We start from the raw sequence: 122,855 nt of genomic DNA on the forward strand, positions 1-122,855 counted from the left end.
GATTCATTTGTGAAATAAGACATGAAGTAATTAAAATCGTGAAAATAAGAAAAGTAGTGCAACTTTACATGATTATGATTCTCGGGCATGGCTTTTCTAAGGTATTCTTTTCTCAAATCAAGAATAGAATAGTAGTAGTACTTAATAATGAACACTATAATTATAATAGTAAGTCTTTTATTATTATAGTTTATTAATAAGTGTTACTTATTTTATGTTATTAACTAATACTTTGTTGAGATAATTATAAAATATTATTTAGATTATGAATCATATTAAAAAAAATAATAATTGTAATTATTTTATTATTCGTCTCCTCTTGTCTACATTATTCTCTCTCTTACATTATCATTTCTTCAATTTAACTATTTATTATCATTTTTATAAAACAAGTGTAAAAAAGTAAACGGGACTTCTATTCTTGGACGGAGGGAGTATATCATTGGAACCAAATATAAATGAATATTCGAACTTCAAATAATCAAACAATAAATTTCTTTTAACGGATTGGAATTCTTTAGTTTTTTTTTTGTTTTTTTTTTATCTTTTTTTTTATATTTATGTTATGTTGATATTTTCCAACTAGGATATTAGGTGAAATATATTTAAATAATTAACCTATGATGTGTTATTTTATAACGGAAAAGTTAACGGTTCCGTCAAATAAGGATTGAAATATATCGAATATAAAAGTACAAGGACTTACTAAAACGAAAAAATTATATAAAGACCTAGTAAAATAAACGATCAAAGTACAATTGAGAATGCGTTTTTGCCAAATAACGAGTCCCTTTTCAATAATTTGAGAATGCGTTTTTGCCAAATAACGAGTCCATTTTCAATAATTTGAAATCGCCAACAATCGTATTTCAAATTAAAAATATGAAATGAAACAACGTTGTTTCACAATCATTTTATCAGTGGCCACATAATTTTTGTAACTACCCACGCTGGACAACTATATGCCGTAAATTTTGAATACGATTTGGATTTGGTAGGGAAAAACACATTTCTTAAACTTTGTTATATTTGGCACTAATTTTAAATTATATGGTAATTTAAAATTGGTGCAAAGTTTATGATTTTAAAAACTAATATCTCTCATGATATAAATAATTATAATTATAAAAATAATATTGTTTATTGTTGTTGTTATTATTATTGATATGCTATCAATTAATAATTTATAAAGAAATTTATTATAATTATTAAAATTTTGAATTGTAATGATAAAAATAAGTTTCAATTATTATGTTCTTGGTTATTAACTTATTATGCAAAACTTAATGTAATTTTCAAAATATTGATTGTATTATTAATTAAAATTTGTTTACTTTAATTATTATGTCAATCAGTTAATTTAAAATATTTAATTATAATTATGTCAATTAATTAATTGAATATTTTAGGTATTTCTAATTTCAAATCAGTTCATGATTTTTAATTAATTTTAAATAAAAATTAATAATATATCAGAAAATTTCAAACTTTCAAATTAAAGATTACAGAAAAGGTTTACTTTTGTTTTTACTGAATCTATGTAATTATCTTTAAATTCAGTGTAAATCATTAGAGTGTCCACTATGGGGAGCCCGCGGCTATAGCCACGGGTTGGGGCGGAGGGCGGGCGGCTATAGTGGGGAAGTTGTCCGGAGGGCGGGCGGGCAACATTTGGGGGCGGTAGGGGTGGCGGACGCGGGATAGGTGGGGTTGGAGCGAGCCCGCGGCTGGGGAGAATTAGCCGCGCTTATAGGCGCGGCGCCCATAGGGGGCGGACAACCGGCGCGGCGGATTCAATTTCGAATTTTTTTTTTATTTACCTCTATAAATACCACTCCCCACCACCTATTTTTCACCATTTTCACAAAATTCATACACTCACTATCTACACAACCACTCTCTAAAAATGCACCGAATATTCGTTTTATAATTTTTACCGGTTTGCAATACAACGAATATTCGGCCCTAGTTACCTCGTTTTCTATTTATTTACACTGTGATTATTTTAATTACAAAATTTGTGGGCTATTGGAGGTGTCCACTATAGTGGCAGAAATAGAATTTTGAGGCTGTGGACAACAAAATTGGGGCTATGAACAAATACTGGGGCGGGGCTATTGGGCGTGTCCGCCTTATAGTGGATATCCTTATAAACCTTTCAAAATGTTCCTTCTAAATCGTCTCCTTTAAAATATCTCCGTCAAATCAAACGTTAGTTAAATATGCTCTACAAGTTAAAAACAATGGAAGAAGGTTATGCTCCAACAAGAAGAAATTTGGTTTTTTATTTCTTAAGATGTTATAAAAAAAATAGTACTACTCCATAACCATAAAGAAGACTAAGAATTAGATTTCGTCATGCTTGTTGAGCATCATCAATGCTCAAACCACCCGGGAATAGGGGTGGTCGGAATAGTATATCTTATCGAAGCCACCATATTATTGTATATCATACCAAAAATTCGGTATGAGAAAAAACCACACCTTTACCTTACCAAAATTTTCGGTATACCTTATTTTCGGTATAATAAATTTCAATACCGATATCGTACCTCGTTTTCGGTATACCATATTTTTACGGTATATCGGACTTTCAACATCAATGAAAATAGAGTATTTGAACTTTCAAATATTATTTATATTTATAATTTCAAAAATATATTAATATATTTTATATGTAATTATATTTATATTTCACTAAATTTAATAATTTAAAAATATACTGTATATACAACAAATTAAGTATATGTACCATGTATGTGGTATATACTAGGGATGGCTTGGTACCGAATACCGTACAAAAAATATCATATCCGAATTTTCGGTATGGTTAATTTTGATATCGTTATCTTACCGTTATTGCGGTATACTGCACTTTTACGATATACCAAAATACGATACGATATACCGTAATACTGAAAAAACCTTTTATACCCAAAGTATTCAATAGTGGTTTTGGAGATTTTTTTTTAACTTAATTTTATATCCAATATATTACTCCCTCCGTCCCATAATAGATGACACACTTAGAGATTGATACGGGATTTGAGGTTATGTTGTTTTGTGTGTTAGGTGGAGAGAGAAAATAATATATTTATATTAATGTGAGTGAGAGTTTTTTCCAAAAAATGAAATGTGACATCTTTGGTGGACAAACTAAAAAGTAAAATGTGACATCTATTATGGGACGGAAGGAATATATTATAGTAGTATTATATTTCAACCTATACCGACGGAAGGAGTATATTATAGTAGTATTATATTTCAACAGATACCGTTTTTTCGGCTTGTAACTTATTATTGTTTAAGTTTGTGATATGAGGACAGTGACGCACAACATGTGCGAGTGTGACCATGCAAAACCATTCCTTATTTCCTTGTGTTTATATAACCAAAGATTTGCATATTTAATTAATTACAGGATACGCAAGTGTATTTATTGTCTAAAAATAAAAACTCTTTTTTTATCCATTCCTAAAATTAAAATTTTTTAATTAAGAATTTTTTTTTCTCTTTAATAAAGTGAGACTTGTTTTCAATTACTAACATATTTTTCTTTCTATCTCTCTTTCTTTATCAATTTTGCATTAAAATTTGGGTCATTTCAAAAAAAAATTGTTTTTAGAGACGAGGGAATATAGAGGTATGAAAACAAACATTGCATTTATTTGTGGAACACACCGTTTAGGTATGATTTTCTCTCGATTTTCATTCAATTTATTCATTCTCACTGTAATAGCTGGCAAGTGGCAAGTGACGTTAGAGCACCGTCGTTGACACAACGATATATATGTGTCCTATCTCAATAATAAATTTTGTACTCATTTCTCACATTTTATCGACACCATAATTATAAATAGCATAATTGTGCTTTAATAAAACAACATTTGAAAAAAAGGAAAACTTGATTCACGTCCCCGGTGATGCCAAGTCCTATATCTCAGTCCAAACTTGGTTTTATATTAGTATTCCATTAATATATTATATAAATAAATACATATTCAAGCAGGTGTTTATGATCCCACAATATTAAAATAAGCCAAAAGCATAAAAGAAGGTCGAAGTTTAAGGTTCCCACGACAAAGAAAAAAATAAGTATTCCACTATACTAAAGACAGGTTGACTCTATTTGCCTTTACTAATGATAAGCAAATATGATTACATTTTCTAGATTTACACAAATTTCGTGAAATTATCAATTTTTTTAAACAGTAAACCACTTGTTACATGATTTACATAAATTTCATAAAATTGCAAATTCTTGTATATGTGTGATCTACACGTACTGTTACACGAATTTATTCTCTCTGTCATTCATTTATAGTCCAAGTAAGACTTACACGGGTTTTATGTGAAGGAAAATGAGTAGAAAATGTTACTAATACTTAATAGAATGATGATACTGTTTTTGAATATACTATTTGTTTTATGGAGTAATAAATTGTGAGCATATTTAAGTTTGACTAAAATAGGGTGTTATCTGTAAATAATATTAGCAAAATGCAATACACATTACACACTGAGACTTTTTCATAATTTTATCTTCATAGATAGTTTTTCCTTTTTATATTTAAGTTTGACTAATGTTACCTCTAAATAATACTACTCCATTAGCAAAACATTGCAATACACATTACACACTGACTTTTTAACCATTACTAAAATGGTTGCAGAAAGATCATATGACAAGGAGATCCTAATTGGTGGGCATTATACAATGTGCTACAGTAGGAATTTTAATTGTTATATATCATATGCCTATATAAATTATAAATCGACTAGAAATAAATTAAACAATTTTGTGTTAAAAAATAGTTGAGATAAAATTATCAACAACTAATAAAATAATACTTCAACGTACATTTTGATAGACATTATAGTATAGTGCGCAGTTATGATATTTATTAATTGATGACGATGTGTCCTTAATCTGGTTGAAATAGTTCATAAAAATTATGGAGTCTTCTGGTACTACATATTTGATATTACTATTAAGTTTTATGAGCTTTGTATATTATTATCCATGTAGTATGATATAATATTACTACTGCTATAAAACATATGATTTGAAATGAATTCATGTTAATTTCAAGCACTAACTATTGTGAAATTGAAAAGAAATATCACTCTCATAGAGATTACTATTAGCCAAGTTGATCGAGCTACTAGACAGATTTTATTTTTGAAAACTACAGAGATTATTTTCGAATTTATGTCGAAGAACAAAGTTTTATGTGAAGATTGAAAATTTGAAATAATCATGACGTTGTATCTTCATTGAAAATTCTTCAGTTTCACATTAAATTAGTTTCGGTTCAATGTTACTCTGTCGTACAAACTATTTAATGTTCAAACTATGAAATACGTATGATTTTTCATTAACTGTGTATAAATTGTGGGGTAAATTGCCTAAAAAGTCACAAACTTTGGGGAAACTTTGGTTTTTCCCCAAATTATAAAAGTTGCGCCTAAAGTCACGAACTTTATTGGATCGTGCAAATTTCCCAAACTACCGACCCGACGACATATTTCCGTTAAAAACTTATCCCACGTGGCATGACGGAGGCGTGACTTGGCAAAATTTTTACTGGGCACAAAACGACGTCGTTTTATGCTTTTTTTTTATTGAATCTTCTTTTACATGTCACCGATTTCATCCCTAAACCATTTGTCGACGATTTCACTCTTGTCGATTACGTTTTCCGTCGATTGAATTGGGGTTGAGCTTTCGAAATCAGCCAAAAAGAGGTTATATTACCTGAGTTTATGGTTAAGCCATAAATTTTGCCGAGTCATGGGGATAAGTTTTTAACGGAAATTTTCCCCAAAGTTTGTGACTTTTTAGGCAATTTACCCTAAATTGTATTATGTGGTTTATACTTTGATTATGCCTGATAAGAAATGGTAAAGAAGATTACCTACTCCCAAATAAAATAAAAAGTTAAAAACAGATCAAGATTAGATGGGGGAAAATGAAGACTCCGTAAACAATATTGAAAATATTATAATTTGGAAAAAAATGTCATGCGAAGATTTCAGATTTTCACCAATGTGTTAAGCCTTTAATTATGCACATAAATTATTAAACATTACTGCAACTTTATGAAATCCCAAGAAACGCAACGTGTTGAGTTTTCCAACAGTTGAATTTTCTGCGCGTGGACAATTTCATAGGTAGGTATATTATATACTCCATATATGCAGCCGTCAAATCTATATTCTGACATTTAACTGTGTGACTCTATTCAATGTGAACAAATTGATACACCATATTTGTGTGCATTCTCCTTTTGTGCGACTTTAATCAATATATCTAAAAAAGGAGCAAAACTTTCATCTTTTCGATTTAGCAAACCGTATTCCTAATTCTCTGCAATTTAGAAATTATTTAGTAAATCCTATACTACAATTTTGTGTCATATAATTGTATAAAGTTTATATATGATTTGTCTAACGGCATAATAAAATAGAATACTTTGACATAGTTTATATAGAAGTAATAAAATGTTTTGTATACATACTGAATGAGACAGCAGTGAATTTAAAATTGAAGAGATTTTCTACAATTGACATATTTACACATTTGAAGTTAATTTATTGCAACAAAATTTGAAAGCAAACATCTATTATGCCTCTGGTTTGCGTGTGAGGTTCAACCGGCATTAAAGTCAATATCCAGTCAATACGCTTCTTCTTCTCAAAATCGCAAAAACTTGATTTAAACCCACAAAATTTCTCAACCTCGTCTCCAATTTTCTTCATGAAAATGAGATTGAGATGAGAAAATCCAAATACTTCCTCCAGAACCTCCTCAAACCCTTCACATCCACCTCCAATAGAGGTAAGATATTTTTCCGTTGTTTTTTTAGACTGAGGTTGATGAGCTTTGTTGAATATTTTTTTGATTTGAAATGTGATTAAAGATCAAGACGAAGACGAGTTAGGGAGAATTGCAGAGCGAGAGCAGAAAAACTTTCACTTCGAAGTCCTTGTTGCAGCAACTAAGAATTTCCATTCCTCTCATAAGCTTGGAGAAGGGGGTTTTGGCCCAGTTTATCAGGTGCAAATGCTGCTATTAAAATCTTCAATATTTTATTTTAGATTATCTGTATAATGAATTGAGGTGGAGGGGAACTGTGATTTGATTTTAGGAGTATTTATGGTTGAATAAATGTTTAATGTTTTTAGGGTTGTGTGGGGTTCGCTTGATTTAATTAGGGGAAATTGAGTGATGGGAGAGAAGTAGCTGTGAAGAGGCTGTCACAGAGATCTGCTCAGGGGAATAAGGAGTTTCTGAATGAGGCAAAGCTGTTGTCACGTGTGCAGCACAAGAATGTTGTGAATTTGTTGGGATATTCGATTCGCGGTGAAGAAAAGTTGCTTGTTTACGAATATGTTGCGAATCAGAGCCTTGATAAATATCTTTTCAGTAAGTATCTTGTTTTTCTGAAGCTTCATGTTTTGGTGATGAATGAAGGTTATCACGGTTTATGTTTTTTTGCCTTTCTTTAGCTTACTGGTTCGGGATACAAACGCATGCGAAATATTATTGGTTATTATGGATAAATTGTCTCTGTTAAAAAAATTATAAATGATTGAGATGTAAGTTGTGATTATATAGTAGTTTGAGTTTGCTGTCATGGATAGAGAGACTTCAATTTGAATCTCCAATATTCAAGTCCCACTTGAAGTTAAAAGCAGTTGTTATGGTTGCATCTTTATTGTAACTTTGAGTATGATATGTGTAAGGCTTCATCATATTGTTGCCAAATGCGCATTTAGGAATGCAACCATTGATGTGCAGTGAACTTAAATTTTGCAATGTAACTGGTTCTTTAGCTCGTATCGTGTTTCATGGATAAACTTTGGAGAGTGACTGATATTACATTTTAGTTATCTGCAATTGCAACTAGGGAGAATAAGTTGTTTTTATTTATGAGATAGCTACATATTCTTGAAAAACAAAATTAAATTTTGGGTGAGGTGGAAACAGCATATAGTGACCACTACTGTGCTTTCTAGTGACAGATTTGTACACACTACATAGATCTTAGAATGACCAACATTTCAGCCAGTTTCGTATCCACTGAAGTCAGAATTATAAGCATGAAGGAGAATCTAGATTTTGAAATTGAGAAAATAATTTATTTGTCTATAAAAGCTACGAGAGTATAAATTTTTAATTCTATTACAACTACCCCAAGCAAATATGAAATTGGTAAACAAGATTGAAGTTCGTTCTACTTATGATAGACGTATGAGGTAGGTAAGCCTAATTAATTTCCATGCAAATTAAAACAATTCTCTACCTGTCATGCTAAAAATGACAACTATTTATTCTCATGGGGTAAGCAAGAATGAGAAGAGAGTGGAAAAGAAGTTCTGATGCACCTGCAATATTAGGTTTCTCAGAAGATTAATTAATGAATTTTGTAACTTGGGGAGGCAAAAAAATCTCTCACAATATTGCTCACTTTGCATTTAAATGTAGATTAAAGAACACTTGACCAGTCATGGGAGAATTCGAATCATATGGTTTGGTTAATGCTCGACCTGTTGTTAAGGCTAATATTCAACGTTACATGTTATGCTAGTTTTCAAAACATCTCTAATCTCTGTTCTATAAGTCAATATAAGGTCAAAATTTCCAAATTTGGTATCCCCTGGAGAATCTCAGTATGGCATGTCATATTTAACTGTAGTTTAATAATTTGTGGCATTTAGCTAGACAAGAGAGTGAAATTGACATCACATTATCTGGTTCTTCTTCTCTAGAGTCTGACAAAAAAGCATTACTAGACTGGAACCGAAGGCATGATGTGATAATTGGTGTTGCGAAGGGCCTGCTCTATCTTCACGAACAAGCTCATTGTACAATCATTCACCGAGACATTAAAGGCAGCAATATCCTACTAGATGAGAAATGGGTTCCCAAGATTGCCGACTTTGGCATGGCTCGCCTTTTCCCAGAAAATCAAACACATGTTCATACCCGTGTAGCTGGTACCAAGTATGGTTATTCTTAAAATTACTCTTGTTGCTGCATGGCTATTCGAGTGGTGTTAGTGAACAAATATGGATGCATTTATTTGATTGCAGTGGTTACATGGCGCCAGAGTATCTCTTGCATGGCAGCCTCTCTAAAAAAGCAGACGTTTTCAGCTTTGGGGTTGTGGTTCTTGAGCTAATCAGTGGAGAGAAAAACTCCACTTTTTCCCGTGATCCTGATTCCGATAGCCTGCTTGAATGGGTAAGAACTTAAAATTTGGTATTCGTTGTAGTAGCAGGGATCCTTATATGTGCTAGCTTTTGAGAAAGAAAGCGAGGGAAATTATGTCACTGCATCGTGCATCCTAATGATCAAACAATCTCAAAATTAACCATTCTGATATCATTGTGAGCAGGCGTATAAGCTTCATAGAAAGCAAAGGAGCTTCGAGATCATGGATCCAGTATTGGTGTCATCAGCAGATATGGAACAGATACCGATCCTCGTTCAAATCGGGTTGCTCTGTGTCCAGTCTGATTCCCAAGCACGGCCAGATATGGACCGTATAGTGGTGCTGCTGTCAAGAAAGCCAAGACATCTTGAAGAACCGGGTAAACCGGGAGTACCTGGGTCAAGATTCAGGCGATACCGTACAGGAACCGCCTCATCAGTCACCGGGAACTCTGACGGGTCGAGTTCAAGATCCTTTGGCTCCACACAGACACGAAGCGCCTCATCAACTGCGACTTCATCGAGCATTGCAAATACGCGTTTACATCGGCATGGAAAGCGTCCTATTCAAGATTAGATTGTAACATTCTTTCGTACATAAATTAGTTTGCATTAGTTTCTTTTGCGTAAATTTTTGAGGGAAGATAATTTATCTTCTCACCCTTCCGGCTCAAAGCCTAACTGACGTTCTGCTGGTGCAGAGAGAGAGAGAGAGAGATGATTGGTATTTTTACATATTTATTATTTTGGATTGTTATATACCCATGCAATATGGTAGTATCAGTGTAACTGCGCAACTTCCAGTACTTGAGAGATGATGTGTTTTGAGTTTTGACGATTCACTCAAAAAACCGAAAAGAATAGAGCAGAAAATAGAGATGATATGTTTTGTCGTGGCATCTATTTGCTGGAAATGTTGAAATTGGCTCATATTTATCTTTATTACTCTCTCTGTTCTCTCGTAGCCGAGGTGGAATTTTTCGGCATAGAGCTTAAAAAAGGATATTGAGTGTGTTAAATAAATATACTAGATAAAAAAGTAAGAGAGAAAAAAGTAGAGAGAATAAAGTAGAGAGAATAAAGTAAGATGGAGTAAAGTAAAAAAGAGAGTAAGTTATTATATGGAAATGACTCAATTATGAAGAATTTTTTAAAATGAAAAAATTACTCAACTATATACTCTTATGAGGAAACGGAGGGAGTATTTCTTTCTTATACTGATATAGCACTATCTCTGTTTCATAGTAGTGGAGATGTGTCTTTTCTGCATGCAATTTAAGAAAAATTGTGTTAAGTGGGTTAAGTAAGTAAAAAAGGCAGAGACATGAAGAGAGAATAAAGTAAGAGAGCAAATGTGTTAACTTTTGCTAGAAAAGAAAATGACTCTACTATTATGAAACTTATCAAAATGACAAAATGACTCCACTAATATGGAAGGAGGGGTTATTATTTTAGGAGTAATTTAAAAGGGGGATACTGACCCATAATATCATGTAACTTTCAAAAAATTGGGTTTTTCCAACTAACTTTAAACTTGACAAAAAATATCACGAACTTTATCCGAGTTTGTTATTATCCACCAGCGAAAAAATGAGAACATATAATATTATGATAGAGATTTTTTTCCTTAATTTCTCGACAACAACTTCGACAGCTTCAAGTTCTTCAATCTTTGAGGATATGTTTCTTGAAGTACACCCTCCAAAATTATTCTTCAATCAATTAATATAGCCAGATTTTTTTTCGTGGAAAATAACAAACTCGGATCAAGTTCGTGATATTATTTGCCAAATTAAAAGTTCGTGGGAAAAACTCAATTTTTTAAAAGTTCAATGATATTAGATGCCAATGTCCCTTAAAAAAGCAATAAATTGAATTCTTTTCAATTTTGCAATTTATGCTTAATCTTTTGACGAATGCAAAGTAAAACTGGAAGAGAATATATTCAAAGAACAAATTAATCAGATTTTGATTTTCATGTAAATTGCAAGTCTCTTGATTCTATTATAGTTGGCGATAAATAGAGATTGGAAGATCCAGTCATAAAAAACTATATTCACCATTCAAGATTACGACGAACTGTTCCAAGTCAAAGCCTTTCACGAGAAGATCAAAAAATAATTGTTCGACTAGTTTTCAACTGCAAATAGTAATAATACTAAGTGTGAACTTCATAATTAATCCTTGGAAAATGAGATATTTGTAAAATGAAAATTCATAATTTAAGGACCTGGAGAAGGAAAAATCACGTCTCATCCACATGACCACATATAGAGGAAGCCTAAAAAAAATCAAATAAAAATTCAATATATTAGGCACCAGAATATTAGACCAATGCAACATCCCTCGAAAAAAGAACGCGAATGCTTCAAATATTCATTACTAGTATTAATTTAGGAACTCAAATTTAAACAATTTGCAGCTGATTCAAATTCAATATCCATACAATCAGTGGCGGATCCAGGATCCGGAAATGGAGGGGGCGGAATATATAGTATTAGCTTGGTTTAGTGCGGACATGGCTATTTTTTTTATTGTTCGGGGCGACGCCGGAGGCAAACGGAGGAGGCGGACATGGTAAATTTACATCCCGATAAGGAAAAAATAGTCGCACGGAGGGGGCGACCGCCCCCTCCTGCCCCCCAGATCCGCCACTGCATACAATCCATACCCATCAAAAACATAGAGCTAGGAAGCATTCTGACATCCAAATCGATTTACTCTCTTCAATCTTCATCAATAAAAAGTAGTACTAGTCTAATCTTTATATTAATTCGTCCACTAAAGGTAGTCCTATATTAAATCGAAAGTTACTCTTGATTTATTACTCAATATTTATCACTCTTTTTCTTATTTGATTTATATTTACTTTTTATCTATCTCTTTAGGGATTTTATCTCTTTCTCATGCTTTATCAATTTCACATTAAAACCCCGTACTGTCCACTAATGAGATTGTTTTAGATGGACAGAGAGAGTATTTAGTTCTTCCATCACAATCTGACCATCAATAAACCCAAGTGCGTTCTTCCAAAACGAGCTAACATTTCCTTGATGTTAATAGTATAGGAGTATTAACGTCAGGCATGGCACATAAGTCTTGGTTTACAGCTTGAGACAGAATGTATCAATAGTTGAATTTCTGCGTTTTACATAAAATGTTTTTGATTGGTACAATATTTTGTTGATTTCTTTATTACATTTTATTTTAATGCTTCAATACCGGAATTTCCTTGCTCCTTCCTGGAGTTGATGGAATCACTACTGGTTATTTTTTATCACAACGAAGATGATGCATGTGACATGTATATAATCATATATTATGTGCTACTGTGTGGATAGCTTTTGTGTTTTGTAACTTTATGTAACGTAAATTGACTTTCAATATTATTGCTGTCGTCCTCACAGAATCTTCCTAAAAAAGTTACCCCCACCATATCCACATCCCATTGTTGACCAATCATGCTACTACTATGATTATTTTATTATTGAAATTGACATTTTCAGAAACAATCACATAAACACCGAATCCAATAGTTGAATTCCAAGAAAGACATATATACAAACACGGATACATAACTGATTTTTTAAGCAAACTACAAACTTGTTAATTAATTAATTTAATTGGTCCTTACGCGTCTATAGCTAACAGCATGCATCCACCTTTTTTTGCCCTATATATATTCATCCCAATCAACCTCTTCTCCTCACTCATCTTCACTCCAATTCAACCCATTACTTTCACAACACTAGTTAATTTTCGATAATTGCATAATTAGTCCATCACATCAAAATGATTAGTAGGTTTGTTATTCCAATAATCTCTCTAGCGGTGGTGCTAAGCATCATCTCTAGCGAAGCACAACTATCAACGACGTTCTACGGCGCTACGTGCCCCAATGCACCCACCATCATCCGCAACTCCATCCGCCGCGCTATTTCGGCCGAGCGGAGGATGGCCGCGTCTCTCATCCGCCTCCACTTCCACGACTGCTTCGTCCAGGGCTGCGACGCTTCCATCTTGCTAGACGAGACCTCCACCATCCAAAGTGAGAAGTCGGCCAGGCCCAACGCTAACTCCGTTAGAGGATACGAGGTCATTGAGGCAGCTAAGCGCGAGGTGGAGCGCGCCTGCCCCGGCGTCGTCTCTTGCGCTGACGTGCTCACCTTAGCCGCACGCGACGCTTCTGTTGCTGTAAGTATGCATATACACATTACTACTATAGATATTTATTAGGAATAATAAATTAATTATATACTATATGCAGGTTGGTGGTCCATCATGGAGCGTGAAACTGGGCAGAAGGGATTCTACGACCGCTAACCAAGCCATGGCCAACACCGATCTCCCGAGTCCGTTTTCCGGCCTTCAAGTTCTTATTGACGCTTTCGACAAAAAGGGTCTTAATGCAAGAGACATGGTTGCTCTATCTGGTAAGTAAAATTATTGGGTTACAAACTCATCCCACATTAGAGAATGACAAAAGTTGGAATCATGACTATATAATTGTTGTTCAACCCCAATTAAGTGACCCAAAAACAATGCGAATAATATCAAACTAATGTGCAGTGCAAGTGTATAATGGATTGCTATTTGATATATGCAGGAGCGCACACATTAGGTCAATCCCAATGCTTCTTGTTCCGTGGAAGAATATACAGCAACGGTACTGACATTGATGCCGGCTTTGCCAGCACCAGGAGACGGGGCTGCCCCCAGACCGGCGGCGACAGCAACTTGGCGGCGTTGGATTTGGTGACGCCGAATTCATTTGACAACAACTACTTCAGGAATTTGGTGCAGAGGAAGGGACTGCTGCAGTCCGATCAAGTTCTCTTCACCGGATCAACAGCCTCCATCGTTTCTCAGTACAGTGGAAATCCGAGGACTTTCGCTGCCGATTTTGCGACTGCAATGATCAAGATGTCGGAGATTGAGCCAACTCTCAGACAGAATGGAATTATAAGAAGGGTTTGCAGCGCCATCAACTGATAAGTGACAATGTCTCTCTTTTGTTTTTCGTTTTGTAAGTTAGCTTGCGAGCAAATGCTTTGCATGCAGTCTACTATTCTTGTGTTTTTCATTCATTCAATTACTATTTATTTTAGTTTTTGCCATGTGATATTGTAATTTGATTTATACCATCAATCAATGAATTGTTTATTTTAGACGATCTAGTATCTAGCGATATATGGGCATGCAAATAAATATTGTTCGAGATTATCAAAAGTTGTCTTCAACACTTTGCCACACTGAACACCGAAATGTTGGAAACTGGAGGATGCATATTTGCTTGAATTCATAAAGAAAAGGATACAAAATGACTAGTGAAAAGTAATGGCTACATAGATATAGTTAAAAAGAGAGAAAAATGAATCCAATAGGAAAAGTTACTCCAATAATTTGTCTGTAAACAAAATATAAAATCAAAAGAGTTCCTTATGAACAATTTTTTTCTACGTGTGTCGCAAAATATGGTTAGTGAGAAATTCTGAATTAAAAAAAAATACTAAAATTACATGATTGAAATTAAATGAAAAACAACATAATTTAAAAAAAGAAAATTGCCAAAAAAAGTCACCATGTCTATGCAAATTCTGGTCAATTTTATAATTTTAAAAAATGTTCAATTATACTCCCTCCTTCAGCGGTAGAGGAGGCGTTCCTTTTCAGCACGCGATTTAAGAAAAATTGCGTTGAGTAAGTTAAGTAAAAGAAGAATAAAATAGGAAATGAAAAAGGTAAAGAGAAGAAGAGAAAATAAAGTAGAGTAAACTAAGTGAGAAGAAATATGTTGACTTTTACTAAAAAGTGAAATGACTTTGTTACTATGGAACATACTAAAATGTCAAAATGACTCCACTATTATGGAACCGAGGGAATATAATAACTTTGATAGTTTTCTTAATTTACATGGAAAATAATTTTACATATATATAACGATTTAGAGTATAATGCTCCTAATTGCACTGGTATGATGTCCATTGTCAGTATCTATAATGATCTAAGTTCAATGTATACATTGTTGAAATAAATAAATTATAATACTATCTCTGTCCTATAATAGGAGTCTTATTTGATTTGGGCTCGGAATTTATGTTATGTAAAGAAAAGAGGATTGAATAAGTTAGTGGAATATGTGTCACCCTTATATACTCTTATATTAGTTTTATAATAAAATGTGATTGGAATATGCTGGTAGAATGTAGGGCTTACTTATTATTTATTATAAAAATGAAATAAGACAAGTGCAATGTGTAAATGACAAGAGCAGTGTATATAATAATTTTTTTTTCTATTTCTGAATTGTATATACATACACATAATTAAAAGCACATTAATTGTCAGTCGGATTTTTTTAAGTGAGAAATATTGAGTAACTTTTTTTAATCCAACATTCTCCTCCAACCTTTTAAATTGGAGACTGTGAATCACTTTAAATATGTGTGTATATGCAAGAATCTGTGAACTAGTGTAACTCAAAAAACAATTAATTCTTTCTTTAATAGTAGTAATAGTATAGTTAAGTGGCACTACAAAAAAAGTGGCCGTTTGCGAGCACAATGGTGCTAGCAAAACTGTATTAAAGTGCTCGCAACAGTTAGTTTTGCTAGCAGATTTCGAGCACTAACTCTGCTAGCTATAGCTTTCGTAGCAAATTTGTTAGCGGTTTTGCTAGCAGAAGTTCTTTTCCGACCACCTTTTTGCTCGCTAATGGGCGATGTCGACCAAGCTATATATGTGCTCGCAAATTTGCTAGCACCTCCATTTTGCTCGAATATTTTCTAGCACCTCCCTTGTACTCGCAAATTTTAGACTATTTAATTCTAGCTCTTTTTGCGAGCAAAATGGTGCTAGCAATTAGTATTCAGAATATATTTTTTGTTTGCAAATTAGCATATTCATCGTCATTAATTATAATATTATTTTTTTCAAATTATTATCTGGATAATTTATTAAATAATAATAATAATGAAACGAGAATGAAAAGTTATCAAAATTCAAAACTTACATAAAATTAATAAGATTGTTTTACACTGAGTTTTTACTCATTCTATTAACCTTTTCACTAAGGGTAAACAATTGTTCTAATAGTGTCACGACCACATCTCCCTAGTCAAAGAAAGTGTAGCTTTACCGCGACTAAAACATACTGAAACTGTCTTAACTCGTCATAAGATGCTTAAATCAAAAGAAACATTGTCTGAAGTGTGTTGAGGGTACAAATCATGCTGAATCAGAGTAGTTATGGGAAATTGTCTTTGTTAAATGAATGTTCTGAATTTGCGCAACGGAAGAGTACCAAGACAGATGTAATATGTATGAAGACATACTACACCCGCTACCTTCCTACTTATTTGGTCTTCTGTCCCAACACCTCCTCGGCTTCGACAACAATCAACCTGCACATTAAGGAAAACAAAATGCAGGGCTGAGTACTTGATGCACTCAGTGGGCTCATGCCGAAAACTGTTTTTCTTTTAGTTGTCAGCCAAGCTGAGTGAACGCGGGGTTTTACTGAAAATCTATCCCGGTCACTAAAATCTGTTATTTCTTTCTGAAAATAGACTGCAGTCATTTAAACTTCTGATGATATGCCATATCAGCTGCGTGAATCGGGAATGTGGCCACATTCCACGACCACTGGGCCGGCCAACCTGGCGCTAGCTCACGACCCACGGACCGGCCAACCTAGCGCTAGCTCACGGTCCCTATGTGTACACTAGTCCGAGTAGGATTTACTGACCTACTGGGACCCGAATTCGATTTAACTGGGTTGGCATAGCCAACAGATAGGCAATCACAAAACAAAACATGGCATGACAACTCATTCAAATAAACATGTTTTTACATAAATATGCTTCAAAAGAAAGAGGAGAAAGAAAGCCCACACATAATGTAGGATAGAAAAGCCCACCTCGTTTGCTTAACTCTTTCAAACGGGCACTGTCTGACTTGAGATTTACTCGTCGAGCGACGACGTCCCTTTTCAAAAAAAATATACTTAAATTAGGCTTTAAGTAATCATTGATCTTGCATGAATGCATGCCTAAGCGTGAGCTCTTTTATTTTATCTCTTTCTTTCTAAATATTAGAGATCTAAATTCTGTAATTAAATCGGCGATTTAAATTGTTCTGAATCCGGCTGCCCCGTTCGGTTATAATTATTTCCCGGATTATCTTAAGTATTTTAAAATACTTTCTGTGACTATTAAAGTCTGCTTTAACTATTTATCGAATATTATTTCGACACGGCTTAATAGTACTTTTCTTCCGTGGCTTAGGGAATAATTTTCGTCATGCTTTTAACTTGATCCAAGATAACGGCTTCAACCAAATTAATGGTTCTAGTAATTAAATTCTCAAGCCCAGCTGGAAATTTATTTATTCTGGCCCAGACTATTTATTTTCTTAAACAATCGGCCCAGATTAGGTGACTGGTCCAGTTTGGACCATTTACTCACTAGGCCCAAAGGAAATAAATTGGGCATGGCCCAACTACTCCCCCTTCCATCTTTCTCTTTCATTTTCATAACTTTTCCCCAAATTGAAGAAACAACTGGAAACGGGAAACCCTAGCCCCCCTTTCGTTCCGACGCCGCCTTCAATCAGCGCCGCCTCCGGCGTCACCCTCCATCGCGGCCGTTACGGTGTATCACCGCCTGTCGTCCGCGAGTTCCGTGTGGTCAGGACTCGCCGTTCCCTCGCGAACGGCCTTCGAGCACAGGGTCTGATGCCAACCCGTGAGGTCTCTGCCTCGTGCGCCGCCGAACGAGGCTCGGCGTACACCTCCGTCGCTCTATTGGCTGACGTCGCTGCCTCCTGAAGGTCAGCGCCGTCGTTGACGGCTCTGCGACTGCCTCTGCGGCCTCAGCTAAGTTTTCTCCCCCAGCTCAGTTTAAACGGATAAACTTGCTACGCTTACTTAGCTTTCAATGTAGTTGTGTTTTGTTGGTGAGGGGTTCTTCCCCAAGTTTAAGTTCGAAAAAAAAAATCTCAGTTGTTGCGGCTACTGCTCGTTCTCGTTATTCTGATGTGATTACCGTACTTGAGCTCTAACTATGATATCCTAGCATTCTTGCGTTACTGTCATTCTTTGGGTGGAAGTCTTAGTGTGAGCATGCTTCCTAAGGTTTCTATGTTGTATTCTAACTATATGATGACATGGGTTTAAGGAGAGTTCGAAGGAGGTTTTACCTTCGCTGTTGCGTATCTTGTTGTCCCCTTACTCTCGGCTTTGATCCCCTCTACTCCCTCTTGCTGCTTCGGTCCCTCCCACTCTATGCCTCACTGTAAAACGGCTGATTTGGTGATGGGAAAGGGAGGAAGAGGCTGAGGGCTATTTACATTTATGGATAGGGAGTAACTGAAAGCTGCAAGAGTTTGTTACTTGGCTGGAAAGAAGGAGCCTTAAGGCTGCCTTATGTTGGCTGCCATCCCTGCAGCATTCTTTAACTGATTTGGAGTTTTGTGCTGCCTTGTACTTTGATTCATTCATGGATTTTGTCTCTTTTGCAGGTGCACACTAGAGGTGGCATTGTGGGGGCTGATTTCCGGACTATGGCTGGTGGATAAAGGGGTAAGAGCTGCAAAAACTCAGCCTTGCATAGTGCAGCCACTGCGGTGCAAAAATCTGTTGGCTGGACTTGCCCCTTTCGACCAAGCCTTCCTCTTTTCTTTGGAAAGGTAAGGCTACTCATTCCCCTTTTAACACTTCTTTTAGTTGTCTTTATTTCATGCAACTAATTTCTCTTTTTCGTGCACTTTGGCAGGAGCTGCGGCTGGCCAACGAGGTTGTCTTCCCTCGTGGTCTCGCCCTCCCGGCTCGTTCGAAAATCTGTGGCCGAGACGGCCCGGTGACGAAGGCCAAAGTAGCCCTTCGGGATTTCTAAATGTAATAGTGTAGTAGCTCAACTTTTAATTTTCGTCGTCAAAGATTGTAACTTTAGTTTTGAGATTCTGAAAACTGTAATTTGTACCATTTCTCAAGAAATAAAAATACTCTTTCATTCGTTAAATAAAAGCTGGTATTTATTTCTTAAGAATTCTCGAGAATCTAGGTCTCGGCTATTACATTCTACCCCCCTTAACAAAAATTTCGTCCCGAAATTTTGTCTCGGTTAGGTAAAAAGCTGTGGGTACTTCTCTTTCATCTAGTCCTCGAGCTCCCACGTCGCCTCCTCGCGGCCGTGATGCTTCCATAGGACCTTTACTGTTACAATATTTTTATTCCTAAACTCTTTAACTTTTCTGTCCAGAATTGCTTCTGGCTTTTCTTCATAGCTCAAATCTGGTTCTAACACCATTTCTTCTTGGTGCACTATGTGATTGGGGTCAAACACGTACTTTCTCAACTGTGATACATGAAACACATTGTGAACATTCCCGAAGCTTGGCGGGAGCGCTAATCTGTACGCCACAGGGCCGACTGTTTCTAGGATCTCGTAAGGTCCGATAAAACGCGGTTTCAGCTTGCCCTTGACGCCGAATCTGGTTATCCCTTTTGATGGGGATACTTTCAGAAAGACCTTGTCTCCTGCTTTGAACTGTAAATCCGTTCTGCGAGCATCTGCATAGGATTTCTGTCTATCTTGAGCTTCTTTGATTCTCCCTCGGATTTGTCGGACAATTTCTATCATTTCCTCTACCGAGTCTGGTCCGAAAATCTTTCTCTCACCAACTTCATCCCAGTAAAGTGGTGATCTACACTTTTTCCCATAGAGTGCCTCGTATGGGGCCATATCAATAGTTGCCTGGTAACTGTTGTTGTAGGCGAACTCTATAAGTGGAAGTACTGGCTCCCAGCTCACTCCACGGTCGAGCACTACGGCTCTTAACATATCTTCTAATGTCTGAATCGTCCTTTCGGACTGTCCGTCCGTCTGTGGATGGAATGATGTGCTGAAATTCAGCTGAGTGTCTAACTCTCGCTGTAGGCTTATCCAAAATCTAGAAGTAAATTTTGAATCTCGATCTGAGGTGATCGTTACTGGTACACCATGTAGGCGCACAATCTCTTGCACATAAATCTGTGCCAACTTGTCAGATCCGTATGTGATACGAATTGGTATGACGTGAGCACTTTTGGTGAGTCGATCTATAATCACCCAGATGGCAGTGTTTCCTTGCGGTGATTTTGGCAATCCTGTCACAAAATCCATTGCTATATGCTCCCATTTCCATTCTGGAATCTCGAGAGGCTGTAACTTTCCATAGGGTCGTTGATGTAACGCCTTCACTTGCTGGCAAGCCAGGCATCTTTCTACAAACGATGCTATGCTTTTCTTCATGCCATCCCACCAAAATTGCTTCTTCAAGTCCTGATACATCTTTGTACTCCCAGGATGGGCAGTGTAGGGTGTCTCATGAGCTTCACTCATGACCTCGTTCCTAAGTGCCTCCTCTTTGGGTACGCATAGTCTCCCTTTGAAAGTGAGAGCATTATCCGCCTCTTCGCGGTAACAATCCCTTTTTCCGGTCCTCACTCTGAGACGAACCTTTTCTAGGGCTTCATCGTATCTCTGGGCGTCAATGATTCTAGCTCTTAAATCTGGTTCTAAGACCAAGGTGGATATTTTGCTGTCCACTGTCTCCGGGGCTCTTACTATCTCCAGTCGCATCTTGGCGAATTCCCCGATAAGCTCTTCCTCTTGTGTGAGGAAAGCAGCCACTTGAGGCGCAGTCTTTCTGCTCAAGGCATCTGCTACCACATTGACTTTGCCTGGGTGGTAATTTATACCACAGTCGTAGTCTTTGACTAGTTCCAGCCATCTGCGCTGTCTCATATTCAGGTCCTTCTGCTCGAAGAAGTATTTGAGACTCTTATGATCTGTGAAGATCTCACATCGAACTCCATAGAGATGATGTCTCCAGATATTCAAAGCGTGCACCACTGCTGCTAATTCTAGGTCATGCGTCGGGTAGTTCAACCTGTGCGGCCTTAACTGGCGTGACACGTACGCAATCACTTTGCCCTTCTGCATCAGCACGCACCCGAGTCCGTCCTTCGATGCATCTGTATACACCACATAGTTGACTCCCGCTTCTGGCACAGCTAGAACTGGCGCTGTGGTCAACTTTTCCTTTAGCAACTGGAAGCTTGCTTCACATTCTGGGGTCCAATTGACTTTAACTCCTTTCTTGAGCTGTTGAGTCATCGGCCTCGCTATTTTAGAAAACCCCTCAATGAACCTTCGGTAGCATCATGCCAGTCCTAGGAAACTCCGAATTTCATTAGGCGTCGCTGGTGACTGCCAACGTTGCACGGCTTCAACTTTAGCAGGGTCTACTCGGATCCCTTCTGCTGTCACCAAGTGTCCAAGAAAGTTCACTTTGTTAAGCCAGAACTCACACTTGCTAAACTTAGCATAGAACTTCTCGGCTCTTAACGTCTCTAACGTAGTTCTCAAGCGCTCCTCGTGTTTCTTCTCGTTCTTTGAGTACATGAGCACGTCGTCTTTAAAAGCTAGGACGACCTTGTCCAAATATGGGCGGAACACGCGGTTCATTAGGTTCATGAACACGGCTGGGGCGTTTGTAAGCCCAAAAAGGCATTACAGTAAACTCGTAATGGTCATATCTGGTGCGAAGTGCAGTCTTAGGTATACCGTCTTGTCGAACTCCCAGCTAGTGATAACCCGATCTCAAGCCCATCTTCGAGAATACGCTGGCTCCTCGCAGCTGGTCGAAGAGGTCGTTGATTCTCGGTAGAGGTACTTGTTCTTGAGGGTTAACTTATTTAGCTCTCGATAGTCGATACACATTCGCAAAGTCCCATCCTTCTTCTTCATGAAGAGTACTGATGCGCCCAAAAACGATACACTGGGTCTGATGAAACCCAGGTCTACTTATTCTTGTAACTGGATCTTAAGTTCTTCTTATTTCTTGAGCGCCATTCTATATGGTGACTGAGATAATATGACTGATTCAAGTCATTCCTTTAGTAATTCATTTCGTCTGGGTGATGAAGCTATTTCTAATCTTAGATTTCATCGCCAGGTATTGAGTTCTCTAACGCTTGCATCGATTGTAAAGGTAGTCATTGAGCTGCCATAATGATCTCGTAACCTCTCGCTCAGTTGAGGTAGTCTACTTTTAACGCTTTCAAGGTGCTTTTGTGCTTACTGCGACTCTTTCGTCATGATTTAGTACAGACTTGTTCTACTCGCGTCAATCCTTGAATATTGGTTTAGTGCATGTGGAGGTGTTGGCTTCTTTCTCCCAACGCTACTGTCTCCATGCCCTTTTTGGTTCGACTGAGCGATTCATGGTGAAATAATCTAGCATGACTTTCCAAAGTGATCTAGATCTCGTGTCTAGATTAACACAAAACTCTATCGACAGCTCCTTTCTGGGCCGTTTAATTGAGACGTGGCATATCGTAGAATAATTCGTCGCATGTTATTGCCAACGTTTGCCCTTGCTCTATATTATAGGGCTCTAAATCCTGTTCTCTTGCGATAACTTCTTTTAAAAGGAAAAATTCAATTTCTCCCTTCATAGTAGGGACGGTGAGGGTAGCGGTGCTATCACGCGTTCCTCTTCCCGAATGTCTCTCCAGCTTTAGCCTTTTTCCTGGCCACCTCTTAGACGAATCCCTTTTGCTGATGGGATTTGTTCCGTCAAACATAAACTACGAATACACTCGTACTTTCTCCATGGCTTTCATTACATGCCCATGATTGAGTCTTTGTTCTTGTGGCTTACTTATCTTACTCGGAGTAAGCATTTTGATCGTTCAAACTACCATATAGGTCTTTTACGTCTTCGGACATCATTTAATCCACAAATATTCCTTGATATTTCTCTACTCAAGGCTAGTTGCTTCTCTATACAACAAAATATTCGATCTTCCACCTGCTGGTCACAAGCGGTACGTAGATTCGAAGTATTTAACGCTTTGCTGTCGGTTATGCGACGCTTCTGGTTGGTGCATCATTTCCTGCACGTGTCTCCATGGGGACGTATTTATTATGCGTATCTGAAAGAAACTGAGACCATGCCTTTTTCTGCTAGCCTCGTATCAATAACTCGATGATTAATCTAATAGTCTTAACTTGGATTATTATTCACACAAGAGAGTATGACTGAAAATTTGAAGGGCTACTGAATACCCAACTGGACTAGAATAACATCTCTTGTTCAACTTATATGAATTTTCGTCGATAATCGACCTTGAAGGTAAGTATTGAGTTCATTCAAAGAACTACGTAGTTCAACTGGTTCCAGGCAAACTCATAGAAGATGAGGCTCACCCCTGGTGGGAGCTAGAAATAATCATGAGATAGGTCATGAAAACTGGATGGAAATGAATTAACTGTAAATTCCCATAGTAAGCTGCAAAATAGGACAATACAGTTGTCCAATTAAACTGAAAGGATCTGGGCATCAAGGACAGTGGTTCAAACATGTCATCGCCTAAGATGATCAACCACGAAAATTTATAAACGTAGGCGATTGCGATGAAGGAACATTGATCGTGTTTCAAAGGCATCTTGATATGGAATAACAAAATCACATCAATGATTTCATAGGTTCATTAAGGCAACGCACTGAAATGAACTATTCAGAAAAATCAGCTAGGGCAAGCTTGTTAGGGAAAGGTGCAATATGCTTGCCTTAACTTCGAGCTGCAGAAAAATTCCGAGACTAGGAATAATACATGTACTGGAATCGAGGTCGAAAAATTTCACCTTTGTAGGATTTCAAAATAGGGAGGTAAAAAGTTCCAGCACCACATGAAATTCCCTGAGGAAAATGTTTAACTGTCTTGATCACTCTGGGGATCACAACGTAAGCATCGTAAGAATGAAATTTCATTGCATAGGTCCAAGAAATCGAGATATAAATCTCCAATATTGTGGCTCAAAGGAGGCAACAACAAATAACGATGCTTGGAACATAAGAGTATCCCAAATTTGGGAACTGAAACTGAGTCACCACTTTCCTGAAGAGAATGAAAGTGGCGTACTACTTGCCGAACGTGAGTCGATCAAAGGTCTTAATAGCCGACAGGACATCGTTGTCCCGGAGGTTCAAAGAATGTCTGAGGAATACGCTCATTCCGAAGATCATAGATATGAACAACTGTAGAATTTAGGGTTTACGACTGGAGCTTAAACAGTCAAAACTTTACTCTTTATGTACGATGAGTCAAAAGGACTGCAGTCCATAAGCTGGAAATGAGTCAAACCTCGCACAGAAAAAGGAACACTGACATGGTACTTGCGAGTCAAAACTAGAGTCTGAATAGACGAGGGTATCGTCCTTGGAAGGACTCTTAGAAGGGACCTCATTGGGAATCCAAGTAAGTACTATTGATTATAATCATCGGTTCTAGTTATGTGACACTTCTTTGTTTGTTCTTGTGGAGCTCTGACTTGAATAACGCGTTCTAGGAAACCATACATCCCAAGATGGGGTTTCTCGTGCCGTTTAACTGATAACCGCAACTGGTGGTCATACTTTCCTATCGTTCTTGATAACTTTGAACGCTGATTCTTGTAGGACATTACATTCTCCATCGTGCTTCACAACATGCTGGGGCCTGTTACGTCAGATTAGATCACTTTACTAGATCTTGGGTACGACCTCTTTCCGTGTAGGGATGCATCTCCCGAACAGGCTTGAAAGTACACTATTTTCATTATGACTTGGTCTTTGTAAAGACACTAGGAACTTCTTGGTTTATCCTCTAGTATACATATATTTATGTATACTATCTTTGTGCTTAAAGGAATGGACTTCCTTTAATTGCTATCTATAAGTAGTACAATAGTACTTTCTGGTTCGTCTTTTCTTTCTCATAATTCCTTGGAATTAGAAGCTTACCCAAACTGATGGGTGTTAATTGGTCTCATCATCCTGGAAGGCGGTAAAAATTCTCGTTCTGCTAGTACTTGGTCCTATATGTCCCATCTAAGGTACTTCTCTAAAGCACTCTAGGTTCGCATATATAGTCCACATGACACTTATACATTCATGTCAAGCTCATAAGTCACAGATACTTTAAGCATATCTCATGCAAAGTATCAGCTATCACGTTGCATCTTGCAAAAAAATCTCAAATAAACATTTTCGTTCCCATAAAGGGCTGTGAAAATTCCTTTTTTTTTGAAAATCCCATGAAATTCATTTTCATTCTTAAATGAAAAAAAATATTTTTCTTTCTTTAAAAATTTTCTTTTCTGGACGAGCGGGCGTCGACCCCTGTTTCTGGTGCAGTTGATCGTGTCGAGCTGAGGTGTTGGGATCTTGTACTGATCATTCTGTTCACTTCCTAGCCTAGTGCTACTGTGCTGGACTGAGGCTTAGAAGGAAGGTTCTTGGGTCAGAGCGAAAGAAAAGTGCTCTGATACCACTCTGTCACGACCACATCTCCCTAGTCAAAGAAAGTGTAGCTTTACCGCGACTAAAACATACTGAAACTGTCTTAACTCGTCATAAGATGCTTAAATCAAAAGAAACATTGTCTGAAGTGTGTTGAGGGTACAAATCATGCTGAATCAGAGTAGTTATGGGAAATTGTCTTTGTTAAATGAATGTTCTGAATTTGCGCAACGGAAGAGTACCAAGACAGATGTAATATGTATGAAGACATACTACACCCACTACCTTCCTACTTATTTGGTCTTCTGTCCCAACACCTCCTCGGCTTCGACAACAATCAACCTGCACATTAAGGAAAATAAAATGCAGGGCTGAGTACTTGATGCACTCAGTGGGCTCATGCCGAAAACTGTTTTTCTTTTAGTTGTCAGCCAAGCTGAGTGAACGCGGGGTTTTACTGAAAATCTATCCCGGTCACTAAAATCTGTTATTTCTTTCTGAAAATAGACTACAGTCATTTAAACTTCTGATGATATGCCATATCAGCTGCGTGAATCGGGAATGTGGCCACATTCCACGACCACTGGGCCGGCCAACCTGGCGCTAGCTCACGACCCACGGACCGGCCAACCTAGCGCTAGCTCACGGTCCCTATGTGTACACTAGTCCGAGTAGGATTTACTGACCTACTGGGACCCGAATTCGATTTAACTGGGTTGGCATAGCCAACAGATAGGCAATCACAAAACAAAACATGGCATGACAACTCATTCAAATAAACATGTTTTTATATAAATATGCTTCAAAAGAAAGAGGAGAAAGAAAGCCCACACATAATGTAGGATAGAAAAGCCCACCTCGTTTGCTTAACTCTTTCAAACGGGCACTGTCTGACTTGAGATTTACTCGTCGAGCGACGACGTCCCTTTTCAAAAAAAATATACTTAAATTAGGCTTTAAGTAATCATTGATCTTGCATGAATGCATGCCTAAGCGTGATCTTTTATTTTATCTCTTTCTTTCTAAATATTAGAGATCTAAATTCTGTAATTAAATCGGCGATTTAAATTGTTCTGAATCCGGCTGCCCCGTTCGGTTATAATTATTTCCCGGATTATCTTAAGTATTTTAAAATACTTTCTGTGACTATTAAAGTCTGCTTTAACTATTTATCGAATATTATTTCGACACGGCTTAATAGTACTTTTCTTCCGTGGCTTAGGGAATAATTTTCGTCATGCTTTTAACTTGATCCAAGATAACGGCTTCAACCAAATTAATGGTTCTAGTAATTAAATTCTCAAGCCCAGCTGGAAATTTATTTATTCTGGCCCAGACTATTTATTTTCTTAAACAATCGGCCCAGATTAGGTGACTGGTCCAGTTTGGACCATTTACTCACTAGGCCCAAAGGAAATAAATTGGGCATGGCCCAACTACTCCCCCTTCCATCTTTCTCTTTCATTTTCATAACTTTTCCCCAAATTGAAGAAACAACTGGAAACGGGAAACCCTAGCCCCCCTTTCGTTCCGACGCCGCCTTCAATCAGCGCCGCCTCCGGCGTCACCCTCCATCGCGGCCGTTACGGTGTATCACCGCCTGTCGTCCGCGAGTTCCGTGTGGTCAGGACTCGCCGTTCCCTCGCGAACGGCCTTCGAGCACAGGGTCTGATGCCAACCCGTGAGGTCTCTGCCTCGTGCGCCGCCGAACGAGGCTCGGCGTACACCTCCGTCGCTCTATTGGCTGACGTCGCTGCCTCCTGAAGGTCAGCGCCGTCGTTGACGACTCTGCGACTGCCTCTGCGGCCTCAGCTAAGTTTTCTCCCCCAGCTCAGTTTAAACGGATAAACTTGCTACGCTTACTTAGCTTTCAATGTAGTTGTGTTTTGTTGGTGAGGGGTTCTTCCCCAAGTTTAAGTTCGAAAAAAAAAATCTCAGTTGTTGCGGCTACTGCTCGTTCTCGTTATTCTGATGTGATTACCGTACTTGAGCTCTAACTATGATATCCTAGCATTCTTGCGTTACTGTCATTCTTTGGGTGGAAGTCTTAGTGTGAGCATGCTTCCTAAGGTTTCTATGTTGTATTCTAACTATATGATGACATGGGTTTAAGGAGAGTTCGAAGGAGGTTTTACCTTCGCTGTTGCGTATCTTGTTGTCCCCTTACTCTCGGCTTTGATCCCCTCTACTCCCTCTTGCTGCTTCGGTCCCTCCCACTCTATGCCTCACTGTAAAACGGCTGATTTGGTGATGGGAAAGGGAGGAAGAGGCTGAGGGCTATTTACATTTATGGATAGGGAGTAACTGAAAGCTGCAAGAGTTTGTTACTTGGCTGGAAAGAAGGAGCCTTAAGGCTGCCTTATGTTGGCTGCCATCCCTGCAGCATTCTTTAACTGATTTGGAGTTTTGTGCTGCCTTGTACTTTGATTCATTCATGGATTTTGTCTCTTTTGCAGGTGCACACTAGAGGTGGCATTGTGGGGGCTGATTTCCGGACTATGGCTGGTGGATAAAGGGGTAAGAGCTGCAAAAACTCAGCCTTGCATAGTGCAGCCACTGCGGTGCAAAAATCTGTTGGCTGGACTTGCCCCTTTCGACCAAGCCTTCCTCTTTTCTTTGGAAAGGTAAGGCTACTCATTCCCCTTTTAACACTTCTTTTAGTTGTCTTTATTTCATGCAACTAATTTCTCTTTTTCGTGCACTTTGGCAGGAGCTGCGGCTGGCCAACGAGGTTGTCTTCCCTCGTGGTCTCGCCCTCCCGGCTCGTTCGAAAATCTGTGGCCGAGACGGCCCGGTGACGAAGGCCAAAGTAGCCCTTCGGGATTTCTAAATGTAATAGTGTAGTAGCTCAACTTTTAATTTTCGTCGTCAAAGATTGTAACTTTAGTTTTGAGATTCTGAAAACTGTAATTTGTACCATTTTTCAAGAAATAAAAATACTCTTTCATTCGTTAAATAAAAGCTGGTATTTATTTCTTAAGAATTCTCGAGAATCTAGGTCTCGGCTATTACAAATAGCCTCTCAGTTTCGTTCGCAAATTCTGCGCGTAACTCCACATTTTGCCTCGCTAACTCAGCTTGTTGCCTGTCCGGCTCCGGGAATTTGCTGTCTCTTCATATTCTTCCCAAAAAGGTCAAGGAAAATGCGATCTAAATCTGGATCTACTTCCCCTACAACCCGTAATTCATAGGCTGCTGCCATAACTTGCTCCTATAAACAAACAAAGACATAGTAAGAGGTTGTCCAAAAATTTAAAATTAAATAATCAACTTAGAAGAAGAAAACAGTAAGCATCAGAACCCCCTCGTTTGCAGAACTAAGAGACACAAAATCAATCAAGGTACATGATTCATATCATGTATAATAAGACTTCAAACCAATGCATGCACATGCTATATACGGTCTATTCCAACCAGCGTATGACCCTGCAACTCTATAGAAAGCAATACATAGCTGTCAAATTCAATCTGAAATGGTGCTAAAAGAATTTATCTGCTACTCTCATAAATCAAAAGAGCCAAGAAGACATTTTAAAAAAGGAAATGAGAAGATGGTGAGATTTCCAAACTACAACACCTCTTATTTCAACAGTTATGATATCAACAGTAATCAAGATTCAGATTTGTATATATATACACACACTCACATATATGCTCATCACCATCAGTTCACTCATTCATAACAAACCTTTTATTTCAACAGTAATTATACCAGCAGATGGTAAACCCCTTTCAACACTGCCGTGGTTTTTCATGAAATGTTCACATAGAATCAATCATGGAAGCATAGCATACCATAAATGCAAGGCAGTCCCCATTTTCTTCATTTAAAATCCCAAAGATGCAAGACCAAAAATGGTTTAGTGTAATCATCCCACAACGCATCCGTGAAGTAAGCAGGCCTTCTTTTCCTATTTTTCAGTTTGTAGATATGATCGCCATACTTACGCTTACAACTTTTATGAAAAGCAATTTTGGCGAGATCTTGATTATAGTTCTCAATATTTGCATGTACCTGCAAAATAATATAAAAGAAAAGAAAAAAAGTTAGAACAACATATTAAATAAAATATATAAAAATTCTATAGACTAACCCAACCAATGTTGATAAAGAAAATATTTTCAGTTAATTCTAAGCTACAATTAGAATATCAAGTAAATCCCCCTCGGACTTTTCTATCCAACCTGCTACCGACGATAAGAATAATAATTGCTTCTTCCAATACAATTAAGTCTATATTTTACATCTCATAATTTGATTAACATTAATTAACTATGGTTATCATTTTTAAAGTTTTGCTAGCACCTATTTTGCTCGTCAATTTGCTAGCACCTATTCCTACTCACTAAATCGCTAGCACATGTATATTTTGCACTTTTTGCTAGCATCGTTTGCTCGAAAACTTGCGAGCATTAAATCTGTGCTCGCAAAGCCCCTTGTTTTATTCCTCCCTCCAGAAATGGGTCGTTGTTTACATTTTTCTTGATTTCTGCTGGCAAATTGGCGAGCACCGTGGTGTGCTAGAAAAAAATTGGTAGCAAATGGATGCTTTTTTTTAGTGTGGAGTACATATTAATGAAAATGATATAAACAAAAAATGCCTTTTAGCCGTTAGGAACCATTAATTTATTGATCTTGACAATATACGTTACAACAAAGAAACTATTAATAATTTTTTTAAAGCAATTAAGAATGCTTAATTTGTATTTCTAATATACGAAGCTTTAAAAAAACGCCTTTATTGTTTGTGTCTCAATAAAATTAAATGCAAATGGAAGCGTTCTAAAAATACAAAAGATTAAGTTAATTTTTTCCTAATTTAGAAACACTTTCTTTTGCCTATTAAATTATTGTTACTTTTTAATGCAACTCAATTTTTGTGTCCTTAAAAAATACAATACTAATTTTTTATAGTGAATGTATACATAAACGAATCTCAATTGCAGTCACAAAGGTGGAAATAAAATTTCTGCATAATTTACTTCGACATGTTATAACCTAGTGCACACGAGTGCAAGAATTTGTAATCTAAAAAATTACTCGTACAATAAACTCTACCTTTGACCTCAAACGAGCACATAAGTCCTGCGTTACAGCTTGAGACAGCCAATATGAATAGTTGAATTTCAATTTATTTTACTACTTCATGAAGAATTTTAATAAAGTACTTAAGACAATAAACACCAAACATAGATTAAATTCTGACTAGTTAATGTTACTTTTGAATTTATGAAGCGCATACGATGAGAAAATGGGGATATAATTCATAAAGTTAATATATTTCTGCATTTCACTATAATAAGTTTTTTTTTGGAATAATGTTTTTTTTTCGTTTCTCTGTATTTTTTTGTTTTCCTAATTCCACATACCACTAGTTCCCTGTTCCTTCTTGGATAAGGTGGGTAATCACATGTGATGATTTTGTACTGTGTGGAATGCCTTAGACTTTTGGGTTTGGCACTTCATATAACGTGAATTGACTTTCCAATTATTAGCTGTCTGCATGCATGTCGTCCAACTCTACATCACCATTGTTGACCAAATCATAAATTGACTTTCCTACTATATTTATAATAATAAATAGAAACCGAATTATCCAAGTTGGAGTAATAGTTGAATTTGTAAACACACAATTGCCTATTCTGGCTAAGTAACGTTGAGTAGTTGTTAGTCCATACGCGGTTATAGCAGCCAATACAGACTCCATCCCACCAATTTACATTGTAGTACTAGTACTTTTTTGCTCTATATATATTCATCACAATCAATTACTTCTCCTCACTCATCTTCACTCCAATTAAATTTCACAACAATCATTTGCACTAATCGTATAATTAGTACATCACATCAAATATCTCCACTCTTTCTCTTCAAAATGATTGCTAGGTTTGTTATTCCTATACTCTCTCTAATGGTGCTGCTAAGCAGCATCTCTAGTGAAGCACAACTCTCAGCGACGTTCTACGACGCTACATGCCCCAATGCACCCAAAATCATCCGCAACTCCATCCGCCGCGCTATTTCGGCCGAGCGGCGGATGGCGGCGTCTCTCATCCGCCTCCACTTCCACGACTGCTTTGTTCAGGGCTGCGATGCTTCAATCTTGCTGGACGAGACCTCCACCATCCAGTCTGAGAAGACGGCATTTCCCAACGTAAATTCCGCCAGAGGATACGAGGTTATCGAGGCCGCCAAGCGCGAGGTCGAGCGCGCTTGCCCCGGCGTCGTCTCTTGCGCTGACGTGCTCACCTTAGCCGCACGCGACGCCTCTGCTGCTGTAAGCATTCCAAGAAGTTAAACATACATAATCATTAATCGTTATTCATCCATGACTAAATTAATTGTTGAAAATTTATGCAGGTTGGTGGTCCATCATGGAGCGTGAAACTGGGAAGAAGAGATTCCACCACCGCTAGCCGTGACGTGGCCAACACCGATCTCCCGAGTCCGTTTTCCGGCCTTCAAGTTCTTATTGACGCTTTCGACAAAAAGGGTCTTAATGCAAGAGACATGGTTGCTCTATCTGGTAAGTAAAATTGCTGGGTTACAAACTCATCCCATATTAGAGAATGAGAAGAGTTGGAATCATGACTATATAAGTGTTGTTCAACCCCAATTAATTAAGTCACCCAAAAACAAAGCGAATAATATCAAACTAATGTGCAAAGTATATAATGGGTTGCTATTTGATATATGTAGGAGCGCATACATTAGGTCAATCCCAATGCTTCTTGTTCCGTGGAAGAATATACAGCAACGGTACTGACATTGATGCCGGCTTTGCTAGTACCAGGAGGCGGGGCTGCCCCCAGACCGGCGGCGACAGCAACTTGGCGGCGCTGGATTTGGTGACGCCGAATTCATTCGACAACAACTACTTCAGGAATTTGGTGCAGAGGAAGGGACTGTTGCAGTCGGATCAAGTTCTCTTCTCCGGATCAACGGCCTCCATCGTGTCTCAGTACAGTGGAAATCCGAGAACTTTCGCTGCCGATTTTGCGACTGCAATGATCAAGATGTCGGAGATTGAACCAACTGTCGGACAGAATGGAATCATAAGAAGGGTTTGCAGCGCAATCAACTGATAACTCATCTCTCTCTTAGTATTTGTTTTTATTGTATGCATGCACATTGCAATGCATGCAGTCGCCAATATATTTCCCAAGTGTTGTTTCACAATGAATATCTTCTTTTTCGCTAGCTCTAGCATATCATGTGATTTTGTAATATAATTTATAGGAGTACCACCAATCAATGAATTATTCGTTTTCATTAACTAGTCTCCAGTTCTTTATTTCATGTATATGTGTATGTAAAAGGTAATTAACTATCTGAATTTGTTTTATACATCCTCTTTCTATATAACAGTGGCAGAGCCTCACATTTCACGTGATCAGGCCAATACGACATTTCACAGTCTCCTCCGTTCGAATAAACTGAACTCCACTAACAGAAATTTAACAAATTAATAATCAACATCTTATCTTTATTATAATTTCTATACACTAAACTTTAAAAAATAGAAAATATAGAGAAATGATTTAGCATTTCTGTCTATTTATGTTTATTTTTTGAATTTATTATTTTAATAGTATGTGTTATATATATCTAAACAAATTTATGCTATAATCAACTACTCCATAATTGATTTATTATTAAAATTTAACGCTTTCAAAAAATTTATGCTCTAGTTATGAAATAATCAACATAATATAACTTGTAAAACTGTAATTTTCTAATGCATAAAGAGTTGGCCGTTTTGTTACAAAAGAATTAAGACTGAAGAAAGATAAAAATAAAGTATTATAAGCACTTCGAATATGCATTGTGTGAATCACTAAAGTACTACTCCCTCCGTCCCATAAAAGATGTCTCACTTTCCTTTTTAGTTTGTCCAATTAAAAATGTCATATTTCTATTTTTGGAAAAAATTCTCTCCCACATTAATATAAATATTATATTTTCTCTCTCCACTTTACACTCAAAACAAAACCTCCTAAAATATTATGTCATTTCAGCGTCTTTTATGAGATGGAAGGAGTATATATATTAAGTCTAGATATGTGTGTGTACACTATATGCATGTCGCAGTCAAAAGCTTCCACATATTACAATTATAATTCCCACATCCACTACCCACCAAATCATATTTACTTGACCATCTCATAATAAGCATAGATATATCCTAATATAATAAGAATACCCATCGTGGACATAAATATCTGGCAAAAAAAATCGGAATATAATATGGACAATCGAGAAAGAAAAATGATAGGTCCTGGATGCCTATCGATTTTGAGAGAGCACACATATATTAGGAATTGTAGATGAGAAGATGAGAAACCCTAGTAGTGATACTAAGGTTTATCGTGAATGAAGAAGAATATGAATAGAGTTTATTCTTTATTCTCCCATGTTTTTTTTACCTCTATTGGATCCTATTATCTATAGGATCTGACCCTGCTTGATTCGACTTTACGATTCGGGATAGAATCAAAAAGAAAACCAAAGAAGATTATCTCTAACCTAATTAATGAAAATAACAAGATCATATTTATTTAGTGCTATAATCTTGGTATTTTTTGGGTCGATCGGTTCCTGTATGATTCGGATGATCGCGGCTGCTCTTGGGAACGGTGGCTTTGGGCTTACCTTGCTCGATTCGGAGGTGGCCTGGCTGTAGGATGGGGCCGAGGTGCGAGGTCCCTATCAAAAAATGTATTAGACGAAAAGAATTTAATTTGCCATGTAAAGAGTAGATGTGGATAATGAAGAATATCCAAAAAAAGGAATAAGGAACAAAGATAATGAAGGAGAATTTGCAAAGAAGAGTAAAGATAGAAGTGCATATCGGTCGGTTAACTTTTGATGGGAATAAAACAGTTCTAATGTACTAAAATTTTAAGCGCAGTCATAAATGAAAATATCTATAGGAGTAGTAATTCTGTTTTAAAGCGTAATCACAAATACTTTTTTGTTTAAATTGTAATTTATTGACAACCTAGCGCGTTAAAATAGTACTATAAAAAATACATATTAAATTTTTCCGAGAGTTGTAAAGTTCAATTGGAATTTCGGAAATAACTTCAGAATATTCCGACACTAACTGGGCCATAGTCCTACGTACAGCCGATTGCCAACAGGCCCACATCCTAATTCTCAAACTATGTTTCTTAATTATGAAAAGAACTAAAATAACTTAATTTTAAAAATAACCTAATACACCCCTACCAGTAATTCTACAAAACTACCTTTATAAAGGAAAAAAAGCCTTTAAAAATAACCTAATACACTCCATAAAAGATTGTTTCCCCACCCACTACTACCAGTGATTATGGATAATTACTATGTGAACAACACAACGTGATTGAATATGGATGATTAGTTTTGTTAGTTTATTGCATACTTATTATATAAAATTTGACTTAATAAAGTAGTGGATTGCGGAGATCTGAGTCATATGGTAATAAGTTTTGTTAATTTATTTCATAATTTTGGCTTAAAACAAGAAGTTGATGGCGAGATCCGATTCATCTGACGGTCAAGCCGAGGCGAATTAATTAAAATACGTGTGCGTCACAGAATAATACATCAATTATTTTACTAATTTTTTTCACTTTTATAGATACCACTCTTTTTTTTCTCTCACTTCCCCAATACTCGACACGCTTCCTTCAATTTCTACGTAGGCATCTCTCTCCAACATTTTCACTTGCACATTGCTATTGGCTGTTCATCCGTTTGATTTATTTCTGCTGCTGAATTCTCACAGATTGTTTTCAGTCAAGATGGGAGCGTTTAAGGTTACCCGCGTCCAGACTTCTCCAATCGATGGCCAGAAGCCTGGGACTTCTGGTCTCAGGAAGAAGGTTTGATTTTGTGTATTTTTTGCGTTTTTTTCTGATTTGTGATGATTCTCGTTCTGTTCCGTATGGCTACTGAATTTTATAGGAAATGGATGGATCCTCAGCATGAATTGATGCTCCGATCGGATCTATGCATTTTCTATATACATGAATGTGTGTTTGTGTGTGTATTTGGTGACATCGTCGGCTGGACAAGTGTTCTGGTATTTATATGATGCTCTGTTTATGCGAAAAGTTATGTATTCCATAGACATTTAATCGGCGGGGCTGATGTTTAGTATGATTGCAGGAGTGAGCTTTAGATCTGATAAACCTAGTAATAGTATTGTTTATGTTTGTGCTGTGATTAAAAAGGAAAAATCTATTTTTGTACAAATGCCAAGCCAAGCTGGTGTGCTAAGTCTATATTTTTAGTTTCCAAATTCATCCTGTTCTAAGAATCAGGATTTGAGAGCTGTTCTGGTGGAAGGCATGGTTTTGCATATTGTGAAACTGATCATAGTGAAGTATCAGGATCAGTCTTCGGATGAGCTCCCGCCCCCTCTCCCACTCCAGAAACATGAATTATATCTGACAGACTCAGAACCAAAACATACTAATTTTTCATCCATTATCATTTAACTGAATTTATGAACTTTATAATTCCTCAAAAACAATTTGAAGAGTAGGAAGGTGGATGTCTTGGTTTTAAAAATACTTCGGCAATGTAAATAGGGTGATTTGGACTAATGACACGTGTGCTTGGTCCTCTAGAAGCTATCCCTAAGGATATGCCTGCATTCTTTATTGTTGTAGAAACTTTTAACTGCATCAGGATGATAACATTCATTAGAAATTAAACAGTTTTTTTAGCTTCTGCGAGTGAGGCATAAGCCTGATGCATAGAATGCTGTATCTGTAGAACTTAGATAACTGGCCTGATATATCCTTACATGTATTTTTTTTTAACTATACCTATTAAGACTCAGTAGATGTCTGGGAAACAAGATAACATGGTTTGATAAGATGACCTTTAGATTGTCTCTTTCTCTTTGCCAACAGAAAGATAGGAAAGGCTCTAGGTACTAGTATTGCAGTTTTAGGACGTCTGAGTCTGATGGATTCGAATGTTTACCATATCAATTCTTCCAAATATCTCAAGTTCTTCGGAATCTGAACTGATATGTGAATACTAAATCGAAATTACTTTTATCATGATTTATGAGAAATCATAACCTTCTCATATGATGTCTATATAAATTTGAATTTTCCCCTTTCATGAGATTTGATTTTTGTACTCTACTTTAATTCTATTAATTTCTTGAAACTAAATGTGAAATCATCTTTTTAAAAGTTAATTCACATGACTATGATTTCTGGATTTTATCCAGATACTTTTCCAATTTTTTGTTCAAGGGGTTTCCTCTCAGAATTCTGAGTGAAATGGAAGTGAATTCAGGGATCACATTATTTTTGCATGAAGCATAGGAAGTCTTATTTTCACCATTTTTGCATGAAGCAGAGGAGTATGTAACAACAATGTTTCATTGTTGCTACCCATGTTCGTCATGGTGTTTCCCAGATCACATATGATTGGGAGTCACAAAAGTTAGCTTTCAGATTTCAATCAGAAAGACAGAAGGCCACCATATTTTCAAGCGACTTGTTGTAGCAAGAACTATTATCTTTTTTTAAATGTCTTAACTTAGTCTTGCTAATAATTTCTGATTTTTTCAGAATGGGTCTGCATTATAAGTACATTTATATGTTCTTTGTGTTTTAAAAGCTGTGCAAAGTTGTTTTTTGTTGTTGATTCTGGAATAAGTATTTGGAATGCATGGTTCAGGTGAAGGTATTCGTGCAACCCCATTACTTGCAAAATTTTGTCCAGTCTACTTTTAATGCCCTTGGAGCTGATAAGATGAAAGGTACTCCCATATCTTTTAGCATTTGCGTACTCTTGGTTTTCTTTGATATGGTGTGATTTTAAAATTGAGATGCACAATTTACTCTTTGACAAGCAAATATTAAGATGGAGTGATGGACAAATGGACACATGATTTATACCATTATATGCAAAAATTGCAAAAGTACCTCTGTTTGCTTCAAAGCAGCAACCTCAAAAAACTTAGATGTACTGTACTTACTTTTTATGCAAGCAATTAGAAATTATAGCTTTGTTTGCATACAATATACATGTAATGATACTCTCAATAGTATTCTTGTCATTGTACATTTGTATGCATAATGATTGAGATTTTCTAAGTAAGTGGCAGGCACTATTCTATCATAGTTTGTTTGATAATGTCTATGTTACCTCATAAATTATCAATTGGTAACAATCATAATAGATACATTAGCTTTTGAGATTGTCTACTGGGCAAGGAGTTATGTCATTTTTATAACTATCTGATTTTCTTAGTACTATTTAATATTTGGAGTAGATTTCCATGCAGTTCTTTGAACTGATTCTTAATATTTGTTGCTAGTTTTCATACCCTAGCAGACACACCAGCTCTAGTTTTCTCTTTTACAGTCAAGTTTTTATAGTTCATGCTGAAAACTCCTCAGGTGCAACACTTGTTGTCTCTGGTGATGGCCGCTACTATTCGAAGGATGCTATCCAGGTGAGATGCATTGTCACTTTATGATACAGTCATCATTGGTAGGTCTATTAGAGTGAAACATATGTGAGTACACCAGTGTTGTCAAAACGTCATTTGGGTCGCTCGGGTCACAGCCAGCACCGCCTCAACTTGGGTGGGTTGATCGAGATACGGGGTCGCGGCTGGGGCGGCTGGGTCGGCGGGGGCGACTGGGTTGATACTGTGGGTTGTGAGTCGCAGTCAAATGAAGAAGAAAGGAAATTGAAGAAGATGAACAGTCCCATAATATTTAAATACTACTAATAAATGGAATACAACATGTACACTTCTAGATTACATAAATGATTTATTAAATAGTCGTGCAGGTCTGCTGGTGCACGTTCTCCTATGATAATTAATAGGCAGTCTCATTCTCTCTCATTACTCATAAACACTACTAGTAATATTTAACACATGGAGTACTCCAACTCTCTCTCTCGTACTCGGCTCTTCATTTCTTATAAATACATTATCTATATTATAATAAGAGCACAAACCTTTCTATAGCTTATTTATATTAAAAAGAATGCAATGGTGGGTCAATAAAAATAAAAGTTCAGCATGTTATGCAATTTGTGCACTATTAGCATGTCCGATTCGTGGGTCTCTCGACCCAGTCGACTCGTCGACCCGCGACCCGAAATTTTACTCAATCGCCCCGGTGCGACCCGTGACCCTAACAACACTGGAGTACACTCATTGGTCCTATAAATTCTAAAAAATAAACCGAGTAATGGAAGTGGACAAGAAAGTAGCTCTTTCGGTGAAAAATGTTACGTCTTCAGTTTTTGACTTCTAGAACTCACTTGTGACCCTAAGCTTTTTATGTATTGTTTGATCTCAAATAAGGTATAAGTTCTAAGTAGTTGTATCCAATGTTAGATCATCATCAAAATGGCTGCTGCAAATGGAGTAAGGCGTATATGGGTTGGTCAGAACGGGTTACTATCTACTCCTGCTGTTTCTGCTGTTGTACGTGAAAGAGTAGGCGCTGATGTGAGTATTGACCTTTTACTTCCTCTGTAAAAATCTTAAACAATGAAACATTAAACACTTAACATCTTGAACTTTCGCAGGGCTCCAAGGCAAATGGGGCATTTATACTTACAGCAAGCCACAACCCAGGGGGGCCAAATGAGGTGTGCGCCTGAATTACTTCTTTTTTACTTTACCCCTGGTTGTCATTATTGGAATGCTTGTATAGTCTTGTATTTTGCTCCAGTACATCATTGAGTCAGTTTCAATGTCTAGTGGTTATGCTTGTTTTCTAGCAACGCCTTGCATCAAGGTCAGTGCGAGGAACTTAGTATTCCTTCCAGGTTTCCTTGCTGTTTCTTTTCAATATTTTTCTGTTAAATGACTCAAGTTTATTATTGTATATCACTATGGTAGAATGTTCTAGTCAAAGACTATCTTCAGAAGGATATTCTCTTTCTTTGTTGTCTTGGTCACTCATTAATGGACATGTTGTGCTAAAACTGGCTCCTTAATTCAATTTCCTTATCTGTCTTCTCTTTGTTTGCTAGGACTTTGGAATCAAATACAACATGGAAAATGGTGGACCTGCTCCAGAAGGGGTCACTGATAAGATCTATTCAAACACCACCACGATTAAGGAATATTTGATTGCTGAAGGCCTACCTGATGTATGATTTGTTTCATGGAAGTGCATATAATGATATACTATATTAGTATATTATATGTATGTATATTATGCGCCCAAATATGCACACTTGTGGCAGAATTACCTTTCCTTTTATCCCCTAACAATATTAAAACGAAATTGCAGGTGGATATCTCCAAAATTGGATTAAGTAACTTTACTGGTCCTGACGGGCAGTTTGACGTTGATGTTTTTGATTCAGCAAGTGACTATGTCAAATTGATGAAGTACGTATCTCGATAGGATTGCATAAAGCTCATTTTCCCATTAAGTATATGTTATATGATTTCCTTGAAGGGAAGGGATTGGTGCAAAATATGGTTTGATCCATCTTACATTAAATACTCTCTCCATCTCACTACAAGTGATTGATATTTCTTTTTTGGTTGTCCCACTACAAGTGATCAATTTTTGTTTTTAGCAAAAAGCAACCCATTTACTCTCTTCTACTTTATTCCCTCTTTACCTTTTTATTTTATTCTCTCTACTGCTTTATTCTCTCTCCACTTAACTCAATATCATTTTCTTAAATCTCGTCCCGTGCCCAAAAGAAGTCTATCACTTGTATTGGGACGGAGGGAGTATGTACATGATATCTTTGGTGTTGTACATACTCCCTCCGTCCCATATCATTGGAGTACATATTTGGTGACGTAACTCAATATTATTCTCTGTCCAATCTTTGGTGCTGTACATATTCTCACTAAGCTGTGCTGCACTTTTGTCATACTTATTGTTTTCCAGGTCTATTTTTGATTTCCAGAGTATCAAGAAGCTACTGTCATCTCCGAAATTCACTTTCTGGTATCCTATGACTTCAAATTTGATGCCATTTCTGCAAAAAATTCAAACTGATTGTTTGGATGAGGCCTATTCCGATTCCATTATTTATGCTTTGCATTTTGTAGCTATGATGCACTTCATGGCGTTGCTGGAGCTTACGCTAAACGCATATTTGTGGAAGAGCTAGGTGCAAAGGAAAGCTCTTTGCTTAATTGTGTACCCAAGGTAAAATTTTTTATTCAAAAAAGTTGTATGTATATAGTAAATTTCTTAAATCCCGTCCCGTGCCCAAAAATTTGCATGATTTTATACTGTCTTCTGCAGGAAGATTTTGGTGGAGGACATCCTGATCCTAATCTGACGTATGCAAAAGAACTAGTAGCTCGTATGGGATTGAGCAAGACAGACAACAATCCGGACCCGCCAGAGTTTGGTGCGGCTGCTGATGGAGATGCCGACCGCAATATGGTTCTTGGAAAAAGGCTGGTTTTCTAAAATAATATGCTGATTTTGAACATCAATTTTACTTAATTCTTATTCTGAATCAGTCTTATTTTGATTTCAGGTTCTTTGTTACTCCATCTGATTCTGTTGCTATTATAGCTGCAAATGCTGTACAGGCGATACCCTACTTTTCTGGTGGTCTAAAAGGAGTTGCAAGGTTCTGATCCTGCTTTTGCTTTTCCTGAACTTTTCTCTTTGATGCTATTAGTTGACTCCTGGAAGCCGATGCATCATTTCTTTCCCGTTATCTTTATCTTAAATGACACGAGTCATTCTTCTCTCATTATATTTTTCTTAATTGAAAGTCTTTTAGAAGATGAAATCTTATATGCTCCATTATTCTCCTCAGGAGCATGCCCACATCAGCTGCTCTTGATGTCGTAGCTAAGCACTTGAATCTGAAATTTTTTGAGGTACTATATGAAATGAATATTTATAAAATGGTCATGGATTGGTTTTAGAGGTGTACTAATGTTATCTCTGTGAACTGTGAAGGTTCCAACCGGATGGAAATTTTTTGGCAACCTGATGGATGATGGACAGTGTTCAGTTTGTGGTGAAGAAAGTTTTGGAACTGGTAAGATCTATGTTTCATACAGAACCATTGAAGGAAGCAATGTCCTTAAGCATTTTTATTAATATTTATTAACAGGCTCGGACCACATCCGCGAGAAAGATGGAATATGGGCTGTGTTAGCTTGGCTAGCTATTATTGCCTATAAGAACAAAGACAATCTCGAGGGAGATAAACTCGTCACTGTTGAAGACACAGTGCGCCAGCATTGGTCCACATATGGGCGTCACTATTACACTCGATACGATTATGAGGTGTGGATATATGCCGTGTTTTTCCCTCCTCTTTAAGTGCTTATTGCTTTGAGGAATGTATTAGTTTATATATTTTGTTCATTAATTCTTTTTCCCCATGCAATGAAGAATGTTGATGCTGGTGGTGCCAAGGAACTGATGGCTTATTTGGTCAAGCTGCAATCAAACCTAACCGAAGTCAACAAGTAAGCCTCCTGCCTCTCTTCCATTCTCCCCTCAAAAGTCAAAACTAAAGCTTCTCTCACACTTTTGGCATCCCGTTTACATTTGTTCCTAGACTTTTCTCTGCCGCAGTAAGAATTCACTTGCAAGTAAAAAGTCTTAAGTAGTTGGTTTCAACTGCTACCATGTAGCTTGAGATTGATTTGAGTAATAATCTATTCTGCCACTTTTGTAGTTGTAGTCTTAATTCGATTTACTTGTATACATATGTTCCCACAGCATTATAAAGGGGATTCGGCCAGATGTTTCAAATGTTGTCAATGCTGATGAATTTGAGTACAAGGATCCTGTTGATGGTTCAATTTCAAAGCATCAAGGAATCAGATACCTATTTGAAGATGGATCTCGATTGGTAAGTTACTCCGTCAAATATCTGTAAACACAGTTTCAGGAACTTTTCAACTATCCCATACATTTAGTATATGAATGTATTAGGATCACTTGAAAGTACTGAGTTATATACACTTATGATTCACTAGGTTTTCCGACTCTCTGGAACTGGTTCAGAAGGTGCTACTATCCGTCTCTACATAGAGCAGTACGAGAAGGACCCAAACAAGATTGGGAGAGATTCGCAAGATGCGCTTGCTCCTCTTGTAAGTGCTAGATTTAACATCCAAGAACAGTCTTCTACAGTGCAAGCCAAGATGCATACACTCAATGGATTGTATTCTTCCTATGCAGGTTGAGGTTGCTCTTAAGCTGTCTAAGATGCAAGAATACACTGGCCGATCTGCTCCCACTGTTATTACATAGATGCTGCAGACACGGTGCTGAGGAGTTTGTTTGATCTCATATCCATCATTTACATAATTTTGTTGCGAAAAATAAGCAATGCAATTAACTTTACAAGTTCGGCATTGTATGTGCACTTGCAGGAAACCGAGTTATGAACACGGTCTATGTACCTTGCTATGAGGGTTATGAATTTGAGTATAATCTTAGCCCTACTATTTGGTATCTGCTTTATGTTAAGGTAAAATAATTGTACTTATTTAAAAATTAAATCAAAATCAAGGTAATAAAACAGAGGGATTTTGATCTCTTAAAATTGGAAATACCAACGTAAAAGCAATTACAACATACTTAGTACATTTGTAACTTCCCAATCTAGCACAAAAATTAAACGCAAATCACACATTTGCATCGTATAACTGCAACACATTCAATTGTCCCTTAATCTAACCAACTTATCACAGGCCAGACGTAAACGGCACACCGGTTGCCGGAATCCACGAGTCCCCGGCGAGGAAATTCCGGGCGGAGAATATTCTTGCCTCAGCCGCATGTCGTATACGATGAAACCCCGGCCATTTAACCCTCCCCACAGTACTCCCACCAAGACCACTATTCATATACTCACCATAATACAGAGTAGCCAAACCAAAATCTCCACTCCACGGCAGCCACCCGGCCGGGTCAATCAACCCATCGATCACACACTTGGAAAACACAGTCCTCGAATATTCCTTCCACGGCCTCCCTAAATAGCTCTTGTACAAACTTTGAACCCGCCTGAGGTCCGGCGCCGCCGTGATGACCGAGTTTTGGATGACAATGCCGGTGTTCTCGTTTGGGTCTTTTCTCCCTTGCGCGGTGACGGTGTTTTTCTGGTTGATGATCGATCTCCGGACGTAGATGTTGCAGTTTTGGAGGAGCGCCACCGCGTCGCCGAAGATGAAGTCGATAGTGCCGTAGATGTCGCAGTCGCGGTAGAACTGGCGCTGGGAGTGGACGTAGAGGGTGTCTTGGTAGCCCTGGAAGCTGCACTCGAAGAAGACTGAGAAGTCGGAGCTCGACCGCAGGGCCACGGCTTGGTGTTTGTGGGGCCCGGCCGTGTTTTCGAATGTCATGCCCCGGGCGATGAACCCTTTGCCGGAGACGGCTGCATTTATACATATAGTAATTTTTTTTAATTTATGATTAATATAAATTTAAATTGGAAATTGGTGGATCATATATTTGGACATATAAAAGTTTTTTGTCCTTATTATTGATGGGGTTGTTATTGTTAATTTTCAAAGATGTGAGGAAAATAGGGTCAATTTATGTTTGGAATAAAAATTCAGCGGTCCACACATATTGTCTTGAAGACTATAAGCATGTAACTTGTGACGTGTTCAATTCTAATTAAGTTGATAAAATAACGTATTAATTAAATTAATAAAAGAATTGTGATTAAATTGAGATGATGATAATCTCACCAAAAGTTGCAGAGCGGAAAGTGGTGAAGCCATCTTTAACACTTCTATCACCACTAACAATAGTTGCATCAATTCCATCTCCGATCAACATCAAATTCTTCATTGATCTCTTGATCTCAACGTTTTCTCTATAAACACCCTTTTTCACATATATAACAAATCTCCTCAATCCTCCTCCTCCTCTTCTCTTAGCCGCAGCCAACCCCTCAGAAATCGTCGTGTAGTCACCGGAGCCGTCTTGGGCCACCACCACATCGGCCTTCACGGATGACCGGAGCAGCCTCCTATCACGGGCCGAAACCCAATCAGGAAAATGGTCACTATCTCTCTTCTGATTAGAGGTAGATGGAGAAATGGCCTTGTTGATGGCTAGTGAATTAGCTAGGGTTTTGGAGAAGTCACCAAGCATGAGTTGTAAGGATTCCAATTGTGAGGACTTGTTGAAATCAAGAAATCCACTATGGCATGTTTGCTCGTTGGCGATGGCCGCACTCAACCATGTTTGTGCATCGAATGCATCGATTTTTGAGTCGATCGAGCGGTTGAGTTGATGGATTGTGTCTTGATAGAGCTCCAAGCAATCACTCCACGCTGACCGCCCTAGCTCATCGAGTGAGCTCGAATCCATCTCGGAGATGAGCTTATGGGCATTTGTAGCTTGTGCTAGGGTTTCCTTAAAGCTTAGCCGGCCTAAATCGACGTCGTTTTCGTCTAGGGTTTTACGAGGGGAGGTGGTTTGGAGAGTGTTGCATAGTTCGGGGTGAGGTGTGTAGGTGCAAATTGAGGTTGCATTGCCACATTTTGCCAACCTAAAATGTAGCAAAAGTATGTGAAAGAATAGGAATGTGGCAATAATAGAAATTTGTTTATCCATGAAGAGAAAGAGAGGGAGGGGAGAGATTTTGTGTTGAAGCCAAATAATGTTACAAACAATTATAGGATGAATCTAATGCAGAATTTTCTCGTAATATTTATAGAGGCAGCTTTGAAGTTGGCACCATTCGCTTCTATTAATTCAATTATATTTATTTTTATGTGTGAACAATACGAAGTTTAGTCAATCAATGGATTGAAAGTGTACACGAGGTTGGAGTTTTAATTTGTAGTAATTTATCTATATAGTTTAAAAGAAATGATTATGACGAAAATCACAACACGATAATATGCATTTTCTCCATAATAAGTATGTGTGTGCATGGGTATATCTTCAAAAAACAAGAAATGATTATTTTGTAGGGACCAGGGATTCTATTTGGTAATGGAATTAAAGGAAAAATATATAGGGAGATCCTTCTGTTATCAAATAAAAAATCTAAACTGAACGAAACATCCATGTGAACATATGTTCATTGGAGCTTTTTTATGGTATGCGTGCTATGGAATATGCATATAAAAATAGTATTGAATTCAAAGAATAAAATTATTTGTAAAAGGTAGATTAACCTTATAAAAATACTAGTAGTACAATTTTTATTCTTAGAGCATCAGCAATGGCGCCTGTCCCGGTGAAAGTCCGACCGGCATGCCGACGTCCGCCATTGTGCAAGGTCGCGACGGATACGGACGTCCGCTGCGGATACCGGAGTTCCGCGGCGTTCTGCGGACGCCCGTGCGGACGTCCCGATTTTTATTTTTATTTTTATTTAAAAGTCTATATATACGGCTCGTTGAACTTCATTTCATTCGCACCACTTGTTTTAACAAGTTTCTCTCTCTCTAAATTTCTTTTATATATCCGTAATGGCTGGTAGTGTTAGTGGTAGTGGTGGGCATTATGAACACATGATGCGGCTGATTCATGCACGTGTGCGGGAGGCAGCGGATAGGGAAGAACAAGCAGCCTTGGAGCCGGCGGTACCTCGACCCATCCATCGTCGATCTATAGTACCCCGGGACCACCTCGCTACACACCGTCGGTTGTACGAGGATTACTTCGCTCCGGAGCCACGATATGGGGAGAACATGTTCCGGCGACGTTTTAGGATGGATCGTTCGCTCTTTCTGTGTATCGTGGGCGCTTTAGAGCGTCGATACGGGTATTTCATGGTGCGGAAGGATGCGGCTGGTAAACCCGGCCACACGCCGCTTCAGAAATGCACTGCCACAATCAGGCAGTTGGCATACTGAGGCGCGACCGACATGATCGACGAGTACCTCCACATCGGCGAGACGACTGCCCGCGAGTGCCTGAAGTATTTTTGTCAGGGCGTTAGGGAGATATTCGGGGATAGGTATCTTCGGAAGCCTACCCCCGAAGATTGTCAGGCTCTGCTGGATATGCACGGGAATCAGCACGGGTTTCTGGAAATGTTAGGCAGCATAGATTGTATGCACTGTGAGTGGAAGAACTGCCCCGCTGCCTGGAAAGGGATGTACACTACTGGTTTCAAGGGCAAGAATCCCACGATGATCCTTGAAGTGGTAGCTGACTACCGGCTGTGGATTTGACATGCCTATTTTGGAGTAGCCGGGTCTAACAACGACATCAACGTCCTCCAGTCGTCGCCCCTTTTCAACGACCAGTGCATGGGCGTTGGTCCGACCGTCAATTTCGTCGCCAACGGCAACCAGTACAATATGAGCTATTATTTGGCGGATGGGATATACCCTATGTGGCCAGTCTTTGTGAAGACGATCAGATGCCCAACAGATGAAAAGAAGATATATTTTGCGGGTTGTCAGGAGGCAGTGCGCAAGGATGTGGAGCGGGCATTTGGTGTGCTACAGGCTCGATGGGCAGCAGTGAAGGGTCCAGCACGGCTGTGGTATGTTGACAGCATCGCCGACATTATGTACGCATGTATTATCATGCACAACATGATTGTCGAAGATGAAGGTCCAGCAATGACTGATTGGACCAATGATGATGCTGATGTTGTGGGTCCAAGCCACGGCGTGGCCAGTAGCAATGTACGCATGGGGATACCCCACCACGTAGTCGATCGAGTCCGTGCATTTGCCGACATGCGCCAAAAACAAGCCCATATTCGACTCCAGAACGATATTATTGAAGAAGTATGGCAGCAGAGGGGTCGTCGTTGATGTAGTTTTTAATTATTGAAATGTATTTTTTTTAATTTGGTGAAATGTACTTTTCTTTTTTTTATTTAATGGATTTTTTTCTCTATTTGTGTCGAAATTTTAATTCCGATTGTTTAATTTCGGAAATGGTTTAATTTGTGGATTTGTGAATTTTTATTGTTGTGGGAAGTCCGTCGGGATGTCCTTGGGGATGTCCGTCATTGTGCAGTGGGATGTCCGTATGAGGTGGCATCCGTAGTAGAATGTCCGTATGATGCGGCAGAAGGTGTTTTTGGGATGTTCGCGGGGATGTCCGCCGAGACATCCGCACCAATGCTAATGCTCTTAGTGATGTATCGTTTGATAACAAAAGGAATAATTCAACAAGTGCAAGCAATATGAAAAAAATAATATAAAATAAAATTAGGTATATGGAGTGGGATTGGGCTGAATTAATAGCAATGCGTTGGACTTGGCGCCTACTATTAATGAATCCGGATCATTAACTAAATCAGGCATATTTCCAATTGTATATGATTATAGTATTAAAATAATAATTTTACAACTTGATATGGAAAAACACATTTATGATTGAAAATTTATTTATATAAATAAGTACGTAAGATAATATAATTAAAGTCGTAATTTGTTTTGTCGGAATTCTTGATACCTTTTCATTTCCCTTAAAAATATGAGAAAACTATTTTTTGGAGGCACCAAATAATTCAAACTTTAGGTGTGACGATGCATAACAACATTTATAGAAAGTTTCATTTAATTATGGTCCCCCATCAAAATCATATAGTATGTGGTTTAGCAAGTGCCCACGAAGTGTACAACTCGTGAATTTAAGGTTTAAAAAGCTAGTATGAGATAAGGATGTTTACTGATTAAATCCGAGTATATGTATGTGAGCTATAATCAGATTTTTACAAGGTGTGGTTGTTGCTGATTTTGATACCCTCTTCACCCACTTGGCTACGAATCTACGACCACTTATTTATTTGAATATCATTAGACATTAACTAAAAATTGAGAATGTGCATATATATATATATATATATGGGGAGATGATCAAAATAAAAATACATTTAAATCCAGAAATGCAGCCTAAATCTTTGCCATAGGATGAGATGATCTAATAGTCAATAATTAACTAAAAATACGGAAGGTCATAATTAAGTAAATTTAGGTTATATTATAATATTTGGGTTTAATGTCATGCTAAGATCATTTTAGGTCATGCTTTGTTAGCATGACCTAAAAATTAACTAACTATGACCTAAAAGTGTCTTACCTATAATATTGTTCTGCGTTTCTGTATTTAAATATAGTTTGCATATATTAAAACTATATATATATATATACCTGGCTCACATGCCTGCTGCCACGTCGTAATATATATGCATGCTGCCACGTCGTAATATATATGCATGGTTCGTCATTAATTCCCATATTGAGTATTTGGGTTCGATATGCTTAGTTTGATAATCTTTAAGTATGGTAGATTGGTAGAATAAGAGTTTAATGAATTAATTAATAGAGTATAGGATCGATTTAAAAAAAATAGAAAAAGTAAATTGATTTTTAAAATTATGGACATCTTATATATAATATACGTAACTTATTTGCGAACGAATTAAAGTGTTATGCAATATGCATCATTCATGTAATATGCATATTCCGCAGCATACTGAAACTGCACGAATAATGAGTTAATTCTCATTATTTAGTGTTGAAATGACCCTAAATTAAACAGCCCACAAATTGATAAGGCTGGCACAAAATTAATTTGAGCCTCATAAGATTATCCCGAAACGAGTTAATTCACATTATTTACTGTTAAAATGTAAATTTGCGTTACTTTTTTTCCAAACTTTTAACGCCGTACATAAAAGTATATTTTGATTATTTATTTTAAATTTAGAGTGAAATACATTTTTGGTCAAAATTTAGTTATAAAAAATACAAAAATTCTTCCAGTGATATTATATCAATGTTAAGGGATGTCTGGTATTAATATTTTTAGAGAATAAGGAATCCGAATAATATTAGTGCAATGTCTAGGAACTAAAAATGTAGTTCTCTTTTAAATTTATGCTCATTATTTTATCAATTTTATTTTTACACTTATAATAAAAATTATGTGTAAAAGAAATTAATTTTCTTATCATTCTATGAGATATATTAGTTACGAGTTGAAATGTATTTACTTATTACAGATACAAAATTATCAATAAAATGTAATTAGTTAAGATAATTATAAAATGTATTTACTTATTACAGATACAAAATTATCAATAAAAAGTATTAGTTAAAATAATTTAAAATAATTTACCACAGAATCTGAATATTTAGGATTAGTGTTAGAATTTCATAATATAAAAAAATTATAACCCGAACAACTTGTAGCCAAATAGCTGGAAAACAAAAACGGGTTGGCCCAAACCATATCTCTAACCCCCGAATACCCGCTTCATATAAGCATATCCACTTGGAAGTCATATTTATCATATTTAAAATTTCCTAATTAGGTATCCACTTTTTTTTTTTGGTGTATCCACTTATGTCATGATCACTAGTACACAAGCCCATTTTCCGTTGGGACAACTCAATTATGCTCTCAAATTTTGTTATGTAACTTTACCCTATCAGTTTTCTCCATATGAATTTTACTTTTTTTAATCACATTAATTAAATTAAAGAATCATTCTTATTATCTTAAGTGTTTCCCTAGTTAGATTTTACTATTAAATTTTATTTATATGAACACCAAAAATTGTGCCATTTTCATTTCAAAATTGGATATTTATGATTAAAAATTATTTGAAAATGATTATTTTTATAAATAAACATATATTATTTTTATTAATAAAAGTCAATGTTTTTATGAATAAAAATAATAATATTTCTCAAATAAAAAATGACACTTAAAATAATTAATTTTTTGATAAATTAATTGTTGAATTAATAGTATTGAATTTTTTGACACTTAAAGCTTGTTTGATAGACTATCCATGTTACAGATAATTAGGGTAATGACCATGATGTATATCGTGGTTTGTGCTAACTATTTGTATTGTTGGTGTAAAATATTGCATATTATGCTAAAATTTATGTAGGTTAATATAATCTCAATAATATATACGAATAAATTGACAACTTAGTAATCTGTTCTATTATCTTCTTTCAATTTTCTAAACGGTTGATTAACCCACCAAAATTGTGGATTAACCATCTAGGTGAAACGTAGACTTCAAGACAGACTTTCTTGAGCTAAGTAAATAACACCAGTTATTTATAAGGTAAATATAAGAGTATCAAACACACAATTAGGCTCGTAACTTGTTGTGACATAGCTACCAAACGTCATCTATATATTAGTACTTTTTTTTTATTCCAAGCTAGTTGCTCCCTATCTTTTACATTTTCTGTCCTTTTCTAGTCCTAGCCAATCTGTCATCCTTCCCAATTTCACGTTTCATTTCTTCTTCTTTCTTCTATTTTGTTTCCCTGCCATACAATTTCAACAATTGAGCAAAAGAACATGTAATCAAACAAAAAGGACTATGGCCCATTCTGAGGGGATCTTCAATAATTTGCTATAAGATTTCTGAATAACTGATCCTGGTTGGTTAAATGTTGACACAATGGCCGATTTCTTGATCATCCCTCTATATATTAGCTATTATTAGGAAATACTACTATACTACTACACAATTATTGAACCACCAAATTTGGAGCTCTGTCTTTTGTCCACTGCAACTTGGCAGCAGCAATTCCTTGTTTTAAGTTGTCACGGTTCTAGATCTAATATACTCCTACTACTCTACCTACAATTAACTATCACCGTTTGCTCCTTTAACTTATTTAATTAACTAAATTGTGAAACTCTAATTAACAATCACCCTTAGCTTGCTTGTATCAAACTTATACATTCATTGATCATGTGTGAGAACTCTGTCTGCCGAGCTTCAGGCCGGGCGGGCTGCAAGCGCATTTTGTTGTTTTATTATTTATAGTGTAATTTATTTTAATTTTGTAAAGTGGATAATAATAAAAATATGAAAATAAAATTGAGTCATGGTATGAGTAGAAGCATGGATAGAGGTATGAGGTTATAGGAGTTGTGACTTTGATGTTGATATTTAGGAAAATAATATTGTCACAAGGGAGAGGTATGAGTTAGGGTATGAAATGTGGTGTGGGTTGTGGATGACCTAATTTATAACATCTACCGTCGTACTAGAGTTGCCGCCGATCGTGGAAGACGACTTTAGAGTTATGCTCTCGTCACCTGCAGACTATCATTTATTTGATTCCGGTGACGAGTTTTTTGGTCCATTTAATTTATCATGCATTATTGAAATCCGTCAAAGTAAAATAGTTTTGCAGTTTCTCACTCTTGTCACTTAAATTAGGTCTTATTGACATTTTATATGAGAATTTGATGAAATGCATGTGCTATTTAGAATTATATATTCTTCTTATAAAAGTAGTAAATATAAAAAGAAACTTGAAGACGAAAACCACTCTTTGGGTTACCTAAACACTAATTATTACCCCACACCATGTGTTAATCATTTATTTAACTAATCAATAATGATTAAAACGGATTTGTATGGTTTAGTTAGTCAATATAAACATGCCATTTCAAGTGAACGGTCATTATTTAGTGAAATGTATAGTTAGAACGTAACCATAGGCGGCGGTCTTAAAAAACCTAGTATATTGTTGTATTTCATTTCATAATGTACATTAGGTAACATATACATTAAATAATAATTCATTCCTTTACCAGCATGATTTGATTTTAAATTAAGCAAAAAACTCTGTGCAAAAAGACAAGAAGGAAATATTTGATTCCGATAATCAAGTGGTTGGATTTGTAACGACCTGCTAAAACGATATTATTAGAAACAATAATGTTGGCGTAATTATACACATATAAGTAACTTTTTGCGTAATTAATTTCGAATTACGATAGAGGGTTGTTTACGATAGAGTGTCGTTGTTGTTTCTAACGACAACCAAGTATAAAAAAAAATATATATGTATAATAAAAGAATCAAGACCCATAATCAAAATTTTAATGTCCGATACATCCAACAAAATTTAATACATCGCACTCTAAGCAAATTGGGTACTTCAGCGCGGGCAGCCACGGACTTGAACCGATTATATCTACACCAAATTAAATGAACAAGTGAACAATTATCAAATAATTACGTTAATAAACAAATATATTTAAATAAATAAAAAAGAGAGAAAGAGGGCAGATACAGAGAATCAAATTTTTTTCCACACAACATTAAATGATGCATAAATAGATTGCAGTAGAAGCCATCTTTCTTTGACATAATATTTGAAGGATACGCCACTTGACATCTATTATGTATAGGTTCAATTCATTTTCTTTAACTCACCCACATCACAATCACACAATCATTTTTCACTCTACCCCGGTTAAAACCGTTCATTCCCCCTCACTCCATAAATCTCTCCCACATCTAAACCAAATCACATTCCCTCTATAATATTCCTTTCACAGTCAGTTTTCTACTATTCCGTTCTCTGCATCAAGAAAACAAGACTTATTCTTCTCAAATTCAATTCAAGGTAATTTCTTCACAATCCCATGAATACGAACCTCCACATTTTAATTTCATGATATCAATTCTTGAATCACAGTGAGGAGAAACTGACAATTGAAATAGAAGCCGAGAAATTCATCGAGTTGCTTCCTTTTTTCACAAATCTGCCAATTGAAGGTATACACTTTCCCCACCCAAATCCAATTCTATACTTGTGCATCTCATGAAATCAGTAACCGAAGCAAATCAATAATTCGGACAAACTAAATCAAATAATCGAAATTCAATTCATGAAATCAAATTAAGAACTTATCTTCGGGGCTGTTCGGGTTAGTTTCGGGACGTTTCGGGGCTGTTCGGAGTTGCTCGGAACTGCGCGGTGTCGGTTCGGGGTGGACTCGGAGTCAATCGGAAGCTGACCGGCAGGCTGGGACAGCAGCGGCTACAGCAGCGCCTCCCGGCAGCTGCATCGCGTCTCCCGGCAGCGACAGCAGCATCTCCCGGCGGCGACGGAGCAGCGACAGCAGGCGCCTGACTCAGCGCTGCTGCTCGGCTTCGGTGACTCCACGGCGGCGAATCTGGAGCGATGCGGCGGCAGCGGAGGAGCCCGACGGCAGCAGCGGCGTCGGGCGACGGAGGGGCGAATCGGCGCTACCGCCGATGGTTCAGCGGCGTGCGACTGAAGGATCGGACGACACCTACGTCGCCGGAGTACAGTGAGCGTCGGAGGGGAGACGGCCGACGACTCTGGTGTGGTGAGGTTGGCGGAAGGCGACGGGATTTGGGGGTGATGAGAGAGAGATTGAAATGGTGAATGAATGATATGTGTTGACCGAGATGGAGGAAGTAGAGGGAATCTCTTTTGCTTTGGGCCATCCTTTTTATTTTGTTTGGGCTCAATCTTTTATTTGTGTTGGGCTCAAGTTTTAATTGGAGAAATAAGGTGGGCTAGGATAACAATTGTCTTGGGTAAAATTTATTAATCCTTGGACCGATAATTTAATTGTTGAGAATTATTTAATTATTTTCGAAATAATTTTGAAGTATGAATAATTTATCCCAAGCCCGGAAAACATATAATTTTTTTCTTAGCAAAGGGGAAATAGTTGCGATAATTCAATTATGCGCTTAAATAAATTTTGGGATTTTTGTTCGATATTATGATGGAAAATACGAGGAGCTAACGGAGGAATTATGAGCGTAAGCGGCCGACCGGCATCGCCCCGCGACGCCTCGGGCGGCCGCTAAGGAAATGGAAAGAAAGAGGGAGACGACGTTCTTAAGTCACAAAAATAATTAAGTTAATAAAGAAGTGCTATTAATTAAATTTCCCAATTTAATTAATATACAAGTTTCTAAAATTTTCTAACGGTGAACAAATGATAAAAGAAATAAAGTAGGGGCATGCATTCCTAGAAGTATGTGAATTTTTCTCAAGTCTTATTAGTACGTTGTGTTGTTTCAAAAGGTTATCTCCGCAAGTAAGGTCAGAGTAAGAAATTCAAGTTAAAGGAACTAAACGATCAAGGTGAGCTTTCTTATACTAAAAATACAAATTGTATTTTATGAAAACTTGAACACATGTTCGTGATTTTTAAAGATGTTGTCTTGCCATAAATGTTTTTGTGTATGATGCCTATCTGTTGGCTACGGCCAAGTGAATTATGAATGATGATATAAGTCGAATTCGGGTCCCAGTGAGGGTGGTGTCCCCACTCGGACTAGTGTACACAAGCTCCCTCTGCAAGTTGGGCAGAGCAGGTGACCGAGGAAGGTGGCCACCTTCCCGGCACATGTATGTAAGGTGACCGTGTGAGAACACCATCTCAACGGCACAATGTGATCAGATATGGCTAAGTACAGGAAAAAGGGACTGCAGTCCAATGTGAATATTTTTAGTAAGCTCGGGTCCTTTTCAATAACACCCCGAGTGTTACTGTGATGATGGCTTGACAATATTTTCAAATGTATATGTGTAATTTTCGGCAATGTGTTCACTGAGTACTTTTTGTACTCAGCCCTGCATATATTTCTAAATGTGCAGGTTGAGCAGCGAAGTGGTGGAGGAAGTGCTATTGAGACAAGACATTTAATTCAGTCAGATTTTGACTCTCGGAGGTTCATGTCTTCATACATGGAACCGCGTTCATTTGCTTCCGTTGTGCATTTTAAAAGACTCAAGTCTATTTTGTTCAAAACTCTGATATTTTGAAATTTTTACAAACAATTACTCGAGTCTTCATGATCGAGTATCTTTCTTCTATGTATCAGCATTTAATTAATCATGTCTCGCAACCAATGCTTGATTTTATTTTTCCCCTTATTTCTTTCCCCGCTTCTTTAATCCTCCCCTAGTCGCGATCAACCGTGTTTTCTATCCTTAGAAAATGCGGTCGTGACAGAGTGGTATCAGAGCATTCTTTCTCGTTCTGAACCCGAGAGTCTTCTTTGAAAATCTTTGGTCTAGTCTTGTTCCACTAGACTGTCTAATCGATGAAAATGCTCTTAGCACTCCCACCAATCGCACTCAACGAGGAAAAAGGTAACTTGTTTTTTTTTTTTTTCAAAAGAAAGTCAAGATGTTTGAAAGTTTGGAAGGGAGAAATAACTCATGCAGTTAATTTGAGTGAACAGATGCAAATACCAAGTTTAAAGAAAGAGTTGATGTTTCTTGATTTGGTAGCATGCTTAAGGAAATAGTTAGTATGTCATTTCTTGGCTAAAGACTATGAATGTATGAATAAAAAAAAAGGTAACTTTCCTGAATGGAAAAAGGTACTGAAATATGAAAGTATAAAATATATGAGTCTGGTACCAATTGTTGAAATGATGTCTCTTTTTGAGTTTGTGAAATGATACCTCTTTTTGAGTAGTAATTGAATCATGTTGCTAGAATGGGGAAATCAAAATTTTCAAGAACTTAGAATACTTAGTTATGCGTTCCTTCTAGAACACAATATGAACTCGGACTTAGAAGTGCAGTATGTACATTTCTCGCTTTCCCGAGTGACGAAAAGAAAAGGAGGCGATAAGAAAGAAACTTCGTCACGAAAGAAAAGCAATCCAACACAGAACAAAATGATGCTTCTAGAAAGATGGTAGAGGTTAGATGTCATTCTCTACGTTCCAATGACATGAATAATCTAGGTTAGCTTTTGTCTTTTGTGACAATCCAATCACTCTCAAGGGTCGTACCTTCGATCCAACTAAGTGATATATGCATATTTAGCAAGAGAATTGACTGCAACGTAGACAAAGAATCCAGTCTTGCAAATAATAAGTAAACAGAAACGACGTGTTACGAGGATGGGCGTTATGACGAACCGAGAGTACCAAAGAGTCGTAATTCCACATATGGTCATCTGACGTGATCGTAAAGTGAAAATAGCTTGTGACCAAAGTTTCTCATAACTCATTTACCATCCTTTATAAAGCGTTAAACAACGGAGTATCACCATCTTAGTTAACCAGGAAGATTCATCAGCAACGCTTACTTGGATTACCATGAATTCCATTTCCTCGCATCCCCCTGATCAAAATACTTTTGTTGAATTAAGATATTAAATGACTTCATTTGCAAGGTATTGTGCCATTATTTTTCCCTCTTCTATGTCAAGGTTGTGAATCACTTTCAGTTTTGAGCTTGCTCCCTCATGTTTTCAGATAACCTCCAGTGACTACGGTCCTTCTTTACTCACTCTGTATAAAAGCAATACTTTGACTATCTGAATTCTTGCCACCAAACTCCTATACTAGGGGTTGCTTTATTTATAGCTTTCAAGAATGAACATGTTTCCCTAAGCAATTGTATCTTCAATGATAATATGTTCTTCAAAAATCGTTAGTAGACCTTTTGTGATTTCAAAAGTGCTTGTTGACAAGATCTTTAATTTATAAAGAACAATCCCCTCTTCTAAATCCACTATGATTATTCCATCATGCTGTGAGCTCTTCAGCAACTCCAGGTCTAAAGCAAATTACTCTTCCCTGAACTAGTTTGCTCTAATTGTCTTCTCTACTAGTTAATTTCCGTGATCTGGTTATAAACTTTGTGAATTCGTTAACGTGATATAGTATCACGATATTGTTGACCCAAAAGGGTAGTTGCTTGTTATTCCTATTCTCAAATCCACTTGAGACCAATCATTTTCAGTCTCACTATATTTGAGCAGCCATCTGGTGAGACCTTAATTTTTTTTTATTTTTTCTTTTTACCCTTTGTGTTTTCAGACATACTTATTGACAAGCTCCTTGTTTTACCTGAATGCTCTCATCTTCTGAATTCAAATATAACTGTTGTCTCTTGATTTGAGCTTTTCTGTAAGCTCCATGTTAAAGCTAGCACATTGCTTCTCCCTTGGCTAGTTTCCTCTTGTTGCCCTCTTTATTAGTTAGTTTCCCTGAATTGCCTATAAACTCTAAAAATTTCGTTGATATGATCTCCTATCACAGTGTTGTCGAGCAAATTACAATTGGTTGTGTTTCCTATTATTTTCAAATCCATTTGTAACCAACCATCTCAGGTCTTCCTATTATCATCTGGGGATACTTGAAACTTTTCTACTTCACTTTTTATTTTTATTGTATTATTGGCCATCTATTATTGACATCTACATTCTATTTCTCATACCCTCACTTTCGCAATTTATTCCATCTGGCAAGCTCCTCCCATAATAAAATTCTCAAGTTCTATGGGTATAGCTCAAGCCCTTTGAAGTTGTATCTTTTCTTTTCCGGGAGTGAGCATAATGAGCCCAATTGAGCCTAGTCTTTGCACTTCATGAAAACCTTTGTTGCAAGCTATTGGTGAGAGTTTGTGGTGAACCAAACACTCACGTAATTGAAATAATTATAATCGTTTTATTTTCATGGCTACCTTCGAGCCTACACAAAGCAAGAACGATTTGAATATTTCTCTTGGAATCCCAAGTTCAGTTCCTATCAAATTTAAAACTGTTAGACCACCTCTAATTTTCCTCGCGTGAGACCCTATGAAATTCTAGAGGAAGTGGGCCCAGTAGCATATCGCTTGGCATTACCACCCAACTTTGGGAACGCACACAACGTATTCCAGGTCTCCCAACTTCGAATGCACGTGTTTGAAAAAAAAATGTGATGCGCCACGAAAAATCGCTCTAGAGTCTGACCTGAGTTACGAAGAAAAGCCGGTGGAAATACTAGATTGAAAGACGCAACAGCTTCGGAACAAGTCGATTACTACAGTGAAGGTTTTGTGGAAAAACCACGGACCAGAAGAGGCAACATGGGAGTTAAAAGAGGAAATGAAAGAAAAATATCCAGAGCTTTTTGTCTAACTACTTTCTAAATTTCGGGACGAAATTTCTTTTAAGGGGGATAGTATGTAACGACCTGCTAAAACGATATTATTAGAAACAATAATGTTGGCGTAATTATACACATATAAGTAACTTTTTGCGTAATTAATTTCGAATTACGATAGAGGGTTGTTTACGATAGAGTGTCGTTGTTGTTTCTAACGACAACCAAGTATAAAAAAAAATATATATGTATAATAAAAGAATCAAGACCCATAATCAAAATTTTAATGTCCGATACATCCAACAAAATTTAATACATCGCACTCTAAGCAAATTGGGTACTTCAGCGCGGGCAGCCACGGACTTGAACCGATTATATCTACACCAAATTAAATGAACAAGTGAACAATTATCAAATAATTACGTTAATAAACAAATATATTTAAATAAATAAAAAAGAGAGAAAGAGGGCAGATACAGAGAATCAAATTTTTTCCACACAACATTAAATGATGCATAAATAGATTGCAGTAGAAGCCATCTTTCTTTGACATAATATTTGAAGGATACGCCACTTGACATCTATTATGTATAGGTTCAATTCATTTTCTTTAACTCACCCACATCACAATCACACAATCATTTTTCACTCTACCCCGGTTAAAACCGTTCATTCCCCCTCACTCCATAAATCTCTCCCACATCTAAACCAAATCACATTCCCTCTATAATATTCCTTTCACAGTCAGTTTTCTACTATTCCGTTCTCTGCATCAAGAAAACAAGACTTATTCTTCTCAAATTCAATTCAAGGTAATTTCTTCACAATCCCATGAATACGAACCTCCACATTTTAATTTCATGATATCAATTCTTGAAATCACAGTGAGGAGAAACTGACAATTGAAATAGAAGCCGAGAAATTCATCGAGTTGCTTCCTTTTTTCACAAATCTGCCAATTGAAGGTATACACTTTCCCCACCCAAATCCAATTCTATACTTGTGCATCTCATGAAATCAGTAACCGAAGCAAATCAATAATTCGGACAAACTAAATCAAATAATCGAAATTCAATTCATGAAATCAAATTAAGAACTTATCTTCGGGGCTGTTCGGGTTAGTTTCGGGACGTTTCGGGGCTGTTCGGAGTTGCTCGGAACTGCGCGGTGTCAGTTCGGGGTGGACTCGGAGTCAATCGGAAGCTGACCGGCAGGCTGGGACAGCAGCGGCTACAGCAGCGCCTCCCGGCAGCTGCATCGCGTCTCCCGGCAGCGACAGCAGCATCTCCCGGCGGCGACGGAGCAGCGACAGCAGGCGCCTGACTCAGCGCTGCTGCTCGGCTTCGGTGACTCCACGGCGGCGAATCTGGAGCGATGCGGCGGCAGCGGAGGAGCCCGACGGCAGCAGCGGCGTCGGGCGACGGAGGGGCGAATCGGCGCTACCGCCGATGGTTCAGCGGCGTGCGACTGAAGGATCGGACGACACCTACGTCGCCGGAGTACAGTGAGCGTCGGAGGGGAGACGGCCGACGACTCTGGTGTGGTGAGGTTGGCGGAAGGCGACGGGATTTGGGGGTGATGAGAGAGAGATTGAAATGGTGAATGAATGATATGTGTTGACCGAGATGGAGGAAGTAGAGGGAATCTCTTTTGCTTTGGGCCATCCTTTTTATTTTGTTTGGGCTCAATCTTTTATTTGTGTTGGGCTCAAGTTTTAATTGGAGAAATAAGGTGGGCTAGGATAACAATTGTCTTGGGTAAAATTTATTAATCCTTGGACCGATAATTTAATTGTTGAGAATTATTTAATTATTTTCGAAATAATTTTGAAGTATGAATAATTTATCCCAAGCCCGGAAAACATATAATTTTTTTCTTAGCAAAGGGGAAATAGTTGCGATAATTCAATTATGCGCTTAAATAAATTTTGGGATTTTTGTTCGATATTATGATGGAAAATACGAGGAGCTAACGGAGGAATTATGAGCGTAAGCGGCCGACCGGCATCGCCCCGCGACGCCTCGGGCGGCCGCTAAGGAAATGGAAAGAAAGAGGGAGACGACGTTCTTAAGTCACAAAAATAATTAAGTTAATAAAGAAGTGCTATTAATTAAATTTCCCAATTTAATTAATATACAAGTTTCTAAAATTTTCTAACGGTGAACAAATGATAAAAGAAATAAAGTAGGGGCATGCATTCCTAGAAGTATGTGAATTTTTCTCAAGTCTTATTAGTACGTTGTGTTGTTTCAAAAGGTTATCTCCGCAAGTAAGGTCAGAGTAAGAAATTCAAGTTAAAGGAACTAAACGATCAAGGTGAGCTTTCTTATACTAAAAATACAAATTGTATTTTATGAAAACTTGAACACATGTTCGTGATTTTTAAAGATGTTGTCTTGCCATAAATGTTTTTGTGTATGATGCCTATCTGTTGGCTACGGCCAAGTGAATTATGAATGATGATATAAGTCGAATTCGGGTCCCAGTGAGGGTGGTGTCCCCACTCGGACTAGTGTACACAAGCTCCCTCTGCAAGTTGGGCAGAGCAGGTGACCGAGGAAGGTGGCCACCTTCCCGGCACATGTATGTAAGGTGACCGTGTGAGAACACCATCTCAACGGCACAATGTGATCAGATATGGCTAAGTACAGGAAAAAGGGACTGCAGTCCAATGTGAATATTTTTAGTAAGCTCGGGTCCTTTTCAATAACACCCCGAGTGTTACTGTGATGATGGCTTGACAATATTTTCAAATGTATATGTGTAATTTTCGGCAATGTGTTCACTGAGTACTTTTTGTACTCAGCCCTGCATATATTTCTAAATGTGCAGGTTGAGCAGCGAAGTGGTGGAGGAAGTGCTATTGAGACAAGACATTTAATTCAGTCAGATTTTGACTCTCGGAGGTTCATGTCTTCATACATGGAACCGCGTTCATTTGCTTCCGTTGTGCATTTTAAAAGACTCAAGTCTATTTTGTTCAAAACTCTGATATTTTGAAATTTTTACAAACAATTACTCGAGTCTTCATGATCGAGTATCTTTCTTCTATGTATCAGCATTTAATTAATCATGTCTCGCAACCAATGCTTGATTTTATTTTTCCCCTTATTTCTTTCCCCGCTTCTTTAATCCTCCCCTAGTCGCGATCAACCGTGTTTTCTATCCTTAGAAAATGCGGTCGTGACAGGATTCACCATATTCACCTTCATCTTATTATTCATTATATATAAATAGTTACATTGATACACAATAGTATAAATTATTCGTTAATATCGTACTACTAATTTTATTGATGCAAATGCAACCCACCACTTCTAATCTGGCTGGCCTTCCTCTGTTTTACAAGAAATATACTGTTATAATTTATTTAAAATTTGGTTTTCCTTGTTTATAATGTCAATTTCATCGCTACCACTGTCACAATCTAAAAAGGTTGATATTATAACTAGTGCAACTACCTGCCATTATTACTATAGGAATAAACACCATCAATTCTCACATTCTGTATAAGGAATAAAGACAAATTCTTATCTACTTAATCTAATTAAATTATTTCTTATTCTTGTCAACAGAACTATGTAACTTTATTCGAATATGTGATACACCTTTCGGCATAGTCCCTGTTCATTATAATTAACATTTCAATTCATTCAGTTCCTACGCACTATATATATACAGACATAGACAAGAAGTATCAATTAATACTCCTTCCGTGACTCACTAAATAAGATATTTCTTTTCCACACGGAATATAAGAAAATGAGATTTTATTAGTAAAATGAAGAGAATAAAGTAAGACATATAAGAGAGAAAACTTATTTAACTTAGAACGTCCGAAAAAAGAAATATGAATCACTTGAAAAAGTGACCTAGGGAGGAGTACTGTGCACAATGCGCACACTCAAAATATTAAAATTACAACAGAATCACCAATTGATGGTTTAGCACTGAAACAAATAATTACATGTAACAACAGCAACTGCACTCATCATTATCAGAATCAAATATTTTTCCTATATATCTAAATTACATAAATCCAAAAAACTCAAAGTAGCTAGCCCATCATCAAACTTTTTCCCTTTTATACACACATCTTATCTCTTTCCATATTCACCAATATAAATATACTAAAAAACAAATATCAACGAAATACCTAAAAGCTTCCACTAAAAAAATAAAAGTTATTCAATATTCATGGCACCACAACCTTATCAACAAAGCGGTTGACGAGCGCCAGAGCATTGCTGGTGACCTCCTTCACGTCGACGGCCCGGCCGCAGACGTCCGCCTTGAGCGCGGCGTCCGCGACCCCCTCGAAGCCGTCGGTGCACGTGTCCTCGTTGGTGAGCGCGGCGCTCATCCACGTCTGCACGTTACTCATCTGGAAGCGCAGCTCCTCCCCGCCCCCGACAGCTGGCGCATCTGCTTGACCGAGCCGCGCATCTGCCCCACCGCGTCGCTGAACACGCTGAAGCAGTCGCGGAGGGCCGACGCCGCGCGCGGCTCGGGCTCCGCCTGCCGGCTCAGGTTCGCCACGTACACGGATATCATCGTGGCGCGGGCCAGGCTGACGCCGATCGCGACGGCTGCAAGCCGAGCCGGGTCCTGCTGCACCACATTGGCGTACCCGTTTAAGGATTGGTAGCAGAGCTTCGGGTATTGCGTGGTCTCGCAATTCGTGCGGATGAACTCAGCCGCATTTGCTTGTGCGGGAGCGGGGGCTGGCGCGGGCTCGGCCGTGAGGAAGAGGGCGATTGTTAGGAAAATTGAACGTAGAGCTCTCATTGTTTGTTTGTGTTATGTGCCATGGAATTGTTGGGGGGTTTAAGTAGGGAGGCACTAAGGGTGCGAAATGACGGTTATGCCCTTGTGACAGGGAAGCTCATGTGAATAGTATTTGGTACTATTGGACTATTGGTTTAGTAGGTCCGTATTCCTTCAAAAAATATTGAGTATTAGCCCTATTGGTCAGAATCATATGTAATCATGCCAAATATTAATAAGGTTTTATAATGAGATTGCTTTTCATGATTTAATTAGCATTAGTTGCGTTATATAACGTTGATTGTGTCTGCTTAATTAATGATATCCCCAAAATTTAGGGGTATCATCTGGTTTATTCTTTGTCTGCAATAAATGAGAAATGTCATAATATTTTGAAAACATGCTGGATACTAATTGTAAGAAGCATGCATGCAGCACTTCCGGTTTCCAGTACCTTGAGTTTCATTATTTTTGTCAAAAGCCAATAAGTGTCTAATTTTTAAAATAATTGCAAATATTTCCGTCTTCATTATATAAATATAGCACAAGGTTGGTATAGATAACAAAATGTACAGGTAGTTACATCTATGTTTTTGGAGAATTATGACACTGTTATTAAATAAAATTATGGCATGCTATAGATGGGTAGCTATGTTACATATTGCAAAATGACAAAAAAACATCAGTAGTACTGATATTAAAAATGAAGTTATACTTGTGCATGTAAAAAATGTACTTATTTTTATCGCATTCTTGTTTATATAACTTAAGATGCAATAAAGTTTAGTAACTTTAGTTATATGGATAGAGGGATGTGATCAATACTAACCATCTTAATGTACTACTTGTTAACTAAATCAACATTTTATAGTAAAAATGTCAACACGGTGACATGAATATGTCAACATAAATTTGTGTTGACATTTTTAATATAATGTGTTGATTAGTGAACAAGTAGCACATTAAGCAAAATGTCAAGATAAATTTGTGTTGACATACTTATGTTACTGTGTTGACATTTTTAATATAATATGTTGATTAGTTAGCAAGTAGCATATTAAGATAGTTAGCACGCTAACACAACCTGATGGACAGATGGCACAAATTTATAAATGTACCTTTTAAAATGTAATAAAACTTACTTATATTTTTGTATCTCAAAATTTATATGTATGTGTGGGTGTAATCAAATTTTGCAATATCTAAAGATGTACTCTCTCTGCCACTCAGTCCCCCAAAGTGTCCCATTGTTATTTTGGAATGTCCCCAAAATTTTATCACATTTAACCTCTACTATATTTCATATTTCATTATACTATTTTACTAAAATTTTATCTCTCCGTAAAACTAATAGGAATATATACAATTAGGCCGCATTTCATTTATAACATTTTTTTACATATCTTAAAACCCGAAGGAGTAACAAACTTTGTGTCACCTCTTTTAATATCAGCAAAATTGTGTTTCTTAATTAGTTACTACTAGATTTATTTGTTTGTACTAATTCTAGGTTTTCATATGATGGCAATCATTATCCCACTGACAAATTGCAGGACTTATGTATGAATACATATTCTAGTTCAAGTGTTGGGACTAAATTTCTACTGTATGGCCGCTTATGGTATATTCGATTCCTCTAGAACCATCAGTAAGATAATTATTAATTCACCAATAGAGTAAAAGATTGGGGCTAGCTATCTCTTGTTTATAATTATTTCACATCAAACTTAATAAAACTTAAATTAAAATAAAATAGGAGAGGTTCTGGTTATTTTATTTCTTTTTATCAAACGATGTCCGAGACGTGTATATATTGGATAAACCATTTTCTGATACAAAGTATTAAGTCGTGGTTGTTTATTAATGTATGTCTATATGTATTTCAGTAAATATTGATTATGGTGGAACTGGAAAGCGAAATAGTAAAGACAAATCTTAAAAATAAATGCCAGAAATTAAGAGAGCGCACATATCTATATACTTTACACGCTGGAATAAATCTATGATAGTACTGTTTAATATGGTGTGGAGACAAAACTAATGCTCGTGATAAATCGACCCCAAGAGGTTGACATTTATGTAAGTCAGAAATCAATCAAACCTTTAAACATTTGGGATAAGAAAGTGAACAAAGATAAAAATTGGAGTATATATGCTGTAAACTTCATTAAAAGTGAACAACGATAACGTAATTAGACGTGTCCAGGTGCAGCATTTCAATTTTTAGCACCTCTTTTTATAATTACTACTCCTACAATACTATTTGGAGTATTTGAAAAAACAACTAGTACCCATCATTTTAACACATTATTTTCTTTGAATATGATATATTCAAAGACAATATTTATAAAAAATATTTGTACACCATACATTTTATAAAAAATAATTTTTATAATAGACAACACGGACATTTTAATGTAGAATTATAAGAAAAATATAGAGAAAAAATAGTTGAAATATGGTTAGTGAAAATGGAATTCATCTCATTAGAAAGTTAATTTTATCATAATTAGATGGAGACTAGTATTGATGGACGGATAAAATTGGATAGATAAGACTATTTTGTATTTAAAGTGAACTTGCTAAACTGTCGAGTAATGTGCTTAATTAGAGAGAAGTATTTCAATACTGGCGGTACTACCAAAATCTCTCCTTGTATTTGAACAAATATTGCTGAACGACTATAAAAATAGACCCATTCTCCAAAAAAGTGCATACTATCGGCACACAAAATTTGTATACTTGTCATATTACTGATGCCTTTAACTCTTTTATGTAGAAGTATTTATATATTATAAATATAGGATTTTTAAAAATAAAAATGTACTCCCTCCGTCTGTTTGCAGCTGAATTGTATTCCTTTTTGGATTGTTCTACAGTAACTGAGTAATTTTTTTATTTTTTGGCAAAAAACAACCTATTTCTTCTCCCTTATTTTACTCTATCTTACCTTATTCTCTATTCATCTCTCTACCTTTTTATTTCCTTCATTTAATTCACTTTTAACACAATTTCTTAAATTTTGTAAAAAAAGAAACGCCTCCACTACACTACAGATGGATTGATGAAATGCTATATCGATCTAATTAGCCATTCGATTGATCTAATATATAAATATTTAAGGTTAGAGTAGAAAATATCTGATAAATTTTCAATCTGTAAGTCCATAATTTGAATTTTGAATAGACCAATAATCGATAAGTGGTCCGATTCGCATCTTTATCACTCAAGGTAACTTGTAAACTTTTCTTATCTAGTTGTTTCAAGACACACGTCATTCCCATTTTAAAAACTCCACGGCCAATAAACTTTGAATTTTTTTCTATATTTCTAGTAATATTACTGAAAATCTGTTCCCTTTATTTTAATTTCATGAATTACGAAAATAAACGTATCGAATATATTAATACAGGGTGTGCCATTTGAAAAATAAGTGTCGTCTCTATTGTGAGTTTGTGACAACTGACAACAATGGGACATTCACAATTATTTAATAGAGACAAATAACCACACTCGTGATTGTTTAGTTATCAAAATTGTCACCAATAGAAGAAATGAACAATATTAGGAGTGTAGATGGATATAGCCAAATATTGGTGTCAAGTTCAAGCTTAATCTAACTTATAATTGCGTCAAATTCAAGTTTTGTTCATTGAAGAATTTGAGATTCTGAGCTGAATTAATCAAGCCTCGACTAAACATTATAAAATTAAATTCCGATTTCAAGTGACAGCATGCTTTTGAAATTAATACTCTCTGTTAATCAAAAGTGTGTAACATTCTTAGTACTACCGATTTCATAAAATCTTAGATCGATTGTTTATGGTGGAGAAAAAGTGACATTGAGGATAAATAATTGAGTCAGATGATGTATGATAGTCGATAGACCATATTTAGTTTTTTACATAAAAAAGATAAGTGGTGTTAGAGAGGTTAATGACCAAAGGTCTCAAGTTCGAGTGTCATGTGATGTGGCTTTTAAATTTAAATTTATTTACTTAATAAAAAAATATATATATGTATATTGGTAAATTAGGAGTACTAGAAAAGAAGAGCGATTTTTAAAATAAAAGGATAAAAAATGTACATTTTTAATAGACACATTTGGTAGTAATAATAGCATATAATGAGACTTAATTGAGATACTACAGTCGAAGTACTATAAAACTATAAGTTGTGCATATTTAATTATTTTAGCTTGAAAAATAAAGCCCACTATTGGATATTGGGCTCATAGGGCTTTATGATGCACTCAAATTCTGGCTCTGATTAAGAATTGATATTTCTATTTGTGAAGTTGATTAAAATCCAATGATTGAGATATAATCAATGATACTTAATATCGAAATAATTATCTGAGTCCAAATTTGCGTTTTCAATTTTCAAGTATCCATAAACAAATTAATTTAAAGTGTATCCATAAAAAAGTACTTACAACCAGTGATATAATTAAATTGAATACATAAAAATTGAAAAGTTCGAAAAGAATAAAACTTTTAAAAACTTGTTTTATTATTATAAATTAAAACAGAAACATTATTAGTCACAGTTTAATCATGTTAACTTTTAACAGACAAATATTGCCTATGAATATGATATACTTGGAGTATTTTTTAGAGGGCTTATTATAGTGTAGTTGAATAGTACTCCGTAAAAGAGAAATTAGTAAGTCCCAGAGTGATTCCCTAAACAAATGGTGGATTAAGTGGTGTCAGGACGGAAACCACTAATGTTAATTGTGGTGATTAATAAATCTAGCTAGTTTTTTTTTTTTTTTGAGGCCATTGATTTAAAATGACATGGATCATCATCTATTTCAGTAATCCTTAACTGTATATAAAGATATTGAACCACAGATAATTTGCATCTTTTCCATTAAAATCTGAATAATCATGGATTATTCTAAGCCTACAGATGATGGTCAGAAACAAGCAGAAGCACCACCTCCTGTAGGCCCTCATGACGTGCACCCTGTACCGCCGACCTCCCTGCACGTTCAGGGAGCCGACCCTCCCGCCCGATGGACCACCGGCCTTTTTGACTGTTTTGAAGATGTCCAAAATAGTATATACCTTCACATTCTAATGCTATTTTAATTAAGTAATTTTGTAATACTATTTGATTATATGACATTTCGTTTTTGTACAGGTATCATAACATGTTTCTGCCCCTGCATAACATTTGGACAGGTTGCGGAGGTTGTTGATAGAGGCTCAGTTTGTAAGTGGATCTTTTCTTCTTTATGCATTGTTCAAAAAATCTTGCAATACACACTAGAAGTGAAATTAATCAATTATAGTACTATCGTGTTATTCAATTAACCATCTTAGTTAAATAGAAAATGTGGTGTGAAATTTGTAGCATGCGGAGCGAGTGGTGCATTGTACACGCTGATAGCTGTGGTGACGGGATGGCCGTGCTTGTACTCGTGCTTCTACCGAACAAAGATGAGGCGCCAATATGCGCTGCCTGAAATCCCGTGCCCCGATATCCTCGTCCACTGCTGCTGCGAGCCGTGCGCTCTTGCTCAAGAGTACCGCGAGCTCAAAAACCGTGGATTCGACATGACTCTCGGTATATTTATTCTTCGTAGTAGTATAATTTAATTTCTACACCTCTCAATTTATAATTATTTAATTTAATTAAAAAAACAACAACTCTATATGTAGGATGGGACGGCAATGCTGATAAGCAGAACAAAGGTTTCACAACGGCCCCGGTTGTTGAAGGAGGGATGAACAGATGAGTTGTACATTTATATACATATATAGTCCATTTATTTAATTAAATAATTGCCCACCACATTAGGCTCTTTTTGGTCTTGCGAAGGTAGGTTGTATTTTTGTGGAAAACATAACTTCTTTTTCTCATTCTTTGTAGTAGAATTTAGCGATGTACAAGACGAATCCATGAAAATAAATTCATTCGATTTGTATCATTATTTAGTACTCCGTATTTTCTTTTATTTGATTATAAGTTGTGCTTGTTTGCAGTTTGTATGTATAGATCAACAAATCGCACTAGATCGATTTCATGTATCAATAACTCAGTTTTTACTTTCCTTTGAGTTGGATGAGCTGGATCGAAATAATTTACTATTTACACATAACGCCTCTTGACTATTAGAGATAATACTCCCTCCGTCCCCAATATGTGTCCCACTTTGATCCAGTGCAGATTTTAAAAAATTGAATGAAAAGTGGTTTAAAAAAGTTAATAGAATGTGAATCATATTTTTATGTATTAGTATTAGTTTAATAGAGTGATAATGAGTTAGAGAAATCTAGGATGTACTACTAAAAATGAGTAAAATGAAATAAGACAATTAATATAGAACATACCAAAATAGAAAATTAGAACCCATAATTGACCGAAAAAATGTGAATTCAGAGAATTTGAGAGCGGAGTAAGAAGGTCCGATGATATGGATGTGATATAATATCATAATATTGTGAGGCCAAGAGAGCAAGGCGTTGGTTGCATCACACGACATTGACTAGTTTTTTGTCTGCAAGTTGACTGAGAAGTTCTTTTGGTCATCGCTTATTTTATTTATATCTCCAATTTGGTTTGCATTTGCAGTAGTGAATCATGGTCTCCGCCAACTCCAACTCCAGGCCATCTCAGCCGCATGGTTATGCCACTGCTGCGACTGGGATCCCGATCAACTCCACCCCGCCATTTCACCCTGAGAAGCCGGAGCCAAGACCCCCGAACCCTCAGAGACAGAGTAAGGTCGCCTGGTCCACCGGCCTCTGCGGTTGTTATTCCGATTGTGACAGCTGTGAGTTTCTTTTCTTAATTAATCCACACCCTCTCTTACTACTTCACAATACCTTACTCAACGCTTCATAAATAATCAGGTTGCTTGACGTGCTGCTGTCCATGCATTACGTTTGGCCGGATTTCTGAGATCGTCGACCGAGGATCCAGCTGTAAGTATACTCTACATATCTAATTTTCACCTCTCTTTTTCAATACGTTTCACACTTTGACGAAACATGGATTTTAAGAAATGTATGTTGAAAAAGTTAGAGGAATGTGAATCCTACTTTATACATTAGTATTATAATAAAATGAGTTACCAGAATGTGGGGTCCACTCCCACAAAATAATACAATAAAAAATAAAGTGGGATAAATAACAAGGGGCGATGGAGTATTCAATTATACTACTACAAATTTTCATAATCAAGTTATTTAGTTATGATAGAATTTGGAAAGAATGATTCGTGGGAGTAGACTTTTAAACCTACTCACAAAAGGATATTATTAGTAAAACCCTTATGTCAATGTCCATCTACATCAATGAGCTATTGGCCATGCATTAAGTTTGTCTTTTGATGCTGATATTTATAATATTTGTGGTGACTTTAATAGTTTTTATTAGTATAGTGGTATGATTGAGTTGAATGAGTAATGAATTATTGGGATGATCGGTGCAGCTTGTTGTCTGAATGGAACACGCTACACATTGCTATCGTTTGTGGCGTTGTCGTGCTTCTATTCGTGTTGCTACCGCTCCAAAATGAGGCAGCAATACTTGCTCCAAGAATCTCCCTGCTGCGACTGCTGCGTCCATTTCTTCTGCCAGACTTGTGCTCTCTGTCAAGAGTATCGCGAGCTTAAGAATCGTGGATTTGACATGACCATCAGTATGTTATTTCTATTTTTGATCACAACACTACAGATTAACCAATATTCTACAGTTTTTTTCATAGTGAAATTAGTACTAATAGAAAGTGTGAAAATATAGTACCTAGAATAGTGATGTGGTAAATTTGTTGCAGGATGGCATGGAAATATGCAGAGACAGAATCGGGGGATAGCCATACCTCCAGTCGTTCAAGGAGGAATGACCAGATAATTTTGTTTCTGCAAATCTCCATCTATATATATACACACTATAATGTTTTCAATTCCATGCAAATATCGTGTGTTTATTTTTCTACTGTAAACCAATAATTCAATTTTGTTGCACTTATAATTATTCAGTCGGACTTATCAATAATTATTGTTATGGTTTACACAAACCTAGAAGCTAGACCTGTCTAGTTTAATTTTTAAAAATTATACACAACTATTTTCACGTTAACTACTTTTCTGGCAGAACTTTTTAAACAATTTGTACACATATTAGAGGGCTATGACTATGAGACTCGTCAAAGTAATTTAAAAAGTTGTTAAAATTAACAAGGTTTGCATAATTCTAATCTTAACCGAAAATTTCAAAACAGGAGTGGCAAAACAAGGTATTTGGCTCACATCAACACTAGTGTATAGACTAGGGGGTGTTCGATTTGCAAGATTGTATCCGGGATTAAATTTGTAGTGTGTTTGGTTCATAAGATTAAACCCCACAACTCAATCCTAGATTGTATTTTGTTGGGATAATTTAGTTTGTTCACAAAAGATGTCACATTTCCTCTCACATCAACTATAAAATTATATTTTTCTCTCACCACTTAACACACAAAACAACATCTCATAAAATCTCGTGTCATCTCCCAAGTGTGTCATTTTCTTTGGGACGGAGGGAGTACTAAATTGTTGTTTGAAAATATTGATAGAATATAAATCATATTTTTATATTATTATTTTTATAACAAAATATGAGTGATAATTAATCAATGGAAAGTAAGCTCTATAATGGAAAATGATAAAAATGAATGGACGAAAATTGAAGATTGTGACACATGAATGGGGGTAGAGATGCCCACGGTTCGAAAACCGCCGGTTCCGGTTTTGGCGGAAGCGGAACCGGAACCGGACCGTGAGGCTATTTCACGGTTCCGGTTCCGGTTCGAAAACCGGGCGGTTCCGGTTCCGGTTCGGAACCGCCGGTTTTCCGGCGGTTTTGGCGGTTCCGGTTTTTGAACCGGCGGTTTCGCCGGTTCAATTATTTTTTTATTTTTTTTTTTAAATTTGAAATTTGGCTTTATACAACAAATCGGAACAAGACAATGCATAATTCAAGCACAAATAAGACGAATAAGGAGAAAATGAAATAAATTTTATTGATTTTGAGTTGTAACGGACAACGATACATTACAATTTACAATACATAAGTATACAATACAACAACATACAACAATGTAATATAATTTACAAGTGTCGTCGGGCGTCGGCTCGTCGCCTCGTCCACAATTTTAAGTTGGAAAAAGGAAAAATTGAAATGAAATGAAATGGGGGGGAAAAAGGAAAAATTGAAATGGGGGGGAAAAAGGAAAAATTGAAAAGGGCTTGAGATCAACTTAAACTTTCAAAGTTAAACTTTTCAAATTTAAGTTGAGTTGCCTACGTATCCACAATTTTATTGAGGAATCAAAGCCCACGTAGTTCTCTTACCTTGGGATCAACCCTTTTTTCTTGCAAAATGTTGCCCATTTTCTAAGCAAACACATATCAACACGCTATATACACATTGCTGCATTTCTATATACACATATCAATGCATCTCGAACACACATAGTCAGAATATTATTCAAGCATCTAGCATGGAAAAAATTAGTACTAATAGATAGTTTGTTCTGATTTTTTCCATGCTAGATGCTTGAATAATGTTCTGACTATGTGTGTTCGAGATGCATTGATTGCTTTGGAAGATCAAATTGCCCCTATTAGAAATGCAGCAATGTGTATATAGCGTGTTGATATGTGTTTGCTTAGAAAATGGGCAACATTTTGCAAGAAAAAAAGGTTGATTCCAAGGTAAGATTTCATAGATCATTCAGGATGCGGCTAAGTTGTACTTGAAGATCATTAAAATATATTCCGCATTTGATATTTATCAAATGGGGAATATATTTTAATGATCTTCAAGTACAACATAGCCGCATCCTGAATGATCTATGAAATAGGGGGGAAAAAAAAATTGAAAAGGGCTTGAGCTCAACTTAAACTTTCGAAGTTAAACTTTTCAAATTTAAGTTGAGGTGCCTACGTATCCACAATTTTATTGAGGAATCAAAGCCCACGTAGTTCTCTTACCTTGCTTACCTTTTTGGTCGGCAGTGCTCGCCGTTCACCGCCCCCGTCGACTCATTGCTAATGTTGAGTGCTATCGCTTCTGACCTCGTCATCGCCATCGGAAGAAAATTCTTCACCATCACTCTCCACACGGAAGTCGAAATCCGGCTCTTGTGCTCTCATGTCCGCCTTTGCCCAATCGTCAAGTAACATAGTGGCTTCCATGTTCTTGGCGGAGAGATTGCTCCTTTTGTCGTCTAGGACACAACCGCCGACACTAAAAGCTTGTTCAACGGCGACGGTGGAAGCGGGAACGGCGAATATCTCCTTAGCCATGATGGAGAGTATCGGAAACTCTTTGTCAAGTGTTCCCCACCAATTAAGGACGCCAATTTGTTGAGTAGGAGGACCTGCATCTTGAAAAATAGAGCGCGATTCCAAATATATATCTAATTCACTAGTCGCTCTAGTCCTATTGGTTGTAGTACCGTATAGATCTTGCAATTGTGATACTACGTCGGGATCGATCATGACATTGGAAAAATCCCCTCCACCAAAATCAAATGTAGAAGGACTAGGAGGAGCACGTACCTGGTGAGCGGTGTTATACCGCATTTCATATTCCGCGTATAAAAAAAAAAAAAAATTTGAATTTTCACAAAACCGGCGGTTTTGGCGGAAAACCGCCGGAACCGGCGGAACCGCCGGTTTCCGGGCCAAAACCGCCGGTTTCCGAAATAAAACCGCCGGTTCGGTCAACGAACCGTCTGCAAAAGCTGCTCCATTGTCGCCTCGTGCTCCGCGCCGCCTCGAAAGCCACTAAACCGGCGGTTAACCGCCGGTTTTTCCAGTTAACCGCCGGTTAACCGCCGAAAAACCGGCGGTTTCGACCGGTTTTGAAGATCACCACCGGCCCCCATCCCCCTGCCTCGATTTAAGCGCCGGAACCGGCGGTTCCACGGTTAACCGCCGGTTCCGAACCGTCCCGAACCGCCGGTTCGGTGACGGTTCCGGTTCGAAATATCTTGAACCTGAACCGGACCGCGAACCGAATTGCGACGGTTCCGGTTCGGGAATATTGCGCCGGTTCCGGTTCCGGTTCCGGAACCGCCGGTTCCGGTTCGGCGGTTAACCGCCGGAACCGGAACCGGTGGGCATGTCTAAATGGGGGACGAGGTATGAGGGAGTAACCTTAATTCCCAGAATTTGAGGGCAGAGTAAGAAGGTCTCATGATAATGTGATATGGATGTGCCATAATATCATAATATTGTGAGGCCAACAGAGCAAGGCGTTGGTTGCAGCATGCAACATTGACTACAAGTTGACTGAGTAGTTCTTTTGGTCGTCGCTTATTTTATTTATATCTGTGTCATACATCTCCAATTTGGTTTGCATTTGCAGCTGTGAATCATGGTTTCCGCCAACTCCAACTCCAGGGCATCTCAGCCGTGTGGTTACGCCACTGCGACTGAGGTCCCGATGAACACTGAGAATCCGGAGCCAAGAGCTCAGAGTAAGGTCCCCTGGTCCACCGGCCTCTACGGTTGTTTTTCCGATTGCGACAGCTGTGAGTTTCTTTTCTGATTTAATCCACACCCTCTCTTACTTCACAATTCCTTACTCAATGGATTGTTTGGTTGGTGTGTTCATAAATAATCAGGTTGCTTGACGCTCTGGTGCCCTTGCATTACGTTTGGCCGGATTTCTGAGATCGTCGACCGATGATCCATTAGTAAGTATACTAGACATATCTAATTTTCACCTCGTTTTTCTGTCACACTTTGACAAGACATGAATTTTAAGAAAAGTCGGTTGAAAAAAGTTAGTGGAACATGATCCTACTTTTATATATTATTAGTATTATAATAAAATGAGTTAGTTACCATAATGTTAGGTCCACTACCAAAAATAGTTCATTAAAAAATAAAGTGGGATAATTAATAAGGGACGCACTCAAATGGAAAATTGGAACACATTATAGTAAAAATTTTCATAATCAAGTTATGTAGTTATGATAGAATTTGGAAAGAATGATTTGTGGGAGAGGACGACCTAACTACTAACTCTCGATTATGTCAATGTCCATCTACATCAACGCGCTGTTGCCCATGCATTAAGTTTGTCTTTTGATGCTGATATTTTAAATATTTGTGGTGACTTTGATAGTTTTTATTAGTATAGTGGTACGATTGAGTTGAATGAGTAATGAATTAATGGGATGATCGATGCAGCTTGTTGTCAGAATGGAACAAAGTGCATATTGATAACGTGTATGACGGGTGCTTGTATTCACCGATCCAAAATGAGGCAGCGATACTCGCTCCAAGGAACTCTCTGGTGCGACTTCTTCGCCCATGCTTCTGCCAGTGTTGTGCTCTCTGTCAAGAGTATCACGAGCTTAAGAATCATGGACTCGACATGACCATCAGTATGTTATTTCTATTTATTCCCAAATGCCAACACTACAAACTACTCACTATATAGCGTTTTCTTCGCTTATTCATAGCAATAATAGAAGCTGTGAAAATATATAGTAACTAGAATAGTTTTGATGTGGTTAATTTGTTGCAGGATGGCATGGAAATATGGAACAGAATCGGGGGATTGACACGCCTCCAGTCGTTCAAGGAGGAATAATGACCAGATACTTATATTCCATGCAAATCTCTATCTATATATATATATGTACTATAAGGATGCTTTCAATTCCATGCAAATCTCGTGTGTTTATTTTTGTAATATAAACCAATAATTCGGCTTGTTGAACTTATAATTATTCAGTGGGACTGATCGATAATTATTGTTATTGTGTACACAAACCTCTACAATTGTCTAGTTTATTTTTCAAAAATTATATAGAACTATTTTCACGTTATCTACCAAATTGGATCTTTTCTAGCAGAACTTTTCTGACAATTGTACACATAGATTAGAGGGCTATGAGACTCATCAAAGTGATTTAAAAAGTTGTTAAACAAGGTTTGCATAATCATAATTTTACAACAAAAATATCTTATAAAAATATCTCATAACTTTAAAACGCATATAACTTTCTCGATTTAAATTATTTTTTTGCACAACATATATCAAATTAAAGATAATTTCATAAGGATTCTAACGAGATCTCACTTTCATATGTTCTGATGTCAAAATTTTCAAAAATTTTCATTTTTTTCGTACAACAACAAATGTCAACATAGTATATAAAATATGTCAATATAATACATGTAGAATGACATTCTTAAAGCAATGTGTTGACATAAACAATGTGTTGACATTCTCAAAGCATAGTGTTGATATTTTCAAAATACTATATTGACATTTTCATCCAAAACCCTAATTTGGTAACTTTTTTTTATCTTTTTCAATTTAATTAATAAAAACAAAAATTACACGTGACAAATTTTAAACAACTAGATTTCCAAAATCATATGGTCTTAAATTAGTTGTAGTTATTAACTAGAGAGTGAGTTAGCAATTGATCACTCCCCTTGATAGATATAACAATATATTTTACCAAAAACCAACGAACACCAAACTGATAATTACAGCAACACCAATATGGTGACCAGTCTTCATAAAAAATACTCCACTCTACTAAGTCCTTTTTTGTTTTCCAATAATACCCACGCCAATTCCAACAACATTGTCAAACCATAAAAATTTTATTTTCAAAACACACTTCCTAAAAAGAACCAAAATTACTATACACCCATATTCAGTCATTGTAATCGAGGTTCTTGTTTGCTGGCACTTTGCAGAAACCGAATTCCTTCTCACATCTTTTTCTTACAAAAAACAAACACTTTTTTCAAATAGTAGTGTATCTTTTCTCTTTCTTGGACACTACCAAATTACCAATCAATCAACCAACACCCTCTCTCTCTCTCTCTCTCTCTCTCTCTCTCTCTCTCTCAAAGCTTTGACTGACTACATGATTGAAGAAAGTAGATGAAAATACCATCATCATCAAGTTGAAAATGGAGATGCAGGGAGCAGAAGAAGAACTGGAGAGAAGAAGCAAATTCTTGAACAGTTTGATACAGAAGAAAAAGAATGCAGCTGAGCAGGAACAGAATCATGATCGCATGAATGCAGTGGCGGATCCAGGAATTTATATTCGGGGGTGCGAGTCATATGATAAATCATTATATAACATACCAAAAATAAAAACTAATACTAAAAGCAATATATTTTGAAATATACAAATTTTAGAGTCATACATTTCAAAAAATAAACTACATTATATCTAATTTATTTTTCGACGAGTCTTCATTTCTTCAAAACGATTCACTATATCATCATCGGATACTTGTAGAAACACATCTTTCTCAATGAAAGTGACCAAACAATCGTTCAAAGGTTGATCACCCATTCTATTTCTCAACTTATTCTTCACAAATGTCATTCCAGAAAACACCCTCTCTACACTTGCAGTGGCAACCGGAAGAATCAAAATCAACTTGATAAGCAAAACCACACGCGAATAAACCACATCTCTTTTTGTTTCAACAAGCTTCATCAAAAGAGAACTAATATCTCGCAAATTCTGAAAGTCTTCATCACTTCTCATATCTCCAATGAATATATCAAGTTGGCACTCAAGGTCCATCAAATCAATGTTTGAAAAATCGGAAGGATAAAAAGTGGCAAGTTTGAGTACCTTTTCCTTGTCAAAAGAAGAGAAGCCATCTTTAGGATTGAAGCAAGCCATACATCTGAGCAACTCCATATTAACTTCATCGAATCGATTATCAAGTTCTTGAAGTAAGAAGTCAATCACTTTGATAAACACATCAACACGAAAATGATGAAGATATGAAACTTGTTGAACAAAACGTTTTGATCTTCCATGAGGGCTATAGTGAGCTTTCATATCTGGAACAACAATGCCATGTTTATTGCAAATTGAGATTACCTTGTTCAAGTGAATCTCCCATCCATCCTCCCTCATTTTCTGTAGTTGATCCTTGGTTAAAGTGACAAGCCTCATAGCATTAATGATGTCTTGATCTCTTCTTTGCAAAGCAAGACACAAATTGTTAGTGTACCCAAATATAGTAGTCATTAGTTGTGCCATAAACACGAAATCAAATGACTCTAGTAAGTACAAAATGCCTTGAGCTTTTCCCTTATCATCGAAAACGGAATCTTTCTTTCCAATCATCGTAAGAACTTCAAAAATTGTAGAAAATAAGTCCATGATATTCAAAAGAGTCTTGTAGTGAGAACTCCAACGAGTGTCTCCAGGCCTCTTCAAACTAAGTTCTTGATTCAACCCCGATCCCGATTCAAGTTCACCAATTTCCAAGGCTTGAGCAACTTTTTGTGCTTGAACTTCGCGAAGCAATTCATTTCTCTTACAAGAAACTCCAATTACATTCAACAAAATACCAACAGTTTCAAAAAGCCAACTACAATCATCGTTCTTTTTTGAAATGGCTACCAATGTTAGTTGAAGCTGGTGGGCAAAGCAATGTACGTAGTAAGCGCTTGGAGTATCTTTCATGATCAAAGTCTTGAGTCCATGTATCTCACCCTTCATGTTACTAGCCCCATCATATCCTTGCCCTCGAATCTTGGATGGGCTTAATGAATGTTCAACAAGTAAAGTCATAATTGCACTTCTAAGAGACAAAGATGTAGTATCACCAACATGCACAAGACCAATGAATCGTTCAACTACCTTTCCCCTTTTCTTTTCAACATAGCGCAAACAAAGAGCCAGTTGTTCCTTTTGGGACACATCACTAGATTCATCAGCTAATATAGCAAAGTAGTCATCACCAAGATCATCCACAATTCTCTTCATTGTTTCTTTAGCACAACAATTGATGATGTCTTTTTGAATAGTTGGAGATGTCAATTGACAATTTCCAGGGGCATTTTCCAAAGTCACTTTTGAAATAACTTCATTATGTGCCTTCAACCATTTTAAAAGTTCAAGAAAATTTCCCCTATTAAGGGAATCTTCACCTTCCCTGTGACCACGAAATGCCATGCCTTGTCCCAATAGGTAACGTAAACAAGAAATTGAAGCCTTCAAGCGAACATTATATTCGTTGTTAATCACATCACTAACATTATCTAAAGAAACCAAAATCGATTTCTTTTTGCCATCCCTCAAGTTCACATATTTCTCATAAGCAATATTATGAGCACTTCTAACTCCACCAATATGTTTTATAAATCGGTCCGGCTTATTCCACGACTTAAATCCTTTATTCACAAATGCATCACCCCCCGCATGTCCAACTTCATTCTTGAACAAGTAGCATACAAAACAAAATGCAGCATCTTCATCCATACTATATTCAAGCCAATCCCATTTATCAAACCATGAAACCATAAACCGACGACGCGAACCTCCAACTTCTTTTTGAGGAAAAGAAAAAGTTCTTGGCTGACAAGGTTTTCTAAGAATATACGCCCTCCTAATTGTATCTCGCTCATTTGGAGGATATTTCATTATATCGGTTCTTCTAATAGGATCATGATGAAGTTTTTCGATATCATAAATCAATTCTTCCTCATGTAATGGCACACTAGCATCTGAAGGAGATACAATACCAATTGAATTTGAAGCCGGAGAGCTTGAAGGTGGAGAGCTTGAAGGTGGAGTGCTTGAAGCCGGAGAGCTTGAAGGTAGAGAGCTTGAAGCCGGAGAGCTTGAACTATCATGAGTTTTTCTCCTTTTGGACATAAATTGTCGAAGATCGGATTGTTTTCTCATCACTTTTTATTTTATTTCCTGCACACGATTTCATTACAATAATTACTAAAATGTTCAAGAAAGGTAATATAACAGTAATTAGCAACAAAAATCTTACATTGGATGAGTAATCAAGGAAACCCCAGTTCCAAATCCAATCTTGGAATAAATTTCCACACAAAACGAATAAATTTTACTTTCTCAAGAACTCAGAGGCTGTTCAAGTTGTGTTCTGGTAATGATATGAGGAGCATCTTGTTAAAATAAAAGAATAATAATTTTCATTTATTATAAGGTTTTGGTATTTAAATGATCGAGGAGCAGAGCATGTGATATTTACTGAGGCAGCAGGGCAGCCACAATAACTCAAACAACACCAGAAAACGAAATCAATTCGATAACTACATTACACAAAAATTCGAGCGTTAATTTGAGGAAAACAACTAACCTGATGGCTGATGATCAACCAGTGGCGGTGGCAGACTGAGGCAGGCAGGGACGGTACAATGAATTGAAAGTGGAAAATTTGAAGGCCCAATTTGGGAAGTTTTTTGGGCATATAAATCTTTAAAGGCCCACTTATAAATTTTATTTGTACAGGAGTAGCCCAATAGCAATAGGGGACAGTATACCTATATTATTAATATAATACTACTAAAAATTTTTTTTTTTTGGGGGTACACTCGTACCCCCTTTGTCCCAGCTCCCTCCGCCAGTGCATGAATGTCCGTGTGAGAGCCTCGGATATGCCTCTGCCTCTGCAGAATCACGCCTTCAAAACTGCAAGAGACATTATAGATTCCATGGCTTCTCTCAAGCTCGACAGCAAACGCCTCGCTCTTTCCCTCAAAAAGGTCCCTTTTCTTTTTCTTTTTTTATCAGTTTCTTGCTTGCTCACTTGCAATTAGTGTTTTTTTAACTTATCTTGTATTTGCAACTTTTTCCCATATAAAAAGATTGAATTTTTAGCAAAGGGTTCATCTGTTTTTGTGAAATGCGGAATGGTTTTCATGGGCTTGTGAAGGCTCGTTAATTCGTTTTATACCTACTATTGGCGTATGATAATGTGTAGTGTTGATTCATTGATTGCTGAAAGAACTAACCATTTTTTCTGTTCACCATTCGTTTAGCTAGTTACCAGTATGGTGTTATTTTGTGGATGTTGGTTGTGCAGAGTTCTAGGAAAAGCTTTGAAAAGTTGAAAACATTACCTCAGTTGCAGTAAAAGTTCATTTTTTTGAGAAGGTGCACTAAAAAATGTTTTGACTCCTCTTTTTTATCCACAGAAGACCAACTTTCTTGAACGCAGCGTGTGCAAGCTTTTACTTTTACTTAGTTCAAAGTTGAATAATAGTACCAGTAAAAACTTAGAAGTGTGTAGATGGTAATGCTATTTGAGATGTGTATGATGAATTACTATCAGCTCATAATTCAGTATAAAGTTTGACAATGATCATTGTGTTACATGAAGAATATATATTTCTTTTGCACCATTTGGAGTACTTGTTTCTGATAATCATACTACTTTGTTTGATTCATATGTGTATTGATTATGTGTACAAACTTCGTTTGGCGATCATGATACATGAAGATATGAGGAGCATTTATGGTATTTGCAGGAGTTCGACTCAACATATGGTCCGGCGTGGCATTGCATTGTTGGAACCAGCTTTGGCTCATATGTGACACATTCCCTTGGGGGGTTCTTGTATTTCTCCATTGATAAAGTGTATGTTCTTCTCTTCAAGACTGCCGTGGACCCTTTGGAACAATGATCTACCGTTTCTTGTGTTTAATCCATGTTTTAAGTGGTAAGAAAATGTAGTTGGATTGAGGGGGATATGTTCAGAAAAAAGGGACAAACGTACATGGTTTTGGTTGTATGTAGTGGTGATGGTTTGAGGAAGTTGATTGTAGATTTAAGCAGTTGCATTGGGTTTCTATTTCCGTATGTTATCATTCAACATAGATACAAAAGAGCATTGGATTTTTCTGTGCTATTTGTCACTCTAAATTCAATTCAGAAACACAAAAAGCCCAAATCATGAATCATTGAGAAATTGATGTTTTGTTACACAAATGAATGAATCAATACTTTTCTACTACCCCAGTTATGTTACACAAGGAAATTCTCACCCCTAACTCTTCTGGAGAGAACAAAATTGGGTGTGCTGGACTTGTGTTAGGGTTTCAAGCACGACTTAGTCGGAGACATGAATGCGGATATATATCATTACAAATATGCAGCAGTCCATAACACGAAACCAAGTAGTAGTACTAGAGAGTGCCCGTAAAAATCTTTTCTGCACAGAGAACGCGAATGACCACCAGAAACTGTAGAATTAGTTGATGGAGCAACGGCTGTTGTGTTTGTGAAGGTGCCATTTCTTCCAGCACTGATGCAGAGAAAAATTTGTAAGATAAACTTGAAAGCAGCAATAACCTTAATATGTTGCATTGAACAAGATAGAGGTCAACAAATGGTTTACTCCACATGTATATTAATTGTATCAACAAGCAAATAAATTAGTACCTTCCAGAAAAAATGCAAGAAGCATGACCTGCAGTATGACAAAGCAACCTCTTGTGAGATACTCAAATCATAGATAATTAGTTGCATAAATTTTGCCATGATCAAATTTAGCTGGAAAATCCCAATATAAGAATAGGAAAGTGCTTTCGCGGACTTACTAGGGTCTGTTGTGGTGATGGTAGCAACACCATTAAAGTTACAGGTTCCCTCACCCATTGCCATCCGGTGATAGTACGCATCAAAAGCATATGAAGCATGGCTCGCAACAGTATCAGGTTCGTAGCATGGCTGCCCCTGCAATAAAGGAGAGCAATCCACTTTCCCCGGTCCACACGCCCAATCTAATGCTGCCTGTAACATCTTCTTGTCAGCGCCTTCCCTTGCAACACAATAAGTCTGATTAGTAGTATCGTTTGCCAACACTGTCCCTGAGCCGGTCAGGCGCAGTATATAAACCGGCATCCCATTGCCATCAAAGAGCCCCCAGTTCTTCTCTGAAACGGGTCCTGGCCTAAGATCCTCATTGTATAGTTCGTAAATATATGTACTAACAGCAATGCCAGGATGTTTTGGGGTCCCCGTGTTGTTGAGAATGTGCCTTATGAGGTTACTGTTGTATGTGTTGGCGTTGTCTAGGGTGGCATCCGGCTCTGATGAGTCACCCTTGGAAGGCCAACCTGACTCTGTCACCACGACAGGGATATTAGTGAAGTTCAGATACGATGTTGCAAAGTATGCTGCATCAACAACAGCATCAAATACATTGGTGTAGTGGAGGAGCGTATTGAGATCAACGGCTTCCTTGGTTGGAAGAAGAGGTCGGAAGAGAGCATAGTCCAATGAAATGGCACCACTGGCTTTCATGTAATCATAATAAGGATAAACGTTTAGCATAAGATAAGAGTCTGTAGATTGCAAAAACTTAAGCAACGGCACCATGACAGGTTCCCAAGTGCGATTGAAGAAAGCTTGAGAGGGCGGAAACGGGTCAAGGATTACGGAAGATGAATGTGGAGTGGAAACTTTTATGTGGGAGCCAAGATTAGAAGCCACGAGGGCAGAGTGAATAAAACTCATTGCAGAGACGAGAACTGGAGCAGCATTCGGAAGTGTGGTTAGAACTTCAGAGCCAACTGCTATCGCAGTTATGTTGGTGGCAGGGACGTAAGCAAGAACATTGCGAGAAACCCAATTAGCAGCAGTGGAATTAGACTGCCCAATGCCTAACAGTTGATCATTAGGCACGGATACGGTGACATGTATACCGGTATTAGCAAGAGCTAGTAGCATTGCTCTGTCAGCATCAAATAGCCTTACATGCTGGATTTGCTGAGATTTTAAAAGGGCCACCACTTGGGTCGGATCTGGCATGTCTGAGAGGGCGGTGCCAATGTTTACTCCAATGAAAGCAGCTGCGGGTGAGAAACCAACACATTAAGATGATTTCTGGTTGCCTTGTAGTGCCAAACAGACAAATCCACAGTTCTCCTAATATAGAGATATATTACCATTCTTATGATCTTTCCAAATTTTGTAGACAGGTTTGAATGTTCAATACCTACACTAAGTCATAGCTTGTGGAGGTAAGGAGCCTACCACATGATTGACTCTTACAGAAAGAACAACCAATGTATCAAGAAAGCTTAGGCAGATAAAAGCCATGAGGTAATAATCTATCTAAGAAACATTATTTACCAAAAGAATGTTGCAATTATTACCTAATAATGCACTAACTTAAAAACAAAATTTGAAAGCAGCTGACAGACAGTTGTGGAAAGCACTAGTTATTAGCCCATTTGATTAAACAAACTACAAAATATCAACTGATCCATAATCACATGGCTAACATGTCAGATTCCAAACTATTAAAATGGGACAGTCAACAATAAGTTGGGGAACAACATGAGTGTCCTGGCCCTCCCATTACTCAATGGGTCTCCTCAACCACACTTGCATTGTGCTATTCACACACAAGCACAGACATCAATGAGGGTATGTGTAGATATATATGGTGAAGAAAAAAACCCTGTACATATGGTGTGGGGTCAAGATTACCTCATAGAATCTTTGGTACTACAATTTGTGTCCAAAAGAAAAGCTACATGAGCTGGGTAGCAATATGCAGAAAACTTCCACTACGGACAGGAAAATATTTAATTAAGGATTTTCAGTTTACCATTCAAAAAACTTAATGGAAGAACTTGCACAAGCAGAAGTATTCATATTTCTTCCAAAAAAAACAATCTTTATCATATTTCTTCTAAAAAACCAATCTTTAAGTGCAGAACAAAATACCCCTAATCCAGACAGCAATAAATCATAAAACTTAATAACAGAGATCGAAATGCAACTAAATATGAGCTCAGTTAGAAATCCATAAGAAGAAGAAGAAGTAAAACAGAAATTTCAAATAAATGAGCTACCTTCTTCATCAGCGCAAGTTGCAGAAAAGGCCATGAGGAAAAGGGCAAGAAGAAATAACCCCATTTGGCGAAGCCTTTATGTTTCTTGAACTACAAAGCTCCAATCCAAAGAACCAAGTGCCCACGCTATTTGAGCAAAAAACCAAACAAAATAGGCGGATGAAGGGGGTTTGCAATTGCTACAACCTTGGAAGTGCTTGAGTGAGAAGAGAGAGGAAATAAGTGTGTGTGTGTGTGTGTGTGTGTGTGTGTGTGGAAGGGGCTGCTGTCTAGAGAGGAATCGTTTGTGTGTTTTCAGCTGTGTCGTATCACTTTACTGTACTTTGTCAGAAATCGACGGCCAATATTCAATTTCATTTTCTATACTTTTTTTTATATATGCTGCGGGCCGTTTGAACATTGATTGCCCTTTGCCCTTTGCCCATTTTAAAGTTCAAACACAAAATTTCCTTTTTGATATAGGAGTATTTTCTTTTTCTTTTAACATTAAATGGATTTATGTAGATTGAATTATAAAATTTAGTACATCGTGATCTAATGCAGTGATGTTTAAATCTATGAACTATTTTATTTTTCATAGAGTGAAATGCACCAAATGACCCTAACAAAAAAAATAGCACTAGAGGACCCTAACGTTAAATATAATCACGAATTAAGTTTTTTCGGACCAAAACACCCTCAGACCCTAAAAGGGCATTTTTGTCAATCCATTATATTGCTGACATGTGATTTCTGCCACATTTCTGTCAGCAACTTCTTATGTAATTTTCTAATAAGTTTTTTACTTCATACGTAATTAAAATTTTATCATTATTTACACTTTTTTATTTTTTATAATATACATATTTATCATTATCTGCATTAATTAATATGAACATAATAAAATGAGGTCATTTCTTCCTTATAAAACTCATTTTCTGGTATTTTTTCATGTTTTTATTTCCCGTAATTTATTTCATTTACATTGATTTATGGATCAATTTTATTTATTATGAAAATATCCTAATTTTGCAGTATTAATTTATAAATTTACATAGTCTTATTTCAAATACTATTATTAATTTATAAATCTTGAAGGATTAAATAGCTAATATCACATGCTTGAGTTTTTTCAAATATTAGTCACGTTTCAATTTTATCGCAAGAAACTATGCAAATTTATATCTAAAGATTGAATGTTCATATGATGTTAAAAATTTCAGTTTGAGCTAAATTAAAATTACATCAATAAAATATCAATCATAAAAACCGTCTTAAAGTAACAAATTAGTTCGATGATATATAATGAAATAATATTTTAAATGTCAATGTTTTCAATAAAATAATTATTGTATCATTAAATTAAATGTGAAATCTTTTTTATTCTGTATTATTGATTCGGATTTTATTGCATAAATAACTTCACTTTTCCATATTTTTATTTCTCAATGAATTTCCTACATGATATAACTAGAGGGACATAAGAGCATCCACAGTGGGGCGCCTTAAAGCCCGCCCTATGCACCGCCACGTCAGCATTTTATCCTCATGCCCTTCCACCTGCAGTGGGGCGCCCTAAGCATTTTCTTCTATTTGAATATTTAAATAACTACAAAAATTGAAAAAAACATGCATTTCATGTATATAATTAATACATTACAATACGAATTAAAAAAAAATGAAAACTCAGCGACGGCGGATACGGGCCCACACTTCTTCAATCATGTCGTTCATGAGTTGCGCATGGCCATGTTGGTTGCGCATTGAGGCATGTCTAGATAGAACCTCATTGAAACCCGTCGATAATCCTTGAGCGGGGGGCGGGGTCGCCGTGCTGGAGGAGCTAGATGCACCTTCGGCATCGGTCCAATCGGTGATGCTCCTACCTTCATGTTCGACTATCATGTTGTGCAAGATTATGCACGCATACATGACATCGGCGAGGACTTCCTTGAACCAGAGACGCCCCGGCCCTTTCACTATTGCCCACCGTGATTGGAGCACACCAAATGCCCGTTCCACATCCTTCTGCGCCGCCTCCTGCTTTTGCGCAAATATAACTCTCTTATCACCAATTGGGCAGCTGATCGTCTTCAGAAAAACAGGCCACATTGGGTATATGCCATTGGCCAAGTAGTACCCCATGTGGGATTGGCGCCTGTTGGCAGTGAACTCGATGGGCGGGCCGTTGCATTTCTCGGTGAAGAGGGTGGATGAGTTGAGGACGTTGATGTCGTTGTTCGACCCGGCTACACCGAAGTAAGCATGCCAGATCCAGCGACGGCTTCGAGGATCATCGTCGGGTGGCTGCCCTTGTATCCACTAGTGAATTGGCATCTCCACGCCGTTGAACAATTCTTCCACTCCCAGTGCATACAGTCGATGCTCCCTAGCATCCCAGGAAAGTCGTGCGCCGTCTCGTGCATTCTCATTAGGCCCTGGCAATCTACAGCAGTCGGCTTTCGCAAGTATGTGTCACTGTAGGCCTCCACAACTCCCCTACAAAATCTCTTCAGGCACTCGCGGCCTGTTGTATCCCTGACGTGGAGGTACTCGTCGAACATGTCAGCGCTGGTGCCATAGGCCAACTGACGGAGTGCAACTGTGCACTTCTGCATCGGCGTAAGTCCGGGTCTGCCGATGTCATCTTCCCGATACTGGAAGTATTCATCACTTGACTCCAACGTCTAGACAATGCTGAGAAAAAGGTAACGATGCATTCTAAACCGGCTGCGAAAAATAGTCGGGCCCCACCGTGGTTGCTCGGCAAAATAGTCTGCAAATAGACGTTCATGAGCTGCGGCGTGTTCGCGGAGGACAAACGTCCGACGTCGAATAGGCCTGGGGATCTGCTCTGCCCTGCCGCCGCCTCCTCGCATTGCATTATGGCTAAGCATTCCGCCATTGCGTCTTGCACGACTGCATTTAAGGCTCAAGTCAAGGTCGGACTACCGTCCTCCGAGGAACTCCGGTCATCGTCGTGGTTCATTTTGGTTTGTGAGAGATGGAGAAATGTGAGAGATGAGAGAAATGAGAGATGCAAGAAATGTTCGTATGAAAAATAGAATGACAATCGAGGTTTAAATAGACAAATTTGAAAAAAAAAAAACAAAAACGCGTTGCATCGTCCGCGTCATCGTCTGTGTCGCCCACAGTGGGAAAACGATGTCGCGGACGATGCCCTATCGTCCGCGCTTCATCCGCGGACTAAGCTTAGGGCGCAGACGACGCATCGTCCGTCGTCCGCGCACCCACAGTGGCGGACGAGGCGCGCTCGGGCACGCCATCGTCCGCCCCACTGTGGATGCCCTAAGAATTACTTTTTTACAAATATTGACAAAACTTTAATCACGTATGAAGTACTAGAAATTATTAGGAAATCACTTAAGAAGGTGATGACAGAAATGTGAAAAAATTCATATGTCAGCGAATTTAGGGATTGCCAAAAATGCCCTTCAAGCTATTTGGGTATTTTCGTCTGAAAAGTGGCTAAAAAACTTCATTCGTCATTATATTTAATGTTAGGCCCCTCTGATGCTTTTTTTGTTATGGGTCACTAACGTAACAAGTGCAAAAGTTAGGGTCATTTAGTGCGATTCACTCTTTTTTTATAATATGTGACTTTTTTTAAAATTATGAAAGGCTACTTTTAGGATTACTTGTAGAATCTTTAAGTACTAAATGTATAATATCAGTGTAGATTAAAGTTCCTTTTTAGTCTTAAATAAAAAAATTTGATAGCTTCGAGTACTTGACATTATGAATTTGTCCATTTTTACTCTTAAAGTGACGGTCAAAACAATTTTGACTTTGATTTGTAACTTAACAGCTGTTAATTAAACACTTAAAACACCATATCAAAGTTCGCTTCCTAAACATTTTAAATTCTGTGTTGGAAGGAAAGATCTCACCGTGGAAGGGAAGATTTCCCGTAGCTGATTTCCTGTGATCACAATTAACTAGAAATTGATATTTACCTTGTATAGAAGATTATGGAACAAGAAATCTATCTTACCTTATTTGTATTCTTGAAGGCCTATAAAGAGGCGTGTAAATCTTGTGATTATCAATGAGAAAGAGTGATATGAATTCCCCAAAACCCATTTCAACATGGCATCAGAGCCTTGTTTAAACAAGGGCTCAGAATTATTTTCATCATTGCCCAAACCTATCTCGGCCAAAATAAACAAGAACTAGTGAGCAAACAAAATTCAAATCAGTGTCCAAAATGTCAGACGACGAGAAGAAACCAACAACAGATTCGTCAGAATCATCAAGCAGCAAGATTCGAGCAAGTAAGAATGTAACCGTTGCATCCAAACTTAATGGAGGAAATTACCCACTGGAAACCGCATCTAGGTGGATTAAAAGGGAGGCGGCCCGACAGAGATTAGGGCCACCGGAATCCTCAAACCCTAGTACCCACGGCGGAACAGAATCGCAAGGAATCGGTCATGGACTTGCGACTCAGGGGCAACGCCAAGGTAACCGGAGCAGAACCTGGCGCCAAACCACCTCCGTTCACCACCCGGGGAGCGAACCGGTTGACAAAGCCAAGCTTTGGTGGGAAGAAAGGCAAACGGCAAAGGCCAAGATGGCCATTGGAGTTTCCGCCGGCAGTGAAGCGGCGAAAACTATATCAGGCAATCGAGAAGTGATAACCGGACGGGGAAAGCAAAAGGAGGAACCGGAAGCTTCTGGCATAGGCGGGAACGTCGGCGGGGTGGTCGGCGCTGGCAATTTCACCGGCAAGATGTGGAACCAAAATGGGGAAGGCGGCGCGAAGATTGACGGTGGTAAAGGCTTGGGGTGTATTAACCCTAACCCTAATTTTCATTTTACACCCCCACACCATAATTATTCACAACCCCCCCCCCCCAGAATTTTAGTAAATACCGGCATGCACCCCACCTATTGCATGATAGTCCCCAATTTCCTGATAAATTGCATAATGAACCCCAGCTTGTACATTATTGTGACAAACCCCCAGATTTTCGGCCAAATATGCAATTTAACCCTCTTCCACTGAAAAATCGTTTTGAGCCCTTGGACTATATTTCCGCTGCATTTACTGTTAAGAGAGATAATGGGGGTGAAAAACGGGGATGGATATTTGATTGTGGAACTACAGACACCATGACCCCAAATAAAAATGATTTTATTAGTTTTAGTGATATTACTAAAACCTATATACATACTGCTAGTGGTGAAATGATTAATGTGGCCGGGGCAGGCACTATTGAGATATCCCCAACCTTGAGGCTGTCAAACTGTCTTTATGTTCCAACTTTGTCCCAAAGATTGATGTCTATAAGCCATGTAACAAAGGAGTTTAACTGTACCTTACTGATGCATCCCGACTTCTGTATTTTACAGGATATTCGGACGAGGAAGATACTTGGGCGGGGCACTGAGAGCCAAGGACTCTACTACGTGGATGAGATAGCTCAACAAGGCAGTGTGATGCTGGCTCACGGGTCCATAGAACGAGAGATTTGGCTTTGGCACCAACGACTGGGACACCCTTCCCCTGGTTATTTTAGGTTACATTTTCCTAAACTCCCTATTCCAGAAGACTTTTCTTGTGAGACTTGTGTTTTGGCCAAGAGCCACAGACAATCATTTAAATCTACAAACACTCGTATGAATTCCATTTTTTCCCTTGTTCATGCTGATGTGTGGGGCCATGCACCTATTGTTGGGGGTAATGGGTTAAGATACTTTGTAATTTTTGTAGATGATTGCACTAGGATGACGTGGATATTTTTTTGAAACACAAGTCTGAGGTAATTGACAAGTTTATCCTTTTCTTTAATCTTATCCAAACCCAATTCCAGACCACGATAAAAAACCCTTCGATCCGACAATGGGAGGGAATTTGTGAACCAGAAAATGATAGACTTCTTTACCCAAAAGGGCCTGATACATCAAACCTCCTGCCCCCACACACCAGAACAAAATGGGGTAGCAGAACGAAAAAATAGAATCATCCTTGAAATTACCCGAGCCTTGATGTTAGAATCAAAAGTCCCGACTCACTTCTGGCCCGAAGCTGTTGCCACCTCTATTTACCTCATAAACCGACTCCCTACTAAAATCCTAAACAAAAAAACACCTCTCGATACCCTCTCCAAACTCACCAAAATACCCGAACATCTTAACCTTCAACCCAAAGTTTTTGGATGTACTGTATACGTCCATATCCCAAAGCATGAAAGAACTAAACTGTCACCTTGTGCTACCAAATGTGTGTTTGTGGGGTACGGGATTAACCAGAAAGGGTATAGATGCTATGACCCAACCACAAAAAGGGTAGTAACCACAATGAATTGTAACTTTTTGGAAACTGAGTTTTATTACCAAACCAACCTTAGTAGTCAGGGGAGAGTGAGTCATACAACACTTTGGACTACCTAAGTTGGTTTGTGCCTAGGCCAAGTCCCTCCAACAAGGACTCAACAGAAAAGGTTAGCACTGTCGCCGAGCATGTCTCAAACACTACGGAGTACTCTCAACCGCGCTCGAGTACCTCTCCTCAACTGGTATCCCATGCACCTAAGGTAATTCCCGATCACCTCAAGAAGATACTACTACTACTGACTCTATTGATGCAGAAATTACAGATGAGAGTACGACTCTAGATGAGAATACAGGTCGCTATATACTCCCACCACGAAGTAATCGTGGAATCCCTCCGAAGAGGTTCTCCCCAGAGAAGACATGCAGAAAAAGTCAATATGCGGTGGCAAACTTTGTGAAAGGAAACCTAGCTAAAATGGCTAGGGCATTCGAAGCTGCCCTCTATGAAGAAGAAGAAATTCCTTATACAGTAGAAGAGGCATGGAAATTTAAGCATTGGAGAGATGCTATGCTTGTAGAGATGGACGCTCTGTTGAAAAACAAGACTTGGGAAGTTAGTAAGCTACCCGAGGGAGCAACTACAGTGGGGCGTAGATGGGTGTTTACAATTAAAAGAAGGCCCGATGGATCCATTGACCGATACAAGGCGAGACTAGTTGCGAAGGGATATACACAAACTTATGATGTCGATTATGCGGAGACCTTTTCTCTTGTTGCCAAGATTAATACAGTGAGAGTGTTATTTTCAGTGGCGGCTAACCGAGACTGGCCTCTACATCAGTTTGACGTGATCAATGCTTTCCTATATGGAGAACTGACCAAACCCGTCTATATGGTTCCCCCACCTGGGTTTACTGGAGATTTTCAGAATGGAGACGTCTGCAAGCTCAAGAAGGCACTATATGGCCTCAAGCAGTCTCTCAGAGCATGGTTCGGGATATTCACCAAAGTAATGAAGAAGTAACTCAGACCACACCCTATTTCTCAAAAAAAGAAATGGTAAGATCACATGTCTTATTATTTATGTTGATGATATGATTATTACTGGCGATGATGAAGAAGAAATAGATCAGTTGAGGAAAAATCTGTCTAAGGAATTTGAGATGAAGGATCTTGGCCTCTTAAAGTACTTCTTGGGGATAGAGGTACTTAGGTCAAAACAGGAGATCTTTATCAATCAAAGGAAGTATATACTCGATATTCTAGCAGAAACAGGGATGATGGATTGCAAGCCAGCAGACACCCCAATGGTCCAGAATCATGGACTACAGATCTGGGAAGGAGCCAAACTTGTTGATCGAGGAAAATACCAACGGCTGGTCGGGAAACTTATCTACTTATCTCACACCAGGCCAGATCTTGCCTACGCCGTTGGAGTAGTAAGTCAATTCATGCATGCACCGCAAGAAGAACATTGGGAGGCGGTATTGAGAATTGTACGATACTTGAAGAGTACACCAGGACATGGGGTGCTGTTTAAGAAGCATGGACACTTAGAAATACATGGCTACACAGACACTGATGCAGATTGGGCAGGAAATCCTAATGATAGGAAGTCTACGGCGGGGTATTTTACCCTTGTAGGAGGAAATCTGGTGACATGGAGAAGTAAGAAACAGAAGGTAGTTGCGCTATCAAGTGCCGAGACAGAATTTCGAGGAATCAAGAGTGGATTGACAGAAATATTATGGCTCAGAAGACTCATGACAGAGCTTGATCTCAAGTCCACACAGCCGTGCCGATTGTTGTGTGATAATAAGGCGACCATTAGTATCTCGGAGAATCCAGTTCAGCATGATCGAACCAAACATGTGGAGGTTGATCGACACTTCATAAAGGATACAATTGATGCAAAAATAGTTGAGTTGCCCTATGTCAAGTCAGAAGATCAACTGGCGGATATCTTGACAAAGGCAGTGAGTTCTCACTCATTTCGAGATGTATTGGGAAAGTTAAGTGTCGGTGATCTCATTACTTAACTTGAGGGGGAGTGTTGGAAGGAAAGATCTCACCATGGAAGGGAAGATTTCCCGTAGCTAATTTCCTGTGATCACGATTAACTAGAAATTGATATTTACCTTGTATAGAAGATTAGGGAACAAGAAATCTATCTTACCTTATTTGTATTCTTGAGGCCTATAAAGAGGCGTGTAAACCTTGTTATTATCAATGAGAAAGAGTTATATGAATTTCCCAAAACCTGTTTCAACATTCCGTGTCCTCAAGGCATGAACATTTTGCTATTTTAGTCCTGAATATTATGTTGCGAGCTTCGGGTCCTAAACGTTATGAATTTGTTCTTATTTTGCTAAGAATTCACGGAGCCAATAAACTTTTAGGAATACAATATTAGAGTTTTATTTACTATGCTAACCCAAATTTTGGCAAGTATAGACGTTTATAGGTAATTAAACATTAGGGACTTTAAAGTTCATTATCCAAATTTTTAAATTTCAAATTTATTTTGATTTTCTTATAAATAAAAAAATTACAATAATAACTAATGATGTTTACGCGTTTATTAATAATGCTATAAATTTTGAATGGTTGCGACATCATATGCGGGTATACGCTAGATTTGCCTTCAAAGTGTGCCGCCAACATACAATTTTATAGTCAAACATCAAAATTTAAGATGAATATCACAATTAATTGGCAGTTGTAAATTGTACTAATTCTTAGTTTGGCAAATAGTCCTATTAGGACATTGTCATTGCTTTTTGTTTAAATCTACATGTGTGTTATAGAATTGTTGGATTAGTTATAAGGAGATCATGATTAAGAATCATAGGTAAGAACAATTAAGTTTGTGGTCAATAATATGTTAATGAGTAAGAAAACTAGAGAAGATAGGGAGATTATGGCAGTCAATTTTGAGTAAAAAAAAAACTAATGACGAATCGTTTAGTCCATTTATTGTCGTGCATTTCTATATTTTATGTTTAGGGTAGGTTATGCTTTGGTTAGGTACCAGCAGAAACAAATGGTGAATATATGAGTTAAACAATTTTATATATTCGCGGAGCAAGAAGTTCTATTACTATTTCAGTAGTCATCGTATTATGTTTCGAATTAATTATCAACTCCTCTTATTTTTTGAGCTGCATAACATACTACTACTACTAGCCTGGTTCATAACTTCATACAGTATAATCATTGACCGTTTGTCTTTATTTTCTCTCTTTCATTTTTCTTTTTTGTTTTCGCTTTGCTGCATCCAACTGTGTCATTTTAGAAGTTCAGTAAATAAAAGCTTAATTACACAAAAAATTTTAATACCTAAAATATTACTAACATCATTTGTGGATCAAAATGCGGAAAAGAAACAAAGAGAATCTATGTACAAAACACACATATTATATATATATATAGAGAGAGAGAGTCCATAAGTTAAAAGTGCAACAAAGTTGAATTATTGGTTTACAGTAGAAAAACACACATGAGATTTGCATGGAACTAAAAGCATTATATATGTAGAGAAAATTGCATAAATACAATTATCTGGTCATTCCGCCTTCAACGATTGGAGCCTTGGCTATTCCGCGATTCTGTCTCTCCACGTTTCCATGCCATCCTGCAACAAATTAACCACATCATAAGTATTCTAGCTATATATCTTTTCACACTTTTTACGAATTTCCCTATGAATAAGTGAAGTGAAGAAATACTATAGATTGACTAATCTGTAATGTTGTGTTCAAATCATTTAGTATATTGAGATTGCAGCATTTGGGAAGAAAGAGTATACCGATGGTCATGTCGAATCCACGATTCTTAAGCTCACGATACTCTTGGCAAAGAGCACAAGATTCGCAGAAGCAATGAAGCAAGCAGTCGCAGCAGGGAGATTCGTGGAGCGAGTATTGCTGCCTCATTTTGGAGCGGTAGAAACAGGAATAGAAGCACGGGCACCCAGTCACGCACGCTATCAATGTGTACAGTGCTCCATTCTGAATACAAGCTGCAGCATCCCAACTTCATTAGTCAATCAACTATATACGCTTACTCAATCATACCATTCTATTGAATCTCACTATACTAGTAAAAAACAATCAATGCGAAAGTCACCACAGAATGATTAAGTGGTAAAAATATGAGCAATAAATGAGAAAATTAATGCGATGCAGGGGCAGCAGTGCATTGACGTGGATGGTTCATAACATAAGACCATCCACTACGGGTCTCGCCGGCGTCTCGCGTCCCGTCCCGGAGAGACGGGACCCCGGCGCGACGCGTTGCAGCTCGTCGTCCCATCCCGCGCCGTCCCGCGTCTCGTCCCGTCAAGCCAAGAGACGGGCTGTCTCGGCACGCGCCTAGGCGACGTGGCGCGACCCGGCGTCGTGCGTGACGCCCACTCGCCGGCCCGTGAGTGGGCGTCGTCACGTGCTGACGCAATAAATATTTTTTTTAAAAAATACGAATTTTAAAAAAAATAAAAATAAAAGAAAAGAAAAAAATTTTCTAACGGTAATAATACCGTTTTTTGTTTTTTTTTTATTATTTTTATTTTTAATTAATTTTTTTACTATATAAATACTCCTAAATTCATCCTCATTTCATACACAACTTGGCCTTCCGACTCCCCCTCAACCTCGACCGCCTCCGGAGGATGATTAGCCGGCGGAGTAGTTTTTTTATTTTTCTTTAAATTTGTATTTTAAATTATGTTGTGTGTTTTTTTATGTTGTGTGTTTTTTAATAAAGTGTGTTTGTTTTAATTGAATTGTGTTGGGAAAATAAAAATGAAATTGAATGAATAGTAATTAAGGGACGGAATAAGGGACGGTTAAGGGACAGAGGTTCCGTCCCATAGTTAAGAGATGGAGGAAAAAAGGACAGTGAGACCCTTAAATAGTGGTCAAATAGTAGTTAAGAGACGGTACATTCCTAATGTTTATACGAATCATTCTTTCCTCCTAAAAGTCTACTCCCAATCATTCTTTCCAAATTTCTTCATATTTCCATAAACTGAACTATTTAATTCGATTAACCGGAAATGAAATTCATATAATTAAATAGCTAAAGGTGGTTGAAAATTAAATACGTATACTTACAGCTGGATCCTTTGTCGACGATCTCAGAAATCCGGCCAAATGTAATGCAAGGGCACCAGAACGTCAAGCAACCTGATTAATTTTTAACACACCAACTATATTCAGTAGTGATAGATTCCAATTGTGAATTAAGAGACGTACGGTGTGGATTAATTCAGAAACTCACAGTTGCGGAAGTCGGAAAAGCAACCGCAGAGGCCGGTGGACCATGGCACCTGAGGCTTGGGGGGAAGAGGAGGCCTCGGCTCGGGCTTCTCGGAGTAAAATGTCTGGGTGGAGCTCACAGGGATCCCGGTCGGAGTGGTGTAATCACGCGGCGGAGATGCCGTGGCATCGGAGAATTTCTGATAGTCGGTGGAGTCGGAGTTGGAGTTGGAGTACATGATTGATTCACTCAATGGATCGATGAATCCAACAATGGGATGGGAGGAGAGAGAGATGATTGGAAATCAAATTGGGGATGGATACAAATATAAAAAGACAGTAGGCAAGTCCAGTTAATTGAACGAGTCAACTCGGGTAATTCAGATTAGTGAATGTTGTTTGCTGCTACGCGCTTCTTAGTGGTAGATGAAATGAAGAGCTTTTCTCAGCCTCAAGAATCAAGATATTATTATCACATATCCAACTTGTGGAATGTATTTATCGCTCCGTCCCATAATAGGAGTACTCTTATTGTAGACACGAGTTTTAAGAAATACTATAAAGAATAATTTTATATTAATTTTATAATAAAATGAGAGTAAAGTGAATTAGTGAAATGTGAGACTTACTTAAAAATGAAGTGTGACTTTTATTGCAGGACGAACCAAAATGGTCAATTGTGAAAGTATTATGTATGTGTCACCTAACTAAGAATTTCGTCCAATGGTGGATTTTGTAAATTTCTAAACTATATTTTAGGCATAATAATGTTTAAAAGTCGTTTAATTGGAGTTTATTGGACGGTTAATTGGAGCGTTCAAAGTCGTGTAAACTTTGTCCTCTGGAAAAAAAGTGAAGAGATGTACCACTTCATTCACAATTTAAAGTCTTTACTTCAATTCAACATAAAATTTTTAAAATTGTAAAATAAATAATTGAAAATAAAAGTTAATATATGAATTCCACTTGTTATATAATGAGTGTAATACTTTAGTGAAATATGTTTATTATTCAAAATAAGAAAATAACAAATGAAATTTTAATTGTGGATGTGTCTAATGATATAATAAGATAATTGTGTTTTTCATAAGTAACAATTTGTACTTAATTATCCAATAATCTCGTAAAAATAGATTTAACGGACTGCGCAAATTTTAATAAAAAAATATTAATTGTAATGTTAGTGATAAAAATATCTCACCTTGAAAATATGTTAAATAAAGACAAAGTCCCATAGTCAAAGGAGTACATATGTTGATTATTATCCATAAACTAACTTTAATAAATGTAGACTAATAATGGTATCCTTGTTGTGAAGAAAAGGGTTAATGCACAAACACTTGATATATAATGAAACAAATTCAATATTCTTAACCCTAATATTTATAATGAGTTTGAATAAGTATAAACATTTGTTATATGAAATAAATTCAATATTCTATCTGAAACAGTTCGATGAAATTAGCGGCACCTGTGACCCGTGGCCGTGTGTAAGTTTTAGAAATTTCGTGGAAGGTATTATGTAAATTACTATCATTGAATGCAAAATAATGCAGTTCATCATAATATAGTTATCATAATGACCTTTCAAAGGTTCAAACCATTAAAAAAAGGTCCTTGAATTGCATAATTAAAAAATAAGGTTCAAACCAATATAAAACTACGATTGAGTGTCGAAGGATATTTCTCAAGCTATGTCTCAAGAAATATCCTGGATATCAAGCTATGTCTTGATAACAAATTTTTGCATATATTATTGAGGCCCCATCTATTAAATACTATCTTATCCAAAAAGTCGCTCAATATATGAAACTACTCCCTATTTAGTTGACTATATGTAAAATGTATAGCGACATACTTATCTTTTTTTAGAGGTTTGTTAACGACAATTTAATACTAATACTACTTAATAATAAATTAATATCATAGCCGAGGTAAGAAAATGTATTGCATTTTTAGGTATGTTCAGTTAACTTTTTAATCTATAAGGACATGCACAAACTGACCAAGGAAAGGAAAATTAAGTTTGATTGATACAAATTGAATGAATAATACATTTTCATAGTCATAAATTCATAATGTTCACCGCTAATTCTACAAGAATAAGAATAAAATACAGTTTCCACAAAAATACAAGCAACCTTCGCAAGATGAACTTTGTAAATATCTGGTGGAGAAACCAGCAAATTCGGCATTAGTTAGGAAAAAAAGCCTAATGAGAAGGGTAATTAATTAGGGGATGGGCTATATATATATGGAACCAGATTCTCTCAAGCTACCTCCGTCTATAAAAAAATAGATAAAATTGTAAATGATATGAATTTTAATGCGAAATTGGTAAGGTTTGAAAGATGGAAAAAAAGTGATGGAAGTAATGTTAATGAATTTTAGGGTCCACATTTAGAATGACATGTAGGTTATTATTTGTTTAAAACTTTTCATATTTAGAATTGGTATAACTTTGGTGGACGGTCCAAAATGGTAAAATTAGTCTATTTTTATGGACAGAGGTAATATGTCGTTGGCTACCATGTTCGCACAATATATCTGACATGTCTAAGATGGTGGAAATCCGATCTAACAGAATCACTTTTGTAGCTATAGCACCCATGTCAATCCACTTTTTACTCCTCTGAATTCAGCTTCTACATTTGGAAGTGTAACCACCTTATGTTTCTTACTACGTCATGCCCCAAGATATCCTCCAACAAAAGTGAAGTAACCTGTTGTGGAGCCATGCACTTCCAAATGCTTATGTTTTTCGAACACAATTTCATGTTCAAAGGTCCCTTTCAGGTATCTCATAATCTGAAGAGTTGCTTCTAGGTGATCAGCTTAAGGCCGGTACTCGAATTGATTTTAAACGAGCAACAAACGTTAGTTTCCACATGATTTGCAACATTGTATCAACTATACATACCATATATAGGTTCTAACTTTCTCCAGAAGCACCAAGTATTGTTGATAGTTGAGAATTAGTACAATTTATGAAGCCGGAACTGCGGAAGCAGAGACAAACGTCTCGCTGATCTGAAGGAGTTCGTTGGAGAGACCGGTAAAAACAGTATCACCTGTTTCAGTAGGGCTGAACTTAATAAGTGCTGCAGGAAGCAAATCCTCTTCTTCAAATGTGACTCCTCTCTCTCCTTCCATTGCTCACCAACTAATACAAGAAAAAGTTCACACTCAGTTAAAATTTTGTGTTATCTTTACTCAGTCAAAATAAAATGCTATAGACGATCACAGCTTTTGGCATATTTTGTTGAAGATAATTGGTTCAGTATATTCAGAGAAATTAGTTGAAGTGCAATAAAAGTTCATTCTCAAGGTACTAACAATAACATAAATCACAAGTATAGTAAACTGATTACTTATTCAAGTATACGAATGCATGTTTGGTAGGCATGTTAAAGTAGCACAAGATAATTAATTAAGATGGGTTTTAAGATAAATATGTTATCTCACTCTTTTGGAATGTTAAATAATCCACCCTTTTGAACTAATTCACTCCGAGCCTTAGCGGGCCGAGATGGGCTTTGATGGCCTAACATGGCCTTATTTTATCTACCAAACAACCAATATAACTTATTTTAGCCTGAAGTACCACTCCGTCTCCATCAGGAAACTGTATTCTAACAACCATTTTATTATATTGCCTTCTTGGAGCTTTGGCCTGCTTTTCTCTATATGATTTAGGAACAAGAAGCTTAGATTCCGCTAACTTTTTCCTCCTCGACTTTGCTTCCCTTTTCACTTCTTCAGCGGAGAGGTTGTAGTAAGAATCAGGTAGCTCTATTCTTGCTTCTATGTGCTGATCAGGGACAGAAAAGAATACCCGAATCTAATTTTAAGAATGAGGAAAGTCATTAAAATTCACTCTCAGGGAAGAAAAGAGCACGAAAAGAAAAGATAGTTGAAGGAATATAAAGCCATGATCTGCTGTTAGGTGAACTCAACTCAAGATGGCATTTGTTACAAGTACTGAAGAATGATACCTCCGCCACAGAGAGTATGAAATCGGTTAGTGTTTTTTTGGGAGCAATGGGTTACTATGTGTAGCTTAAGGTTTGTAGTTGCTACAAAATAACTGAGATGAAACTTAGAATAATAGATAGATAGATAGATATCATAAGGCAATTAATGTAACTGTCAAACTACATAATCAGAATATATGGCATCTCTATCATTGAGTAGGGTATAACATACATTATGAAACACTCTGAATAAAGAACGTTTTACGAGACACAATAGTTCAGTTCAGTTCAGTCCAATAGTCACCAGATTATGTGATCCCAAAAGCAGACAAAAATGTTGCATAAAGAAATTGAAATCTAATTCTATATTTAGTGTGTAGCAATAAACGCACTAATGACCGCTTCCTCATTAGGTAGTTCTTGCTCTTTATCTGTATATAATAAGGTTCTTACAGAATTTGTGCACCAACAATCATCAGTTATTCTGAGCAAAAGAATTGCAGCTATTTTTCTAACAAATTCTGAATCAGAAGTTTGACTGAGCTGCACAAGGGTAACTATATCTTCAAATATCAAAAGTTCAAAACATTTCATAAAGATTTCATCCAACGCAGTAACTCTGATGTATACCATAAAGACATAATCATAAGCTATTAGCTATATTTGATAAAGATGCAAACTCACCAGAGGAATCATGTATCCAAGGTAAGATAGTTCAAAGAGACAATCTACCAAACAAGGAGTTAACAAAGCTAGCAGGGTTATACTTATACCTGCCTATCAACTGGCTTCCTCTCAATAGGTTTCTCCAACTTAACTGGAGCAGCTGATGGTATGTATATCTTCCTCTTCCCCGTCGTGACCAATGACTCCAACGGATCGAACCCGTTTTCCCGGCTTCTCGTGTGGTGAACCCGTGGTCCGGGCTCTCTGGTCTCTTTATGCTCGGAAATAGTGTTTGCCTTTTGGATTGGAGGGCTTTGAATTAGACAATGCAGGTGGACACAGCACTGATTGTGATTGCGGTGACGTACTGAAAGATCCCAAAACTCCTCGAATTTGCCTGATGAAGATGATGTGAATGGGTTTTTGACTTTTCTTCATTTTATCTCACTTCATCCATTCTCCTACTTATTCACTCAACGATCACACTTAAGATTGTCAAAACAATACGATTGGTACTACGTTTTCGTGTGTATGGATTGTAGTAGATTCTTGGGGATATTATGGATTCCGGAAAATTTTGATTACTTGATGAGATTTTTGGGGGAAATTGATTGAATTCCATGGGTTGATTTAAAGGCAAATTTGTTTGAATTCTAGCATTGAGTTATCTGGTATCATGAATAGGTTTAGTATCAAATTACGAGTCGATTTAAGGCGATTCACAAACAAGACCTACTATAAAATTTAGTCTTGAAAAAAATTCTGTGACTATCTTTATTTTTGAATTGAACTCACTGCTTTGGTCACTTAACAGAAAAAATATCTCAATTTCGGCATCGCTCTGGCTCTCTCATACACACACAATCACATACATACATACATACATGAATCAATGAAGAAGTAAGCGAGAGATCATCTTCTGCACAGCTAATGAAGAAGGAAACGACAGATCATCTTCTGCACAGCTTCTTCAAACCAAATACCAATACACGACGTCTTCAATCACAAATTTTCCGCAGCCGTCGCACAACATCCGCCGCCGATGGCCTACCACTAGGCTGCCGCGACGTGCACGAAAGCGCCACGAGCAATAGCTCAACCACCGATTCCTCGCGGCCAAACAGACTCGGATCGATCACCGCAGCCGTCCCCTTCTCCTCGACCACCGTCTGCACCCAATCAGGAAGCGCCACGCCTTCCTCCGTCAGAATCCCGTCGGGCTCCCTTCCCGTCAGCAGCTCCAGCAGCAGCACCCCCAGCCCGTACACGTCCGCCTTCTGCGAACCCACGCGCGTGTCCAGCACCTCCGGCGCCCTGTACCCGTTCAGGCTCGAGCTCGACGCAACCAGCTGCGCCAGCCCGTACTCCGACACGCGCGCCTCGTAGTCCTCGGTGATGAACACGTTTGACGACCTGATGTTGCCGTGCACGGTCCCGGACCCCACCGAGTGGAGATACTCAATCCCCGATGCAACCCCCACCGCGATCCTGCATCTCGTTTCCAGCGACAGAGACTCATTCTTGTCATCGATAAAGATTACAGAGTCTAAGTTTTTTTTTTTTAATAGTGAAAATGTTATCAAGAGCATCTCCAGTAAGACTGGTCGTCAAATAGCCCTCACATAGCCTTCACACTGCCACATCATCAGCACTACAATTCTCCTGGCACATCAGCTTGCCACATCAACTGGACATCAAATAGCACTCACATAGCCTTCACACTACCTATCCACATCACTAATAACAATTATATAATTTAATTTACACTCGTATCAACATACGGAATTTAATTTACGAGACAAATACGGAAAATTCGAATAATAATATTAAAACTTAAAAAGTACATTAATTTTAAAAAAAAGTATAATAATTTAAAAAAAATACAAAAATTAAAAAGTACATTAATTTAAAAAAGTAAAACAAAATCACTCCTCGCCGCCGTCCTCGTCTCCGTCGTCGCCCAGCGCTTCTTCACCGTCGTCGCCGCCGCCTCCGTCGCCACCTACGCCGCGGCTATTCCCGCCGGTGTCCCTCCTCATCGCCTTCAATTCTTCACGCTGGCTCTGGAGCAATACACGAAGAAAATCCTTCACCTCGGGGTCCACCGCCGCTTGGAAGTCGGCTAAGGTCTTCACCATTTGAGCGCGCGTTTGTTGGCGCGCGAAGAATTTGAGCTCCTCGGTAGACCTGCCGAGGGGGGATGTCGAATGGACCCCCTGGGAACTCGGGGTGCCCCCCTCGCAACCTGTTGCGCCCGCCTTTGGCCAACCGGGCGAGGTCGGCGACCGAACGAACGAGGAGTCGGGACCTCCTGGGCCGTCTCGGGGAGGTCTGTCGAACCACTGCTGCTGCCGCTATAATCTCCGGTATAGTTCAGTTTCTGCCTCTTCGGCCAGCTAGCGTCGACGCCTGCCCGGAATTTCTCCGACTCGTTGAGCACAACGTAGCAGTTCCAGTAGGTGAACTCATAGTACTTCTTCTGCGGATCGGGGTAGGCTCTCTCCGCAATCCTCCTGCAGTCTTCCTCTGTTTGGCCACTGGTCTGCATGCGGAGGGCGTTGGCGTACAAACCCGAAAATTGAGAGACGCCAGACCTGATTCGGTCCCAGCACTTCCGGACCTCCTCCCCGGTGCACGGTCTCCCTTCAGGGAAAAATGCCCTGTAGGCTGCGGCTACCTTGGCCCACAAGTTGACGATCCTCTGGTTGTTCGAAACGAGAGGATCGTCGTAGACACTCACCCACGCCTTGGCAACCGCAACGTTCTCCGCGTCCGTCCACTTCCTTCGGCCCCAGATTTCCGCCTCCGACTGCGACGACTCGCCGACCTTCTTGGCCTTGCCCTTCTTCTTACCCCGCCCTACTCCCTGGCTTTGAATGAGAGTTTCCGGAACCTCGTTCATATCAAAACCCAAGTCCGCTAAGGAGAAGGTCTCCGTATACTGTGCATCCGTTGGGGTCGATGTGTGCGAAGAACCGGTGGAAAAATCAAAAGTCGGTCGATAGGCGTTGTCCCCCCCGTGCGTCCCCTGCGCCGGGGGAATCATCTGCTGCGCCGGTGGCTGCATCCCGGGTGCCCACCCCGGCATCATCTGCATAGGGGGCTGCATGCCGGGTGCCCACCCCGGCATCATCTGCTGCCACGGGTACATGTTGTAGTACCTGGTCATCGGAGGCCAACCACCTCCTCCAGGAGCTGGGGAAGTATGGGACCCTACCCCGGGAGTCGGGGCCGTCTGAGACCCTACACCGGGAGGCGGGGGAGTCTGAGACCATCCCCCGGGAGTCACTGGAGTACCTTCGTAGTTGTTCTCCATTGCTCGTTATTGATCTTGAACAGAAAGTAAGGTAGAGAGAGTACTCGTTAAAACAAGTGGTGCGAATGAAAATGACGTTCAAAGCGCGTATATATAGTGTTTTCAAAAGAAAAAAAAATAAAAAATAAAATCTGACGCCGGTTTGACGCCGATCCGGGACCCACAATGGCGCCGTGAGGATCGGCGTCGGAACCGGCGTCATCGCGCGAATTGGCATGGCCACGCCGATTTTGACGCCGTTACTGGAGATGCTCTAAAAATAGAAAATGTACTAATTTTATAGGACAGACTAAGATTGCAATATATCTCACCATAAGAGTGGAGAGCGGCGGCGAGGCTGCCTTTGGGCATGGGGTGGTAGACAAGGAGCTTCTTGTTGAAGGATGTGAAGAGGCACAACCTCAAGCTAAAGTTGCAGTGATGGAGGATCAGAAAGCTGATACTAAAAGTGATGAATCGATGCATTCCATTGGTGCTCAAGATCCACGCAAGACCAGATGTACTGGATTCGTATCACTTGGATGCATAGCTGGAAAGAATCCAGCTAATGTGAAGGACCACGAGCGCTCATATAGGGACATGGCTGTACAAGTGATTGCTAGGTAGAATTAGTCAAGTTTCTGTTATGATTAGTCAGATAAATTGATGATTATCATTAGTGATTCTGATTTAGTAAAAGTTCTAGGTGCTTCTTGATAAGGCTATATATGTGTAAGGTGTATCGAACTTTCAAGGTAATGAGACAGTAGCTTTTCAATATTCCTCTTTCAGCTACAATGTATTCTGCTTTCCAGATATGTTTTCTCTCTGTTTCCTTTCATGGTATCAGAGCAGGATCATCCTAATCCTGTCTCTGCTCTACATTTTTGCTTCCGTTTTATCTCTTTACCTAAAATGGCGGAATCAAGTGATTCGAACGCCACATCAATTCCCTTGTCGGCCTTGCCGGGTCTTACCCAAATACCACCCATTTCAGTCAAGCTGTCTGATGAAAATTTTCTGATCCTCCATCACTGCAACTTTAGCTTGAGGTTGTGCCTCTTCACATCCTTCAACCAAATGCAGAGAGGTAATCCACAGCAATCTTTCAAACAGAATTACTCTTTTAATCCTTCTGCGCATGTAGTTCAAACTCGAGCACCCTCTGCTGCTTCACACTCATTTGGGAATCAGTCGGAGTACAACTATGATGCAAGCTTATCCACCAGCTGGTATCCGGACTCAGGAGCTACAAATCATGTCTCAAATGATCTCAATAACCTTATCATCAGTACGGAGTATACTGGAGGTAAACATCTTGTGCTTGGAAATGGTGTTGGTGTACATATTGCCAATATTGGTGAATCTTACATTAAGCCTGATTCTAATAATTTCAATAGAAAACTTCATCTCAAAAATCTGCTTCATGTGCCTAATATTACCAAAAATCTTCTAAGTGTGTCCCAATTTGCCAAAGATAATCATGTTTTCTTTGAATTTCATCCTAACGTCTGCCTTGTTAAGGATCAAATTACCAAGGAAATCGTGCTCAAGGGAACCCTTGATAAGGGACTCTATCACTTCCTAGTTCATCACTCTCCAATCAAGAGAAGCAATAGCTCCAATTTCCCTTTCAATCAAGTTAGAGAAGTTCATGCTGCCTTCTCAGCAAATGTTCAAGAATCTTCTGTCAACAGCTTGTCTAAGTCATCTGCTAGCTTAGATATAGACTTGTGGCATAGGAGACTTGGTCATCCTAGTATTGATGTTGTTAAATTTGCTTTGAATAGCTGTAATCTTCCTTACCATTTAATGAAAACTTTTTCATTATGTCACTCATGTTGTGTCTCCAAGGCTCATAGATTACCATATTCTCCATCAAGTTCTGAGTTCAGTTCGCCTCTTGAACTTATCCATAGTGATCTTTGGGGACCTTCCCCAATCATGTCGAGAAATGGTTATCTATACTATGTCTCTTTTGTTGACCATTTCAGTCGTTTTACATGGGTTTACTTATTGAAACATAAAAGTGATGTTGCTGGCGTGTTTAAACATTTCAAATCTATGGCTGAAAATCAGTTTAGCACCAAGATTAAGCTTTTTCAGTCTGATTGGGGTGAAGAGTTTCAGGCTTTAACTTCTTTTATGAAAGAGTGTGGTATCATTCATTGGATTTTTTATCCATATACACCACAACAAAATGGTCTTGCCGAGAGAAAGCATAGACACATTGTGGAAACTGGTCTAGCTCTTCTTTCTCAAGCTTCTCTTCCTCAAAAATTCTGGGATGATGCTTTTCTCATTGCTGTTCATCTAATCAACCTTCTCCCTGCCAAAACTATCAATAATATGTCACTATTTGAGAAGTTGTTCTCTTCCAAACCTGACTATACAACTCTCAAGGTTTTTGGATGTCTTTGTTACCCTTTGACTAGACCATATAATGCTCATAAACTGAACTACAGATCTGATCGGGCGATCTTCTTGGGATATAGTCCTTCACACAAAGGCAACAAAGCCTTACTTCCTAGTGGGAAAGTTATTGTAACAAGGGATATCGTTTTTGATGAAAGTGTATTTCCTTCTCAATCAAAATCTTTTGGAGATATCTCTGCTGTCAACAACATTCAGAACTTTCCTCATTCTCCGGCTTCTCCTGTGATCGTTGATAACACTCCACCTCTAGTTCAAACTGATCATGAAGCAGCCACCACTCCCACATTTACACTCATCTCATAACTCTTCATCTGCTGATATTGACTTATCTCATTCATCTGAAAATTCCACTCCCATTTCATCATGTGCAGATATCCATGTTTCACCAACCACTCATGATTCTAATAATGATCCACCTCCACTCCCTCAAAATGCCCAACTCACTCATCACATGACAACAAGATCCAAAGCAGGCATTTTCAAGCCTAAAGCCTATTCACTCACTGCCTCACCATACCTCATTCCAAGATCTGCTCTTGAAGCCATCTTGATCCCTATATGGAAAGCAGCAATGCTTGCTGAATTTCTTGCTTTGCTCAGAAATCGCACTTGGATCTTGACCACTCTTCCACCTGGGAAGAATCTGATAGGTTGTACCTGGATATTCAAATTAAAAATGCATGTTTCTGGTGCCATTGCTAGACACAAAGCAAGGTTGGTTACCCCAGGCTTTTCTCAACAACCTGGATTTGATTTTACTGAAACTTTTAGCCCTGTGGTGAAACCCACAACTATCAGACTCATTCTCAGCTTGGCTGTATCTCTTGGTTGGTCTATAACTCATCTGGATGTCAATAATGCATTTCTAAATGGTGAGTTGGGCGAAGACATCTATATGAAACAGCCTGTTGGTTTTGAACAAGGTGGTCCTCATTTAGTTTGCAAGCTCAAAAAGGCCATATATGGTTTAAAACAGGCTTCACGCGCATGGTTTTTCACTGTTCATTCTGTTCTCATTAACCTTGGTTTCAACCAGTCCAAGGCAGATGCTTCCATGTTCTTTAGAAAGAAAGGTGATGAGGTGATCTATCTTCTAATCTATGTAGATGAGATGCTGGTAACAGGTAACTCTTCTTCATCCATCAAGACAGTTATTTCTCAGCTTAACTCTCATTTTTCTTTAAAAGATCTTGGGGAGGTAAGCTTATTTCTTGGTGTTGAAGTTGTGAAGACAGAGGCTGGTCTTCACCTTTGTCAATCAAATTACATCAAAGATCTTTTGAAGAAAGTAAACATGGTAGGTGCTAAAGGTTGTCCAACACCCATGGTTTCAACTTGTGAACTGAGCAAGTCAATTGGTGAGCCTCTTGAAAATCAGAAATTGTACAGAAGCACAGTTGGAGCTTTGCAGTATGCTACAATCACTAGGCCTGATATTAATTTTGCTGTCAATAAGGTAAGTCAATACATGGCTTCACCTTTAGACACACATTGGAAAGCCGTTAAAAGGATACTCAGGTATCTCTCTGGTACACTGGATTTTGGAATCCATATTAGAAAATCAAATGGTATTGTGACTGCTTTTTCGGACTCAGATTGGGCGGCTGATCTAGATGATAGGAGGTCCACTAGTGGTTATTGTACATATTTTGGAAACAAATTGATTTCTTTGTGTGTGAAAAAGCAAAATGTTGTGGCAAGGTCAAGTACAGAAGCTGAGTACAGGAGTCTTGCACAAGCTGCCTCTGAAGTGAGTTGGTTGAGTTCTTTGCTCAACGAGCTGAAAATTGAAGATAGAGGAGTTCCTGTCATATGGGTTGATAACATGAGTGCTATTGCTTTGGCTTCAAACCCAGTTCTTCATGCTAGAACCAAACATATCGAGCTTGATGTCCATTTTGTCCGTGACAAAGTTTTAGACAAGAAGATTGAGCTGCGACATGTCCCAACTACTGATCAGATAGCTGATATACTGACCAAGCCTTTGAGTCATCAATCCTACGTGAAATTGCGTAATAAACTTGGAGTAATTTCGCTATCTGCACTCAGATTGAGGGGGCGTGTTGAAGGATGTGAAGAGGCACAACCTCAAGCTAAAGTTGCAGTGATGGAGGATCAGAAAGTTGGTACTAAAAGTGATGAATCGATGCATTCCATTGGTGCTCAAGATCCACGCAAGACCAGATGTACTGGATTCGTATCACTTGGATGCATAGCTGGAAAGAATCCAGCTAATGTGAAGGACCACAAGCTCTCATATAGGGACATGGCTGTACAAGTGATTGCAAGGTAGAATTAGTCAAGTTTATGTTATGATTAGTCAGATAAATTGATGATTATCATTAGTGATTCTGATTTAGTAAAAGTTCTAGGTGCTTCTTGATAAGGCTATATATGTGTAAGGTGTATCGAACTTTCAAGGTAATGAGACAGTAGCTTTTCAATATTCCTCTTTCAGCTACAATGTATTCTGCTTTCCAGATATGTTTTCTCTCTGTTTCCTTTCACTTCTCCTCCGTACCGTAGAAGTAGCCACGGAGAGGCTCCAGATTCCGGTGAAGAAGCGATCCGACCTCCTTGATTTTGACTCTGAACTCGGCCTCTGGAACAGAGACATTCTTCAACCTCTTTACAACCACTTGAATTCCGCTCTCAAAATATGCCTTATATGTTGATCCGATCGTCCCTTTCCCCATCACCTCTGCTGAGGCGCTAAGCAGCTCCTGCAAACTGAAAACCTCATCCTCTTTCCCCCAAAACACCAATCCATCGCTGTCCTTCTTCGTCTCGGAATATTCATTGTTACGCCAGTTGTATTGCTCAGTAACTGGAGTCCTAATGTCGCCGGCGGGGGAGCGTGGGGCCGGAGACCTATGCGGAAGGACTTTTCTGCTTCTGTATGTTTTCCACAAAACGAAGGCAATACACAGAATTATAAGCAATGCAACGAATGATCATATTGCGATTCCGGCTATTGCGCCGTCGGAAAGGTTGTTTTCACCATCACTTGAGCAAGAAGGAAGAGGTCTGCCACACAGAGAGGTTCCTAAAAAGGATTGATCGGAAAAATTGCCTAATGTCGACGGAATTAATCCCGTTACATCGATGTTGAAGGAAACGTTGAAATTTCTGAGGTTGGTTAGGTTATTCCAATCAGGAATCGGTCCGGTAAACTGGTTGCTTTCCAGATACAAAGTCCTCAAATTAGTGAGGTTGTTGAAATTGGTAGATAGATTGCCGGAGAATCTGTTTCCGGTGAAATTCACACGCAAGAGATTCGTTAATGTGTAAAAGCTCTCCGGGATCTCGCCGGAGAAGCGGTTCCCTAGCAGGTGGATATCCTCGAGGTAAGTGCACGACGCTAAGACCATCAGCAATGGGGTGCCCTAAGGCGCGCCACGTCAGCATTTTTATCCTCCTCCTTCTCCACCTGCAGTGGGGCGCCCTATGGCGCGACACATCATCAATTTTGTAATATTTAAAAAATACATACGAATTAAAAAAAGTAAAATACATTTAAAATACGAATTTTAAAAACTTCATTCATTTAATAAAAATTAATACATTACAATGCGAAATAATAAAAAATGCAAACTCAGCGACGGCGGTTACGAGCCCACACTTCTTCAATCATGTCGCTCATGAGCTGCGCATGCTCCTGTTGGTTGCGCATTGAGGCCTGCCTAGATAAAACCTCATCGAAACCTAATGGTAACCCTCTATCGGGTGTCTCGGTCGATGTGCCGGCAGAGCTAGATGCACGGTCGTCGTCATTCCAATCGGTGATGCTTCCGCCTTCACTCTCGACTATCATGTTGTGCATGATTATGCACGTATATATGACATCGGCGATGACTTCCTTGTACCAGAAACGAGCCGGCCCTTTCACAATTGCCCACCGTGATTGGAGCACCCCAAATGCCCGCTCTACATCCTTCCGCGCCGCCTCTTGCTTTTGCGCAAATAAAACCCTCTTCTCACCAATCGGGCAGCTGACCGTCTTTAGGAAAACTGGCCACCGTGGGTAGATGCCGTCGGCCAAGTAGTACCCCATATGGTATTGGCGTCTGTTGGCAGTGAACTCTATGGCCGGGCCGTTGCCGTTACATTGGTCGGTGAAGAGGGTGGACGAGTTGAGGACGTTGATGTCGTTGTTCGACCCAGCTACGCCGAAGTAAGCATGCCAGATCCAAAGCCGATAGTCAGCGACGGCTTCGAGGATCATCGTCGGGTGGCTGCCCTTGTATCCACTTGTGAATTGGCCTCTCCACGCCGTCGGACAGTTCTTCCACTGCCAGTGCATACAGTCGATGCTCCCGAGCATCCCAGGAAACCCGTGCGCCCTCTCGTGCATCTGCATCAGACCCAGGCAATCAGTGGCTGTCGGCTTGCGCAAATATGTGTCGCCATAGGCCTCTACTATCCCCCGACAAAAGTACTTCAGACACTCGTGGCCTGTAGTCTCCCCACAGTGGAGGTACTCGTCAAAAAGGTCCGTCGTGGTGCCGTATGCCAACTGACGAATAGCAGTCGTGCACTTTTGCTTCGTCAATCGAACAACCGGAATCAGACGAACTAGAACTATTGGTGTCTTCGCCGGGATTCATTTTCGTTGGATGTTGAGAGAGAATATGTTGAGAGATAGTCAATATGTTCGTATGCACAACTGAATGAGAAACGAGATTTATATAAAAAAAACAAAACCGCGTGCCATCGTCCGCGTGCCATCTTCCGCGGCCTTCACAATGGGGCGGACGATGTCACGGACGATGGCCATCGTCCGCGACGTCCGCAATGGAGCGGACGATGGCCATCGTCCGCGGTTTAAGTCGCGCCCGAAGCATAGGCCGCGACTATCGTCCGCGGCCTATGCCACACACCCACAGTGGGGGAGGACGATGAATGGCGCGGACGATGCGCGCCATCGTCCGCCCATTGCGGATGGCCTAAATCGGAAAGGAGTTGGCCGGAGAGGGCGTTGTTGCGGAGGCTGAGCACCCGGAGTTCGGTGAGGTTTCTGACGGAATTCAGCGGGAGGGTGCCTCTGAGGCCGCTGGCGGGGAGACGGAGCTCGATGACGCGGTCGGTTGTGGCGTTGCATACGACGCCTCGCCACGAATTACAAGGGGAGGAGCCGGCGGTGGTGTTCCAGCGGAGGGTTTGGCCGCCGACGGCCGCTTGTAGGCGGAGGAGGGCGGAGCGGTCCGCGGTGATATCGGAGAATACTGGTGACAGGGAGAGGAGGAGGTGGAGGGCCGTCGGCGGAGGAGGGCGGAGCGGTCCGCGGCGATATCGGAGAATACTGGTGACAGGGAGAGGAGGAGGTGGGGGAAGAGGAAGAGGAAGAGGAAGAGGAAGAGGTGGTGATGGTGTGACATTTTTTTATGGTGTGAATTTGAAATATAGGAGAATTTGGAGTGTTTGAAGAAGAAGATTTTAGAATGCAAATTGCTCAATTGAGTAGTTTTGATGTTGGTAGAGCGAGAGTCAACGATCACTTGCTAGTTGAGGGTAGACTTGATGTTGCAAGGACTTGACGCCTGCCCTCACTATTCTATTCTATTGTATTCTATTGTGTTCATTTTGGTTTACATGACTCACTTACATTTTGATTAGGACTAATTCAGATTTATTACTATTAATTACTGTATTTACATGTGGAATGTTCATTACGTGTGGCTAGCAATAATTATGCACTACAGTATAAAAATCGATGTTGCCTTGAATTCTGGCAAGTTTTGTATTCTAGTTCCATTTGATGAATTTCTATCTTTGTTTCTTCAATTAATCACAAAAATTAAGCTCTAATGACTTTTAGCGAGCAATACATGTTTACTATTGGTGGGTTTTTCGGTCGACGGATTCCAGATTAGTCAGGTTTAAAATAGTGGAAGGATGCCGGTAAATGGAATGGAATGGAATTAGGTACTATAACATTTTGACAAATAATTGACACATTTATTACTTCGAGTTAACTATTTTTTATAAAATTATTTTATTAATTTAACACGGGATTGTCAAAGCTGATAAAGCCTTCATATGCTTTTCTTTTATGAAATTGACCAAAGGGGACATGTAAATTGGTTTATTAAAGTTGTATTTGAAGCTAATAAATATCGAATTTAACAAGTTTATTTCATGAGAGGAGTTCATTGCCGTTTTTTTTTCGTGCTTCTGTTTGATTTTCTTGGTTTTGCCTCTCTGTTGTTTGTTGCTTCCGCTGAACTATTTGTTCAACCATTAATCAATTATTTTACTCTATATTCTGCATCAAAAAAAAACAAATTTATCCTTTGTGATAAAGATAATTTTGAATGAACCAATATTTAGATTCAAGCACTATTAAACCTCAATAACAGGTCATGACCCATCATATTGTTTAACACAATATTTTTTTTCCGATCCTATTATGGAGTTGAGTATACAACTTTAATGTCATACAATTTCACAAAATCTACTACACGCATTCTTTTTGGAGAAAGAACCAAAAGAAAAAGGAAAACGCCTGGACTGGATACAATATTTTTTGTACACTTTCCTCTTATTCTTAAGTTAGAGAAGTAGATTAGATTTGCTTTCATTTTTTCCTCCGTTTTTCCATATGATTGGTTTGGAAAATGATTATATTCCATCCGACACATTGTAAGAATAAAATAATACTATATGTTATGCATTACGATTCATTAAAACTGTTTAATTTATTTTGTTAATAGCTTGTTTTTTGGTACATGTCAATTGTAATGAAAACTACAAAATGTTATACAAATACACCACACAAATAATTCAAACATGGGAAAAGGCAGAAAAAAAGTAGGCCATCATTTATTAATGACAAGGAGTTATAGAAAATAGCATTGGTGTATGACTTATTCAAAAAAAACAACTTTTTCGAGAAATACAAATAATTCTCTGCCATAGTATTTTCTAGACCAGTTCTCCTATAAAGACACGCGTAAAATGCATTAATCACAAAAAATAAGGTATTAGTCATAATAATTCTCTTAATTAAAGTATTAATTAGAGTGATTAATGATAAACGTCCATTTTGGACTTGACATATTAGTACTCCATGGAGTATATTTTATCTAAATTCATACCGATTTTTTGGTTGATCAATTTGTCGGAGTTTTTATAGAAAAATGACATTAAAAGAGGTTAAGAATAGAAGTATAAAAGTTATACTAATGGAGTAATAGTTTACGGCTTTGAAGGAAAGAAAGGAGTAATTGTTTGGGTGGTTTTTCTCCACTAATGACATGTTCTCTCATCCAATCTAGTTGACCGGAGCTTTGAAGTTTGTGGTGCTAATAAATTGAAGAAATTAATTATTTTATCTTTGAAGATGACTATTTGAAAGTTTGGATTCGAGGCTATTACTAAGGCTCATACGGTAATTATACCGTATAGCAAAAAGAGGATTTCATCTAATCAAGTACTGGTCACTTTTAATGCAGTTTCTCTCTTGTTTTTTTTTTTTATTTTTTATCTTATGTATTGTTTCTAGTTTTAATCTGGCGTGTAGCAAGCAATTACTAGCTTTCTAACTTATGAATTTAATTTGGAAAATACTGAAATAAGAATAGAACATTTATTGATATTTTTAATAATTCCTTTTTATATTATATTTCATTATTCTTGAAATAAGAGGCTAGATTATATTTTTAATTATTCTCTAAATAAGAAGCTATGTAAGAGAAAGAGATGGGCCCATGGATTAAATATACCCTATGGGCCTATATAATCAATCCTTTTCTACCATTCCTTCTTGGGCTTTGGTGTTTTCATAGAGCTCATCATCAAAATTGGGCCACAGTTTTCCTCAACTGGCAAACTCAAGTCTATAGTAATACGAGAAAAATTGGCTAAAATAAAATATTACTATCACAAAAGAATATGTGTAGAGGAATTTCACAAATTAAGATCACTAATCACTCGAATAATTATATAGAAAAACTATTATAAAAAATATTTTCCGCATAAACACCGTGTTTAAAAACGTTGCAGATAATATAGCAGTAATATATGTGCATCTTAAGCTGAGGTTGTAATGAGTCTTAAATTTGATTTAAAAATTATAAAAAGTAGTTTTGAAAGGAATCAAGTATGATTATTTGAACATTGACAACTATATTTTCTGTTGCTTCGGCCTCTACGTTTGCCTATTAATTGGTTTTCAATATTTTGTTTGTGTTTAATTATTTCTATTATTATTTTTCTGCAAGTGCAACCGTGCTTGCTACGTTTGTGAGCATGTTTGTTGTCTCCAAAAAAAGTTGTACGATAGAGTATTGTGAACATAAATATTTGTATACTTGTATTTGTGTGCATATATATATGCTCATTAAGTGCACCACAATCGGCGAGCATTGTCAATGCTCATTGAGTGCAGATAAGGCTAAATGATTCAAATCAGTGAAGCTTCCTTATCGAAATTATTGAAGAACTGAAGGTGCACCGTGACACAAAAAAAATACATTATATGCGGTACTAACAATTTAATCAAATGGCTAGCCTAAGGTTTTAAAATGATCTTGATCGTTGTTGGAGAATCAACACATTTTTTTACAGAAGTGTAACCAATATTATTCATGAAAACTACGACAAGATAGAGGCATGGACCGAATGGAATTTTGAATTTTCCTTCTTCACTTTTTTCATTGCTCGCTTGAGCCAAAGAAAAGAGATAAACCACAAAAAAGAAAAAAGAAATTCACCACACGATTGCAACGTGATTTGCTTATTTACCGCCACCTGCAATTGAAGAAATATTAATTACTATGCATTATTTAATTCATCATTTACAAATGCAACTATTAACTCGTAATTAATTTATGGGGGAGATTTAGGATGAGTTACCTTTGTGATCCAAAGCTTTACTCAAGAAAGAGAGAAAGACCACGAGTATTGCTACACCAGCCACAAGTCCAATGAAAATGGCTAGTGTTTTATCCAGCTCCTCATCATCATCATCATCATCATTTTCTGTACAATAATAGATAATAAATTGTTGCTCTCCCATGAAAAAATAGTTAATCAAAAGTAGTGGAATCATTTTGTCATTTTGGTACGTTCTATAGTACTGGTGTCATTTCTCTATTTAGTAAAAGTCAACACATTTATTCTCACTTACTTTACTCTCTCTTACTTTATCTCTCTTCATCTCTCTACCTTTTTCATTTCCTACTTTCTTATTTCTTTACTCAACTTACTTAACATAATTTTTTTTAAAATCGCGTACTGAAAAAAAAACTCTCCACTACTATGGAACGGAGGGAGTAGTAAATCATAGTAATTTTTAGTTTTAGCAATGCTTTCATATCAACACAGTGCTTTCCTATAAAGACAAAGTACGTACACATCATAAAAAAAGGAAATATAAAACCACCGGTTCGGAATTCATCATTCACTTTTTTTGTAAGTGTAATAATTAGGTTAAAAAATTTGTATTTTAGGAATATTTATTAAAATAAAATTAAACAAAAAGTATTTTTTATATGGCGGTTTAATAAAAGCATATGAAATTGGACTAGCAATTAAGTTAGTACTAATATTCACTGGCAAAAAAGTTATACTCCTATCCTACAAAAAATTGGACTAGCAATTAGTGTAAAGTAAATTTTAAGATAATATTTTATATATTCCTCATTAAAAAGTATAAAGTAAACCTTTTTTTGGGTGGGTTGGATTATGCAATGTGTGGGTGAGATTCTTGAAGTAAAAAAGGAAATGCCGGCCTTATTGAAAATATTTCCCCACCCTAAAACAGAAAAAGGAAGAAACTGAACCTTTGCTTCAACTTTTTCCTTTTCCTAGTTAGTATTCAATTATGCGAAGCTCACGGCATGATCATATATCAGAGAGTATATTTCAGCTTTTTCACCAAAATTATTGGCCTAGTATATATAAGGAAAAAAAAAAGGCAAAGACTGCAATATTTCTTCTAAGACACACGATTTCATTTCGATCCACAAAAACTCGTCATTTCCATTATTTTCCACTCTAGGGGTAATCCCACTTGCACCAAAAGTTTAATTTACCCTTTCACTATGATTTAGACCCTTCATATAGTCATATTAGTAGTAGTAATTAAGATGCGGCCCACTCTCTAAAATCAGACCGCACCCACTATTTCATAACGTATTTATAATTCAATCTTCTTATGTACTTGAAATTTGAAAATATATTAAATATCGATATTTATTTTCACATTGCTGTAAGAATCCCGTCGCAATTTTTCCTTCAACCTTAATCCGTAATGATTTAACGACGGATTTAATCAAATTAAGTGACATAGGTTTAAAAAAGAGGCGGGTGTAGTTAGTTACCAGGTTTGGAGGTGTACCCACGCTCCGAGTAGCGCGCGTAGCACTTGGCGAAGAACATATCCCCCCACGCAGCCGAGCCGCACTGCGTCCTGAGTCGCTCGACAGCATCCGACAAGCAATCCTGGCACTCCCCCACGCTCAGATCCTGCACGCACTGCGCCATGCCCTGCACCTTCCCAGCCTCACTCACCCGAAAAAACTGCCCCCCGGCGCCCAGATACGACAAAACCGAGCCGCGCTCGCCCGAGTCGTCGCCCACGAGCGGGCCGCACCTGTCCGCCGCCACCGTCTTGTCCTCCGCCCCGACGAACGACTCGTTGTCGAAGCGGACGAAGCAGCCCTCGAGCTGCAGCGCGCCGCCCGTGGCGCCCGAGCACGTGGCCCGGAGGCGGGCCACCGCGGCCGAGACGCACTGGCGGCAGTCGGCCGAGGCGAGGTCGCCGCGGCACTGGAAGAGGCCGTAGGCGACGTCGCCCTGGGCGGAGCCCGGGAGGGCGATTTTGAAGTTGTTGTAATTGGCGGAGGAGGCGGCGCTGACGATGGATGTCAGGATTGAGTTGAGGTTGGACTCGAAGGGGCTGCCCGGGTTGTATTTGAGTTGGGAGCAGCCTACGTATATGAATGAATTCAGTGATGAGCTATAACAGTTTTTTGATAATTGTGTGAGGATTATGGTAGCCAATATGAAGAGAAGGGGAGAGGGAGACTGCATCTGCATGTTCTTGTGTTGATTGTGATGTGAATTGCAATATATATTGAATTTTGAGTATGTGTAGTGTGATGAATATAAATAGATATAGGGGATGTTTCTCCCCCAAATTTATCTTTTTGCTATTGTTTGATTAATTGCTAATATTGTTTTGGTTGTATGTAAATTAGGCATCTTATAATGGTGGAATAATCTGAATTTGTAGAAAAGGCATAATGGTATATGTGAGTTGCAAAAAGGTGATTCCAATGGGGCCAATTTTAGACCACGATATATGTTAAATGCTATATACTCCATATAACATATTGTGGTTGATAATATGTGTATAGTCTACAGCAGCTATATCAGAAGCTAGATACTTTTTAAGGAATAATTAGTGCTTTATCTTATGACATGAATGTGAAAGTTTTAGAAATGTAGAAAATCGGAGAAAGGGGATAAATTGCAATAGGGAAAGGCTGAATATTTATGAATAGGCACAGCATTTTCAGCTAAGTAATAATTATATAATTAAGGCTACATATAGCAGAAAATGACATGTAATGAAAGATGGATAGTAATTAGGATTAGGTGATCCGTCCCATGACTGTGTAAAGTATAAACACTAGGGATGAGGAGTAACATATAACCCAAGAGTAAATTGCAGTCAAACCCCCACTTAATACTATATATTCGATCCCCATTAATGATTTAATCGTGCAATTAAATTAATCCAGATTTGAAGTCACCAGCACAAAAGAAAACTTGAAATTGAAAGAGAAGAGACAAAGCTATATATATGATTCTGCAATTGATCACGAACTTGCTATGATAGTTTTCATGCTTACACAACTTTTTCACTAACTTTTGCAGAAAATTAGGAGTGTACAATTTACAACCTGATCATTGATTCATCAAAAGAATATGCAATAGATCCCTGCAGCCATTATGATTAACATATAGTACTAGTAATGAATAAGTATATATCATCTCTACCCTGGATTAACCTTGTCATTTGATGATGATTGATGTGTGATGGGGTGCGTACTAAACAAGCCCAACAGCAATGACGGCCCATCAGCCCAAAGCCCAAGGAAGAGTATGAGTTCGGCATTACCAAAGAGTTCGGCCTCAGCCTACAGCTCGGTAAAAGCCAACCTATCAAGCTCTGCTCTCAGGTCGGCATCAAGCTCTACTCTCAGATCGGCAACCAAAGCAGGAGTATGAGTTCGGCATTACCAAAGAGTTCGGCCTCAGCCTACAGCTCGGTAAAAGCCATCCAATCAAGCTCTGCTCTCAGGTCGGCATCAAGCTCTACTCTCAGATCGGCAACCAAAGCAGTTCGGTCTCAGTATTCGACCGAACAAGGAGTTAGTGGACCCATACAGGATGTCCAACACACCCACTACCACGTGGTGTCAACTCAGGCCACGATCGTAGGCCATGACCTACGCTACATCCACGATCTTAGGCCATGACCTACACGACATCCACGACTTAGGGTGGTGATGCAAGCCACGATCTTAGTTCAAGATATAAATAGAACTTAGATCAGATAGAAGAGGTGAAGCTCTCTAGAGATAAAATCATATAGCAAGTCTGTGTTGTAAGCTGTAATCCCAGATCAAGCAATACAATCTTGCCCTCCCTTCTTCCCGTGGACGTAGATTTACTTCAGTAAATCGAACCACGTAAATTCTGTGTGTTGTAGTTTTCATTCTCTACCAGCTTTTACTAACATCAGAAATTCGCGGATCCATCACTGGCGCCGTCTGTGGGAATCAGAGAACAAAATTTGTGATAAAGCGAATTTTTGATCCATTTTTTTCCACCCAAAAAATGCATACCAGATCGCAGAGTACCCGTATTCCTGCCCGTGAGAACCAGGAGGAAGCCAATCCATCCCATAGGTCTGGAAAACAGCCTAGGGATAAATCCACCACCAGTTCTCATGGCGAAGGAACAGGCCGCTCCAAAAATCGTCCCACTGAGTCTTCCCAGCAGCCTGATTTGAATGAGGCTGTCAAGCTGTTCTTGGCTGAGAAGCAGGATGAGTTCTTAGCCTTCCTGCAAAAGAGCCAAGAGCCGAAGACGAAAACGGAGGATTCTCCTTCCTCATCCAGACATGAAAGTCACTACCGCAGTAGTGCCGTGTCTTCCAGGAAGAAGAATCCTCAACCCCGACATATTCCTGTTCTTCCTCGGTACCGGAATCACAGGAGAACTCAATCTCCTCCATACCGACGAGATATCGGATTCGCCGTGTACGGAGCACTGAAGACTCCGTTCTCGGACGACATCACCCGAACTCCCCTACCACAGAACTACCGAACTCCGTCGATGACTTACGACGGGCTCGTGGACCCTCACGATTTCTTGGGGCGCTATCAGTATAACATGGCGAACCAGGGTCTCAACGAGGTCCACATGTGCAAGCTGTTTCCCGAGCTGCTCATCGGGAACGCGAGAAGGTGGTTCGATAGCCTCCCCCAGGGCAGCATCAGATCTTACCGAGATCTAATGGATGCCTTCCACAGGAGGTTCTTTCAGAAAGCGGAAGCCCGAATCACTTCGGCTCAGCTGCTTTCCATTCGTCAAGGTCGCGACGAAAAAATCAGCGACTTTATGACAAGATTCCACAAGGAATGCCTGCAAGTAGACGATCTCAACGATCTGCTTGTCATCTCGGCATTCCAAAATGGAATCCTGCCCGGAGCTCTCTACAGGAAGCTCGTTGAGTGCGGTCCGCAGACAGCTCAGGAAATGTGGGACATTGCGGACCAGTACTCCCGGGCCGATGAGGCAGACCGTCGCAAACGGTCGTTAGACAGCTCATCGTCCCGAGGAGACAGGAGGAAGCCCGATCATAGCGATCAGGGACATCCTCGCCGAACTCCTTTTGGCGATCAGGGACATCCTCGCCGAACTCCTTTTGAAAGGATTCAAAGGACTCCGGTGCAAGACAGATTGGGACCCCGTCTCAATCCCGAGAAGCCGCCCGCTCAGTTCGTACCGCTGAACAAGCCAAGAGCGGAAATTTTCGAACTACACTCTGACCTGTTCGAAAAGCCAAAGCGGATGACGAAATCTGCCGCGCGCCGACCCCAGGATAACTACTGCTCCTACCATCAAGACCACGGTCACGATACCGAGGAGTGCAGAAACTTGGCTGCAGGTATCGATGTTCTTGTGAGGGCAGGGACATTGAAAAAATACCAAAGCAAGCAGTCAAAGAAGAATAAGAAGCAGAGAGGTGCGAACTGCGCTCCTCAGGATCCGAAAAGGCAGCCGGATCCCGAAGACGATGACGAGCCGCAATATGATGGAGTAATCCTGACTATTGACGCTCTCCCTGCCGGGAAGACCAAGTCGTCCCTGAAGTCAGAGCGCAGAGGCTCCAATCGAGAAGAGCCAACGCATAAAAGGCTGAAGCAGGACGAAGTGATTACGTTCTCGGATGCTGATCCCGTCCCGGCCATCTCTCCTCACCAAGACGCCATTGTCATCCAAGCCGGAGTGGCAAACAAACTGATCCACAGGGTGTTTGTGGATACAGGAGCGTCAGTCAGCATTCTTTTTAAAGAGTGCTTCGACAAACTAGAAGTGGACCCAGCTCGGCTCAGCCCGGCTCCGCTTCCCCTGAAGAGCTTCGCCCAGGAGGACACCCGCCCTGAAGGTATTATCAGCCTTCCGATCACGGTGGGGAAAGCGCCTACTAGCTCCAGTACGATGATTGAGTTTTTCGTGGTGAAAGCTCGGTCCCCGTACAACGTCATCCTGGGAAGAGACTGGCTCAACACAGTTCGGGCCATTTGCTCCACTTATCACCTCACCATCAAGATCCCTACTAAGGGAGGGATAGCGGTCATCCGAGGTGACCAAAAGAGAGCAAAGGAATGTCTGCAAATTGCGCTTAGAAGTGCCGAGCAGTCAGGTCGGCACCACCAAGCATAGCAATCACAGCAGCCGGAGTCAGAGGCAATGACCGAGGTCATACCGGAGCCGAATTCGATGACAGTTCAGCTGTACGAAGACGATCCATCCAGAACGGTTAAGATCGGCTTCGCGGGAACGCCTCTACTTCGGGAAAAAACCATCCAGCTCCTCAAGGAGTACAAAGACGTCTTTGCATGGTCTCCGTTGGACATGACCGGAGTGCCCCCCGAGGTAATCACTCATCGTTTAAATATTGATCCTTCGGTCCGGCCGATAAAACAGAAGCAAAGACTCTTTGCGGCAGAACGAAGTCAAGTCATCCATGACGAAGTCCGTCAATTATTGAAGGCGGATGTGTTATTCGAAGTGAAGTATCCTTCGTGGGTGGCCAATCCTGTCATGATCAAGAAAAAGGAAGGAGGATGGCGGATGTGCATAGATTTCACCGATCTAAATAAGCACTGTCCCAAAGATTGCTATCCCCTTCCGAACATAGATAAAAAAGTAGAAGCTCTGATAGGCTTTGAAATTTTTTGTTTTCTTGATCTATACAAAGGATACCATCAGGTTTTAATGGATGAGATTGACGCTTCAAAAACGGCCTTCATTACTGATTTCGGCATTTTCGCTTATAAAAAGATGCCATTCGGTTTAAAGAATGCCGGAGCCACTTATCAAAGGATGGTAGACAAGCTTTTTCGGCACCTGATTGGAAAGGAGGTCGAAGTGTATGTTGACGATATAGTCGTCAAGAGCAAAAGCACCTCGGAGTACGAGCACAACCTCAAGTCCACTCTCAACGTGCTCAAGAAAGCCAACCTCAAACTTAATCCCCAAAAGTGTACCTTTTTGGTAGATTCGGGAAAGTTTCTGGGTTGTTGGGTTTCAAAGGACGGACTCAAGGCAAACCCCTCAAAAGTTCAAGTCGTTCAGAACATGGCAATGCCGAAGTCCATACATGACGTGCAAAGGCTAACCGGATGTCTAGCCGCACTGAATCGATTCCTTTCCCAAGCAGCCGAAAAGCAACTGCCGTTCTTCAAGGTGTTGAAAAAGGCACCAAAGTTCGAGTGGGGAGCCGAGCAGAAAAAGGCCTTTGACGAGCTCAAAAGTTATCTAGCCGAGCTTCCTATTCTCTCTGCTCCAACCGAAGCCGAAGTAATATTCTTATACTTAGCGGCATCGGATCAAACCATCAGCGCGGTGCTTGTACGAGAAGAAGGCCTAAAGCAGCTTCCCATCTATTTTACAAGCCGAGCATTAAGAGGTCCAGAAACCAGGTATCAACCTCTGGAAAAGATTGCTCTAGCGTTAGTAAATGCAGCAAGGAGACTGCGGCCATACTTCTATGCTCACAAGGTATGCGTCTTAACTGATCTGCCGCTTCGGCAAGTGTTGACCAAACCAGAAGCATCAGGCAGAATCGCCAAGTGGGCTATAGAGTTGGGAGAGCAC

General features: G+C 38.4%; 15 protein-coding genes, 2 long non-coding RNA genes and 1 pseudogene across 17 annotated transcripts; 10 read left to right on the forward strand and 8 right to left on the reverse strand.

Moving 5' to 3' along the window:
- The first annotated feature begins 6,622 nt into the window (after window positions 1-6,622).
- LOC121767252 (putative receptor-like protein kinase At4g00960) lies at window positions 6,623-10,119 on the forward strand. Its single transcript, XM_042163481.1, has 6 exons — window positions 6,623-6,841; window positions 6,924-7,060; window positions 7,219-7,429; window positions 8,776-9,010; window positions 9,100-9,250; window positions 9,405-10,119. The coding sequence occupies exons 1-6, from the start codon at window positions 6,778-6,780 to the stop codon at window positions 9,795-9,797; spliced, it is 1,191 nt and encodes a 396-aa protein (XP_042019415.1). The 5' UTR covers window positions 6,623-6,777; the 3' UTR covers window positions 9,798-10,119.
- A 2,826-nt stretch (window positions 10,120-12,945) lies between these two features.
- On the forward strand, window positions 12,946-14,388 carry LOC121767253 (lignin-forming anionic peroxidase-like). Its single transcript, XM_042163482.1, has 3 exons — window positions 12,946-13,414; window positions 13,488-13,653; window positions 13,827-14,388. Exons 1-3 carry the CDS (start codon window positions 13,013-13,015, stop codon window positions 14,210-14,212), a joined length of 954 nt encoding a protein of 317 aa, XP_042019416.1. The 5' UTR covers window positions 12,946-13,012; the 3' UTR covers window positions 14,213-14,388.
- A 16,959-nt stretch (window positions 14,389-31,347) lies between these two features.
- On the forward strand, window positions 31,348-32,826 carry LOC121767679 (lignin-forming anionic peroxidase-like). The gene is made up of 3 exons (XM_042164007.1): window positions 31,348-31,827; window positions 31,911-32,076; window positions 32,250-32,826. The coding sequence occupies exons 1-3, from the start codon at window positions 31,426-31,428 to the stop codon at window positions 32,633-32,635; spliced, it is 954 nt and encodes a 317-aa protein (XP_042019941.1). The 5' UTR covers window positions 31,348-31,425; the 3' UTR covers window positions 32,636-32,826.
- Window positions 32,827-35,103: 2,277 nt separating this feature from the next.
- On the forward strand, window positions 35,104-43,000 carry LOC121768524 (phosphoglucomutase, cytoplasmic-like). The gene is made up of 19 exons (XM_042165062.1): window positions 35,104-35,235; window positions 35,323-35,419; window positions 37,242-37,323; window positions 37,967-38,022; window positions 38,923-39,036; window positions 39,117-39,179; window positions 39,567-39,686; window positions 39,830-39,930; window positions 40,448-40,507; window positions 40,612-40,711; window positions 40,811-40,968; window positions 41,052-41,147; window positions 41,340-41,403; window positions 41,486-41,567; window positions 41,643-41,818; window positions 41,927-42,003; window positions 42,260-42,392; window positions 42,520-42,636; window positions 42,725-43,000. The coding sequence occupies exons 2-19, from the start codon at window positions 35,339-35,341 to the stop codon at window positions 42,794-42,796; spliced, it is 1,752 nt and encodes a 583-aa protein (XP_042020996.1). The 5' UTR covers window positions 35,104-35,235; window positions 35,323-35,338; the 3' UTR covers window positions 42,797-43,000.
- Window positions 43,001-43,233: 233 nt separating this feature from the next.
- Window positions 43,234-45,118, reverse strand: LOC121768526 (pectinesterase-like). Its single transcript, XM_042165063.1, has 2 exons — window positions 44,245-45,118; window positions 43,234-43,925 (listed from the first exon to the last, which is right to left on the reverse strand). The coding sequence occupies exons 1-2, from the start codon at window positions 45,116-45,118 to the stop codon at window positions 43,234-43,236; spliced, it is 1,566 nt and encodes a 521-aa protein (XP_042020997.1).
- Window positions 45,119-52,442: 7,324 nt separating this feature from the next.
- On the forward strand, window positions 52,443-53,905 carry LOC121768528. The gene is made up of 2 exons (XR_006043387.1): window positions 52,443-52,884; window positions 52,957-53,905. It is a non-coding gene; the product is annotated as an uncharacterized LOC121768528 (long non-coding RNA).
- Window positions 53,906-58,510: 4,605 nt separating this feature from the next.
- On the forward strand, window positions 58,511-59,973 carry LOC121768529. Its single transcript, XR_006043388.1, has 2 exons — window positions 58,511-58,951; window positions 59,025-59,973. It is a non-coding gene; the product is annotated as an uncharacterized LOC121768529 (long non-coding RNA).
- A 2,095-nt stretch (window positions 59,974-62,068) lies between these two features.
- Window positions 62,069-63,122, reverse strand: LOC121768527 (annotated as a pseudogene).
- Window positions 63,123-67,798: 4,676 nt separating this feature from the next.
- LOC121766688 (protein PLANT CADMIUM RESISTANCE 2-like) lies at window positions 67,799-69,458 on the forward strand. The gene is made up of 4 exons (XM_042162956.1): window positions 67,799-67,970; window positions 68,055-68,126; window positions 68,268-68,480; window positions 68,576-69,458. Exons 1-4 carry the CDS (start codon window positions 67,799-67,801, stop codon window positions 68,650-68,652), a joined length of 534 nt encoding a protein of 177 aa, XP_042018890.1. The 3' UTR covers window positions 68,653-69,458.
- A 19-nt stretch (window positions 69,459-69,477) lies between these two features.
- LOC121769487 (protein PLANT CADMIUM RESISTANCE 1-like) lies at window positions 69,478-70,916 on the forward strand. The gene is made up of 4 exons (XM_042166308.1): window positions 69,478-69,690; window positions 69,770-69,841; window positions 70,351-70,560; window positions 70,696-70,916. Exons 1-4 carry the CDS (start codon window positions 69,498-69,500, stop codon window positions 70,770-70,772), a joined length of 552 nt encoding a protein of 183 aa, XP_042022242.1. The 5' UTR covers window positions 69,478-69,497; the 3' UTR covers window positions 70,773-70,916.
- A 3,369-nt stretch (window positions 70,917-74,285) lies between these two features.
- Window positions 74,286-75,688, forward strand: LOC121766689 (protein PLANT CADMIUM RESISTANCE 7-like). Its single transcript, XM_042162957.1, has 4 exons — window positions 74,286-74,442; window positions 74,536-74,596; window positions 75,107-75,303; window positions 75,447-75,688. Exons 1-4 carry the CDS (start codon window positions 74,286-74,288, stop codon window positions 75,617-75,619), a joined length of 588 nt encoding a protein of 195 aa, XP_042018891.1. The 3' UTR covers window positions 75,620-75,688.
- A 1,436-nt stretch (window positions 75,689-77,124) lies between these two features.
- On the reverse strand, window positions 77,125-79,578 carry LOC121766690 (zinc finger MYM-type protein 1-like). Its single transcript, XM_042162958.1, has one exon. It carries the CDS (start codon window positions 79,576-79,578, stop codon window positions 77,125-77,127), a length of 2,454 nt encoding a protein of 817 aa, XP_042018892.1.
- Window positions 79,579-80,274: 696 nt separating this feature from the next.
- LOC121766414 (dynein light chain 1, cytoplasmic-like) lies at window positions 80,275-81,530 on the forward strand. The gene is made up of 2 exons (XM_042162707.1): window positions 80,275-80,441; window positions 81,207-81,530. The coding sequence occupies exons 1-2, from the start codon at window positions 80,307-80,309 to the stop codon at window positions 81,360-81,362; spliced, it is 291 nt and encodes a 96-aa protein (XP_042018641.1). The 5' UTR covers window positions 80,275-80,306; the 3' UTR covers window positions 81,363-81,530.
- Window positions 81,531-81,610: 80 nt separating this feature from the next.
- On the reverse strand, window positions 81,611-84,874 carry LOC121766413 (glucan endo-1,3-beta-glucosidase 3-like). Its single transcript, XM_042162706.1, has 4 exons — window positions 84,544-84,874; window positions 82,279-83,532; window positions 82,121-82,148; window positions 81,611-81,983 (listed from the first exon to the last, which is right to left on the reverse strand). The coding sequence occupies exons 1-4, from the start codon at window positions 84,605-84,607 to the stop codon at window positions 81,821-81,823; spliced, it is 1,509 nt and encodes a 502-aa protein (XP_042018640.1). The 5' UTR covers window positions 84,608-84,874; the 3' UTR covers window positions 81,611-81,820.
- Window positions 84,875-94,223: 9,349 nt separating this feature from the next.
- Window positions 94,224-96,515, reverse strand: LOC121769188 (protein PLANT CADMIUM RESISTANCE 2-like). The gene is made up of 4 exons (XM_042165914.1): window positions 96,103-96,515; window positions 95,937-96,008; window positions 94,631-94,843; window positions 94,224-94,456 (listed from the first exon to the last, which is right to left on the reverse strand). The coding sequence occupies exons 1-4, from the start codon at window positions 96,317-96,319 to the stop codon at window positions 94,380-94,382; spliced, it is 579 nt and encodes a 192-aa protein (XP_042021848.1). The 5' UTR covers window positions 96,320-96,515; the 3' UTR covers window positions 94,224-94,379.
- A 5,203-nt stretch (window positions 96,516-101,718) lies between these two features.
- Window positions 101,719-102,309, reverse strand: LOC121766691 (probable inactive receptor kinase At3g02880). Its single transcript, XM_042162959.1, has one exon. It carries the CDS (start codon window positions 102,307-102,309, stop codon window positions 101,719-101,721), a length of 591 nt encoding a protein of 196 aa, XP_042018893.1.
- Window positions 102,310-108,955: 6,646 nt separating this feature from the next.
- Window positions 108,956-109,822, reverse strand: LOC121766693 (probable inactive receptor kinase At5g16590). Its single transcript, XM_042162960.1, has 2 exons — window positions 109,488-109,822; window positions 108,956-109,346 (listed from the first exon to the last, which is right to left on the reverse strand). Exons 1-2 carry the CDS (start codon window positions 109,820-109,822, stop codon window positions 108,956-108,958), a joined length of 726 nt encoding a protein of 241 aa, XP_042018894.1.
- A 5,086-nt stretch (window positions 109,823-114,908) lies between these two features.
- On the reverse strand, window positions 114,909-117,628 carry LOC121769510 (plasmodesmata-located protein 6-like). The gene is made up of 3 exons (XM_042166339.1): window positions 116,777-117,628; window positions 115,308-115,433; window positions 114,909-115,202 (listed from the first exon to the last, which is right to left on the reverse strand). The coding sequence occupies exons 1-3, from the start codon at window positions 117,492-117,494 to the stop codon at window positions 115,189-115,191; spliced, it is 858 nt and encodes a 285-aa protein (XP_042022273.1). The 5' UTR covers window positions 117,495-117,628; the 3' UTR covers window positions 114,909-115,188.
- Between the last annotated feature and the right edge of the window lie 5,227 nt (window positions 117,629-122,855).

The sequence above is a fragment of the Salvia splendens genome, chromosome 15 (assembly GCF_004379255.2).
Source record: "Salvia splendens isolate huo1 chromosome 15, SspV2, whole genome shotgun sequence".
Classification (NCBI taxonomy): domain Eukaryota; kingdom Viridiplantae; phylum Streptophyta; class Magnoliopsida; order Lamiales; family Lamiaceae; genus Salvia; species Salvia splendens.

Excerpts from the sequence above, each read along its gene's own strand:
- LOC121769510 (XM_042166339.1), bottom strand. The coding sequence starts at position 117,494 with ATGCAGATGCAGTCTCCCTCTCCCCTTCTCTTCATATTGGCTACCATA. Across the intron at positions 115,434-116,776 it reads TGGGTACACCTCCAAACCTG|AAAATGATGATGATGATGAT; the intron begins GTAACTAACTAC and ends ATTATTGTACAG.
- LOC121766689 (XM_042162957.1), top strand. The coding sequence starts at position 74,286 with ATGGTTTCCGCCAACTCCAACTCCAGGGCATCTCAGCCGTGTGGTTAC. Across the intron at positions 74,443-74,535 it reads TTTTTCCGATTGCGACAGCT|GTTGCTTGACGCTCTGGTGC; the intron begins GTGAGTTTCTTT and ends ATAAATAATCAG. Across the intron at positions 75,304-75,446 it reads TGGACTCGACATGACCATCA|GATGGCATGGAAATATGGAA; the intron begins GTATGTTATTTC and ends AATTTGTTGCAG.
- LOC121766414 (XM_042162707.1), top strand. The coding sequence starts at position 80,307 with ATGAATGTCCGTGTGAGAGCCTCGGATATGCCTCTGCCTCTGCAGAAT. Across the intron at positions 80,442-81,206 it reads TCGCTCTTTCCCTCAAAAAG|GAGTTCGACTCAACATATGG; the intron begins GTCCCTTTTCTT and ends TGGTATTTGCAG.
- LOC121769188 (XM_042165914.1), bottom strand. The coding sequence starts at position 96,319 with ATGTACTCCAACTCCAACTCCGACTCCACCGACTATCAGAAATTCTCC. Across the intron at positions 94,844-95,936 it reads CGTCGACAAAGGATCCAGCT|CTTGTATTCAGAATGGAGCA; the intron begins GTAAGTATACGT and ends GGGATGCTGCAG. Across the intron at positions 94,457-94,630 it reads TGGATTCGACATGACCATCG|GATGGCATGGAAACGTGGAG; the intron begins GTATACTCTTTC and ends AATTTGTTGCAG.
- LOC121766413 (XM_042162706.1), bottom strand. The coding sequence starts at position 84,607 with ATGGGGTTATTTCTTCTTGCCCTTTTCCTCATGGCCTTTTCTGCAACT. Across the intron at positions 82,149-82,278 it reads CATCACCACAACAGACCCTA|GTCATGCTTCTTGCATTTTT; the intron begins GTAAGTCCGCGA and ends GTCATACTGCAG. Across the intron at positions 81,984-82,120 it reads TCTTGCATTTTTTCTGGAAG|TGCTGGAAGAAATGGCACCT; the intron begins GTACTAATTTAT and ends TCTCTGCATCAG.
- LOC121768526 (XM_042165063.1), bottom strand. The coding sequence starts at position 45,118 with ATGGATAAACAAATTTCTATTATTGCCACATTCCTATTCTTTCACATA. Across the intron at positions 43,926-44,244 it reads TTTCCGCTCTGCAACTTTTG|CCGTCTCCGGCAAAGGGTTC; the intron begins GTGAGATTATCA and ends GTATAAATGCAG.
- LOC121766690 (XM_042162958.1), bottom strand. The coding sequence starts at position 79,578 with ATGTCCAAAAGGAGAAAAACTCATGATAGTTCAAGCTCTCCGGCTTCA.
- LOC121766693 (XM_042162960.1), bottom strand. The coding sequence starts at position 109,822 with ATGGTCTTAGCGTCGTGCACTTACCTCGAGGATATCCACCTGCTAGGG. Across the intron at positions 109,347-109,487 it reads TCCTTTTTAGGAACCTCTCT|AAGCAGAAAAGTCCTTCCGC; the intron begins GTGTGGCAGACC and ends GAAAACATACAG.
- LOC121768524 (XM_042165062.1), top strand. The coding sequence starts at position 35,339 with ATGGGAGCGTTTAAGGTTACCCGCGTCCAGACTTCTCCAATCGATGGC. Across the intron at positions 35,420-37,241 it reads CTTCTGGTCTCAGGAAGAAG|GTGAAGGTATTCGTGCAACC; the intron begins GTTTGATTTTGT and ends TGCATGGTTCAG. Across the intron at positions 39,687-39,829 it reads TTGCTGAAGGCCTACCTGAT|GTGGATATCTCCAAAATTGG; the intron begins GTATGATTTGTT and ends ACGAAATTGCAG.
- LOC121767252 (XM_042163481.1), top strand. The coding sequence starts at position 6,778 with ATGAGAAAATCCAAATACTTCCTCCAGAACCTCCTCAAACCCTTCACA. Across the intron at positions 7,430-8,775 it reads CCTTGATAAATATCTTTTCA|AGTCTGACAAAAAAGCATTA; the intron begins GTAAGTATCTTG and ends CTTCTTCTCTAG. Across the intron at positions 9,251-9,404 it reads CCGATAGCCTGCTTGAATGG|GCGTATAAGCTTCATAGAAA; the intron begins GTAAGAACTTAA and ends CATTGTGAGCAG.
- LOC121766688 (XM_042162956.1), top strand. The coding sequence starts at position 67,799 with ATGGATTATTCTAAGCCTACAGATGATGGTCAGAAACAAGCAGAAGCA. Across the intron at positions 67,971-68,054 it reads TTTTGAAGATGTCCAAAATA|GTATCATAACATGTTTCTGC; the intron begins GTATATACCTTC and ends GTTTTTGTACAG. Across the intron at positions 68,127-68,267 it reads TGTTGATAGAGGCTCAGTTT|CATGCGGAGCGAGTGGTGCA; the intron begins GTAAGTGGATCT and ends TGAAATTTGTAG.
- LOC121766691 (XM_042162959.1), bottom strand. The coding sequence starts at position 102,309 with ATGCTCTTGATAACATTTTCACTATTAAAAAAAAAAAACTTAGACTCT.
- LOC121767679 (XM_042164007.1), top strand. The coding sequence starts at position 31,426 with ATGATTGCTAGGTTTGTTATTCCTATACTCTCTCTAATGGTGCTGCTA. Across the intron at positions 31,828-31,910 it reads CACGCGACGCCTCTGCTGCT|GTTGGTGGTCCATCATGGAG; the intron begins GTAAGCATTCCA and ends AAATTTATGCAG. Across the intron at positions 32,077-32,249 it reads AGACATGGTTGCTCTATCTG|GAGCGCATACATTAGGTCAA; the intron begins GTAAGTAAAATT and ends TGATATATGTAG.
- LOC121767253 (XM_042163482.1), top strand. The coding sequence starts at position 13,013 with ATGATTAGTAGGTTTGTTATTCCAATAATCTCTCTAGCGGTGGTGCTA. Across the intron at positions 13,415-13,487 it reads CACGCGACGCTTCTGTTGCT|GTTGGTGGTCCATCATGGAG; the intron begins GTAAGTATGCAT and ends TACTATATGCAG. Across the intron at positions 13,654-13,826 it reads AGACATGGTTGCTCTATCTG|GAGCGCACACATTAGGTCAA; the intron begins GTAAGTAAAATT and ends TGATATATGCAG.
- LOC121769487 (XM_042166308.1), top strand. The coding sequence starts at position 69,498 with ATGGTCTCCGCCAACTCCAACTCCAGGCCATCTCAGCCGCATGGTTAT. Across the intron at positions 69,691-69,769 it reads TTATTCCGATTGTGACAGCT|GTTGCTTGACGTGCTGCTGT; the intron begins GTGAGTTTCTTT and ends ATAAATAATCAG. Across the intron at positions 70,561-70,695 it reads TGGATTTGACATGACCATCA|GATGGCATGGAAATATGCAG; the intron begins GTATGTTATTTC and ends AATTTGTTGCAG.